Source organism: Papaver somniferum, chromosome 7 (assembly GCF_003573695.1).
Source record: "Papaver somniferum cultivar HN1 chromosome 7, ASM357369v1, whole genome shotgun sequence".
Classification (NCBI taxonomy): Eukaryota; Viridiplantae; Streptophyta; class Magnoliopsida; order Ranunculales; family Papaveraceae; genus Papaver; species Papaver somniferum.
In genome coordinates this window covers 266,401,305-266,545,483 of record NC_039364.1, presented here as the reverse complement: position 1 = coordinate 266,545,483, position 144,179 = coordinate 266,401,305, and the positions used below count along the sequence as shown (strand labels likewise).

At 37.3% G+C, this 144,179-nt stretch overlaps 7 protein-coding genes, 2 long non-coding RNA genes and 1 pseudogene across 13 annotated transcripts; 6 read left to right on the top strand and 4 right to left on the bottom strand.

Moving 5' to 3' along the window:
• The first annotated feature begins 8,060 nt into the window (after positions 1-8,060).
• LOC113296550 (cytochrome P450 81D11-like) lies at positions 8,061-9,897 on the top strand. The gene is made up of 2 exons (XM_026544852.1): positions 8,061-8,990; positions 9,112-9,897. The coding sequence occupies exons 1-2, from the start codon at positions 8,061-8,063 to the stop codon at positions 9,733-9,735; spliced, it is 1,554 nt and encodes a 517-aa protein (XP_026400637.1). The 3' UTR covers positions 9,736-9,897.
• Positions 9,898-47,169: 37,272 nt separating this feature from the next.
• LOC113293777 lies at positions 47,170-49,773 on the top strand (annotated as a pseudogene).
• A 125-nt stretch (positions 49,774-49,898) lies between these two features.
• LOC113293840 lies at positions 49,899-50,827 on the top strand. Its single transcript, XR_003332605.1, has 3 exons — positions 49,899-50,016; positions 50,109-50,224; positions 50,317-50,827. It is a non-coding gene; the product is annotated as an uncharacterized LOC113293840 (long non-coding RNA).
• A 22,633-nt stretch (positions 50,828-73,460) lies between these two features.
• LOC113296548 (NAC transcription factor NAM-A1-like) lies at positions 73,461-75,852 on the top strand. The gene is made up of 3 exons (XM_026544851.1): positions 73,461-73,637; positions 74,027-74,105; positions 75,251-75,852. Exons 1-3 carry the CDS (start codon positions 73,461-73,463, stop codon positions 75,850-75,852), a joined length of 858 nt encoding a protein of 285 aa, XP_026400636.1.
• Positions 75,853-77,953: 2,101 nt separating this feature from the next.
• Positions 77,954-79,750, bottom strand: LOC113296547 (uncharacterized mitochondrial protein AtMg00820-like). Its single transcript, XM_026544850.1, has 3 exons — positions 79,697-79,750; positions 79,503-79,632; positions 77,954-78,222 (listed from the first exon to the last, which is right to left on the bottom strand). Exons 1-3 carry the CDS (start codon positions 79,748-79,750, stop codon positions 77,954-77,956), a joined length of 453 nt encoding a protein of 150 aa, XP_026400635.1.
• A 9,280-nt stretch (positions 79,751-89,030) lies between these two features.
• LOC113300357 lies at positions 89,031-90,509 on the bottom strand. The gene is made up of 2 exons (XM_026549581.1): positions 89,544-90,509; positions 89,031-89,259 (listed from the first exon to the last, which is right to left on the bottom strand). Exon 1 carries the CDS (start codon positions 90,445-90,447, stop codon positions 89,653-89,655), a length of 795 nt encoding a protein of 264 aa, XP_026405366.1. The 5' UTR covers positions 90,448-90,509; the 3' UTR covers positions 89,031-89,259; positions 89,544-89,652.
• Positions 90,510-90,883: 374 nt separating this feature from the next.
• LOC113300358 lies at positions 90,884-102,766 on the bottom strand. Its single transcript, XM_026549582.1, has 2 exons — positions 102,574-102,766; positions 90,884-91,868 (listed from the first exon to the last, which is right to left on the bottom strand). The coding sequence occupies exons 1-2, from the start codon at positions 102,704-102,706 to the stop codon at positions 91,243-91,245; spliced, it is 759 nt and encodes a 252-aa protein (XP_026405367.1). The 5' UTR covers positions 102,707-102,766; the 3' UTR covers positions 90,884-91,242.
• Positions 102,767-106,414: 3,648 nt separating this feature from the next.
• On the top strand, positions 106,415-116,076 carry LOC113296546. Its single transcript, XM_026544849.1, has 9 exons — positions 106,415-106,510; positions 107,739-107,869; positions 113,710-113,921; positions 114,008-114,304; positions 114,415-114,986; positions 115,077-115,256; positions 115,337-115,538; positions 115,613-115,701; positions 115,813-116,076. The coding sequence occupies exons 1-9, from the start codon at positions 106,415-106,417 to the stop codon at positions 116,074-116,076; spliced, it is 2,043 nt and encodes a 680-aa protein (XP_026400634.1).
• Positions 116,077-123,508: 7,432 nt separating this feature from the next.
• LOC113300355 lies at positions 123,509-126,040 on the bottom strand. Of its 2 annotated transcripts, none has more exons than XR_003335742.1 (7): positions 125,743-126,040; positions 125,597-125,659; positions 124,947-125,069; positions 124,745-124,844; positions 124,570-124,631; positions 124,394-124,435; positions 123,509-124,208 (listed from the first exon to the last, which is right to left on the bottom strand). It is a non-coding gene; the product is annotated as an uncharacterized LOC113300355 (long non-coding RNA). The 2 variants fall into 2 exon arrangements; XR_003335741.1 differs by having other exon boundaries at positions 124,976-125,069; positions 125,743-126,037.
• Positions 126,041-137,108: 11,068 nt separating this feature from the next.
• On the top strand, positions 137,109-140,906 carry LOC113293775 (proteasome subunit alpha type-1-A-like). Of its 4 annotated transcripts, XR_003332552.1 has the most exons (6): positions 137,146-137,236; positions 138,360-138,438; positions 138,535-138,972; positions 139,082-139,116; positions 139,261-139,422; positions 140,268-140,906. XR_003332552.1 is itself a non-coding variant. In XM_026542295.1 (3 exons), the coding sequence occupies exons 2-3, from the start codon at positions 139,402-139,404 to the stop codon at positions 140,601-140,603; spliced, it is 357 nt and encodes a 118-aa protein (XP_026398080.1). In that variant the 5' UTR covers positions 137,109-137,236; positions 138,535-139,401; the 3' UTR covers positions 140,604-140,906. The 4 variants fall into 4 exon arrangements, 1 of the variants encoding a protein (XP_026398080.1); XR_003332551.1 differs by having other exon boundaries at positions 138,535-139,116; XR_003332550.1 differs by having other exon boundaries at positions 138,535-139,422.
• The last annotated feature ends 3,273 nt before the right edge of the window (positions 140,907-144,179 follow it).

The window sequence follows — 144,179 nt, the reverse complement described above, 5'->3', positions numbered from 1 at the left end:
AATTACTCGCGTTGTACATCAATGGCATACACCCTTCCTTGCTTATTACAATAAAACACAAAAGATGACTCTTATTTACATTGACTACTCTCTTTTATTTTTGGAACAAGAGAGAATGGAATTGATAAATACTTGTTTTTTTTTTTTTTTTTTTTTTTTTTTTTTTTTTTTGAATAAGGAAACACTTTTGATACATATACAAAAGGAAACAAAAGATTACATGACACTTTGCAAGAGGTAGCCCTTTTTGATGCACCCAGTTAAATTCGATGGTTGTCTTTCTTAATGTAACCTCCACCTTCTATCCCAACCAACCAAAGAACAAGCTAGTCAAGTTTCGTTCAGTATTCTAAAGTGATTGGCAATCGTGACTTCCTATCAAACACCTTGAAGATCGAGGCTATACATGTATTGGTAGATCGTGCGCGTGCAAATTTCCTATCACTATGTGAATTGTGCTAGAATCAGGGTGCCTAAATATCTAGACTAAGACTCCTAACAATTACATATTTGCACAAGAGTCAACATTTCAAGGTAAATGAGCTCCATTTTTATGTTTTTTTTCAATTTTTTATTTTTTTTCAATTTTTTAATTTTTTTCAAAAAGAAGGAGTTCTTGTTTTCAATTATGGCATATGCATATTATCAAAGTATCTACTTTTCACCCCCAAACCTAAACTAAACATTGTCCTCAATGTTTCAAAATATGAACAAAATTATAATACAACATATGAAGAGGATCATGTTGAGTAGAGAAAAAGGAAAGAGAATACCCGATTTCGGCGAAAGCAATATCAAGGCAAGAATCCAACATATGTCAGCCGAGATCATATTGGATTAGCAAAATATATACAAAAGGAACAAAAAGGTTTTTAAGAAATTTTATCTACTGGATTATATACAAAAATTCACTATATACATAAAGTCTAAAGAGTTGAGGATCAACCCAAAAGACAAAGTGTTGAAACATAGAAAGTTTCAAAACACTAAAATTGGACTGAAATGGGAGTGATAGTGAAAAACCGAATGAATCACCCCTAAACCTAAATTGTTCAACAGGTTTACTTTTAAGCACAAAATCTTTTAATTTTAGGGGTTCAGGATTCAAAAGGTCTAACTCATAATGGACTGTTTTCGGGATGGGCAAAGAAATGCATTCCAACTGTGGCTCTTTAAAAGTGTTATATTTTGAAGCAAAATAGTCCAAGAGGACTTGGGAGGCACACAGTTCCAATCCTAGATTGGGAATTTTCAGAAAAGTTGGTTTAAATTTTTTGTTGCAAACCAAATCTAGGTTGGGTGGAATAATCTCAATTTGAGATTTAGGTAAGAAAGTAGGTACATCTAAATTATTTTCATGGGTAAAATCAATAGTACCAACACATACTTTCCCTAAATCAGAAACAGGTAAAACATGCTCACATTCATCGAACAAAACATCAAGACCTAAATCAGTATCATGATTGTTCGAAGTACTCAAATCATCACCGGAAGAAATAACATTTTGTGACTTAGGCAAGGAATCAGACACATCAAATTCGTCCTCATGCATAATAAAATTGGTGTCTACAGAAGATTCAACTATTCCTATGTCATGTTCATCTTCACAGAAGAATTGTACAAGCCCCATATTAGAATCAAAATCATATGAAGTACAATGAGTATCAGAAGAAACAACATTCATGAAGGTTGAGGCTGAGAAGCCATATGTTATTGAACCAAAAGGTTCCACAATATTTTCAGCAAAAACATGTTCTTCTAACATATCATTATCATCATAATCATCATCATGGTAACATGCATATTGATCCTCATTAAAAGTGGTGGTGTCCTTAGTCGATTCATGTTCCTCTAAATTAGGTTCATATTCAATATCATTTAGATGAATGGGACTGGACACTTCATTAGGGACAACATGCATTTCATCATGAATATCCTCCTTTTGTAGTTGAAGCAAAATCTGATCTAACTTCGCCTGAATGCGTGACATAGTTCTATCAGAATTTTGCTCACCGAGTCTGTGAGCTTCTACGGTGGAGTCTAAATTCATGGGAGTACAAAATTCTTCATGTTCAAATTGTGGTGAATGGTACATGTGTGCATGGTCATTAGGGTTTACAAAATATTGATCACAACCTTCGAAAGGTTGATTATGGTCCCAATGACTACCAGCCTCACAATTTGTGGGCATTTCATAATTTGGATTTTCATGGTATCCCCTAGATTTCCTAAATTCATGCAAAACATAGCAATATTCATCAGGGTGGTCTAAACCACCACAAAAGGTACAAACATGCATATTAGGTTGGCTAGGTTGATACATGGGTGGATAGTTATACGGGTTGGCATATTGAGGCTCATGACCTTGAAAAGGTCCATAATTATAATCCATATAACTATTGACATCATGGTCTGTGGGAGGCTCATAAGGTGAATCTTGCCCGTAAGCATCTCTAATAGTTTTATTCCCAGAGGAAGACCAAAATCCAGACATGTCTTTGTTTTATGAAATAATCACACAAATCACAAAAAAGTAAGGCCCAAGGGAGATGATAAAAATTTGGTTTAATTTGGGAGCAATTTTGGTTTTTGAAATTAGGAGCAAAATTTTTTGGTTTTCAAAATTGGGAGCAAGCCCACTGTTGGTCCTCTAATGGAATGGGAGGAAGGCTGCGGCCCACGAAACCCCATGTTTTAATTTTGAAAGTTTAAATTCGGTTTGGCCAAGTTGGTTAAGGCCCGACGTTTGTTTTAAAACTTTGGTTTCGAGGTCCACTCTTGAGTGGAAACAAGCCCACAATCGGTTACAAGCTCAGCTGGGTTCAAACCCCGAATACAAGATAAAAGTCCAAAATATAAATACAAGCCCACAAAAATTAAATACAAACAAGCCCACAAATAATTAATTACAAACCCAACAGAAAATAAGCCCAAATATTGGGTTTAATAATACAAGCCCACAAGAAAAAAATGGAAGCCCACAATTTGGGTTCTCTGAATGGGTTTAGGCTTACCTTGGTAGCACAGCCCAGCTGTTCAGTTTGGTTGCAAAAGCCAAGTTGGGCTTTGGATCATCCTTAGATTTGGCTTTTCTGAGGCCCAGTTGGGCTTTGGATCATAGCAACAGCAGGACCAGCAGGGGGTAGCAGCAGCTTGCCTTTGCACAACAGCAACAGCTGAGGCACAGCAGCAGGAGAAGCATCTCAGCTCTATTTGGGCTTCACAGCAGCACACCAGCACCAGAGGTTTGTTCTCAGCCTCACAGCAAGGTCACAGCAACAACAGCAGGGGCAACAGCTTCAGCAACAGGAGCAATTCAGCAGCAACAGGTTGCAACAGCAGCACCACAAGCACCTGGAAACTTAGAGAAGAGGTTCAGTTCCCAGAATGATGCAGTTGAAGCAAAGGAGAAGAGATTATGCAAATGATGCAGATGCACTAGAGGTGGTACTAAGTTACAGCTACAGATGCAATATGCAAGATGAGTACACTAAGATGCTTATCAGAACTACACAGCAGGTATGAGTATGCAAAGAACAACAAGAAAAACTTCAAAAACACGGCAGCCAAGTCCCCGGCAGCGGCGCCAAAAACTTGTTGTGGATTGGAAAAGACACAAAAACTCTTGCAAGTATACAAGGCCAAGTTTTAGTATAGAAAGTAAGCAAGGGATCATTCCACATGGACTTGGGGTGTATTGAAGTTTCCTAGACTAAAGTTATCTAAACAAGTAACTAAGTGGCAGTGAGCTAGTGACAGTGGAAGTTAAACAAAGGCAGTGAGCCTAAGGCAGTGAACTAAAGAACCAAAGAAACAAAGAAAAACTTAACCAAAACAGAACATGGGAAAGAAATTGTGGATGGGAATGAAGTGTATGGAGATGGATGAGAATTCCCTTCACCTAGCAAGTTCACCTAGGTTAATTTTTTGTCATATGGCTAGTTAACTAACCTTACAGCCTTAGCTAACCCCTAGTATTGGATGTATGTTTAAGGCACAGGCAATCAAAGGTCAACTAGGCAGTGGATTACTAACTAATGTAGCTGATTAACCCCTTAGAGCCACCACTGACCCCTAGCATTAGTGGTCTTCTTACAGCACCACTAATCACAAGTCAGTTGGGCTTTTAGGAATCTAACTAGCCTAAGCTATTTTGAGTTCAACAAAAACTATCCTAATGGCTAACCATCAAAGTTCAGTTGTCTTCTCACCCTAGTGGTGAATTAGAACATGTTGCAGTTAGGAGTCTTCATGGTTGTCAAGCATTAAGACTCCAAATAAGAGCATGTGAGTTAAACAGGGGAATTACATGATCATGTGTAAAAACAATACAAACATGCTAATTAACACAAACATAACATGAACAATACATTCACATGATGAAACTGATATTTAATTGAAGAAACTAACATTTAAACAAAACCTAAGAACCAAACAGTGAAACATAAATTGAAATTGGAAAACAAAGAAATCTAAAACTAAACCTAATTGACACACTGGCTAGTCCAGGTATGCGTCAATTCGTCACCCAAGCATTCAATTTATACATGCAAGCTCAAAAAAATCAAAAACCCCCAAATCAGTGAAACTAGGGTTTCACCAAATACGAAATTCACTCACCTAACTCTCTGATTTCTTCTTCTATTTCGTCGACCCATGCTTCCGTATCTTCTTCTCTATCTTCCCATACCTTTGATTTCTTCTCTAACTAACCTATATCATCAACCCCTAAAACTAGGGTTTTAGAGAGAAAGAAAGATCGAGAGGTTGATGTAATAGGTAGGTAGAGTGATGGGTTTGGTTGTTATACGTGGTGGGTATGGTGGTGATTGAGGTGGAGTTGGTGGCGGAGCAAGTGGTAGTGATGGCGACAGTGCAGTGGAGTTGGTGGAGGCGCTGTGAAGAAGAAGGAGGAGGAGAAGAAGAAAACCCGATAGAATGAATTAGGTGTTGTTTGTTTTGGGAAAATATGTTAGGGTTCTAGGGTGTGTATCGGGAACATCAAGATTTGATGTCTTGCAAAGCTGAGTCGTGGGTAACATCTTCTGGAACGGATCTAACGGCGAGATGGAGACAGATCATGAGAGACCGTTGGATGCAAAAATACAACGAAACTGACGGCTCAAGATCGAGTAAGGTGCTGTGGTGTGAAGCGGTTGTAGCAAATTTGATGTACTGGCGATGAAGCGACCGTGGATTTAGATGAGGATCCAATCTGACGGCTATAGGAGAAGTGGGTTGTGAATTTGGGTTTTGGTGTGGGAGATAAGTTGGGCTTGGGGTAATTCCGAGCCCATTTATTCTTTAAGATCGATTTCCTCCTTGTTGAGCCCATTTCTAGCCTTTTTGGTCTTGCGCACAACATTCTTCACAGCTTCCTTGCGTAATTCTTCTCGGCTTCCACCACTTTTCTGCTCTTTTCGCTCCGTAATTCCATCCAAACTTTATTTAGTACCTAAAAATGCAAAATTAATTAATAAAAATATTTATTCTTGAAAACAAAGAAAATACAGAATATGGGATAAAATGTAGAATTAATGCACAAAAGATGAGTTAAATGCCAAGAAAAATATATAGAAATATGCACTTTTTAGCACTCATCAGTAATATATGTAGTATAACATAACAATATTAATATGTAGTATCAATACATAACATAACAGTATTGATATGTAGTACATAACATATTGATACTACATATTGATACGTAGTATCAATACATAATATAACAATATTTATTTATATGCAGTACATAACATATTGACACTACATATTGATATGTAGTATCAATATATAACATAACAATATTTATTTATATGTAGTCATAATATATTGATACTACATATTGATATGTAGTATCAATACATACTAGTAGTAACATACTACTAGTATGTAGTAACATATGTAGTAACATACATAGTGTTATATGTTGGGGTTAGTAGAGTAATTTTACTCTTTTCAAAATTTTTTTGGAATAATGAGTAAATATATTTTCCCGTTGGACTAGCCACTAACCCGGATCGAGTTTAGTGGACTAAACAACAAAATTCTCTTCTTCTTATCCCTCGCAAGGGGATCTTTGACACTAACACCTATGATACTTTAAACACAAGAATATTATGCACCATTAACTAATACATTTGTGGCTAACGAAAGGAATCATTGATTCGATTAGTGAAAGATGTTTGAATTTGATTATTGATTTTGAAAGACGACACTCGACATTCTATATGATATTGGACCTATAAAAATGTCAAATTATGATCCATCCGATTTATATGATCATGGATGTGGAAGTAATTTTGATGAAATTGAATAAGGATTGGGTGTCACTTCTGATTTTTCTTAATTACATTTTTCTTAATACAATATGTTTCTGTTTCTGACGACCTTAATTTGGCTGAAAATATTATCATCCTGCCTGACCAATATCAATTTACATCAGTTGATGTCACATCCAGTGTAGTCAATATCGGCCGTATCGGCCGATATATCGGGGATATTTCGGATATCGGCCTTGGAGCGGTAGGATAAGCATTGTATCGGCGATACGATATCTTGACGATAATATTGTCCGATATTAGCCGTATCGGCCGATATATCAGGGATATTTCGTGATCCTATTTTTCTTGATGAGCATGATGAAAATGATGAATGGTTGGATCCACAAAACTTGGAAGACTTGGCGGTAGAAGGTGATAATGTAACGTTGGATGATTTGCAAGATATTCTTGGTGAAGAAAATCGGCCAGTTGGTAGTAGAGGTGCATGTAGTTCTCGAAATAAGTCTACTTACCCAACTGACTCTGAGTATGATGGATATGATACTGATCAATTGATGCTAGACACAGATTATGGACTACTTGATGGAGCTAATGGAGTTACTGAAGATGATGATATCAATAATGGCTCGTATGATTTTGAATAAGACTGTAATATCCTTGTTTAATTACCATTTTAGGTAGTAAACTTTAAAGTTGTTGAAGTTACTCTCCTGTTTTTGGTTTGAACTTTTAACTTGTTTAATTACCATTTTAGGCAGTAAACTTTTAAATTGTTGAAGTTACTCTCCTGTTTCTAGCTATAACTTGTTTATTTATCATTTTAGGTAGTGAACTTTAAAGTTATTGAAGTTACTCTCGTGTTTTTTTGATAAAATTGATGATAGCTATAAAATTATAGTCTCTAAATTTGAAACCGATATTATACCGATATTTGAACGATAATATCCCCGATATAAAATCATACCAGTGTATCGGTCTTGCCCGAAATAAACCGATATCCGATATTAACTACATTGGTCACATCTAACACGGTTAATTAACACCTAAAACGACTAAGTAACACTAATCAATCAGGGGGAATGGGTATAAAGAGAATAGTTTGTTAAGAGGTTTTGGGAAATTACTTCCTAATGACCGTTTATTTTCTTTTAATAACAGGCTCCAAATATATTTCCTAAGCACCAGACTAGGAATGATATTTTAAAAGTCCATAACTCTCACATTTTATAATTTTTGGATAAATGACTCATTTTCTGCATTCTATTTGGTTTAAACGTTGTTTATATGTTTCCGTGTTTACAAATAGACTACATTATAATCCTGCCAAAATAAATTCTAGTATTAAGCACAGTTACCTTGTAATTTGTCCTCATCCATAAATACGATTTGATAACGTAGTTTCCAATTGGATGGAGGATATTATTAATGTCGATTTTCTTTCTTTACGCGGATAGCTGTACTGGGTAATTGTGTTAAGATCAGAGTTTCAAAGCCATTTGCGGTAGGCTAATGGGCTGCAATACTCACGCTGGACGCGCATTCTTGCTTCTTTCAATCCATTTTCCCTATAAACATAAAGACGTCATTTATTATGAAGATTTTTGGAGCTTATCAATTATACCATATACACTAATTAGTGTTTTGAAAATTCAATATCTTTCATCATTAGATTGACAAATCTTGCTCTAAATGGGAGATCTTCACATTTAACAACCGGCCACAAGAATATTTAATCCCCTCATTTTAATAATTTATGTCATTCCATTTTGTTCGAAAATGATGCAAACTCTGTCCTTGATCCTTTCCTTGGCCATGTTTGCAACATCTATTCTAATATTCATCATCCGGAAGTGGGAGAAAAAGAATCTCCCACCAAGTCCTCCTTCAAACCCAATTCTGGGCCATCTGCATCTCTTGAAGTTACCGCTCTATCGAACCCTTGCCACCATCTCGAAAAAATATGGTCCGATTATGTACCTTCGTTTTGGAACTAAACCCGTTATAGTCGTGTCATCACCATCTATGGTCGAGGAATGCTTGAGCAAAAACGATGTAATCTTTGCGAACCGTCCACGTCTTTTGATAGGTAAGCACTTGGGTTATGAATATACTCAACTAATTTGGGCTCCATATGGTCCTCATTGGCGTAACCTAAGACGAATATCTGCACTTGAAATTTTCTCATCTAGCCGACTCAAAATGTTATACAGCATTCGGGCGGATGAAGTTCGGTCAATGATTTTACGGCTCAGTAGCGCCAGCTTTGATCAGGTAATGAATATGAATTCTGTGTTTACTGAGTTAACAGTTAATATCATGATGAGAATGACTGCTGGGAAGAGGTATTATGGTAATGTAGATCAGGAAGAGGAGTCAGAATTGAGTCAAGAGGCGAAACGATTTAGAGAGATATTAAATGAGGCGTTGACTTTGAGTACAGCTGCCAGTTTGGGAGATTACTTTGTTACTTTGAAATGGATTGGGTTTTACAACAAAGTGGAGAAGCAGATGGTGCGATTGAAGGAAAGAGGAGACGAGTTCATGCAGGAATTAATTGAGCAACGCAGACGATTATTAGCAAAGACTACTGATGATGCTGATAAAATAATGAATAGAGAGGGAATGACTATGATCGATGTTTTGTTGTCGCTTCAACGCAAAGATCCAGATTGCTATTCTGATCATATGATTCGAGGTCTTATTGGGGTATGTATATCTCAACTCACATTCTCGACGTCTTTTTCTTTGTCCTATATACTCATTTATAAGATTAATTACCGCGACAAGCCAAACTAAATGATTTTTGCGTATTTTCATTTGTGTCTAGGTATTGATCTCTGCAGGAACGGACACCACAGCAGGAACTATGGAATGGGCTCTATCCCTATTACTTAACAATCCACAAGTTCTCAACAAGGCCAAAGCAGAAATCGACATTCACGTAGGGCGGCAACGTCTAGTCGATGAAACCGACCTCAACAATCTCCCATATTTACATGCCATCATCCTCGAAACGCTGCGAATGTATCCAGCTGGTCCCCTATTAACACCTCACGAGTCGTCAGATGATTGCACCGTCGGAGGTTACAACATTCCTGGTGGTACAATGCTCTTTGTGAACGTATGGGCCATACAAAATGATCCAACAACATGGGAGGAACCAAACAAGTTCAAACCAGAAAGGTTTTTATTTACCGAAGGAATAAGAGAAGGGTATAAGTTGATGCCATTTGGAGCAGGAAGGAGGGCTTGTCCTGGTGATGCCTTGGCTATGCGTGTCATTGGGTCAGCTTTAGGATCTCTAATTCAAAGCTTAGAGTGGGAACGGATTCATGCAGATGAATTGGTGGACATGACCGAGGGTACTGGACTGACCTTGAACAAGGCACATCCTCTGGAAGCTAAATGTAAGCCTCGCCCGGATATGTTGCATATCATTTCTCAATCTTAAGGAAGGTTGTCTTAGAATCTTACGATTGTAATTCTATCTATACAAGTTCAAATTTCGAAGCTCAAAGGAGGGAATAATCCAACGGAAAAGAGAAGAGAAAACAAGATTCTCAGTACGTCAGAAATATGTATAATTTGTTGAATGCTTTGAAAAATGCTCAAAAGTCAAACTATATATAATATAACTTTTACAAAATAATAGATTTGGGACCAAAAAGAATTATTATTTAAAAAAATATTCTATTATCAATAATATAATAAATTATTATTTTATAATTCTTTTTTTTTAATTAAACAATATATAGTTGTTTTAAAAAGTAATTTTTATTTAAAATCTCTCCTTTTTCTTCTTTTTCAATCTTGATGTTACAAACAAACGTCGTCTTTCTGTATTTCTAATCAAATCGGGGGCAACGGAAACGATAAAGCAAAAGTACGATTTTAAAAATTAAAAAGCAAAAAGTTAAAGCTGGGACAAATATATGGGCCAAATCTAGAACGGCTTAGATTAAGATGTGGGCGGGCCACATATATTTTGTATGTGGTCTCTCTTAGTATTTTGATAAATACTCGTATTAAAAACCTGCCCCCTTTTTGAGAAAAAAAACAAGTAATTAAGACAAAAAGATAGATAATAAATTATTTTCGAGAAAAAAATCTACGTGTCATTACATAAAGAGGGGCCCAGACCACATCGTAGCCGCACCGATCTGGAACAATTAACCTAGGGCTAAATCTGAAAAAATTAATCCAGATCTTTGATCATTCCCCTCTTCACCCCGCTACCAATCCCGATGCTAGAATCACTCGCCTCTACACCACTCAGACTGGGTCACGTCTTATCCCAAATCTGGACCAGCCAATGTTGTCCCGACTGTAGCAAGGTCCAAAACAAAGAGGTAAAACAAGAGTAATGCTAGGTTCTCTGTGAGAATTTTGCAGGAAAAATTCCGGGAAACACAACCAGTAGGACCCATCACGAAGAAAAAAAAAGAGGATCCAATGAAATTGTGTCTCTCGGGAATTTTTTCGGAAAATTCTTACGATTTACCTAGAGTTACTGATAAAACAAATCTCAAAAATTATGTACATCTGATGAGTACTACTTTCTACTAGTGTCTAGCACATTACTAGTTCTTATAGAATCCACTCCGAATAAAAGTTTGTTGGATTAACATTTAAAACATTGAGGCAAATATTTACTACTATTGAAAATAAACTTTCCGGAAATAATAAGAAACAAACAATGAATTTTGAAACCATTGATGCTGGCATTTGGAATTTCGTAAATGCCATCAATGTAATTTAGAATTTTTCCAACTCTTTCCCTTGCTAGGAGAATTGAATTGACAGCTTTACAAATAAACATTCTAGTAAAGGTGTGGTCTTTAAATCAAATGGTCATCCAATTCTTCTTATCTCTGACAAGGAGATCCATGACACTGACATCCTATGATACCTTAAACACAAGGATATCATGCACATTTCTACTAAGCCAAACTAAATAATAGATTTCTGTCCAAGGAAAGGAATTATTGATTCAATTAGTGAAAGCTGGAGTATATCGTTGAATTAGATTATTAATTTTGAAAGATGGCGCTCGACATTTTATATGATATTCGACCTATAAAATGTCTTGGAGTTGGATATATATACTCTTCCAAATAATGATCCATCTGACTTATATGATCATGGAAGTGTAAGTAGTTTTGATGAAATTGAATAAGGATTTCTAATTTGACAACCAATGGGGTATGACTTCTGATTTTCTTTAATTACATTTTTCTTAAAACAATATATCTTTGTTTCCCATGAGCTTAATTTGGCTGAAAATATTATCAGCCTGCCTGACCAAGATAGTGTTGGTAACTTGGTATGGTAGAATTAGATATGAGATTGAAGTGTCTGAACTGTTTTTACTCAACTAAAGAGGGAGAGGTATCATGAGGGGAGAAACTTTAGAAAAATGAACAAAAAAAGTATAATTATAGTTGTAGTAGCTAAAAATCTAACTATACAGTAAAACCTTTAAACGCATCATGGACTAATGAACTCAAACAACACAACTAACTGTAAAAAAATAATAACAACACTTATGGGTTCAGTGGTTCAACATGATTACTACCTCCACAGTGATAACAATTGTTTTTATGGTCACAAAGATCAAGGGCTAAGATATTAAACTCAACAACCCTCTCAATCTCATTATACAATTGCTTCTCATTCAAAGAACTTAACCTCTTTTCTGATAGCTTAATGCTGAATTTTTATAGCCATGATGCAACTAAAATTACAGTGTTGAGCATGTGTATCTGAGTTTTTATATCCTCAACGATGAAGGTGGACGAATTTGTTGTAGGGAATGTTTCCGGTATATTCTTTGTTGTCTCCTGATAAACTTCTTATTATGGACCAATACAGAGTTCGCCTCGCAAACATCCAAACGACCGGTTCCCGCCTCGTTATGACGCTTTGTTCACCCATTCTGTCCTTTACCAGTTGCATTAAATGCCTGGTCCTATCCTTTAAACTTGATCATTGATATTCTCACTTTCTTTGTATGTGTCGTCGTCTTGACCAAATGTGGTAGACATTTCGGTTACAGTGTTGGACTTGTAGGTTAGATATGGTGTTTAACTTTATTCTACTTTTGTAGCCCTCATGTTATGATGTATCCACGTGCATAAATTTTTTTTTCCACTACGATAATTTCAGAAAGAACTGGATTGTTTCTTCACCATAATCGAATTAACTTCCTTTTGTTTAATGTTCTGAGCCACAATATATGATATGTGTACACCCTTGGATAAGTGGAGAGAATAATGTTGTACTGGAACTTTCATTAACAACCATTTCTTATCTATCAATCTCCCTTTTTATATATATTACTTAGATTATCAAGAGTGATTAACTCTTCTTTCTAATATTTGTAAACTCTAAATGTAAATATTATTATCTTTTATTATAAAAAAACATATCTTTTTATTGTAAATTGGATAGTGTAAAAACTGGTTTATAGACTCAATCTTAGTTGTTAGCTTGATATTCACCAGCCACATCACATGTGACTTATTTCTACGTAAGACGTTCACCAATATCTAACATACTGTGACGTACCGGAAATTATGCCTCTGACGCCAAACCACACAAGTCAAAACTCCCTAATGCGTCACTCGTAAATGCAATAACCGGGCCATAAAACTTCACTTCTCAACTTAAAAATGCACAAATGATTTTCCTTTGCAAGCGTGATTCCTTCAATGTAGTTTCCTTATGTAGCTCATCATCATTTAACTTACCTTTGTCTACAAAGGGTGCTAGGCATAAAGACTAAAGCTAAGGTATATTGCATGCATTACTAACTTTCGAGTCATGTTTAGAAAAAGGGCATGACTTGAGTCGCACATAGGCCATTGCAATATTATTACAAACTTACTTAATTACTTTGCTTCGGCATCGAACTGAAAGCATGCACTGATATTGCTCGTGCCAAGGGTGTATCAGTTGGGATCATGTCATTCTCGCTACATCATCTTTGTGATGCGAGTGGTTTCTGTAAGCTCCCCTAACTTGAAATCTTGGTTCAGCTTCCCTCATAGAAAATCCCAATTCACAGTTGGTGCATGCCTACATAGAATAGATAAATAGGAAGTATGATCATCCAAGGAATGGAAGGAAACCACCTCATCAAGTATGGAAATAAACATCTCTTGCATCGCATTGTCGAGCCTAGATGATATGAGCAACCAAAATGTCGCAATGAACTCGAATTAGATGATATGAACGACAAGGTGCTGGATCAAAAATGAAATAACCCATTGTGGATGCCTATGTAGCCTACTTTTTAGCTCAAAGAAATGAAGCACCGATTGTAGTTCATCCGCGTCGGGACTAGCAACTAATGCCAACTCGTATTTCAAGGCCAAAGCAAGAAACCATAGTCTATATATACCAAGTGTATAGTTAGGTTTGGTTTCAATACCTATTTTATACACCAAGTGTATACCTTGTGGTTGTTATCTTCTTGACAGTCTTTGTCTATATTAGATCACGCAAGGTATCTGTCATATAGGTTGATATCGAAAGATTGTGGTGTAATTGGTACCCTCGTCATTCCATATTTTGAGTTATCCAACTTGAGTAAAGGAAGATCAACCCTAATATTGGATTAACCGACATCCAATAGATCTTTTCCTTTCCATTTTGAAAAACAAGAGAACACCTCTTTTGGCACTTATTTTTATAATATTACTTGTTGTGATTCTTCTATTCAGTTGTAGTTTCTTATCCTCTTAATTCATGTACATTATCTGAATATGAAGCTATTATTGCTTCTAAACAGAAACTTAAATTTAAATGTGAGATTCAGTAAATCCATATACTTTCAGTAGGATGAACATAAATTTCATGATTAATTTAGAAATGTGAGGGTTATTAAGTCCATATGCTTTCAGTATGGTTAGTTTTGAATCTAAATAAATTCAGTAAATCCACATGTTTCCACGAGGAGTTGTGTAATTTTTATTTGTTTTTAACTTCTTATGTAACCAATGGGATAACATAATTACTTAACTAAATTAATTAAATGAAACTAACAAAATAAAAACGAAATAAGTAAAGATTGAGATCAAGGTGAGAAAATACTAGTTCATAATTTCATCTTTCATCGCCAGTCATGCTCCTCAATCGTTTAAACTAAAAGTTTACTATCTCTTCATATCAATAGTCCTAAAGTGCCCCAATAAGAGCATATTCTGGTAAATTCTTTTATGTCATCACATACCATAACAGTAATATGAAAATACTATTCAGTGGACAACTTAAAGAAACTTAGTATCAAGTTTAATCCTCTAAGAGTGTTAGGTTCTTTAAATTAGGCTAGTCAATACAATAAAAGTACTATAAGTAATATATTTAAGATTGGTCGCTTCCACATATAATTAGAAGAAGGTTTTGAGTACAATCAATAATCACACTATGCTACTTGCAACCAGGTCTATCGACTATTTTATGTGGAACATGTCCACTTAGTATTCATAGTTTAGCCTTAGATATGAATACGTGTCCACTTAGTATACATCATCAACAAACACACCTTCAATCATACATGGAATATCAAAAGAAGAACATGAACGATAAAAGAGATCATGAACATAAATAACAACCAGACAAATTAACTCACACGTTAAGGACTTCCAACTATATCCCCAATCAATATGAATATTATCCATTTGATAAAACCCATGAAAAATATACAAAAGTAGAGGAAAAATAGTTTCCCTCTAAAAGAAAAACCCTAGATTTCTTTCGTAGAATATTGGATGTTGACTTCTAAGATGTGATGAAAGATGATAAAAATATTTTCTTGTGAGTCTTCTTATATAGTGCTCACCAAATCTTGGTGTTAAATTCCAAATGGGATTATGTTTCAATGATTTAGAAGTAAAAAATACATCCAAGAAGTTTCTCTCGTCCAGCTACTATCGTCATAAATAACTCCTTCACAACTGTCAATAATTATAACTTAAAACACACTTTTTTATGTACTTTTTTTTTTAAATATTATCACCACATGAATACCCACATCTGACGATAGTTGACACTCTTGTGCTCTTTTAGGGTTATTACCGGTACATGTAAAACATTCATATGTGTCGATAGTTGGTGCTAAATGCCAACTCATTTTCTTGATCAACTAATGAAAACAAAGAAAAACACCTAGGAACTATAGAGAGAGATATATGTTGAAATTTATATATAAAAATCCAAAGCAAAAAATTCCATCATTATCTACAAAAACACGAAAGAAACAAAATTTATCATATTTTTTTTTTGTTTGCCCAGCTGAATGAGAAACTTGTGATGAAAAATGATATACTAAGTTAGTTAATACGTACGAAGTTTATGATATGAATGAATACTCCTTTTTGCATACAATTATTTACAAATGAACATTTTATTCTTTTGATATCAGGTTACATTTATGATATATAAAATTTTCTTTTCGCAGATGATTATTTGATAGTAATATATGTGTCATTATATAAGCGTTTTAAAAGATAATCATGACAAAATGTGATGACGTATTCATAATAATATCCTAAAGTATTTACTTTTCGTATTAATACGAACTTAAATATGAAAATGTCGCTCGCCTTTCAAATAAAAGATTACAACACATGTATCAAAAACATGATGAAATGAAATAATTAGGTAAAAAATATTCGTAATTATTAGAAATAGAGAAATATTAACTCTATAAAAAAAAACTATCTATTGCTACACCACATTGCCACATCTCAACAATATATGCGGAAAAAGAAAGTTTTTGCAGCACCTCCTATCAAGTGCAGCTAAAAGTAATATTTTTGCGGAATCCAAAAAGAAACTCAACTGATTGATAATAATTTACAGAGAAAAAGAAATACAAATATTTTAATAATTTTTCATGTTACATCACGATGCTTCGTGAAGACTTTTCAAGGGTTTACCATGGAAGGTTATATTATTTCATGTTTCTGGATACGTTTCTTTCGGTTTCCAGATTAAAACTACAGTAACTAACCGGACCAGAAATTTAATTGTACCAAATCTAATTAACTCCAAAATCCAAATCCTTTCATCCATCTGGTAAACAGTTTGAATGCTAAATTTCCTAATATTAGCTTGAGTTACTTAACAGAGCAAATCCTCACATATGGTCTCTATATATGTGGGTTGTCAGACATTATATCTACCTCACTGCAATGTTGGTCCGCAAGGGGCTGGTGGATATGGTGGTGGTCCGCAAGGGGATGAAAAATGGTGGTGCGTAAGGGTTGCTGATGAAAATTCAAGTATCATGAAAAGAACAGTTGAGGTTTGTTTGTCTGAAGTTTTTAAGTTTCTCAATATTGTTGTTTGTTTCATCTAGTCTAGATTTATTTCAATATTAGGGTTTGTATGTGTCTTAGGATATATTTCATCATTAGGGTTTTTGTGTTTGTAAGTGATCATGGTGATTATTGTTGTAACATTATTATCACTCTAATTATCTATCTTATGAGTAAAATTTATTAGGATTTCTATGTTGTACGATCAGGTGATGTCATTATCTTCTTATTTTATCATTTACTTCACAAATCCAACAAGATCAAAAAATAAAATAGAATGAAAAGCAATAGCCCCTAACTGCATCTAACCTTCATGAATGAAGAAAATGAAGATCCAAATACTCCAAACCATTACAGATCCCAAGAGGAATCCTAACCCAGAACCGTTTGATTCCTTAAATGAGTTGTATTATAATTTTGATAGGAGGTCTGATTTTAAGTTTGATTTTGTGTTTATTTGAACTGATATTAAATGAGTGTATTTTAGGTTTGTTGGAGAAAAGGCTTCAACTTGGACAGAGGATTCTCTATTCGTATGAAAATTGTTTCATTTTCCAACAGTTTAGAGCATTCTTTTAAAGTATAATCACGACATTTTCATTAGTGTTTCAGAAGGACATATATATGATGGATATGGACGTTGTGCATTACTTTGGGAAAATTATTTTTCATCAAAAAATTATGGTTGAGCAAACTAAGAAGAATTTTGAGGAGATACTCAGATGTTGGAGTAAACTAAGAAGACTTCTAAGCACATACGCCAAGATTGAATCTGATAGTCTAGTCAAATCCTATTAAAACTAGTGACTGTATTCACAATTATCATTTTTTCTACATCTACATGGGGTTTATGAAATCATGATACTCAAATTACTACCTTTCAACAACATCATTTTTAATTCTTTGGAATTTGTAACGAATAATATTTTATAAATAATCAATAAATTAGAGTTTCCAAAAAATTGACGATTTCAAGTGTTTTATTCAACTAAAATAAAATATGTTTAGGATAAAAGTTTTCATTGCGAATATACACTAAAATATTATTCTAATAGTCGAATGATACTGTGAATAGTGATATCAAGATATTATGTATAATACTAGCACTTAACCCATGCCGTAACGGCACATGCCATGATGTTGGTTCATTTTTAATATATCTATAATTTGTGTCCCGAATACTTATCAACTCCTTATGATTTAATATGAGTTTGTCATAAAAATAGTCGGGATTTTCCCTTTTTTTTTTTCTTTTTCCTTTAATATTTTACCGCCGGAGATTTGCTCAAACGAAAGAAATATAATCTTAACTTCCAGACACTTTTTTATTTAGGTTCATTGCTTATTATGAGATAATTCTCTGCATGAACATGGAAGTTTAAATATTTTTTGGAAATATGTCGTCAGTAACGCTCATCTCAGTGAAATCAAATAATCAATATCGTCCATAAAAGTCTCCCCATGCTCCTATTTCGCTCCAGCTGACTCATCTATCATGGTCATGTTGTCGATCCTCCAAATAGGCGGTAAAAATAATATTTTTTTGCATCGAACGGATGATACAAACTCTCCAATGTGACATGATTTTCCTGTTATTTTTCAACACCCATTAGATGACAATGTTTAAAATGTTTAAAATATGCAAACCTATGCCATTAAATCTTAAACAAAGTATTGTGCCCAGCAGTTCGTCTTAACGAAGGCTTTGGTAACTTCAAAAGTCTTGGACATTCTGTCACTTCCACATGTTTCTACCTTCACTTGGAATACAATCTGGCGACACATTAACTCATAAAGAACTTTGAACACATATTGTACTCTCTGATCCTATTTCAAATTTATAGGTTGTCAATAGATCCTTTACCAAAAGTTGACATCTTCTACGTGAATATTTATTAAAAAAAATTATGGTATTGTGGATCGTTGCTTTCTAAGATTGTAGTTTTCAAAATTGGCCTCTTCAAGTCCCACGACTTTCTAAGTTTATATATGTTGTTTGTTTTTAAAATTTTAGTTAGCCATATTATGTTTGTAACTAACTTTAAACTTGATGTCATCTTCTACTGTTAGCTTTATGTGATTTCAGAATCGAAATAGTTAATACCTCTTTCATTCGTATCAAGTACTCTGTCGTATATCCCAACAATTCTTATACAACAATTCCTTTCTTTTGCCGCTTTCGGACCATCAGTAGCCATTATTATCAAACACAATCTGTCTAATTTTTGTTGATGTTATGTATTTGCAATGTTCATTTTTCTTAAATAAATAGATTGTGGAAAAACTAAAAACAAAGAAGAACATAAGTATTGCATCGGGTCTAAGTTACTATATCCAAAATACTCCGGACACTGCTCCTGGTGCCTTGTTTTCTCAAATTCATCGTTGCATTCTATACAGTACATGTAACACCAATCATTTGCGAAGTGAGCTATTTGCGCAAGTGTGGTCAATGTATCCCTTACCTGTAATAATAATAACAACACGTCAATTTTTTTGAAGGCGTCCAGTTGTAAATGGTATGAATCTAATAGATTTGAATTGTACCTTAATCTTAGATATCACCTTCTTATCACATAACATAGCAATTGAGGAAGGACAAATCTTGATCATTCTTTAAATAGGCAGAGTTAGCCAAACTATGTTTTGAAATTGTCTTACGTGGAAATTATTATTAATCCATATTTTAGTCGGCTCATATCGACGATCTAATTAGTCCTATAGAAAGTTAATCTTAAATTTTTGACCTTATTTCTTGACCAAATTATTGAAGTATTCCTAAGTATTCCATAAATTTTGCAGTTTTTAAAATTTTCTTTGCACTTCACTGATTCATTCTAAGGAAAATATCGCTTTTCACCTTTGAATCCAACAATGTTCTTAGGTCTTTATTGTATCCTGAGAGCAATATTTCCCCAACCAATTGTAATCGCCAATTATTTGGGAAGGATCGAAATAATTGCTGAAAATAATCGCAAGGTCTTGAAGTCAAGTGATACAATATTCTTTTATGTTATCTGAGGTTCATTCTCTGAGTACTCATTTTCCAACAGTTTAATGCAAAATAATTGATGGAAAAAGCTCGGTATGAGGGTAATAAATTCTTCAAAACAAAATCATGGGCAGATATTTTGATGGACAAATCTAGATGGTTTCTACTACGTACTTTGTTACCTATTCGATACAAAGCTTGGACATTGTCTTATACATGAATCATTCATCACATTTATATGTCAAACGAAGTTTCTTGGCTCAAGTATATGCTACAACTATAAGGGTTGTCAAAAAAAATCGTTTAAATATTAGTTTTATTTCTTCTGAAGGCTATTAATTTATCGAAGTTTTATTGTACCTGCAGCAAAAAAAGGTTTGCATGCCATACAACGACCACATAAGTAAGAATTTTGGCACCCAGAGAATTCTTAACATATGAAAGCAGTGGGATAAGATTGTTTCCGTGGAAATTATTCAAGTCACTAATTAAGTCCTCCTTAACATTGTGGTATGATAATTTTGCAAATATCACCCAACTGTCTCTGTTGTGGTATGATAATTTTGTAAGTATCCCAACCGTCTATGCTCTCTAGGCATTGATTTTCTTGTTGTAAACTAAATAATGCCGAAGTTTTCATTTAACGTGTTATTGTTTTCATATATTTTCACGTATAAATAAATAAGTCGCTTCCTAAAATCGCTGCACCCCATAGGTCAAAGAGTCGACAAAATACACAAATCAAATGTATTAATACTACATTCATTTCTTCCTTTTGTTTTGTTGATCGGATTAACAACTTGAATTTGCATATGCTTGTCTAATCGAGTAGTAATGTTGATAAGATATTCATATGAACTAACTCTGAAACCCGTGCATATTACAATTTCTATCAACTGATAAAGGATAAACTATTGACATTTTCAACATGAACAAGTAATACTTTTTTTTCCTATTTGTCTTATTTTATTTCGATACTAATCAGGTGATGACATTTTGATTCGTCTTTACCCGTGAAGAAAAATTATCTTGTACCCGAATCTTGTGCAAAAGCTACCTTATAAAATTTGTCTATGTACCTCATGCATGCGGCTAGAAAATTTACAAGCCAATGATTCATATTTCTGTTATGTTAATAACAACTGGTTAGAAGCATTAACAGGACTAGAAGGTCAAATCTGGAACAAACAGCAGCCTCTCTTATCTTTTCTTTTCATGCTCTTATCTTTTCTTTTCATGAAAAACAGAAGAAGAGTACACAGGTACAATAAATAGTCCTCACTCAAAATCCTAGTGGAATCACTCTCACAGATCCAATCCTGACCGTTCACTCAACCCTACTTAAGACATAATAAATTTACTAATTAACTTACTAAACAACTGATTAAGCATTAATTAAACCGTAACGGTAAACTTTACTAAAGGCGCCCTCCCTATTTAAACTCAGGCCACCCAACGTGATATGACAATACTCCCTCCATGAAAATATCCTTGTCCTCAAGGATAGAAGTCAGGGAAATGAGCTCTGATGTTGCCTGCATCCTGATGAGTGCTAAAAAGTGCATATTTCTATATATTTTTCTTGGCATTTAACTCATCTTTTGTGCATTAATTCTCCATTTTATCCCATATTCTGTATTTTCATTGTTTTCAAGAATAAATACTTTTCTTAATTAATTTTGCATTTTTAGGTACTAAATAAAGCCTGGTTAACTCACGGAGCGAAAAGAGCAAAGAAACGGCAAAGACTCCCGCTAGGAGGAAGTGAAGATTGGTGTTTGCAAAAGCCGGATCAATTAGAAGTGGGCTTGAAGAGGAAGAATTGTTCTTAAAGAAGATATGGTCTTGGCATACCCAAGGCCCAAAACCATTACCCAAATCCATTTCCAAGATCCATACCCATTTCCATGAGAGCCGTCAGATTGGATTACATCTGAATCCAATGGTCGCAGCATCGCCAGTACATCAAAATCTGAAGATCCTGCTTCACACTACAGCACCTAACTCCATCTTGAGCCGTCAATTTCGTTGTATCGGGCATCCAACGGTCGCTCCCCGCTTCCTTCCATCTCGCCGTTAGATCTATCCACCATCTTTGCATCCAACGTCTCATCCTCGCTGTTCATCAACAATTGATAAACCCACTCAACACCCTAGCATCTAGGTTTATATCCCAAAACCAAACAAACCCAATCCATTTTCCATCGAGCCATCTCCTTCTTTCCCTTTCTCTTCCTCTACAGACGCCATGCCACCAACTCTCTGTCACCACCTCAACCATCATCATAACCACCACGTCCATCAAAGGAACCTAATCCCATCATTTTCCCTTCTCCTTAGCCACCTATTTTCTCAATTTCTGCACGTTTTCTATCATAAACCCTAGCGTGTAAAATTGGGAAATTAGGTCGAAATTGAGAAGCAATTGAAGCGTGGGGAGCATCAGGAGAAGAATTGGAAGCATGGGTGAGAGTTATCATTCGTTTTCAGAGAGTTGGTAAGGAGTAATTTTAAAACCCTAATTTACTGTTTATTTGGGGATTTTTGGGATTGAGCTTGCATGAACAAATTGAAGGCATGGGTTGCATCAGGAGAGGAAATAAAGGCATGGGTGAAGAGTTATAATTTCTATCAGTGATTAGGTAAAACCTAATTTTGATTTTCACCAAACCCTAATTTCACTGTTTTGGGGAAGAGGGTGTTAACCCTAATTTTTGATTTGTGTATAAATAGGGATGTGTGGGTGTTGTAGAAAGTATGCTTGGGCTAGCCAGTGCTTCACCCAAGAGGACTGGAATAGCCAGTGCCTCAAGGGTTAGTTCTTAGTTTAAATTGTCTTGTAAATTTCAGTTCATTTTAGAATTTAATATCAGTTCATGTTCTAAATTAATCTGCTAGGGTTTAGATGAAACCCTTAATCACATTTTAAGATAATTCAAGTTCATATTATTGTTCTTATAATGCTTCATAGCTTTAGGGATGCTAGTTAGCTACATTGATCAAATGAACCTGTGATAAGTTGTACTGTAAGAAGACAGTTTATGCTAGGGGGGAATTAGTGAAGTTGGTTGATAAGTTATCCATTTGAGATCCCACCATAGAATAAGAACTGTGCTTAATTGAGAAAGGAATGAGAGTTAGCTAATTGAACCAAATTAGCCTGTGATAGGTTGTGTTGTAAGAAGACAGCCTATGCTAGGGGTGAGTTAGGAAGATTAACTGATAAATCATTATTTGTAGTTTTCTCTGGAAAGGAACAAGAACATAATTTGAATAAATATTGCCTTAGCATATGAATAAGAAGGTGGATTCAAGACCCTAGTAGTGTTACCACAACTGTTTACTTTGATCTTCTTTGCTTCTTTTATTCAATGCACTCTGTCCATCACTGCCACTGTTTTACTTTGTTTCTTTGGCTCTTTACTTCACTGCCTTGCACTTAGAGAGTATCTTAGGAGAATTTCAATACACACCCTAGTCTCTGTGGTTCGACCCTGCCTTGCACACTCACTATAACAGACCCTGTGCACTTGCAGGTATCATTTCTGTGACTCTTTTAGAGAGCTACCACATCCTCACAGGTGCTATCCTCTGGTGTCGAGTTGGTCCACTGTATGAGCAGCTTTGGCACCGTGAAATTGTCTCTAGAGATGACTCTCTCACCTAAAAGAGTCCCAGTCTTAACAATAATTTGTCCTTGTTGATCTACTAGGGGTAGCTGGGGTGTAGGCACTACTGCAGATCCAATCTTCTTCTTGAGTTGGGATACGTGGAAGACAGGTTGGATCTTAGAATCTGCAGGAAGTTGTAGTTCATAGGCTACATGACCTATCTTCTCAATGACCCTGAATGGACCATTATATTTTGCAGATAGCTTCACGTTTCTTCTCATAGCAATGGAGGTTTGCCTGTAGGGTTGTAACTTGAGGTAGACCATATCATATAACCTGAAACTCCTATCAGTTCTCTTCTTATCTGCAAAGAATTTCATTCTTTCTTGTGACTTCTGCAGTGACTCCTTCAGCAGGCTAATGGTTTTATCCCTTTCCTTAATATAATCCTCCACATCAGCTATAGAGGAGGTGACTTCCACAAGAAATGCTAGGTGAGGTGGATCATACCCATATAGAGCCTTGAATGGGGTGAAGTGCACACTGGTATGATAGTTTGAATTGTACCACCATTCAGCTAGTGACACCCATTTACTTCATGCCTTTGGCTGATGTCCTTTCATACATCTAAGATAACTCTACCCTTTCTGTCTGCCCATCAGTTTGGGATGATAAGAGGTACTGAGCTGGAGAGTAGTGCCAATGGTCTTAAACAAGTCTTGCCAGAAATTGCTTGTAAAGACTTTATCTCTGTCAGATGTAATTGAGGCTGGAAGCTGATGAAGCCTGAACACCTGAGATAAAAAATTTTGTGCCACTGTAGCAGCAGTATAAGGATGACTAAGGGCTATGAAGTGGATTTATTTTGTTAGTCTATCCACTACCACCATTATAACATCTTTTCCATTTGATTTTGGTAATCCTTCTATGAAATTCATGGTGATGTGCTGCCAAGCATGCTCATGTATGGGAACAGGTTGTAACAAACCTGCTGGAAGTGAATTATCCACCTTATTCCTCTGACATACATCACAAGCAGTCACAAATTCTATGATGTCAGTCCTCATTCCTGGCCAGTAGAAGTAGGTTTTAGCCATCTGATAGCTACCCTGAATGCCTGAGTGACCACCCACTGTTGAAGAATGTGTTAGAGAATAGCTCGGACAACCTCGCATGCGTTGATATCTCAAGCATGTTTTTCAATATTAGTGATCAAAACTATAAGTCTTGATTTCTAGTCTGCATAGCTAAGTCTCGGACTAGTATAGAAAAGTGTAGTTGAGCTCAAGAACTTCATGGTGATTCATCATACAACGACGAAGATCTATACAACGAACCATGGAACTTCATCAACAAAAAGGTATTTGGAGACTTGAACTTATCCATCATTCAAAAGTCTATCTCTTCTATCTCCTACTTCTTATGAGACAAAAGTCGTATGCTATATAGACTAGATCATACACATTTGACATTTCGAGTTGAGCATTCATTGATTATCTTTTATCTCAAAATCGTGTGTTGGTAAAGCGTTTCGCTTTGATCAAGTTTATCTTCACCTAGTGACGAAAGTAATGAAAAGTTTAAATCACTTTGAGAATTGCTGTGACGTGAATCGGTCTGTGAATAACGGCTACATAGCGTCCTCTGAAAATGTCTCAATGATTAAAATGAGAGTTTAGATTACATAAGCATGTATTCCTTGAACTGAAGTTTTCGAACTTTGTTGATCAATAGAAATCGTGAGGATTGTGGAATTGGCTTTCCAAGTCCGAGAACCTAGTTCGCAGACTCAGTCCGCGAACTGACGGAAGTTCTCGACCGAGAATTTCTGCTGGGATTTTTCAGAACTCGTTTGTGTGCTAAATCCGCGAACCCAGTCCGCGAACTGGCGGAAGTTCTCATCCCGAGAATTTCTACTGAGTTTGGAAAACTCAACCGATTAACTTAAGTCCGCTAACTTGTTTGTGAACTTAAGAGGTTAGGATCTAAAGATGTGCTCTGAACATGAAACATTAAATTACTAAGGAATGCTTTATGCAAACCGTGGCTATAATGTTCATGAGTCGATTCGATCGAATCAAATCATCTTTGTTTCAATTGTGTCTTGTGTAGTTATATAATATCTCATAACAATTGAACAACTCTTTAACTAGTTCATTTGAGTCAATTGAACTAGTTATGGTGAAGAAGAACAAGGTTAATATGAAATGCTCATATGGTTAACCTTTTGGGTTACTATGTTGAACCAACATACACATACACGTTTGGGAATGGTTTTCACGAACCCAGTAAACGTCTACCCAAGTGTGTGTGACAAGCTAAGTTTTCGATCTAACGGTTGAGAAATATTAGATTGAATTTGAATCAGGTTTTCATATAACCTTTGATTTTCTTCTCTAAAATCATGTTAACTACTTAAAGACTTCATTGGGATTGTGAAGCCAGACCGATACTACTTTATTGTAGTTGTGTGATCTGATCTTGCATCTTCTATCGTACGAGTAAAATCAATTGATTAGCTTGAGATTGTGAGAGTTCTCCGATAGGCAAGATAAATAAGTCACAAACATCTTCGTCTCACTGTTTGTGATTCCTCGACAATCCGCTTGTGTAGTCAGGAAGGATTTTAGAGAGGTGATTGATTAATCTAGGATGTTCTTCGGGAATAGAAGACCGTATTATCAATTGGTTCATGTTACCTTGATTTTACATCTATAGACGGAACAAAACCTAGGGTTTATCTATGGGAGACAGATTTATCCTCTTATAGACTTTTTTGTGTGAGACAGATCTGTTTATTATCAAGTATGTGATTTTGGGTTACAACAACTCTTGGTTGTGGGTGCGATCAGCTAAGGGAATCAAGTGCGCAGTATCCTGCTGGGATCAGAGGAGTAGGAGTACAACTGTACCTTGGATCGGTGGGAGACTGATTGGGGTTCAACTATAGTCCAGTTCGAAGTTAGTTTGCAGAAGGCTAGTGTCTGTAGCGTCTTAATATAGTTTATATTCAATATGAACTAGGTCCCGGGGGTTTTCTGCATTTGCGGTTTCCTCGTTAACAAAATTTCTGGTGTATGTGTTATTTCTTTTCAGCATTATATTTTATATAATTGAAATAATACATGTTATGCGTTCGTGATCATCAATTGGAAATCCAACCTTTGGTTGTTGATTGATATTTATTGACCCTTGGATATTGGTCTTTGGTACCATCCAAGTTATCTCTCTTTGATAAAGACTCGCAGATTTCTATTTGCTTGAGTAAAGATCAAATCGAGAGATTGAGATAATAACTTCTTAAGATACTTTCTATCTAGATTTAGTATGACTGTCTAGTTGATTCTCTAGCAAAGTGTCTCAGAGTTAGTCCATACAGATTGCTAACCGAAATATTGGGTGCTGTTGTTAGACCCCCGTTTTTTCAATTGGTATCAGAGCAGGAAAACACTTTAAAGACCTCATAAGTCTGTGTTTGTGGCAATCTGAGTCTGTGGACAGAATCTCATACGCATACCAAAATGCCTCCTAAAGTTGTTAATTTTGTCAAGTGTCTCGGGAATACCTCAAAGGGTCACTCCATAGATGATTCTTCCGAATCCCGAGGTAGGAAGACTGTTCCATCCTGTGTTGGTCATTCTTCCTCCAATGAGACGTTGGACATAATGGCAAAAGCTGAAATGGAGCTCACCAGAATTTCAAAAAAATCTACAGAGTTTGTTGATCTCAAGGATCATGTACAGCTCATGGATGAATTCGAAAAGTCTATTGATCGTGAACAGGTACTCTACAATATTATAGGGTCATTCTCTAAGGAAATTGAGAAACTTCTTCAAGAAAACAATATACAGCGTGAAAAGATTTGTGTTCTTGAAAAGCTGGTCAAAGAAGGCTCAATTAGAGAAAATTGTTTGATCAAGACGCATTCATCTGATCTAGACAGACTTCGTGTTGAGAGGGAGAAACTTGAAGCATCGCTTGTCTTAGCCCATGAACGGTGCAAATCCTTGGAAAAGGAAAACTCTGTTTTAAAGAAAAATTCTTCTGCACAAACTAATTCTCATGAGTTACCGTACAAAATGAAAATTTCTCCAAGAGAAGATTGTGTCAGGAAAAGTTTTCACAACTTACAATCTTCTCCTGTGGCTATGAAGTTTAAATAAATACTAGTTGTTGATTCTCCTCCACGAGTATGTACCTTATGTGGAAAAGGAAATCACTATGCTATACACTGTTTTTCTAGAAAAAAACGTGTTTCTGAACTCCACAAGTTGCTTCTTTCTACTGTCAATGGAGTAAATAGTCGAACGACTACTACAGTGAAGGTCCCTTTCACAGGAAACCATGTATCTTATAAGAATGATCTCTCTCTTAGAAATCATTACAGGACATTTTTAAATTCTCGTGCTACCAATGAAAGTATGTCCTGTGCTTATAAGAACATATCTGATAAATCTAAGTCTAGTGTGTGGAGACGAATTTCAGAAAATCCCCTAGAACCTATTTCTAGAGGTCCCAGACTTTGTCATCAGAAAGTTTTCCCGAATGTGATTCCCAGAAGAACTTCGAGACACACCCTTATTCCTGTAAGCTGCAGTGAAAGGATAAGAATTGCTGAGATAAGATATCATAGAAGAATTTATAGGTACTCTCTCAGAACCGATGGTGAGACTATGTCTCCCTCTGCTACCTAGCAGCAGAATGTTCTATCCTTATGTCTAACTTGAGAGATACAAGGATGAGGATTTGAGAGATGCTCAAGTATTGTACTATATTTTCTCAAGGATTGTATATCCCTTGTTGTAATTATCTTCTCTAGTATCATTTTCCTTTCGTCTCTTTGATCTTTTGGGATGGTGGACGTTTTGGAAGCTGCACAGTATCTCTTTCTAGGGCCATTCTTGGTCGGCCACAAATGCCTATATCTCTTCAAGGAAATCTAGGGTTTCTATCCAGGGAATTCACGAACATATGTAAATCTTATAGGTGCCTCATTTTTCTTCAGAAAGGAGCTCTATGGAAACTGTTCCCAAAGAAGAAGTTAACCCTATGATTGAGGATGATCTCAAAGGATGTGATTCTGGTCAAGAGTTTATACATACGAAGATGCTTGAAAGAAAAGAGTATAACACTTGTATTGGTGAATATGTCAAGGATTTGATTCGTGTTCAAGATGAAGTTAAGAACGAACTGACTAACCTTCAGTTGCAGATAAACCAGCTGATTGATGGACATGCGAAAATCCTTGGTACTCAGAATATCTTGATCAGAAATCAGAAGAAAGTTATCCTTGACTGTGCAAAGGCTCGTCATTATGCTCGCACTATTAATAGAAAAGTCAACGTTCTAACTTTTGAACATGTTGTCTCTACGGTCAACAGGGTCAAGGATATCAGTGACTCCTACTTTGATGGACCATTTCAGAGGTATGAAATCATCAAGGAAAACTGAGTCTTATATGCCTAGTAAGTCTTCTTTTTGGATTAGTTGGAAGAATAACTAGTGCTTTGAATAGCGATGATTGTGACTACACATAACTATTTTTGTTTTCATCTTCTTATGTTATTTTTTAGGTTTATTGGTATTAAATTCTAAAAATATTTGGAGGATGATGTTTATTGCAGTATTTTAATGGTTTGTGATATTGCAATATTTTTATGGGATATGTATTGTTTACGTCCGTGAACTTGAAGGTCCCATATTGCAGTCAAAAGTAAAGTCGTTCATGAATCGGTATTCGTATTGATGAAAGGACGAATGGACTTTTGACATATACAAAAGTTAAGCCTATGTAATCATTATTTGATGGAAAATAGGATAAAATCTTTTGTTCAACAAGGATAAAGTCTATTATGTCGTTATGATGGAAAATAGAATAGATCCTTGTATGTTATCCACGGTATTGATCTTCATTGATCCATTTTATTATGTTTTACCGTGAAGGCTCCATTGTGTGTCTTATGTTGAGCACCTTACAACTAAGTCGATTTACCTTGGCTTTGTTGGTTGTTCCATAAGATGCTATATGTCGAGCATTAGAACTAAATTAATCAACTAGTTTGGTTATTTAGTTGTACTCCATAAGTTTTCTTTCTTATGTCGAGTACATGTACGGTTAAGGTTGTCATATTCTATGATGAACTTAGTCGGGGTTCCATAAGTTTTTATGTTGAGCCCAAAATAATTAAATTGATTACTTCGGTGATTAGTTTGGTTATTTGTATTCCAATTAGATTAATTATAGGTTCTCTTGTAATTAATCTAGTTGAGTTTTCATATATTCCACAAGTTCTTGTGTTGAGTATATGAAAGGCTACACTATCATGTTCTTTGGTTAATGTAGTCATATATTCCGTAAGGTTTTCCTTATGTTGAGTATTTGAACGGTTAAGTTAGTCATCTCCGTGTGATTGACTTAGTCGTAGCTCCGTGAGTTTACTTATGTTGAGCACTTTCAATTAAATTGATCACTTTTGTGGTTTGATTTAGTTGCGTATTCCAATTGAATTAATCATGGGTTTACTTGTGGTTAATTTGGTTGAGCTTTGGATATAGAAAATCATTCCTATGGTTTTTGGTGTCCAATAAAAATCCTTCTTTTCTTTCGAAATTAAGGTCGCTCTTGTTGTTCTCTCGGGAATGACATCAAATGGGGGAGATTTTTTGAACTTGTGCTTAATGGTAATATCTTGGGGAGTGCGGTGTGGTGGAATTTTATAGGGGTTATCTTGTATCTTAAAACTCCTTGATGAATGTTGTTAGCTTCGGCTATTAGATTGCATCTAAATTAAGTTGGTATGTATTTTTCTTTTGGTCATGAAATGTCTCTTGTGGAAATTTCATTATGATCCCATTCTTGTACCTTTGCCAATTTTATTGACAAAAAGGGGGAGAAATATTGTAGTTCACACTACAAATACATATGGTTTTCGGATCATTGTGTAAGGGGGAGTGGTTTCCATGATCGAGATGGAGTATTGACTAAGGGGAGTGATACATATCACCGTAGTTATTGTTAAAGTCGTGATACAATTGGACTTTGATGTTATATAATAATACTATGACACTGTATAATAATGATCGAGAATCTCGATTTCTCTCATGTTATAGCTACGGATCTTCAACAACGATGGTGCTAAACTTACAACCTTTGGGATCATTGGAGTACTTGGAAGGACGAAGATTTCAAGGAACGTTGAAGATTAGACTATGGAATATGAGCCACTAAAGTTTATCTTTTTTGTATTCCATATGTATTAATAGTTTTGTCACTAAAATTGACAAAGGGGGAGATTGTTAGAGCATAGATCGGTCAACCTTGCATGTGTTTCTATCTCAAGAACATTTGTCAATGTTAGTGATCAAAACTATAAGTCTTGATTTCTAGCCTACATAGCTAAGTCTCGGACTAGGATAGAAAAGTGTATTTGAGCTCAAGGACTTCATGACGATTCATAATACAACGACGAAGATCTATACAAGGAACCGTGTAACTTCATCAACAAAAAGGTATGTGGAGACTTGAACTTATCTATCACTCAAAAGTCTATCTCTTCTATCTCTTACTTCTTATGAGAGAAAAGTCGTATGCTATATAGACTAGATCATACACATTTGACATTTCGAGCTGAGCATTCATTGCTTATCTTTTATCTCGAAATCGTGTGTTGGTAAAGCGTTTCGCTTTGATCAAGTTTATCTTCACCTAGTGACGAAAGTCATGAAAAGTTTCAATCACTTTGAGAATTGCTCTGACGTGAATCGGTCTGTGAATAACGTCTACATAGCGTCCTCTGAGAATGTTTCAATGATTGAAATGAGAGTTTAGATTATATAACCATGTATTCCTTGAACCAAAGTTTTCGAACTTTGTTGAACAAGAGAAATCGGGAGGATTGTGGAATTCGCTTGCCAAGTCCGCGAACCGACGGAAGTTCTCGACCGAGAATTTCTGCTGGGATTTTCCAAAACTCGTTTGTGTGCTAAGTCCGCGAACTGGCGGAAGTTCTCATCCCGAGAATTTCTGCTGAGTTTGGAAAACTCAACCGATTAACTTAAGTCCGCGAACTTGTTTGTGAACTTAAGAGGTTATGATCTAAAGATGTGCTCTAAACATGAAATATTAAATTACTAAGGAATGCTTTATGCAAACCGTGGCTATAATGTTCATGAGCCGATTCAATCGAATCGAATCATCTTTGTTTCAATTGTGTCTTATGTAGTTACATAAGATCTCATAGCAATTGAACAACTCTTTAACTAGTTCATTTGAGTCAATTGAACTAGTTATGGTGAAGAAGAACAAGGTTAATATGAAATGATGATATGGTTAACCTTTTGGGTTACTATGTTGAACCAACATACAAGTACACGTTTGGGCATGGTTTTCACGAACCCAGTAAACGTCTACCCAAGTGTATGTGACAAGCTAAGTTTTCGATCTAACGGTTGAGAAATATTAGCTTGAATCTAAATATGGTTTTAATCTTACGGTGAATAAGGATTGCTTTGTAACTAAGGCAAAACCCTGATTTGAAGGATATATAAAGGAGACATCTAGCATTGTGCAAAAATAATCCCCACACATCTGTGTGCTACTAGTGCACCCGCTAGAGTCGATCTCCATTAACCTTTGATTTTCTTCTCTAAAATAAGGTTAACGAATTAAAGACTTCATTGGGATTGTGAAACCATACCGATACTACTCTATCGTAATTGTGTGATCTGATATTGGATCTTCTATCGTACGAGTACAATCGATTGATTGGATTGAGATCGTGAGATTTATCCGATAGGCAAGATAAAGAAGTCACAAACATCTTCGTCTCTGTTTGTGATTCCTCGACAATCCGCTTGTGTAGTCAGGAAGGATTGTAGAGAGGTGATTGATTAATCTAGGTTGTTCTTCGGGAATATAAGACCGGATTATCAATTGGTTCCTGTTACCTTTATTTTATATCTAAAGACGGAACAAAACCTAGGGTTTATCCGTGGGAGACAGATTTATCCTCTTTTATATCTAGTGCGCAGTATCTTGCTGGGAACAGAGGCGTAGGAGTACAACTGTACCTTGGATCAGTGGGAGACTGATTTAGGTTCAACTATAGTCCAGTCCGAAGTTAGTTTGCAGTAGGCTAGTGTTATATAATTGATATAATAATACAGGTTGTGCGTTCGTGATCATCAATCGGAAATCCAACCTTTGGTTATTGATTGATATTGATTGATTCTTGGACATTAGTCTTTGGTACCGTCCAAGTTATCTCTCTTTGATAAAGACTCGCAGATTTCTATTTGCTTGAGTAAAGATCAAATCGAGATATTGAGATAATAACTCCTTGAGATATTGTCTATCTAGATTGAATCTGACTGTCTAGTTGATTCTCTAGCAAAGTGTTTCGGAGTTAGTCCATACAGATTGCTAATCGAAATATTGGGTGGTGTTGTTAGACCCCCGCTTTTTCAGAATGCAAGGAAGAAAGTATCATTCTTATGATTCCATGGCTGTTACCTACATAAATTTTTGATTTTTACCTCAAGACTTCATCTCTATAAGTATATTTCTTAAGGGTATATGGTGATAATAACCATTTGGCTATGATTTCCTTAGCAACCTCATCATGTGCATAGCTTCTAACAACTTTTGATGCCCATTCAGGTTTGATGGTGGATATAGTCTGGCAAGTAGCTGTTGGGATTCTCGAAAGTGCATCAGCTGCCTTATTCTACATCCCCTTATTATATTTAATGTCATAATCAAACCCCAGCAATTTCATCAACCATTTCTGCTGCAGAGTGGTTGTCAGCCTTTGCTCAATAAAATACTTTATGCGTTGTTGATATGTGTGCACGGTGAAGTGGTTGCACATTAAGTAGTTCCTCCATTTTGTGACATCCATGAAAATTGTTGGGAGTTTCTTCTCATAAGTGGAGAGACTCAGAGATCTCTGTCTTAGTGGCTTGCTAAAATAAGTTATTGACCTTCCTTCTTGCATGAGAATTGCTCCTACTCCTCTTGCACAAGCATCTGTCTCTAGAGTGAATGGATTGGAGAAGTCAGGTAATGCTAAGACTGGTGTGCTACTCGTGGCTAATTTCAATTCAGTAAATGCCTTGTCAGCTGAACTAGACCATGCAAAGTTATTCTTCTTCAATAAATCAGTTAAGGGTTTACAAATGGCTCCATATCCCTTCACATATTTCCTGTAATACCCAGTTATCCCAAGGAAACCTCTTAACTCCTTCAAGGTAGTTGGAGTGGGCCAAGTTACCATGTTGACAATCTTAGATGGATCCGCTGATACCCCTTCAGAAGTGATGTGGTGACCCAAATATTCCAACTTCCCCTGTGAAAAGAAGCATTTTGATTTCTTAGCATACAACTCATGTTGTCTTAATAATCTCAGAACTTGTTTCAAATGTTGTTCATGCTCTTTTGGGGACTTGTTGTAGATCAGAATATCATTAAAAAAGACTAAAACAAATTTCCTGAGAAATGATTTAAGTATCTCATTCATTAGAGCTTTAAGAGTAGCTGGGGCATTGGTTAGCCCAAAAGGCATCACCATGAACTCGTAGTGCCCCTCATGAGTTCTGAAAGCTGTCTTACGAATGTCAGGACCATACATTCTAATTTGATGGTAACCAGACCTCAAATCAAGCTTAGCGAAGATTATGGCTCCATGTAGCTCATCCAAGAGCTCATATCACTGGAATTGGGGACTTTTCCTTGATGGTGATCTCATTTAGCTTTCTATAGTCGACACAAAACCTCCAAGAACCACCCTTGTTCTTAACTAGGAGTATGGTTGAAGCAAATGGACTGTGGCTAGTTTGGATGACACCATCTTCCTCCATTTCTTTAACTAAAGACTTTACTACTGATTTTTGAACATAGGGGCACCTATAGGGTCTTTGATTTGTGGGTATTGAATTGGTTATTAGGGGAATGGTATGATCAAGAGACCTTTGAGGAGTTAAAGTCTTAGGTTCTTTAAAAAAATCAGAGAACTCATGAAGGATGTATTGGATTTTTGGTGGTATGGGTGTAGGGGTAAGAGTTGTTGCAGCTGAGATGGAGAATAATTGACCTACAATCCCATAGGTATATTTCTTTAAGAACTTCTTCACTGCTTTGGTACTATTCATTTTCAGAGTAGGATTTTTTCTAGCACCATTCAAAGTAACTTTCTTTCCCCTATGTAAAAAACTGTACACAGTCTCTCAAAGTTGAAGGTTACATCTCCAAGTGTCTTGAGCCAGTCTGCCCCTAATACCATGTCACACACCCTCCAGGAGGAAGTAGTCTTAGATCACCTCAGAATTTGTTACCCTGTACTCTCCGTTGTAGTTGATTACACACTCTTGATTTGATGGTCCTGTCCCCATTGGCCACTGTCACTAGGAGCTGAGCAGTGGGCTCAACTTTGCAGTCCAGCTCTTAAGCCAATTGGGTGTCAATTAGTATAGAGATGAGTTTCTTCTTAAGGATCCCTGGGATCCTGATTATTTCATTACTAGAACTTCCAGTGAGAGCATGTAATGAGATTCCCATGTCTGTTTCTGTTGGAGAGTTTTCAATCTTCTTATTCTTCTTCTTCTTCTTCCGAGTCATCATGTGGACCCTTATTGTTAGAGAATTGCTCGGTCGAACTCGCATGCGTTTCTATCTCAAGTATGTTTGTCAATTTTAGTGATCAAAACTATAAGTCTTAATTTTTAGTCTACTATAGCTAAGTCTTGGACTAGGATATAAAGTGTAGTTGAGCTCAAGAACTCCATGGAAGTCATCATACAAGACGAAGGACTACTCAAGGAACTGGTGGATCTTCATCGACTAAAAGGTATGTGGAGACTTGAACTTATCTGTCACTCAAAAGTCTATCTACTATATATCCTATTCTGAGACAAAATTCATTTTGCTATATAGACTTTGATTATATACATTTTCTATTTCGAGCCGAGTTTATCTCGCATATCTATTTTTCGAAATATGTGTTAGTAAGGTTTTGCTTTTTCCAAGTTCATCTTTACCTAGTGACGAAAGTCATGTTATGTTTCAATCACTTTGAAAATTGCTCTGACGAAAAATGGTTTGTGAATAACAACTATATAACGTCCTCTGAGAATGTTTCAATGATTGAAATGAGAGTTTAGATTATATAACCAATGATGGATATAATAAGCATTGTGTGGTAACACATATATGTATAAGTCCTTTTTCCTTGAACCGAAGTTTGCGAACTTGGTTGATCAAGTGAACCGGAATACTGCGTGAGCTAAGTCCGCGAACTCAGTCCACGAACCCAGTCCCGAACTGGCGGAAGTTCTCGACCCGAGAATATCTGCTGGAGTTTGTGAACTCCTTCCGGGAACTTAAGTCCGCGAACTAAGTTTGTGAACTTGAGTTGGTTATATCTAGAAATGATTGTTTGTGAACTTATTCATATTAACTAAGGAATACTAAATGCAAACCATGGTTATACAATTCATGAACCGATTCGAGTGAATCAAATCGTTTTTGCTTCGATTGTGTCTTGTGTAGTTACATGAGAGTTCCTTGCAATTAAACTACTCTCTAACTAGTTCATTTGAGTCATTTGAACTAGTTATGGTGAAGAAGAACATGGTTGATATGAAAGTGCTCATATGGCTAACCATTTGGTTAACTACTGTTGAACCAACAAATGTTCATGTTTGGGTACGGTTACATAAACCCAAAATAGTACATTTCATTTGTGTGTAACAAGATATGTTTTCGATATAATTGTTGAAAGATACTAGCTTGAATCTAATAAGGTTTTCATATAACGGTGAATATTGAATGCTTTGTTACCAAGCTAACATTGATTGCAAACCCTGATTTGAAATACTATATAAGGGAGAACTCTAGCAACTGGGAAACCTAATTTCCACACCTCCTGTGTGATACTAGTTGCATTATCTAGAGTCGATTCTCCTTTAACCTTAGGTTTTCTTCTTAAACCAGGTTAACGACTTAAAGACTTCATTGGGATTGTGAAGCCAGACCGATACTACTTTCTCATAGTTGTGTGATCTGATCTTGCTGATTCTGTCGTGTTGAGTACAATCGTAACAATTGGCTTGAGATCTTTATCTCCGATAGGAAAGATAGAAAGGTAATCACAAACATCTTCGTCTCATCGTTTGTGATTCCACAATATCTTCTTTCGCTGCGTCGATTAAGATTATTGTGAGGTGATTGATAATATTAGGCTGCTCTTCAGGAATATAAGTCCGGGTTATCAATTAGTTCATTTTCACCTTGATTTATCAAAAGAAGAAACAAAACTTGTAGGTTTATCTGTGGGAGACAGATTTATCTATTCTGTAGACTTTTCTGTGTGATACAGATTTGTTTATTAAAGTCTTCGACTTTGGGTCGTTGCAACTCTTAGTTATGGGTGAGATCAGCTAAGGGAATCAAGTTCGTAGTATCCTGCTGGGATCAAAGACGTAAGGAGCGCAACTGTACCTTGAATCAGTGTGAGATTGATTGGGGTTCAACTAAAGTCCAGACCGAAGTTAGTTTGTAGTAGGCTAGTGTCTGTAGCGGCTTAATACAGTGTGGTGTTCAATCAAGACTAGGTCCCGGGGTTTTTCTGTATTTGCGGTTTCCTCGTTAACAAAATTCTGCTGTCTGTATTATTTCTATTCCGCATTATATTTTGTTATATAATTGAAATATCACAGGTGAATTGTGCGTTTGAATCAATCAATTGAAATTCCGACCTTTGTATGTTGATTGAAATTGATTGATCCTTGAACATTGGTCTTTGGTACCGTTCAAGTGATTTCTGTCGTATTCAATTAGACTCGCAGATTTCTATTTGCTTGAGTAAGAATTGAATCGAGAAAGAGAGATATAAATCTTTGATATACTTTATTAAGATTGAGTCTTATTAATTGGTGTGTTTGTAGATTGTGGTAAGTAGATTATCGTTCAAACTCGAACTTGTGAAGGATTTTTCAGACTTAAACAAATAGAAAACTCAAACAATTATGATAATAATAATAAAAGAACACTGAGGCTTAAGATTCCACTATTTTCCAAGTTCAAAGCAATGAAGTCCAATAATTATATTATGCAATTTTTCCTTTTAATTTGATTCTAAATTATTGCAACAAGTTTATTCCCAAAATAACAAGTGTAAATCCAAAGCATAAAGCATCAAAACCTAAGCTAAGCATGATGTATCAAAAGAAATCACAATCGCTTAACGAAAATCATTCAAACAATTATCATTCAAGGAAAAATAATCATAATAATAATTGCAATAAATAAGATAAATAGAAAATATCACTTTTTATTGGAAAAAGAGCTTCCTCTATCGCCTCAGCAATGGGGTTTAGCTCCTCATATTAATCATGATCTCAAAAGATGTTTATAAAGCTCAAAAGATGATTAAAAGATGAAGAAGTTCTAAGACAGTGAGTTTAAGACCCTCATATAATGTCGCAGAAGAACGACAAAGGATAGGTGTTTCTGACACTGTTGATATTAGTCTGTTATGTCGCAGTCGTTTTCTGCTGTAAAAACAACGACTGTTTTTGCTAGTCCGTTCTTCCTTGTTCTTCAAGCTTCTCTAATGGAGGAACGGCAGCAGAAAGAATTATCCAACTTTGATTTACGTCTCCTGTGGTGCTCCTCTTGGTCTCGACTCCCTTCATATCTCTTCTGGTAACCCTAAGACATCTATTTATACACAACAGATCCCACAAATCCGATTTGTATTCGATTATTGTTTTTCTTTTCCTTCGGCCGGAAGTCACGGGAATGATCTCTGTGTGTGGCATCTCTTGATTCCTTGGTGTTCCAAAACTCTATAAACGCGTCATAATCCATCTAGTACACAAACTAGACCAAATGCGGATCAATCCTCGCGTCAAATTCTCACCAGAAATCCAAAACGCGACGTCATCAGTCCGGCAACTCTGTTTTCTCTTTGATCCCTTCCCACGGCTTATCCATCCCATTTTAATCGATGAAAACACGCCCAAGGATCATGTTAAACCTTAACAGGCTTAGCCCAACCGATTCACAATGTTTAATCTCTTTAAAACTGGACCAAAATTCACGTCCAAAATCATGCAGACGTATGCATGGCTTTTCCCGTCATTTTCGTTTTTTTTTAATCTTGAAGAAGGGTGTCCCCCTAACCACTGTTAGGTGTCCCTTTAGCAATTGGGGTGGAAACATCCTCTTCTGGGGTGGAAATAACCGAATCTTGGGTGCCCTTAGTAATTTTTCTCGGATGTTTTCAACACTTTTCTCGGGGTTCCTCCGGGGTATTTCTGGGATGTCACTGGTACCTCTGCTACGGAGGTTCAAATGTCACGTTTTGAGCCAATTTCGCCGCAAAAGGTTATTTCTCCAAAAACACATACAAAGAGATAAAATACCAAAATAAATACAAGAATGAGAACTATCAATATATAGAATCGAGACAAATTAGACACAAAAATGTGTCTATCATTAATTCCCTTGAAAGTATATTGGATTTTGTCCACACAGATTGCTAAGTGGAATATTAGGTGTGGTTGTTGTACCCCGCTTTTTCACTTATCACTTCCAACCTCTTCAGTTAATAACATGAACAATTGCTTACATCTATGCCCTGGTGCAAACTGCTCATCACAATTAAAACAAAGCCCCTTCCTCCTTCTATCTTGAATCTGCTCATAGGTCAACTTCTTGATGGGGGTAATATGGTTTTGTGGTGGTGTTTTTAGGTTGAGATGGTGGTTTATTGAAGGGTTTTTTTGTAGTTATGGATGGGTTATTTCTTGAAGTAGAAGGGAAGTAGGTGGTGGTGGGTTGGGGTTTGAAGGTAGCCTTATTTCTTTTTTGTCGCCCTTCCAAGAAGAGTTCCTGTAATTTGGCTAAATGAAATGCTTCTGGTAGAGTGTTAGGTTTGAACATGGGGATGGTATTTTTTATTTCTTCCTTCAATCCACTCAAAAAACTAAGAACAAAGTAAGCTTTTGTGAGATGTGGGTTCTTGCTAAGCATGATAGCCTTTAATGCTTCAAAATTTTCAAAATATTCTTCTACTGAAGCTAACTGAATTAGTTTATTGAATATTCCTACATAGTTATCGTTAGCTAGATCTTCAAAACGAGTACAGATAGCTAAAGAGAAATGGGACCAAGAGATGTAATCTTTACCTAACCGATAGTCCCAAAACCAAGAATCTGTTTTACCCTCTAGATAAAGAGAAGCAGTATCAACCTTCTCGGACTCATCTATGTCCTTTATTGCAAAGAACCTTTCACACTTTCTGATCCATCCTCTTGGGTTGTCTCCGTCAAACCTTGGAAAATCCATCTTTGAGGGTCTATGAGAATCATTGTTATACTGTATTATGTGACGTTTGTGTGACTCACCATCATGTGATTCTCGCTCCTGTGCATCAGACTCCATCTCTCTCTCCTAATCCTTGTCCTTGTTCAATAATTGTAGAAGCGCGGATTGTATGATGGTGTTTTGTTGTGAGATATCTTTAATACTTCTCATCAGCTCCTCTGTCCTCTTAATGGATGTTGTACGTTCTTCAGCTTCCTTGGAAGAAATAAGTGAAAGTGACGAGACTTCCTCTGCTATTTTAGTGAATAAAGCCTTCATTTCTTTTGAGTGATTATCAAAACTCTTCTCAACATTTCGAAAATTGGGTCATGTCATGGTGGATCAAACCATCTCTGGTACCAATTTTTATGTTAATAACAACTAGTTAGAACCATAAACGGGACTAGAAGATCAAAGCTGGAACAAACAACAGCCTCTCTTATCTTTTCTTTTCATGAAAAACAGAAGAAGAGTACACAGGTACAATAAATAGTCCTCACTCAAAACACTAGTGGAATCACTCTCACAGATCCAATCCTGACCGTTCACTCAACCCTACTTAAGACATAATAAATTAACTAATTAACTTACTAAACAACTGGCTAAGCATTAACTAAACTGTAACGGTAAACTTTACTAAAGGAGCCCTCCCTTTTTGAACTCATGCCACCCAACGTGATATGACAGTTTCCATAAAATTCTGGGACATATAACGAATGTGCATGCAATGCCGAATTCGACTAACACTGGTCCCACAAAAATATTTTGGTGATCTTGCCTGAATGTTCAAAAGTAAATGGAGTTCAAATAACCTTTTTTTTCAAAGAAAAAGAACTAGAAATTCAGCTTTTGTTAATGGAGATCCATTTTCGTGGCTCCATTCCGCGCTAAGGTGATAATGCTGGTCATTTCAGAACCCAGGAGGCATTTAATATGGTTGTTTTAGAAGTCACGACGCACCTTATGCGGTGGTTCTAGAAACTACGAGAGATCGAATGTAGTTGCTTTATCATTCATCTCAACGGCAACCAGGACAGCAGAGTCTTTGTCCATCTCTAAGAGGATATCGTTCCCTGAAACATAAGTCAGATATGAAAAATTCTTGCTTATTCTTGGTCATTTACTACTCAACATTCCAAAATAAAATTAACATTTTAGATACTCTTTGGAGCTCGAAATTTGGATTGCCACTTTGAGAGATTAAAACTAAAGAATAACACCCGAAAATCGCCTTGTTATTTACCGGCATTATGGCCTTGTTATTTTTATCATCTATGGCCTTGCTTCGGATAGTAACTTATTTAATATATTTACCTTCAAAAATAAAAATCCTCCTTAATGTTGTGGTGCTAAAACTTAAACAATTTCATGGATATTCCTATTGTATATGTTTTCTGTGGTTGGAAGACCTTCATTCGGAACTAATTTTTCTTGTTATCGATAATATACTGAAGTTTTTATCTAATGTGTTAATCATTTTACCTTACTGGTATTTTTGAAGGTGCCACTGAAGCTAATTTGTAATCAATTTAAACTATAATTAACATCGAACTCGAAGTTTTATTTTGCTTGTTGCCGATCTAATGCCGCTGGTAGATTGTTGTTTAAACATGAGAAATCAATTTGGTAATTCTTTCATTTCGTATGGGTAGCACTAATATTCACGGAAAGGTGATCAACATCTTTTGCGTATTTCATAATACAGTTTCCTCTAACATCTCGATTTTATTTTTATTTTTATCATCTGTTGAATATAAAAAATCGGCTAGTCTTCCCATATCCCCACGAATCCATTTTCTTGGTTAGTTCTCGCGACATTTGACTTATTTATAGACGAGCATTCAGGACCGTTACATGTCAAATCAGGTCCCCAAACTGGCATATACCCTTTTGGTGAGTGAAAAATTCTCCGTCCATACAATCTGATATTTAATCATTTTCAAAACACTAATACTCCGTAAAAGAAAAAGTGAACTCAAGTCTCGCTGAATATCATCCTTTTCTGGACAAGAAAGGGATTGCTTCCGATGCATGCATGAATATGATGTTGATTCAAAAAGTGCAAAGTGCGAACTGTCTCGCATACTCTTTATGTCGATTTACAATGCATGAAAATGTAAGTAGTTGGTGGAATGCAAATTCTTACTGTGGTGATTTAATAAATGGGCTCTGTCGAGCCCTTGGGTGTTGATTTTCTGCACCAAGCTTCCAAAAAATCGCAAAATGACTCCGTTATGACCGCGTAATATGGGGTAAACGAGTAAATACAACAACTGAGTAAGGGTAATAACGTAACTCTGAAATTCCATAAATCTGCCGTTCTTTAATTTTCTTCTGATTCACTCTAAGGTGGAGGAGATCAGACGAGTTGGGGAAAACAAAACCCAAACTCTGCAAAAAGTTCGGTCCTTTTCTCAACAATCGTTCTCACCAGTAAGTTTACTTCCTCATTGCTTTAACTTCTCATGTTTCTCTTTACCGAACTATATTACTTATTGAGATTTGGTCTCTTTGGGTGATTTTAGTGATCTTTTTTCTTAATTTTGCTTGATGTTAACATGATAGGGTTTTTTGTTTTTGGTACTCAAGTTTTGTCCAATTTTTGAGTTTGATCTAATATTTGTCCAGCTTAATGTTTGGTACTTGGAAAAGACGTTGACTTCGGTTGACCGTGTTAACTGGTAACACAAACATAAACAAAGAGATTGAAGAGCATGTGTTAATAATGCAGTCTGAATCATTTCAAAGTTTCAAGACAATGAGGTGGTCAGTGCAGAAATTCGGAGATCTCTTTCATTAATTAACCCTGACAGTTAACTAAGACTATCACTCTGCCATCAAATAAGGCAAAATGGTCCTTGATTTTCTTTTCTTTTTTCGTTAAGTGGATTCTCATGTATTTGAGAGGTAAGACAAACGTACCATTATGCTATGGAAAAGGTAGTTCTATTTTAAGGGGTTATGTGGATGCAGACTTTGCAGGTGATGTAGATAAAAGGCGAAGTACGACCGGTTATGTTTATAATATGTGGTCAGCTGCAGTGAGTTGGAACTCAAGGTTACAGAAGTTGGTGACATTGTCTACTACGGATGCGGAGTACGTCGCGGTGACGGAAGCGAGCAAGGAGATGATTTGGTTACAAGGATTATTAGCTGAGTTGGGCAAGGAACAAGGAGATAATGTTCTGTTTAGCGACAGTCAAAGTGCTATATATTTAGCCAAGAATTCAGTATATCATGCTAGGACGAAGCATATAGATATCCGTTATCATTTCATTTGGGATCTCTTAGAAGAAGGAGAGTTGAAGCTCGAGAAGATTCTTGGTTCGAAGAATCCTGCGGATATGTTTACCAAGGGAGTTACATCAGACAAGCTAAAGCTCTGCAAGGCTTTAGTTGGTCTCTCAGAATGAGGATCTGGGAGGGGTTCCGCACTAACAAGGAAGATGTTTTAGCATCGTCAATCCAAAGTTGAAGAATGGAAGACAATCAATAAGTCTTCAAAGTGGGAAAATGTTAGTTATTGAAAACTAATTAATTATTTCCTAAAGTTAGCCGTGGTTATTTAGGGAAGGGGTTTCCTAAACCGGTTAGAATTCTTGGTGGCCAAGTTTGTAACCTATATAAATAGGTAGTTAGGTCTTGTAGAATTTGTACATTGTGTAGAAAACGATTAAGAGATTGGTGAGAGGTTTCTTGTATAGCTTTTAGGGCTAAAGCTAGGGTTTCGTTGTGATAGCATATTGGTGAGGAACAAGAGACAAGGTTATCGTCTCAGGTAATTGTTGCGGTGTAACCAAGAATTTGTTCGGATTCACGCGACGCTGTAATAGTTTTTTCTTCATAGTGGATTTGAGTTGGTACGGCTCAAAGTGGACGTAGACAATATATACAAGTTGTATGTATTGGTCGAACCACTATAAATCTTGTGTCCTGTGAGTTGATTTATCTTTCTCGTATTATTATAGTTACTTGTGCTTGGTTTACTTATTATTCATCATAATATCTCAAGATCCGTTATTCCGCGGTTGTCAGTGATTATTCCCTGAGAAAATCCTGACAGAGTTCTCTTTCTTAAGAACCTTAAGGGATTTGTAGTACCCTATGAAAAACCAGGGATGAACATGAACAATAGCCGACAAGTGAGTCGTACTCGGATCATGTGCCCTGTTTCACAGTTGGTTACAGTGAATTCTTTCTGAGAAGTTTTGGTGTGAAACTGAAAGCGCAATTGAAGGCTCATGTGCAATTGAATTCTTTCAGCTTCAGTCTCTCTCTGAAATAGTTTTGTATTCTGTTAATCCTAAGCAATTATGATGAATAGGTCCAGTGGGTCTCTTTGTGTGATACTTGTTTATGTTTTGTGGTTGAAGTCCCGTGTACGAACCCTTCGATGAGTTTTAGATCAAAGTACAAAAATATACTGAGATGTGAAGAACACAAAATCCAATCCAGTTTCTTTAAATGAACTTTAGTTTACGTGATTAAACGCTTTCAGGAAATGAGTCTTGTTAAAGATTCGAGGCTTCTCTGATTTATCTAACCATCAAGTTAACTCGTAGACCAATTTATACGACATAGATTTCATTCATTCTTTCTGCAGAAGTATGTGTTTGTACCTCACAAGACAAGTTGTACCAAACTCCTTGGCTTAGTTATCTTCTATAATAGTTTACAATGTGCACTTTGTTTTGATCCTAAGATTTTCAGAAAATGACTTGGATCCAATTTTGTTTGCACATTCCTATTTTGAAGAAATCCTCCTAGTATATTCCAAATTCAAGTTCGGTAGTTGCTTCTGTTGTACTTCAGTTCTGTTTACATGGAAAATGTGACATGATTTGCTTCTACTGTTGTACTTATGAAAGTTCGATTTTTACGGTCATGCTGGGAATGACGCAAGCATTGACTACCCAATATAAGAGCTGCCGTCTACTTCTATGCAAGCAATGACTACCCAATTTAATCCTGATTGAGTTCTGGTTTTAGTAGTGATGATCTTCCCTGTGTAGCTATTGAGTTGTCCATTTATCTCTTAGTGAACTAGCTAGAGAGAAACATGGCAAGGTCTCTTTTCTAGGCGTAAAAGGAAAGAGAAGCTAGAAGTCTGAGTCAAAAACTTAGATCTAAAAATAAAATCCAAATGGGCGAGGTAACTATACATGTTTTGTTGCAACTTTCTGCGATTCACGGAGAACTGGATTATGTTGAAAGTATGATCAGTGAAATGAAATTGCTACCATAGGGTCGCAGTCTTTCGCAAGGGCTTGCTAACAGCTTCCAACTAAGCAAGTGGTGTTTTTGGTCTTCCTTCCAATAGATTTAATAAGAGTTCATACTAGTTATAGTTTCAAAACAGATTTTAATATCTTACACAATTGTGAAGTTATCTTGATTCAGTCTGTTCTTAAGTTTGAAGAGTGAGATTGGTGCAGTGGAATCATACAATTTATTTTTAAGAGTGCTATTACAGTGACTTCTTTGCTAGTGAATTTATTGGAGAGTTGGAGTTAGTCTTATTCAACTTTCTTTTGTGTTTTTAGGTTCATTTGAGAGGATATGAAGATGTTTGATCATTAGGAAAAGTTAGCAACAAGGCACACCAACTGACATTTCTTAGAGCAGTCAAATGTGGTTGCAGCTAGAGTCCAACCAGGACATCATTCAGAAGCATTTGAATCGAACTGACGAGTTCTTTGCTGCTCGTCTTGTCATTCAGGTGGCATACTCTAAACTAGTTCCTATCTAGTTGGACCTTTTCAAGGACTGACTCAACTTTTTTAAAATTTGTATCTTTAATATTTTTTTCTGTCAATTTACGCTGTTGTGCGTTTGTTTGCAGGCACAACAACTGAATTTTTCAATGTTTTAATCAGCAGGCAGTGCTAATTGATGGATCTTGTATGCTTCAGGTGATCAAACCACTGATATTGACTGGTACGCGAAGCACAATTTCCTGAGGAATATATTCTGCGGTTGTGGTTTACATGCTGACAGCTGGCCAATAATTAAGTGACGAGGTTCGTAACTGCTTCTTTTTGTAGTGCTCAGTATTTGTTTGCGCTTCGGTTCACATGAAAAAGCTGAATCTGTCTGAATAAGCTAGATTTTTTTCATTTGGTTGACATAAATATGCTTCTCAACCTTAAGATTGTTTACCATCTTAATTACTCAAACCGAAACATGCTGCTGCAGAATGGATCAACTTATGCAACGATATAGTCAATTATGTGTAACACTAGAGATATGAACAGAGTTTCATGTTTCCAGCTAGGCCATGTACAAAATTGTCCCCACAGTCCACTAATGTCAATTCCATCAAACCTACTTTAATCCTACCACTTTGGATGCACTGCCATGAGTCTAGACATTAATATAATGGCTCGTACATGGACTTATAAAAATCTAGATCTAGCCCCCATATAAAATTTATTTTGCAATTCGGGGTCATGAATGAATTTGATTTCTCCTCTCAAAAGTATGTCAGTTTTCATCATTAATTTTGGTTTGCATTTCCAATAGGTTCATGTAATGGGAATGTTTATTAATATGTATGTTCTGTTTTCAGCAGGCAAAGGCAAACAAATAGAACGAGCAACATCTGAATATGTCCCGTTCTTACTCGATCTAGATTCTAGAAACCAGATTGGACGTTCTTCTGGTTTGTACCCATTTTTGTCAAAGTATCCGTCAAGAAAGGCAGCTGATCAAGTCATTGAAGAGCATGTGTTAATAATGCAGTCTGAATCATTTCAAAGTTTCAAGACAATGAGGTGGTCAGTGCTGAAATTCGGAGATCTCTTTCATTAATTAAGCCTGACAGTTAACTAAGACGATCACTCTCCCATCAAATAAGGCAAAATGGTCCTTGATTTTCTTTTCTTTTTTCGTTAATTTCCTCTGTATATCCATTTAGCTTGTAAAATTGTTTAGCTAAATGGAACAGTTTAGCTAAATATTAATTTTCCCAGTCCTGCACGCAGCACAGTTTTTCGTGGACAAAAAAATTGCACTTTTTCGATAAATGCTTGATTCCAAATTCCATAGGATGACAGTGGAACACCTAAGCTTACAGCACCGGGAATTGCCCCCTAAGAGTTCTGTTCTCGGGCAAAAAAAAAAAAGAAAAGACGAAAAATATGGCAGCAACACTGCTGTCAACCTGCTTCAGGCTGGTCTGAAACAGGGCATAGCTAAATTGTTGTCTTGTATTGCGGTATAAAAAGCAATGCTAACTTTGACATATACCGTGTGTGGGACTAAACTCGTAAGTGTCGACTTCAAAGCTCTTTTTCTCTCAAGGTCACAAATTCAAATCCTTACGCTAGCATTTATAAAAACATTTTCTCTTTCGTTTTTATTTCCTTTTAAGTCTGAAAACAAATCAAGCTTCCAGTGTACGCCCTAGTCTGCTGAGCTAACACAAAATCGATTTCACAATGAAGAAAATTGGGTTAATGGATTCTTCTTCTTCTTTAGATTTAGTTCTTTTCCATCCATGGTGAAAATTAGGTTAATGGATTCTTCTTTAGATTCAGTTAGTTCTTTTCCATCCATGAAAAGAGTTGATATAACAGATGATATTTGGTATTCATCTTCCTTCCAATTCAATCTTCAAATTCAGGTGTTTCAAAAGGTAAGTGCTTGTAGTTTGATTCACATATAATAATGGATTTGACAGTGGTGTTGGTTTAACTGCTTCAGTTTGCATATGTATAGGAAATGTGGAATTGTCCTTGCTCAAATGAGAATTTCCCCATCTTTCAAGTTGGGCCATATTTTTTTTTCCCCTTGTTTTCTCTTCATTTGCTATGTTTGGGTTAATCATGTTTCTTTCTGATTCATGGGTTTTGCATATATAAATTCAATGAGGTGGAGGTTTGAGTGGAGTTATTAATGGAAATTGGTTTGCAAAGAGATCAATGCATGCAACTGGTGGTATTCATAGTTTCTTCCTTTATAACAAGAATATAAATGAAAATTTTGTATTTGGGTCTTCTTTTTTCTCTGCCTAAATTTCATCTTCTGCTCATTGGCTCCTTTAGCTTCAACGTATATGTATTAGAGAGACTAAGTACTATGATGTATTGGGAGTAAGAAAGGATTCAAATGCATCCGACATCAAGAAAGCTTACTATGAAAAGTTGAAGGTAATTCAGTGCAGATTTGGGAACTTCTATCACCTGTTCGCCTAGTCTAGGGATGATGTGATCCCTTATCCCTATGGCACAATAAAGGAGAAAAAGCAACTTGATGGTGCCCTGATGCTAAAATTTCCGCTCTACTGCTGATTACTTATTCTTTTCAATAGGAAAAATGCAAGGGCCATGACACCCCGAAAATGGTTAAAGGTAATATTGTTGGGAAAGTGCTGGAGCAAAAAGATGAGATCAATGTCAAAGAGGATCTATGTCGTGATCTTGAGCTGAACCAGGTTACAGATCGAAATGTTGGTGATTTATCTGGTGGCAAGCTGCAGAGGTTTGCTATCGCTCTAAATATTCTATTATCATTTATTTACTAGTTGTTTTCAGGTTGCTGAGACTCCAGAGGAAAGTGCAGAAGAAATTCATTCGTATGCACGATACAAATACCATACAATGAGTAAACCTCAAGGAAATTTTAAGCTTCATGTCATGGAGGGAGAATTCACTGATTCTCAAATTGTTGTTATGCTGGGTGAAAATGGGACAGGGAAGACAACATTTATGATTTATCCGTAGGCTGGTATGCCTTCTAGATCCTTTATTCTATGAGTGCATGACTATTCTTGATTGTGTAGAGACATATCTCTTATGAGTTCAAAATAAGGTGTGGATTTCTTAATCACTGCTACAACTATAAACAGGCTGGTTTATTGAAACCCGACGAGGTGGATAAACAGATGTAGAAATACCTGAATTTAATGTGTCTTACAAACCCCAGGAGATCAGTCTTAAGTCTCTATCTTCTGGTAGAGACTTTCTGCACAAAAGAATCCGTGATGCGTGCATGCATCCTCTGGTTGTGTCAGATGTCATGAAACCACTCCAAATTGAGCAATTAATTGATTAGCAAGTTAATAATCTCTCAGGTGGAGAGCCGCAAAGAGTTGCATTATGTTTTTGCCTGGGAAAGGTCTGTATTCTTATTTATTATCTTAATTTGATCTTCATTTCCAGTTATAATGGTATTCGTGAGTTTGTTTTAGTATGACTGGTTGGTACTGACACAGAAAATTGAATTGATTTTATAATTCGAATAAGAGCGATTCATTACAATTTTACAAATTGTGTTTACGGTTAATGCAGCATGTGGATATATATCTGATAGACGAGCCGTGTGCTTATCTTGATTCAGAGCAGCGTATTGTTGCACCAAAAGTCATTAAGAGGTTTATCCTCCATGCAAAGAAGACTGCTTTTGCCGTTGAGCATGATTTCATAATGGCGACATATCATGCTGATAGGGTGATTGTGTTTGAGGGAAGACCATCTATTGATTCTACTGTCAATGCTCCTCAGTCTTGTTGACAGGGATGAACATTTTCCTATCTGTAAGTTGCAAATCTATCTTGTTAAGTTGCTTTAGATATTTCTAGCTCAAGCTATATGGTTCTATTCTCAATGGTTTGGGATAACAGCACAACACTAGCAAGAGAAACTGACATGTTTTAGACTGAAAAAGAAACAAGAGAAAATGTCAAGCAACCACAGTAATATGCTGAAAGTGTTGGGTACTCCGTAGGCGTTCTTTTGATTCTGCCCACTTCTTTGATCCAAAATTAATGCTTCTTACAAATTACTACATTTTGGTCTTAATAATGTGCAACAATTTCAGGCCGCGGATTAACAAGTTGGAATCCACCAAAGACATGGAGCAAAATGCTGCTGGCATTATCTACGATTTCCTTTCGGTCCCTAAGTTTTAATACTCGTGTTAGCTGTAGGAGTTAGTCAGGAGTGCTGGCATACTCAGATAAATTTGGCAATCTTTGATGCGTCAATCTGGAGTGAAAAATAACATCCAACGCAGCGGCCCTTGCACTATTTCCCTTGCGAGAAAAGAGGGTCCAACACCGAAACCCTAATCAAAAATCTCTCTCTGAAATCATCTTCTTCTATTGTATTGTTGATGGCGACTTCGGTTGTTCTTAGATCAGCTCGATCTGCTCTGAAACCTGCTGATTTAGCTTCCAGATGTGTAGGATTTTATTTACTTCCCCTATTATTTGTTCTACCAATTCTTTTTTTTTTTTCTTTTTTTCTTTTTTTTTGAGGATTTTGACAATATGATTTTATCAACTCTTTCGGTGATGTATGTTTATGGATTTTCTGATTGGATTTTTCTTACATGTAGAAATAATCATGACTATGTTTGATTAAGGGATTTCTGGTAGCCATTGTACTGAAGGCATGAATTTTATTACCTCAACTAAGGCGTACCAGAGGTCAAGTTTCATGTAAGATTAACCTGTCTGTAACAGACTCACAGTTCACTTTGACCCCTCTAGTTTTGACTAATCTCTATGTTTCTGGTCTTAATACTGTGCAGCAATTGGATATTGTGGACGGGGTCCAACCAATATCGTCCCATGGATTAACAAGTTGCATTCCGAAGAAGACGGGATGAGATGGAATCCACGAGAGACAGGGAACAAAGAGCTGCAGGTCCCTTTTTTTCATATGTTACGGGTTAAGTACTGCTCAATGTTTTTTATTTTTGCAATGTGACTGTAGGTGTAAATAATCCACAAATCCAGGTGGGACAATCCGAGGTAATGAAGCATCGACAACAGATAAACCCCGAAGCACCAAATCCCCTTACTTGGCCTCGGCGCGAGAAAAGAGATACCAAAGGAACCCGTGAAGACAATACGTGTAAAGGTCGGAGGTGATTGAAGAGACGGTCATCGAGTACAAGAGCAATAAATGCACTGACGAAGTAGTTGAAGAGATAAGAAGAATCTGCTCAAAGTGAGACTCGGCTAAGTATATCAAGGGTGACATCGGCAGCATTCATTAAGTAGACGACATTGGGCAAAGGAACATCAGGAGAAGGTACTCTAGGCTCGGCCCAGAATCTCGGACCAAACTCTATTCCTAACTCGAGAAGGACATCAAGAAATATGCACCACAACTTACACTGTAACTTGAGTGTATCATCACTTACGGTTATAAATAGAGAGATATGTAGAGAGTTGAGGGGAAAGTAATCAGTGAGGAAAGAGAGAACACCAAGAGCTTAAGAGGGAGACTTGAGAGTTTGTCAGAAGAGACGTCCTTTGTAACCTTGAATCAAGTAATAAGATCATCCCTTTACCCTCGTGGACGTAGGTAATCATACCGAACCACGTATATTTTGTGTTCTCATGCTTCTCTTACTTGCTTACTCATTAGGAGTATGTATGTTTATCTTCGGATGTAGTTGTAGGATTTTCCGCATCTACATTCTGGCGCCGACTAAGGGAACGCGTAACATCTTTTGATACCTTGCATCAAAGCCATTATAGAGAGATTCAAAAGCTCCTAAAAACATCTTTTGATGTTAGTTGATGCTAAGTGAAAGACTCTTATGGTTGAGAAATATGAGGTGATAGATGAGTCTTTAAAAGATTTTTTCTTGTTGTTCTTTCTTTTTCAAGACTCGGTTTTGTTACTTTCATTTTCATCTAACTTTCGTCGAGTTTGTAAAGTTCTGATTTAGAATCACAAAATACCGTCAACAGTCAGAGCTGTTTTGCTCTTGAAAAACAAGATTCTCGTTGCATATTAATAAAAAGGCTTGTGATGTATTTTTTTGAAAACTTTCTCTTTACGTCAAAACCCTTGAAATAAGTTTTGATTAAGAGTTCAGATTTAAGTTTTGATCGGTTGTGTTTTCTTTTTTGACTAAAACAAGTGGTTAGGAAGATTTGAAACTTCCAAAAGAATCATCTTTAATGCTTGGTAGAAGCTAGAAAAAACTTCGTCTCGCTGGTCATGTTACATCATGGGTTACTTCATCATAACAGTAGCAGCGACAAAATTAGCTCGAGATCATCGAGTTAGGGTTTTCCAAAGCTATGTATATAAGGGGTACGATGAGAACTTTGACAATAGTCTCATCTTAACCCTGTCACAAGAGCCCTACAACATCATCACAAACCCAAAAAGAAGAGAAAACTCGTTTGGGCAACTTGCGCTGTTGAGACACCGACAGATCGATTGACGGAGGTCATCACCACAAATCTTAGTCAAGAAAGAAATTTTCCGACTAAACACGGATAATTAATGATTTATGGCATAAAGAATGTTAGGAAAAATGATGATTAATGCATACCAAAAGTACCGAAAGGGACGTAATAAAACAGTATTTCAAAAGATTGTCTTATTTGTCAAAACAACCTTTTTTGCTGAGTTCAGCAAGTGGAAGTAAAAAGGAATCATACTTGGGTGAACGTTTTCCTTTTCTGAAATTCAGAGCTGCTGTACGTCGTCCTTAACTTTTTCAAAAACAGTCCAAAGTGAGGTGTTGTTTATTTTTCTGGCGTAGATAGGGATGGGATAGCCGAAGAATATCAATCATACCTGAGCCGATGGAGAGTACTTCTGGGACGGGCAGGATCCTGAGAAATCGAACTGTAACAGGAACTAGTGCGCAGGAAGGAGTAACAGACTCTCGACAACAGAACGGTCGACAACATCAACAAGAAGAGTCCTGGGCACCAGGTGGAGGTATGGAAACTGTTGATGAGGAATTTGACTTGGGAAAATACGATGTTCTCACCCCGAGAGGACTAACGATCGATGCGAGTCAACTAAGGCGAGGGGAGATGATAGATGGAATGACTGCATCGGGCACTGAGGAAGACGAAGAAGTACGAATGATGCGAGAGGACCGTAGAAGAGCTAGGAAACGTGCGAGAGGCTTAGGTGAGTGCACCTAGAATTGGGTAACACCACTCGAGACATCCCACCAATTGCAACCGCTCCCCCTGTAGCTCCTCCTGTGGCACCACCAGTTCCACCACCCAATATGGTAGGGAACCAAGGCAATGGTCATTACAGTAACGAGAGCACCGACCCGATACTGCTGGCAATTCTGGCCAATCATAGGAGACATGAAGATATGATGAGGGAATTACAGAGAATGAACCTGGCGCTGGAGAACGAAAACTATCAACTTCGGAATCAGAGATATGGGTCAAGAGGGTTATCGAGCCGAGAAGATTCTAGCAGCCACACCCGATTGGGACGAACTCAAACTTCTCCCCTGGACCGAGGACGTGTACCCGACTTTAACCGAACCAGAAACGGATATGGTCCACTCGAGAATTCTTCGACCGATGAAGAAGTGCATACTAGGAGACCCGAGGGGGCGACTGAGGCTAAGCTGAAGCAACTTGAGAAGATGGTTAAGAAATTGGCAAAAAGTGGCGAGGACGATAAGTTGGCAGAGGTGATTAGTGAAGCACAAAAAACTCCCTTTACCAAAGAACTTGAAAGAGCACAGTGTACGCTCCCAACCTTCCCATCCAGGATTGACGACACCGGAGATGCAGGAGAGCACATCAAGATGTATAACATGTCCCTACTACAATGGAAGAACTATGACATAGTTATGTGTAAGTTCTTCCCAGTCAGTTTGGAAGGCGAGGCGAAAAATTGGTTCTATACTTTGCTCGATGAGTCTATTACAAGTTATGGCGTTCTAGTGGAAACATTCCTCGAAACATACATGCATAACAGTATTTCTCGCCCAAGAGTGAACAAACTGTTCACACTAGCACGAAGGTTCAGGGAACCCTTAAGATCTCTAACGGACAGATGGAGGAAGTTGTGCACCGATATCGGGAAAGTACCACTCGACCAACAGATTTTTGGGTTCGAAAATTCTTTAGGATAATCTGACCCTATTGGGATATCAATGTATACTGAGAAGCCGCAGACATTAAGGGAGATGAGGAAGATGCAAGAACATTACATTGCCTTGGAAGAGATACGAGAAGGAGCGCAGGATAGAGGAGTACAAGAAGCCAGTGCGTCGGTGGAATCTGCTCCTCGAGAAGACCCAAAATGATCAGAAAAAGGCTGATGGCACCACAGCCAGGCTCGGGAAAGAAAGAATGGGTCGAGAAGGGAAAGAAACCTCGCCACGAACCAAAGACGTACACGCCCCTGAATGCACCATTGGAAGAAGTATTCAAGGAAGTGGAAAAGCGAAACCACATCAGATACCCAAAGACTAGGGAATCCAGTTTGACGAGACAAGAAACCATGCCGAGTTCTGTCATTACCACCAATACCGAGGTCAGTCAACTAATAACTGTCGAGAGATAAAAGATGTTGTCCAGCATTTGATCCGAGATGGCTACTTACGACATTTTGTCAAGACAACACCGACATTGACCCAGCAGCCCGATGCTCCCGTGCATCAAGTGAGAATCAATCGACGAACTCAGTTCACCTGCAACACCATTTCACACTCGGCGACCCAATGATTCGAATTAGGGGCAGTATCACTTCTAGAATCCACAAGAGAGATCGGATGGGAAAAGAGATTCTTAGTGTAGCTAAAACCTTGCTTATGGAACCCTGGATGATGCAGCCTATCACCTTTTCAGCCAAGGACGTCTCATCGAATGACCAAGCACATGGAGATCCCTTAGTAATTACCCTACTAATCGAGGAGTGGGGGGTGAAAAGGATACCGATGGACAGTGGGAGCTCAGTCGAGGTTCTCTTTTACTACACGTTCAACAGGATGGAGCTATCAGATGATATTTTGATCCCTTCAACATATCGGATCTACGGATTCAACGGTACAATGACTGTGCCAAAGGGGTAGGTCACTCTCAGAGTCTCAGACGGACAGCGATACTTGGACACACTTACCACCGTCTGCATAGTGGATGTCGTATCGCCTTATGAGGCTATCCTTGGCAGGATCGCGGGTATCAAAGGTGTGGCATCGGCAAACCATCAGAAATTAAGGTTCCCATCTTACCGAGGGGTTGTGGAGGTACTAGACGACCCACAGGCTGCAAGGCAGTGCATGCAGCTGGATATTCAACAAAATGAGGAAAGACGGTCTAAACAGCCCGAGAAAAGAACAAAGCCAAAGAGACTAAAGCAGCGGAAGATTTGGAGAAGGTGCTCTCACAGGCCATTGCGACCTACGAGACAGAGAAGCAAGAAATTTTTTAGCAATCAAAGGAAACGACGTCAGTCGAAGAATCAAAGCCCAACTTCTCGGCCTTAGAGACTACCCGAAAAATCAACCTAGGGACCGAGGAGGAACCTAAGGTAGTAAAAATTGGAACCTTACTATCAGACGAACAAACCGAACAACTAATAGATTTGTTAAAAGAACAACTGGATGTGTTCGCCTGTAAAATGCATGACATGGAGGGTATCGATCCGGAAGTATGCTCGCACCACCTAAGGATAGACCCTAAATTCAGGCCGATCCGACAAAAAATGCGTAGAATAGCACCAGAGTTGAAGGAAGCGGTAGAGGCTGAGTTAAAGAAGCTACAAATAACATGGATCATTCGGAAGGCTCAATACCCCCAGCGGATATCTAATATGTTGATAGTCCCTAAAAGAAACGGAGGGGTCAGAATATGCATCGACTTCAGCGACTTGAACAAGGCCTGCCCGAAAGACAGTTTTCCCCTCCCTAGCATCGATCAATTGGTAGAGTCCATAGTCGGGTACAAGGAGATAACACTGATAGATGGATGCTCGGGGTATAATCAAATTCCCTTAGCACCCGAGGATCAAGAACATACGTCTTTCTTCACACCTAGGGGGATATATTGCTACACCAAAATGTCATTCGGATTGAGGAACGCCGAAGCCACTTATCAAAGGTTGGTGCAGGACATGTTTGAAGACAGAATACATGACACCATCGAAGTGTATGTGGACGATATGTTATTCAAAAGCAATGTAGCAGAAAATCATATTGACGATCTTAGGTCCATATTTCAAACCATGAGAAAGTATAAGATGCGAGTGAACCCTGCCAAATGCACCTTTTGGGTTACATCGAGTAAGTTTCTGGGATACATAATCACCGATAAAGGTATAGAGGACGATCCAGAAAAGATTAGGGCTGTGTTGGAGATGTCGTCTCCGGTAACAATCAAAGATGTACAACGGCTGAACGGAAACTTGGCGGCACTAGGGAGATTTATCTCACGATCCTCAGAAAAATGTAAGGATTTCTTTGGGGTGTTAAAGAAAGGAGAAAAATTCAAATGGAGCGAGGAATGTGATGCATTCCAAAATATTAAGCTACATCTCGCAAGCCTACCAGTTTTACAAAGACCCGAGCCCGATGAAGTGCTTACCCTATATCTCGGGGCAACAGGTTATGCCATAAGCGCAGTTTTAGTCAATAATGTGGGGACCGAGGAGAAGTATGTGTACTTCATAAGCAAAACCATGAAACCGACGGAGAGAAATTATACCATAATTGAGCAGCTAATACTAGCCCTGGTATTTGCAACACAAAAACTTCGAACGTACTTCCAGACCCACAGAATTCGAGTGCTTATGAAGTATTCCATTGAATCAGTGCTCGACAATGCAGCAAGGTCAGGACGTATTTATAAATGGAGCACTCAAATCAAGTAGTTCGACATCTTCTATGAGATGAGAACAGCAGTAAAGGCATAGGCAGTGGCCGACTTTCTCGCAAACTTCCCCTTAGACGATGAGGAAGAAGTTGAAGATATCCTGGGCATGGAAGAAGATCGAGAAGACCCCTCCGACCTCCTTGAAACCTGCAGCCCGACACGATGAGAAGTCTTCGTTGATGGGTCGTCCAATATAGATGGGTCAGGCCTAGGGTTAGTCTTCACCACACCAAAGGGGAAGAAGATGGTTCATTTTTTCAGGATGGAGTTTAAGGCAACAAACAATGTCACTGATTCCAAATACGTGATACATGCTTTATGAATGATAGTGGAAATGGGGATCCATGACGTGAGACTAACCAATGACTCCCTGCTAGTCATTAGACAGATCACCGAGCAGTATGCTATACATGATCCAGTGTTACAGAAGTATTGGGAGCTCTCCAAATTCTATATCGTCCAAATACCAAACATTAAATTCCGACATATTTGTAGGAAAGACAACCGACATTCAGATGCACTGGCATATATAGCCTCCATGTTAACAGACTCGAGCATTGAGGGCATCAGAGTCATGCGAATCATGATGACATCCGTCCCAGAGCCAGTAAACGCAAGAGCATATGTAGCGGTAACTACAGCTGATAAATACAAGAGCAGCGATTGGCGTAAACCCATTCACCAACATTTGGAATGGGAGAATTTCCTAAAGGACGACCCGAGATCAACAAAATTAAAAGCAAAGCAGCGGCATACAAACTAAGAGACGGTGTTCTATATAGGAAATCCTACCTAGGACCACTATTGAGGTTCCTAAGCAAAGAAGAAGGACACTCAATCCTAAATGAACTACATTATGGGGCGGCGGGCAATCACAGCTCGGGTCGAAGTCTGGCAGCCCGAGCTAAGACCATGGGATATTTATGGCCATACATGAATGATGACACAAAACACATGGCATTAATCTGCGATGAATGCCAAAAATTTGGAAAAAAGATAACGCACCTGCAATAAAACTGAACTCAATAATCAACTCCTGGCCCTTTGCCAAGTGGGGGATCAATATCGTTGGACCCTTACACGTCGGGTCGGGACAGAGAAAAATTTGATCGTGGCTACTGACTACTTCACCAAATGGGTGGAAGCGGCACCTCTAAGGCACATTCGAGATAAAGACGTCTTTCGCTTCATGTGGGAGCACACTATCTGTCGTTTTGGCGTGCCAGCGGCAATTGTCTCGGATGGACAACAACTCCAAGGAAAGAACATCGACCTGTTGTTTAACACCTATAACATCCGCAAAAGCAAGGCTATGCCTATTTACCCGCAAAGTAATTGGAAAGCCGAGATCACAAATAAAACCATAGCCAATAACCTAAAGAAGAAGTTGGATGGAGAATATGGCGAGTGGTGCGAGGAGCTCTACAATGTTCTATGGGCATATAAGACCACCCGCAGGGACGAAACCGGCTTATCATCCTTCATGCTATAACTTATGGGACCGAAGCTATCTTCCCAACTGAGGCAATGATACCTACTACAAGGACTGAGGCATGGAGAAGGAACATCTCGGCAGACCTCATTTTGGCTAAGCTGGACGATTTGGAAGAAACTAGAGAAATGGCCCTACAAAAAATGGAGAACTACGAAAGGAGGTTACAACGTGAATACGACAAACGGGTTCGACCGAGATAATTTCAACCTGGAAAATTGGTATTGAAGGATCTACCTAGTTACGAACGTGATAAGAAGCGTAGGAAGTTGGCGGCAAGATGGGGCGGACCCTACACTATAGTGGAAAAAGTCGGCGAAGGAGCGTATAAGATATTGAAACCGGATGGAACACCCGAGCCGAGACCGTGGAAAACCCAACATCTGAAGCTATATCACCCATGAGAGGTGTATCAACAGGTATGATATTCTGTCATTTATTTCCTTAAAAATTCACATGGGGTAGGGAATGTGACAATTGCGTCTAATGGTCATTCGTACTAGGGGCGACGACAGTGTGCAAGTGACGAGGTGACTTACACTCGAATGGACATTCGTACTCGGGGCGATGGTGATGAGTACCAAATATTGTATATATTTATCCCTTTTTGTTGGCATTTAACTCATCTTTCGTGCATTAATTCTACTTTTTATCCCATATTCTGTATTTTCATTGTTTTCAAGAATAAATATTTTTCTTACTTAATTTTTCATTTTTAGGTAATAAATAAAGTCTGGATGAATTGCGGAGCGGAATAGAGCAGAAAAGTAGTGAAAAGCCGGGAGGAATTACGCAAGGAAGCCGCAAAGAATGGAGCGCACGTCCAAAAAGCTGGAAATGGGCTCAAGAAGAAGAAAGTTGTTCTTAAAGAAGAAGTGGGCTCAAGGTTTTTCCAAGCCCAAACTCATTTCCCAAACCCATATTCTATACCCAAAAGCCTAAAACCCAAATCCATACCCGCTTGCGTCTTCAGCCGTCAGATCAGTTCTCAGAAGCATCCGACGGTCGCTCCCTTGCTGTGCATCGAAGTTTGATATCTCCGCCTAACACTACAACACCTAACTCCATCTGGCGTCGTTGATTTCGTTGTATTTTTGCATCCAACGGTCGCTCATGATCTGTCTCAATTTCTCCGTTAGATCCGTTTCAGAAGTTATCATCCCACGGTTTTGCTTTGCGATACATCAAACCTTGCTGATCCCGACACACACTATAACACCTAACCCTATATCCCACCAAACCAAACGCACCCTTCCCCTTTCTCCATCGAACCCATCTTCTCCTCCACCCCGTCACAGAGAACCACCATCACCTTCACCACCAACTCCGCCAACTCCACTGCCTCAATCACCACAACGAACACCATCATCACCAAACCAACCCTAAACCTAAAACCATCACTACCATCATCACCCCCTCTTTCTAGCCCCCTATTTGATTGATTTTTCTTCTCACCTTTCTCTGAAACCCTAGAAGAAAAATCAATCGATTAGGCGAGTCTAGAGAAGCAATTGGCGCGTGGGAATGGAGCAGGAAGAGATTACAAGGTATGGGTCGACATCAATTGGAAGAAATTGCATCAATTTAGGTGATGTTCAACAACCCTAATTTTACTGATTTGGGGGATTTGTGATTTATTTGGTTGTAACTATAAAAGGGTGTTAGGGGTTGTAACTGTGGACATCTCGGGGCTAGCCAGTGAACACATGTTTAAGTTTCAATTTTACTTCACATATCAGTTACATATTCAGTGAGTTTGAAAGTGAAATTGTGTACTGTTATAATGTGGAGCATGTTCATATCTGTTAATATCATGATTACAACCATGTCCATGTTCTAATTCATTTGCTAGGGCTTAGAGGAAGCTCTTGATCATATGCTAGGATAGTAAGTGTACATGTATTGTCTTGGAATGATTTAACTGCCTTAGGATTGATGAATTGCCACTTGGGTTATCTCACTTGCGATCAGCTGTGCTGTTAGAAGACAGCTGATGCTAGGAGTGCAGTTAGGTCAGTTTGTAAGAATTTAATCCTTTAGAGAGACTGCCTTAAGCTCAGTTAACTAGTTGAGCTAAATACTTGTGATCAGTTGTGCTGTTGAAAGACAGCTGATGCTAGGGGTAATTTAGCTAGGTTAGTTACTCTATTCTTCATTGTAGTCTTTCATGAAAGAACAAGACATACATTGCATCATAATTTCCTTAGCCTAGGGTCAAGTAATGGAATCAAAAGCCTTAGTATCCTCCTTTGAACTCAGATAACCTTAGAAATTCCTCAAAGAAAACTTTAGCAAATCCTCCAAGTCCCTGTGGACAAACCCTTATTTACTCTTTCTTGCTTCAACTTCCCTGTGCACTTGCAGGCTAGTTTAGGTAGTTCTTTTCCTTTTACACCAAGTTTTTGGCGCCGCTGCCGGGGACTCGGTAGCGGTTTGCTTGTTTTCTGTTTCTTTCTTGATAATCTTACTTGTCCTGCAACTTATTCATAACATACATGCAACTTGTTCCTGTCTTGTTTTTGCTTCACTAAGTGCATTACCTTGCACTACCTTGCACTGTTGCTGTTGCTGCTGCAAGTGCTGCTGCAAGTGCTGCTGCAAGTGCTGCTGCTGTGCTGCTGCAAGTGCTTTCTCTGAGCTGCTGTTGTTGCTGCTGTTGCTGCTGCTGCTGTGGAGCTGCTGCTGCCAAGCCAACTAGGCTGCCAACTGAAGCTGTCAACTGGGCTTGCCTATTTCTGTTGCTGCCGGGCTTGTGCAACCTTTGCTGCTGGGCTTGAACCAACTGAGCTGCTTAGGACGATCATAAAGCCCAACTGGGCTGTGCAACCAAAAAGGGATAAAAGGCCCAAATTTGGGCTCCCTCCAAAAATCAAGTAAGCCTAACCCATGAGCTAACCCAACTGGGCCTCATTAAATTTATCTGGGCTTGTATTTAAGTGTTTATATTTGGGCCTGTAATAATTTTATTTTTCTTTTTCTTTATTTCCTATTTGGGCTTGTAATAATTTTTATTTTTCTTTTTCTTTTTCTTTTATAGGCTTGTAATTATTTGTTTGTTATTTTTCTTTTCTTTTGTGGGCTTGCACTTTATTTTGGACTATAGGTTTATATCCCAACCATTGGGCTCCTAACCTTACAAAAAGGGAGAATTTTGTTGGTCCGTGAGTTAAGATTTTTCTCACCAAAATTCTCCAAAGAACCCAAGAACCAAAAGCCTTTTTAGTTGTTTGGGCTTTGTCCCAATTAATCCAAAATTTCTCTAAACCCATTGTGAAACCAAAACCCAACAAAACCAAATTTTAGGTCGTGTTTTTCATTGACTGTGGGCTTGTTAGATGTTATTTCATCGATCAATGATCTTTTAGGATATGGTTGTGACCTTTAGAGACCAATCAAACCGACTAATTAGAGTCAATCCAATAGACCCAATTGACATACCCACATCCTCTGAGGAAAACACACCGGACCAACCTGAGATAATGGAAGAACCCCGTAGCCTCAAGGATTACATGTACCCCACAAGGACAAGCCAACCCTCGTGCATTGTTTTACCAGAAGCTACTGGTCATTATGAGCTAAAATCGAGCACAATACAAATGCTTCCCGTGTTTAGAGGAATTGAAAATGAAAACCCTTACCATCACGTGAGAGAATTTGAGGAGATTTGTGGAACTATACGTTTCACTCAGATGTCTGACGAAACCCTAAAATTGAGACTATTCCCTTTTTCTTTGAAGGAAAAGGCCAAGTCATGGCTGTATGCCTTACATCCACAGTCAATTAGGACATGGGACAACCTCACAAAAGAGTTTTTCAAAAAGTTCTTCCCTAATCACAAGACTGCGACAATTCGTCAAAATCTGAACAGCTTTGTACAATTAGAAGGTGAAACCTTAGCTAGATATCTTGAGAGATTCAATGAATTGTTGCTTAAGTGTCCCCATCATGGTTTTGAGAAATGGAGACTTGTGCAAATTTTGTATGAAGGTTTAGATGTCTCCACCCGAACAATTGTAGAGTCTATGTGCAATGGACTCTTCACAGATAAAAGTGCTGATGACTCTTGGGCTTTCCTAATTGAAGTTGCTGAAAAAACTCAACAATGGGAGTCCATTCGTGAACCTAGAAAGACTACACCTGTAGATAAGGTCCATAGAATTGAGTCTAATTTTGAGGAAAATGCAAAAATGGCAGCACTAGCAAGAAGAATAGAAGCATTAGAACTTCAGAAAAACGTAAAACCTTCTACCACTGCTTTCTGTGAACATGTCGAAATGGCTATCTGTGATATATGTAACGGTTCTGACCATCAGGTCAGTGATTGTCCGGAAATGCATGCATTCCAAGAATCTAGGCTAGAACAGGCACATGCTATGTTTCAAAAACAAGAGCATAACCCTTATTCACAGACCTACAACCCAGGATGGAGGAATCACCCCAATTTTTCATGGTCTAAAGGACCCATCCAAGGAGGACCATCTCAACCCACTCAAAGCTATCAAAACAATCAAGGCTATCAATACCCTAAAAATCCTCAACTGCAGTCGTACCCTCAATACACTGCTGACAAGAAACTGTCTAGCATTGAAGAGAGTATCAATCAATTGACCCAACATCTGATGAAGAATGAGAAAGCAACTGATCAACGAGTCTCCGCTCTAGAACTACAGATGGGTCAAATTTGCGATGCACTGAATACAAGAGAAAAGGGTAAACTTCCCAGCCAGCCCCAACAAAATCCAAAGAGGATATTTCAAGCAGGAACATCATCTTGCAATGAAACCTCACCCGATCAAGCCCATTCCATCACCACTCTCCGAAGTGGTAAGATTGTTGAGAACAATGTAGGCATACCACAATCAAATGAGTCTGAGCCAAGCATATCATTGCCTACACCACCAAAGAACACCTCCAACTTAGAAAAGGAACCTGAGTACATTAGCGAAGCCGACAATCCCACTGTTGTGAATACCCCTCTAACTCCTAATGCTCATGTTGCTCCATATCCTCAGAGGTTAGTTCGCCAACAGATAAGTACCCACTACAATGAGATGTTAGAACTGTTCAAAAGAGTCAACATCAACATTCCTTTTCTTGAGGCAATTAAGCAAATCCCTGCATATGCCAAATTCCTCAAAGACTTGTGCACTCAAAAGCGTAAGATTAATGTGCACAAACGAGCTTTCTTAGCTGAACAGGTGAGTTCCATCATTCTGAACAAAACTCCACCTAAGTTTAGGGACCCAGGTTGTCCAATAATTTCTTGCACTATAGGAAACCACATGGTCAGTAAAGCTTTATTAGATCTAGGTGCAAGTGTGAACCTCCTGCCATATTCTGTTTATGCGGAGTTAGGTCTTGGAGAATTGAAGCCAACACCCATAACTCTCCAATTGGCGGACCGATCCCTCAAAGTCCCTCGAGGTGTAGTTGAGGATGTCTTAATTAAGGTTGATAAGTTCTACTTTCCTGTAGACTTTATTGTCTTAGACACTCAACCTGTACAAAACCCGGATAGTCACATTCCTGTCATTTTAGGACGTCCTTTCTTGGCGACATCTAATGCGATCATCAATTGTCGTAATGGAGTGTTGAAGCTGTCTTTTGGGAACATGACTGTCGAGCTGAATGTGTTTAATGTTAGTCAACAGCATGTGAATCTTGATGATGAGGATGTACATGAGGTCAATATGATTGAGAGTTTGATACAAGATTCATTGACTGGCATTATGTCAAAAGATTCCTTGCAAGCGTGTTTGGAAGATGTTGACTTGGAGTTGTATGATGATGAATACATTGGTGAAGTCCAATCTTTGCTCGAATCTGTACCTCAAATGGACATCACTAAGTGGCAGACTACAGTGGAACAACTCCCACTTTCTGAGAAGCCTGTTATATCTTCGGATGAGTCTCCTAAGGCCAAACAGGAATTGAAACCATTACCTGATACTTTGAAGTATGCATTTCTAGGTCCTTCTGATACGTTACCTGTTATCATTTCTTCACGATTAAACATAGAACAGGAAAACAAGCTTTTAGGAGTACTTGAGGAGCAGAAAGAAGCCTTAGGATGGACCATCTCAGATCTCAAAGGGATAAGCCCCACCATTTGCATGCATCACATTAATCTTGAAGAGAATGCCAAACCATCTAGGGAAATGCAAAGGAGACTTAATCCTAACATGAGAGACGTTGTTAAGAGTGAGATCTTGAAGCTACTTGATGCGGGTATCATATATCCGATTTCAGATAGTAAATGGGTTAGTCCCATTCAAGTTGTGCCTAAGAAGTCAGGCATTACTGTAGTTCGGAACGAAAAGAACGAGTTAGTCCCTTCACGTACAACCACAGGATGGAGAGTATGTATCGACTACAGGAAGTTGAACACAGTAACAAGAAAAGATCACTTCCCCCTTCCCTTCATAGACCAAATGCTAGAACGTGTGTCTGGACACAGTCACTACTGTTTTCTAGATGGCTTTTCCGGTTATAACCAAATTCACATTGCACCGGAAGATCAGGAAAAAACTACATTCACGTGTCCATTTGGGACATTTGCTTTTAGACGTATGCCCTTCGGGCTGTGTAATGCACCTGCTACTTTCCAGCGTTGCATGATGAGCATTTTTTCAGACATGATAGATAGTTTTCTCGAGATCTTTATGGATGATTTCTCTGTGTTTGGCTCTTCTTTTGACGAATGTTTGGACCATCTAGTCCTTGTGCTATCAAGATGTAAGCAAAAGAATCTGATTTTAAACTGGGAAAAATGCCACTTCATGGTGAAATCCGGCATAGTTCTAAGACACATCGTATCGGAAAAAGGAATTGAAGTAGACAAAGCTAAAGTCGACCTCATTCAACATTTACCCCAACCCCACTCTGTGAAGGGGATTCGATCATTTTTAGGTCACGCCGGATTCTACCGGAGATTCATCAAAAACTTTAGCCAAATCTCTCGCCCATTGTGTAACCTACTTGCCAATGATGTTGTCTTTAACTTTGATGCTGCGTGTGTGAAGGCGTGGGAAGAACTCAAGACTCTCCTCACCTCAGCTCCTATTGTCCAACCACCCGACTGGGAACTACCGTTCGAACTCATGTGTGATGCCTCTGATTACGCCGTTGGCGCTGTTTTAGGACAGCGTGTTGATAGACTACCATATGTGATATACTATGCTAGTAAAACTCTTAATGATGCTCAACTCAACTATTCGACTACCGAGAAGGAGTTACTTGTCGTGGTATTTGCATTAGACAAGTTTAGATCTTGCTTGATAGGATCTAAGATCATCATATACACTGACCATGCGGCTTTGAAGTATCTTCTTTCTAAGAAGGATGCTAAAGCTCGCCTTATTCGATGGATACTCTTATTACAGGAATTCGACATCGAAATCCGTGATAAGAAAGGTTGTGAGAATGTGGTTGCTGATCACTTGTCCCGATTAACTAGTGAGTCTATTGATGAATCTGAGCTGATTAGAGAATCATTCCCTGATGAACAATTGATGTCTGTGACAAACCTTCCTTGGTTTGCCGACATTGTTAACTACCTTGCTACAGGTAGAATGCCCTCACATTGGTCGAGACAAGACCGCTCCAAGTTCTTGGCTGAAGTTAAACATTTCCTTTGGGACGACCCATATTTGTTTAAGTACTGCCGAGACCAAATCATTAGGAGATGTGTACCCGACATGGAACAGAAAGATGTGATATCTTTCTGTCATGACCAAGCATGTAGAGGCCATTTCAGTGCCAAGAAAACCGCTGCAAAGATCTTGCAGTGTGGATTCTATTGGCCATCATTGTTCAAGGATTGCCATGATTATTGTGTTGCTTGTGAGCGCTGTCAAAAGCTAGGAAGCATTTCGAGGAGAAACATGATGCCATTGAACCCCATTTTGATTGTGGAGATTTTTGATGTTTGGGGGATAGACTTCATGGGTCCATTTCCCATGTCTGACAGCAAGTTTTACATCCTAGTCGCAGTTGATTACGTTTCTAAGTGGGTAGAAGCCATAGCAACCAGAACAAATGACCACAAGGTGGTACTTTCATTTCTAAAGGAGAACATATTTTCACGTTTTGGTACCCCTAGAGCTATCATCAGTGACGGCGGTTCACATTTTCGTAACAAGTACTTTGAGTCTTTAGTACGCAAGTATGGCATAACTCACAAGGTTGCTACTCCGTACCACCCTCAGACTAGTGGACAAGTGGAAGTGTCTAATAGGGAAATTAAGCACATTCTGGAAAAGACGGTCAACCCGTCCAGGAAAGATTGGTCATTGAGATTGAATGATGCTTTGTGGTCCTATAGAACAGCTTATAAGACACCAATTGGCATGTCCCCCTATCGTCTAGTGTATGGAAAGCCGTGCCATCTACCTGTGGAATTAGAACATCGTGCCTACTGGGAAATCAAAGAGCTGAACTTCTCTCTGGACGAAGCTGGAATTCAACGGAAACTTCAACTCAACGAGTTGGAAGAATTGAGAAATGAGGCTTATGACAGTGCCAAGCTGTACAAGCAAAAGATGAAGATATTTCATGATAAGCGTATTCTGCGCAAATCCTTCACTCCTGGTCAGAAAGTCTTGCTGTATGACTCCCGATTACATCTTTTTCCAGGAAAACTGCGTTCCAGATGGAAGGGACCGTACCTAGTACGCACAGTTTTTCCTCATGGAGCTGTAGAGCTGGAGGATGTCTCCAACAAGAACGTTTTCAAAGTCAACGGGCAGAGATTAAAGCCATTCCTTGAGCCATTTCCACCCGACATTGAAACAACCAACCTGGAGGACCCAGTCTATGTGGACTAAACTGGTCCACTCTTTCCCTAAATAACCAAAAAAGTTTTCCAACTCTTTCCCTAAAAACCAAAATTTGTCTTTTTCCTAACAAAACCAATTTTTTTTTTTTCTTTCAAAAAGTCCAATCCCATTAAAAACCAAATTTTCTTGTAGATAATGTGTTAGTTAAATTTCCTTTTGTGTATATTTTGTGCTCATCCATTGTGACTCCTAACATGATGGATTTTTACCTTGAATAACAGAGTTTTAATCGAGCTGCCGCCGTACAATCGGGTATTCTCTCTCCTTTTACTCTACTCAGCATGTTCCTCTTCATATATTGTTTTATAATTCTTTCCATATTTTGAAACATTGAGGACAATGTTTAGTTTAGGTTTGGGGGTATAGAGTAGATACCATGATAATATGCCATAATTGAAAACGAACTCCTTCTTCTTTTGAAAAAATCGAAAAAATTCAAAAAAAAATTAAAAAATGAAAAATCATAAAAATGGAGCTCATTTACCTTGAAATGTTGACTCTTGTGCAAATATGTAATTATTAGGAGTCTTAGTCTAGATATTTAGGCACCCTGATTCTAGCACAATTCACATAGTGATAAGAAATTTGCACGCGCACGATCTACCAATACATGTATGGCCTCGATCTTCAAGGTGTTTGATAGGAAGTTACGATTGCCAATCACTTTAGAATACTGAACGAAACTGGACTAGCTTGTTCTTTGGTTGGTTGGGATAGAAGGTGGAGGTTACATTAAGAAAGACAACCATCGAATTTAACTGGGTGCATCAAAAAGGGCTACCTCTTGCAAAGTGTCATGTAATCTTTTGTTTCCTTTTTTTATATGTATCAAAAGTGTTTCCTTGTATAAAAAAAAAAAAAAAATATCAGAAAAATACAAAAAAAATCAAGTATTTATCAATTCCATCATCTCTTGTTCCAAAAATAAAAAGAGAATAGTCAATGTAAATAAGAGTCATGTAAATAGTCATTTTGTTGTTTTGTTGTAATAAGCAAGAAGGGTGTATGCCATTGATGTACAACGCGAGCAATTGTGAAATACCTCCAACTCATTCACAATTCTCGTAAAGTCCGGACAGCTAGCTAGATTTCGACCTCAGTTCTTAGCCTGAGAAACTATCTCTTGGTGATTAGTAGTCATAACTTCAGATCTTTCTTTACACATGTGTAGATACACTTTACACTCTTATTACATGTCTTTTTTTTGTTATCAGTGCTAGGATTGTGCCTTCGATAGCTAGATTGACATCTCCATTTTGCTGTGAGCTTAAACTGTTTTGCACATGTCACATTTGATGGAATATGAGCTTATATTTTGACCTAGAACTTTGTAGGTACGTTCTAAGCAAACCTTCACGAGACTTCAACTCGTCCACTAGGGACACTTAGTGGTTTAAAAGGCTTAGTGCATACGCTAAATGCATTCGAGAGACCAGCGACAGTGGTATAGTTAGGATTTCCTTAGTTTTGTTTTACTTGAGGACAAGTAAAATTCAGGTTTGGGGGTATTTGATGAGTGCCAAATATTGTATATATTTATCCCTTTTTGTTGGCATTTAACTCATCTTTCGTGCATTAATTCTACTTTTTATCCCATATTCTGTATTTTCATTGTTTTCAAGAATAAATATTTTTCTTACTTAATTTTTCATTTTTAGGTAATAAATAAAGTCTGGATGAATTGCGGAGCGGAATAGAGCAGAAAAGTAGTGAAAAGCCGGGAGGAATTACGCAAGGAAGCCGCAAAGAATGGAGCGCACGTCCAAAAAGCTGGAAATGGGCTCAAGAAGAAGAAAGTTGTTCTTAAAGAAGAAGTGGGCTCAAGGTTTTTCCAAGCCCAAAATCATTTCCCAAACCCATATTCTATACCCAAAATCCTAAAACCCAAATCCATACCCGCTTGCGTCTTCAGCCGTCAGATCAGTTCTCAGAAGCATCCGACGGTCGCTCCCTTGCTGTGCATCGAAGTTTGATATCTCCGCCTAACACTACAACACCTAACTCCATCTGGCGTCGTTGATTTCGTTGTATTTTTGCATACAACGGTCGCTCATGATCTGTCTCAATTTCTCCGTTAGATCCGTTTCAGAAGTTATCATCCCACGGTTTTGCTTTGCGATACATCAAACCTTGCTGATCCCGACACACACTATAACACCTAACCCTATATCCCACCAAACCAAACGCACCCTTCCCCTTTCTCCATCGAACCCATCTTCTCCTCCACCCCGTCACAGAGAACCACCATCACCTTCACCACCAACTCCGCCAACTCCACTACCTCAATCACCACAACGAACACCATCATCACCAAACCAACCCTAAACCTAAACCCATCACTACCATCATCACCCCCTCTTTCTAGCCCCCTATTTGATTGATTTTTCTTCTCACCTTTCTCTGAAACCCTAGAAGAAAAATCAATCGATTAGGCGAGTCTAGAGAAGCAATTGACGCGTGGGAATGGAGCAGGAAGAGATTACAAGGTATGGGTCGACATCAATTGGAAGAAATTGCATCAATTTAGGTGATGTTCAACAACCCTAATTTTACTGATTTGGGGGATTTGTGATTTATTTGGTTGTAACTATAAAAGGGTGTTAGGGGTTGTAACTGTGGACATCTCGGGGCTAGCCAGTGAACACATGTTTAAGTTTCAATTTTACTTCACATATCAGTTACATATTCAGTGAGTTTGAAAGTGAAATTGTGTACTGTTATAATGTGGAGCATGTTCATATCTGTTAATATCATGATTACAACCATGTCCATGTTCTAATTCATTTGCTAGGGCTTAGAGGAAGCTCTTGATCATATGCTAGGATGGTAAGTGTACATGTATTGTCTTGGAATGATTTAACTGCCTTAGGATTGATGAATTGCCACTTGGGTTATCTCACTTGTGATCAGCTGTGCTGTTAGAAGACAGCTGATGCTAGGAGTGCAGCTAGGTCAGTTTGTAAGAATTTAATCCTTTAGAGAGACTGCCTTAAGCTCAGTTAACTAGTTGAGCTAAATACTTGTGATCAGTTGTGCTGTTGAAAGACAGCTGATGCTAGGGGTAATTTAGCTAGGTTAGTTACTCTATTCTTCATTGTAGTCTTTCATGAAAGAACAAGACATACATTGCATCATAATTTCCTTAGACTAGGGTCAAGTAGTGGAATCAAAAGCCTTAGTATCCTCCTTTGAACTCAGATAACCTTAGAAATTCCTCAAAGAAAACTTTAGCAAATCCTCCAAGTCCCTGTGGACAAACCCTTATTTACTCTTTCTTGCTTCAACTTCCCTGTGCACTTGCAGGCTAGTTTAGGTAGTTCTTTTCCTTTTACACCAGATGGTAGTGTGAAAGTACCGAGGTGTCTTACACTCGACGGGATATTCGAACTCGGGGCAGTGGCATGCAAGTGCCGAGGTAGTCTAAGGGCCTTGGTGGTTGGAAACCAGTGGCCGATTATCGGGGCATGAGTACCCGATAGTCGAGCATACAACATTTATCCCATCGCAAGTGGCCGAAATCACTTGCCCAAGCTAGTTAATTGATAACTTCTTGGGGTATCGAGCCAATAAAACCTAGGAATGACCGAATACCCTACCATTAGATGTAAATGACGGTGATGAGATACCTCAATCGGGACATGGCATTGGGCCCGGTGACCCTCCCTGTTGAGTGTGTTCGACAAAAATGTACTTTAGACTAACTAGTTCAACCACTTTCATGCAGGAAAGCGTCGACATGCTTCGACAAAACAACGAAAGATAATCGTAACAACAAACATGAAAATGTTGGAAGTTTAGTAAACAAACTGGTTGGCGACGCAAGACCCCTTAAAAATAAAATGTTAGAGAAAATAAGGATGTTCAAACGATTTACAGTCCAACATAAGGAGCATAATAGTGGCACAACACTACAAAAGGTCTACTCAGGCCTTTGGCGGAACTGATCCCGAACCAGCCTTCTTAGCAGAAGCATCGACTCGCTTCTTATCCATGAATGCCTTCACACCTTCTTTGACCTTGACGATAAGCTCAGTATTTAACTTCTCTTTCTCGTCCACAAGATCCTGAGTCAATTGAAGAGATGCCGCATCGGCAATGGCTACCTGCCCAAGTAGCTAGGTCTCTATCGCCTTTAGCCGAGAAGATTCATCCTCCAATGACTTCACTTTTCCTTGTTCAACTGAAAATGAGAAAATATGATTAGTAACAAGGACACCAGCATCATAACATTAAAACATGAGCAGGCACAACACCATGAGGGATACAACACCTTCAAGCAAGGGAAAAACTATTTTAATGGTTTCTTCGGACTTAAGTAGACTACACTCGAGAGATGAAATCTTGGAAGGTAACTCATGATAACGTTGTTCATTAAACTCGTTTGTGGGGTAATATTTCTTATGATCACTCAAATCGGCCTTCTGTCGATCATGTGCCTTCTGTAGACCCAAAAACTGACCCGAACCCATTCTAACTCCTTGGATACTTGGCTAAAGTTTTGAAGTCGCCCTTGTAACTCTCGATTGGACCTATCAGCAACGTATTTTTCCTCTAGAATGCGCTGACGATCAGCATGCAAGTCCATGTTCTGACGCCTTAAACGTTCACACTAGCCTTCCAAGTTATCAACCAACAGAGCCCTATCGGCGGCAATACCTTGTGCTCGGGAAAGACTCGCTCCCATATTATCTAACTCCTCGTTCACATATTCAAAGCTCTCATAACGATATAGTTTATCTCGGAGCTCCTCAAGTTCGGCTTCTTGACGATCAATTTTGTCATCCTTGTTAACGATTCTTTGGCGGAGATTCTCAACACGGCTCAAATCAATATCCAGTTTTCTCTTTAACAAACGATATTCAGAAGCTGCATCGACATCTATACTAGACATCTCGGCTAACAAGATAATACTAAGTTCAGGATATTGGCACTACGGAATCAATCATAGATACTTAAGTTCTAAACAAATACATTGGGTCTCGGCCAATCGTTTTTCTAAATCTCGGGATCGGTCCTGCTCTTGATTCAATTGGAGACGAAGACTCTCTTTCTCTGCTAGTTCCTTTCGCCGAAAATCAGCCTCCAACAACTCCTTATTGGCCGCCTGAAAACACTATGAACGTCAGCAACCACTCCACGTTATAAATGTATGAATAAAGAAACATAACTCACCATTTGATCAAAACTGCCCTTCAGACCGGCAGAGTACAAAGATACAACAATGATCATATGATCATCAGACAATGAGGCAAAGTCGGGAGAAGTGAGATCCCCGAGAGAATTGCACATCGGACCCGAGATAGTAAAGAAGGTAGCCCCACCCGAGCTCAGGTAAGGAATAACATGAGAGATCTTCTCCAATAACAAACCCTCAGGGAACATTTTCTTCACCAGCACCAGACTCATCCTCTTTCTCGCTCACACCACCAGTACTATCCTCCTCTTCAAAAAGATCTTCATCCTCCTCACCATCAGAAACAAGAAGAACAACACCATCGGCAAGAGTGACACCTCTACTAACAGACTGCTGGGGCATAACTTCTCCTAGGGAAGATTCATCGATCTTCGATTCTTTTTCTCCTCCACTAGGCTTACCACCTACAACGGTAGAAGAAACATCAGAAGATTTCTGAGACAACTTCCTCAGAAAATGACACAAGGGAAGCCGCTCGTCGGGGTCCTCACCCTCAATCGCCGGAACATTATATTTGTTACCTTCCCTTCTCTCCCTTGACTCTTGTGCTAGGACCCCTATCCCTCTTCTTAGAAACCGAAGCTTTAAACTGACTACTTTGAGACTGAGACTGCAAAACAACAATGAATCAAAACATGGCCCATCTGGATACCCGATCCGATAAAGTTAAAACAGGCGAAGCGACTTACTCGATCAACATGGACTACCCAGAACGGGTAGGACTCAGCTGGAGGTGGAAATTGGCCATTAAGAAGAGGACCATAGATAGCAAGTGGAACTCGATCACAAGCCACATCACTGGTATGTCGTGCATGCTTGTTAGTCGTCTTCCCCTCAAGTTCCTCGTCCAGGAGAAGCTTCTTGAAACCATTAGGGATAGTCTTATTACGGTGAGTACTAGCAGCAAAATCGACGAGGTCACCATTAGTGGAAGTTCCACTCCGATAATTGGCTGCAAAACTGGCGGGGGTGTAGTCGCCTGCGTCGGAATGATCATAGGTTGACCAAGCAGAAGGAGTGCAACTTCCCCGACTTCATCTCTCAGTCGTTTATGAGACGAAAATTATTACCATTCCACTGAGCCAAGGCACGATGAGGACGAAGCTTTGAAAGATCCTCATACATGAATGAACGGCTAGGGTTGTACAGAGGGAAGCGTAGCCCGAGTTCCAATTGACTTTTGGTGATGACGGTCGCCTCGACCGAGTGAGGGAAATTCACAACATCACTTCTCTTCAGAACGCCCCTTTAGCCCGACAAGAGTCTGATGTCGTAACCATGAAGATCAAAATCACTCTCCAATTGCTTGATGAACTGTTCGTCAGTCAAGTCCTTGGCAACTTTGTTGTCATTCCTACATACAAATGAAGGAGAACCATCAGAGAGGATAAGATTAAGGGCAAGGGAATCATGGTTAGAAGGACTGTTAATAAGAAACAAGGAATCAAGGGGAGCGTCATCGTCATCATAAAGGGTATAACTCACACACCTTTTTTCTTTCATGGAAGGGGTTGAAGAAGCCATTGAAGAGCAGAAACAACAAAACTTGGACTAGAAAATATGAAGGCAATCAGAGAAGATACAACATCATCAATAAGAGGAGTAGAAAGATGAACGATGGATGATTCAGTTTCTCAAGAAAATTAGAAAATAAAGAAACAATGGAGTTGCAGTTGAGGGAAGAAAGAGAAGGTGATTCTCTAAAAAGGTGAAGTGAAGGATTAAGGGTTTAAGGGAAGGATTTATACCCTCGGCAATGGTAACCGACGGACAAGGTCAAACAGGTCATAAAGACGAAGGTAGTGGGGAACAGCATGGCGTGAAATGTGACATGAGAGCAGACGTGGAAGACAAATCAGTTTCTTCCCCTCGTGTCGGTCACACGAGTGAAAGAAGGGGCATAAATGTAGGTGTAAATAATCCACAAATCCAGGTGGGAAATCCTAGTTAATGAAGCATCGATAACAGATAAACCCCGAAGCACCAAATCACCTTACTTGGCCTCGGCGCGAGAAAAGAGCTACCAAAGAAACCAGTGAAGACAATACATGTAAAGGTCGGAGGTGACTGAAGAGACGGCCATCGAGTACAAGAGCAATAAATGCACTGACGAATTAGTTGAAGAGATAAGAAGAATCTGGTCAAAGTGAGACTCGGCTAAGTATATCAAGGGTGACATCGGCATCATTCATTAAGTAGACGACATCGGTCTAGAATCTCGGACCAAACTCTATTCCTAACTCGAGAAGGACATCAAGAAAGATGCACCACAACTTACACTGTAATTAACTTGAGTGTATCATCACTTACGGCTATAAATAGAGGGCTATGCAGAGAGTTGAGGGGCAAGTAATCAGTGAGGAAAGAAAGAACACCAAGAGCTTAAGAGTGAGACTTGAGAGTTTGTAAGAAGAGACGTCCTCTGTAACCTTGAATCAAGTAATAAGATCATCCCTTTACCCCCGTGGACGTAGGTAATCATACCGAACCACATATATCTTGTGTTCTTATGCTTCTCTTACTTGCTTACTTCATTAGGTGTATGCATGTTTATCTTCAGATGTAGTTGTAGGATTTTCCGCATCTACAGTGGCAGTCTTAATTCTGTATTTTTGAAATTCTGTCTCCTGATGAGCAATAATGTTCTGCACAATTGTGTTGGATGCTCAAGTATCTTACAGACCATTTCTGGGGACTTTGAACATCAAGGTGGTATTTGTTAGTGAACTCAATATCACCAGATCGGTTGAACTTTCCATCTTTACCGTAAATTCGTAATCGAAACGAACATTAACAATTTCCTGAACCTGTTTAAAAAACTATTTTTTTCACATCAAATTTATCGTTGCGAGCCGGTGAAGAATTCTCACAAATTGATTACCCACTCATCGAAACCATCTGATTATAAGATTTTAAACTAAGGTTGAAAACTACTTTGTCAATAATTAGAAGTTGGCTGTAATTAAGATTTTGGGCTTAAGTTTCCCGTTTCCAACCCAGAAATGGATTTCCAAAACAACCTAATTCTGAACCTATAAAGCATTTTGTGGACACAACCAAAAAAACCTCACAAGTAGATCATTCAAACTCTCGTCACAAACATTAATCTCTCGGCCTTGGTCTGAATATAATAGAGTCCATAAATACTATTTGCATCGGATCTTCGAATCTCAATGTTCACCGGAATGGTTAGTTTTCTCCGATACCTAAACATTTTTTTATTTTATCTTCTTGAATTCCCCGTACCTGTACATAATTGATTGTGACTTGAGTTTATCTAAAATAAACACTGAATACTTATACCCAAAAATTCATGGTTGTTAAATGCATTGTTCACTAGTTATGTGTGAGATACCAAGAACAAGTTGATTTTTTATGCTAATGGTTCATTACTTTTTATGTTAACGGTCCTCATGTATTTCCTATATAAGCTCTGCCCAAAACTTTAACACATAAAACTTGTCCAATATCCTCACACTATACCAGTTTCTAATCTCGTAATTTGAACACTGTAGCTGTGTATCTGTTACTGATTTTATTATTCAGATACAATGTCTTCTTCTTCTTCAAGTGTCAAGACCAACCTCTCTAGCACCAATCCAATCCCAAAGGGTCTTAATGATGAAGCCAAGTTGGCTAGCCTTCCGTCAGGTTTTAAATTCAAACCAACAGATGCTATATTGATTCATTACTATCTCGCCAGGAAAAATTTAGGAGAAACATTACCAGCTAACAGAATGAAGGAAGTGCTTGATTTCTACCACCATCATCTTGAAAATCTCACGCAAGATTACAAGGGGTATGAACCAAACCATTGGTACTTGTTCACACGAAAGTGCTATGGGAAAGAAGCAGTAGTAGGAGGCAACCGGGTCCATAGCACTGCAGTAAGAGGGAGTCTGGATAACACCAACAGGGTATGGATTCGTGTTGCAGGTCCAGGCTTTTGGGTGTCAACTACACCGCGTAGTTCGGTCTATTCGAGCTCAGACTCTACAATTTTAATTGGACGCAAAGACACTTGGGTATATCATGAAGTCCGGGTCGTAAAGCAAAAATACACCACGACGACAGAGTATGAAAATGAGGAAAAGAATAAAAAGGATGGGTGGGTCTTGTGTCGGATTGACAAACTCCAATGCAACTGAGATATCCGAGGAAATTGAAAAACTTATGGTAAGGAACCAAAAAAGAATTGATAATCTACTTAGTGTCCATTAAAAATGGAAATAATTCCTCTTGCCTAGAACAACCTCTTGCCTAGAACAAGTTTATATTGATAACATAGTCGACGCTAGAAATTAATACATCTGACCAAATTACTGGTAAACGACGTACAAGGCATTGGGAAATTGCAAATAGTTTCGCTAAAAATGTGGTGCCTCCAACCCTATCTGTTTTTAGTCACTCTAGTTTGGAAGCGTGTGAATGATAGCGAGAAGAATAATGACCTCTAAACAGAACATGCATAAATGACTTCCAATAGACCTCCAACCGCCATTACCTGAACAGAAAAGAACGTTGTCCATCTAGTAATAACACCTTATTTTGAACTCAGTCACATAAATGCTATAAACAATTAGCAGTTAGCACAAGCAAAATTAAGGAAGTAAGAGCAACTGTAATGGTGCGATCAAAACCAAAGATCAAAGATAAAGAAAACGACCAAATTTGAGTTTAGTCCGTGCTGCTACACTATGGTGGAAGAGTAAAATTTCATGGAGTGCACGTTAAATCTACGCCTGAAACCAAGCGCATATATAATCTCTGTCTGGCACTCGGGCGGATGTATAAACTGACAGAATTACATAAGGAATATATTGCAAGATAAAGAAGGAATACAGACTCGATACACTTATACAGGATTATAGACGACAAATAAGGCAACAGAACACAACGCAATAACTACAAGATAACTATACAATATATGCAAGATATGGGATGTCGTAACTTGCAAGATACGATATATTTTAACACCCCCCTCAAACTCAAGACGTTGCACAACACATCTTGAGTTTGTTAACCAGAAAAAACGAATGCGAGGAGAAGGTATAGACTTGGTGAAGAGGTCTGCAAGCTGGAACTCAGAAGACACATGAGGTAGTGCAATAGTCTGATGCTTGTAATGATGACGAACAAATGGCATTCTATTTCAATATGTTTTGTGCGTTCATGATAGACATCATTATGAGCTATATGAATAGCAACCTTGTTATCACAGTAGAGAGGAGTGGGATCTGTCAGATGAACTCCCATGTCACCCAAAAGCCATCTTATCCACACAATCTCAGAGGTAGTATGAGCTAAAGCTCTATACTCGGCTTTTGCACTAGAGCGTGACACAACAAATTGTTTCTTGCTACGCCAGGAAATGAGAGAATTACCAAGATATACAATACCCAGTTGTTGATCGTCTGTCAGTTACATCTCCTGCCCAATCTGAGTCAAAGTATGCACGAAGACGAAGATCAGAAGCAGATGAGAAATATAACTCTTGATACAAGGTACCTTTGATATATCGTAAAATCCGAAGAACATCAACATAATGTGGTGACCGAGGAGCAGACATGAATTGACTAACAACATGTACTGCGTAACTGATATCTGGTCTGGTAATAGTTAGATAGTTTAGACTTCCTACTAGCTGCCTGTAAAGAGTAGGATTTGAAAGATCTTTGCCTTCGACGGAATTGAGCTTGACATTTAATTCAAGCGGTGTGTCTGCAGTCTTACAATCAGTTAAACCAGCACAATGCAAAATTTCAGATGCATACTTGACTTGTCAGATGAAAAATCCTTCAGAAGAGTTGTCAACTTCTACCCCGAGAAAATATCGCAAGAAATAAGATCTTTCATTTCAAAACAAGAGTGGAGATAAGATTTAAGAGCTTCAATACCTTCTAGGTCACTTCCTGTGATAATCATATCATCAACGGAGAGTAAAAGAAGAATCATACCCTTACTAGTTGATTGAACAAACATAGCTAAGTCGTAAGGACTTTGAGTGAAACCATACTTAAGAATTGCAGTTGAAAATTTTTCATACCAAGCACGAGGAGCTTGCTTCAGCCCATACAAAGCCTTGCGCAACTTACATACCTGATTTGGAGCATGTTCTAAGCCAGGAGGTGGTCTCATATAAACTTCTTCTTGAAGATCACCGTGAAAAAACACATTTTTAACATCCATTTGGTGTAGGTTCCATTTGCGAGTAGCAGCAACAACGAGCAATGTACGAATTGTAGTCATTCATGCAACCAGAGCAAAAGTTTCTTCATAATCAATACCATACTCTTGTGTATAACCCTGTGCAACTATATGAGATTTTCGACGATCTAATGTGCCATCTGATTTAGTCTTTACCTTGTAAACCCATCTACTTCCCACAAAAGATTTACCAGGAGGTAGATCAACCATATCCCATGTGCCAGCCCTTTGATGAGCTGTTAGTTGTTCTCTCATCGAGTCTTGCCAGTCTGGCAGTACTGTAGCTTCCCTGTAGTTTTTAGGTTCATGTTCTGCTAAGATAGTTGTTAACGAACATTGATAGTCAGAGTACTTAGATGGAGGTCGCCGTGTTCATGGAGGAAGTTGAGCATTTTCATGTGCAGGATCCCCATGTTGAGTTGGAATCTTCCATAGAGTGGTCAATGGCTTCTTCTGTGGATTCAACATATGGAGGTTGAAAGACATTGTTATCAGGGGTACTAGGAGAAGTCGAGACAGAAAAAAATTCATCATCAAATGGATCTAAATATGAAAAGGTTTCTAGAGAAGGTATTTTAAAACTAGGAAGGGACCAAAAAGGTATCTTTTCTCAGAAGGTAACATGACGAGAAATTCTTAATCTCCTACTTTCTGGATCGTAACATCTATAGCCTTTATGCTCTATGCCATAACCGAGAAACACACAAATAATGTTCTTTTTACCAAGTTTGTTGCGTTCACTTTCATAAAGTAGGACAAAACATGTGGAACCAAACACACGCAGATCAGAGTAATCTGTACTACACCAAATCAAGGATTTGCTCATAGCAAAAAAGCATTACAAAAAAATACAAGCTAATTTCCCTAACTAAAATAAATAGTTACTGGAATGCAGTTATATAATGTGTGATAATTGTTCCTAACTCTTTTAATCCATTAGGGAAACTAAATAGGCCAACACCTTCATTTCATTACAATATTTATCCCAACTATTGACATTTTACACTTCATATTTACTTTGTAATGTAAACATTATGTTATAAACATTGCTAACTCTTTCAATTACTATTAAAATGACCACTTAACAAATGACATGTGTCGGTTTGATATGTAACAACCGGCACTTTTCTGATCGCCGGACCTGACCATTTCCGGTAATCGGACCTGAAAGTTTCCAGTCCCGGAACTGAAAGTTTACGGTCGCCGGGCCTGATAGTTACCAGTACCCATAAAACTACTCTTTAATCTACAATTCATCCATTGAAATCATAAGGATAAAAGGAATGGACACTGGAAATATATAATTATATATTAGTAAATCATGATCATTATATACAAGGAGCACAGTCAGTTACATAAAAATAGTTGTGCAAAATTCCACAAATTACAGATTTCATATGAGAAAGTAGCGACTCAAGAAGCTTTCACAACACAAAAAAGTGTCTGATCCTCAAAATAAAAGCAAGATATGTTTCCGCTCCACAAAAGTAGTTAGTCAAGTTTTCATTCCTCCTCAAACTCCATAAACTCCAGGAGACGGGCCAAAGTTACCCATTCATTTGCAATATATTCTCTCAAACACCAACAAGACCTGGATTTCTGCTGCAATTAGGACTTTCAACATCTAGAACTAAATTGATGTTGGCAGGTATTGTTGCTGCTATCCAGAAGTGTGATTTACCAATATCTGGGTGCAAGGCATAAACCCCTTCAAAAATCATCTGCACAGAGACAAAAGAAATACGTTCAACTTTAATTCACTCAAATTCTCTTTGACAAATATACATCAACATGATCATAGTAGAGAAGAATCCCAAAAACATTAAGATCTAAAGTCATAGAGAGTGTTGTTGTATACCTTCAATGTTTCACCATCTTCTATCAGTTACCTTTTAAGTACCTGGAGGGAAACACCAAAAAAGTTAACAGCAAACAAAAAGTTGTATTTCAGTTGTCACGATTATACACAAGAACTACCGATATTAAGGCATATGGTTGAGAAAACTAGAGAACAAGCCTATCAATTGCATACAGAACGAAGAAATACTCACTTCTCATCATATGTTTTGGTTGCACAAGTATTTGTTTAGCTCGTTTCCTGGAAAAATCTGCGTAACCAACACCCAAATTGTTCAGAACTAGTGACACGGGTAAAGAAACTACAAATCGGGTAGAACAGAAACAACGTAAGAATGAATTGAGGACAACCTAAACTACAAGCAGAGCAATTAGCATTGTTTGAAACCCTTCAAGGGGGTGAAATGGACACAATAGTTGAAGTGAAGGTTGTTCATAAACTAGCAGTTGTATATGCAGCTACTGCCGACAAGGTTTAGTGGTAATAAAAGGGACAATTTTAGACTTGTATATGAATGCAAGTATCGTTTCTTCTACCCTAATATGTTAAGAGATGTTTTGTACCTAGAGCCAGCATCAGAGTTGCTGATGCTATAGCTAAGTTCACAAGAATAAACCAGCGCAATCCTGTCTTCCTCGGGAACTTCAGTATGCACCAAATTGATCACAATAACTCCAGATTCAGGCTCATCAAATGAACCCTCACCTGAAACAAAAAAATAATCAATATCCAAAAGTCCATAATCAATCCAATTCAATAACAAAAAATAAACTCAAAGTAACGCGATATATTACCGCAGAGTAAATCCCATCAGCCCAATTCCCAAACCTCCATTTCTGAGCAATCGATTTCCCATCTTCAAGTTCCAAATTAGTCCCAGTAATATACCCATCAAACAAACTAAACTCCCCACCAACTTCCTTACTTATCTTAGCATTACTCTGAGTAAAACCCTTCCATCTATTCCCATCCATCAAAATCTCAACCAAATTCTTTGCCTTACAGTTATACTTCTCTTTTAAAATAATCTTCTTAAACCCTTCTTCATAATGACACAACATAAACATCATTAGAACAAGACTGAACCAAAAGAACCAGTTTCTCTACCTGTTGAAAATGTTTCGAGCTTCATCCTCCTGACTCAATTTTTACCTAGTTGACCTGACTCAGAATCTCTTCTCTTTGAGCAGCTTCTTCTTTACTTTCATATAATCCAGAATCCACCAAAAACTTCACAAAAACAATCAAACAAACAAAATCAAAAACACAAACAAAACAAATCTGAAATCCCCACAAACTCATACGTTCTCCAATTCTAAGCTTCTCTGTCAATCATATCCAGTCGGACCAACAATTGAAATTGGATTTGTAACACCAAGCTTCTTCTTCACCATTGACACAGACGGTGATGAACCGCCACTCTCACCCTCCAACACCCCCATTTCACGAACCCTTAAATATTTTTCTTAATTTTTTTTAATCTTCAAACACACACGCAAAATAAATTTATGAATCCATGAAATCAAACTGGAATTCGTTGTTCTTGAGAGAATTAAGGTTTGACAAGGCAGCTGAAGGTGGATCTGATAATGAGTTTGCTGGATGGAATTGATGGGTGTTTGAGCCAGGTTGAGATTCCAATCAATTTGGGGATTTCTAAACCCAGATCTGAAATGGGTTTGTCTTAGAGATACAACAGCGAAGGAAACAGATTTATGGGGGTTTTAGTGAGTTATGTAGCCGTCATGGCTTCGTTTCTTTCTTCTCTGAATTTGAGATTTGGTTTCGTTTCTTCAGATGTAGGATTTTTGATTTGCTTCATACTGAAACTGATTCCTTTGTTAAATCACTGGTTAAACAAATCTTGAGTGAGGGTTTTTTTCCCTGAGGGAGGTGCAACTTGAGTTAGGGTTTTTTTTTTGTGAGGGAGGGGAAGATGAGAGACGAGAGAAAAGTGAATGAATGAAGATAAGTGAGAGAAAAAAATTTGTTTTATCTAAAAGAACTTGAACGGATAAGATGTGGTAGGATGGGGTCATACGGATTATGAAAATATTTGGACGGTATAAATTTAAGTTAAGAGTGTCATACGGATCAAGGAAAGTGTGTTTTTTTTGTGCTTTATCTTTGTGTTAATACGAACTCATGTTTTCGGTTTAATTATCAACCTTCGACATGAAAAAAAATCCAAAAAAAATATTAATAAATTTAGGACATTGTTATCGACATTCTGATATAAAAAAATCCAAAAAATGTATAAGAGTGAATGGGGAAATGAAAAATGAATTCGATAATTGGTGTGTTTCTTTGTGCTTTCTCTTTGTGTTTTTGTGCTTTCTCTTTGTGCTTCCGGTTTGAATTTCGACTAGTCGCATAGGTCATGAAGTAATTTTTACAAGTCATACAGGTCATGAAGTATCTTTAGTTTCACACTGGTAAACTCAGGTTATAAGATTACTAGATCTGGACCACGAAATTCAGGATGGTTCTGACTTCAAACTTAGCTGGATACATCATCAAAATCGATAAATATGAAGCTCAGTGTTGATTCGAACTTCAAATGTGGTATAACAACATACAAACTATGAGCCAAGAAGCTACGGGAGGGTTCTGACTTCAAACTTAGCATGATACATCATCGAAATCGATAAATATGAAGCTCAGTGTTGATTCGAACTTCAAATGTGGTATAACGACATACAAATTATGAACTTAGAAGCTTCGGGTGGGATCTGAATTCAAACTTAGCATGATACATCATTGAAATCGATAAATATGAAGCTCAGTGTTGATTTGAACTTCAAATGTGATATAACGGCATACAAACTGTGAACCAAGAAGCTTCGGGAGGGTTCTGACTTCAAACTTAGCAGGATACATCATTGAAATCGATAAATATGAAGCTCAGTGTCAATTCGAACATCAAATATGGTATAACGGCATACAATCTCTGAACCATGAAGCTCCGGGAGGGTTTTAACTCCAAACTTGGCAGGATACATCATTGAAATCCATAAATATGAAGCTCAATGCCGATTCGAACTTCAAATGTGGTATAACACCATACAAACTCTGAACCAAGAATCTTTGGGAGGGTTCTGACTTTCAACTTAGTATGATACATCATTGAAATCGATAAATTAATATGAAGCTTAGTGCCGATTCGAACTTCAAATGTGGTATAAACCCATGCAAACTATGAACCAAAAAGCTCTGAGAGGGTTCTGACTTCAAACTGAGCAGGATACATCATTGAAATTGATAAATATGAAGCTTAGTATCGATTCGAACTTCAAATGTGGTATAACGCCGTACGAACTATGAACCAAGAAGCTCTTGGAGGGTTCTGACTTCAAACTGAGCATGATACATCATCGGAATGGATAAATATGAAGCTTAGTATCGATTCGATCTTCAAACGTGGTATAACGCCATACAAACTATGAACCAAGAAGCTCTTGGAGGGTTCTAACTTCAAACTGAGCATGATACATCACCGAAATCGATAAATATGAAGCTCAGTGTCAATTCGAACTTCAAATGTGGTATAAATCCATATAAACTATGAACCAAGAAGCTCTGGGAGGGTTCAGACTTCAAACTTGGTAAAAACGATGAATTCATCCACACCAAATCCGAAATCCAAAGTCATTTCTAGTAGCAAGTACCGAGTCGACTAGAGAATATCTCCTAAGAGTTGAACATAGGTTTTACCCGTTATACACACCATCCTGTCGAATATTTTCAGATGCACTCAAACTATTTTCTATGATATGTTTGGAATTTGATTAACTCTCTAAGACACTTGTAAGACATATTTGATCACAATCACTTGTGATTGAAGCCCGAGTCCCCATAAATAAATCATAAATTTAAAAAATTCTAACATCAGAAAATAAACACTCACTCAAAGATGCATTTTTAACCTACAACGAACTAAAGATTTCCTTGGATAAGAATAAAGATCAAATTTTCGATACTGAACTTATAAGGAACAAGACTATGACATTAGATAGAAATTGAACAGTCGTTTAAATATGTAAATATGAACTAGACGTGATTCGAACACGCATCTTCCGACGTGGAGTCGGACGTGCTACCATTGCAGCACTAGTTCTGCTTATATTCTGGATGTGGGTTTCAACATTTCTCAGGATTTTAAACAAAGTTATACAGATAGAGGTTGCAGAAAGTTGATAAAGGGAGCAATACTTGTAGACATACAGTGTTATTCCAAACTGAGACAAAGACCAATAATTGTAGACATACCTGTGAAGATGTATTTTTGACTTACAACGAAATAAATATTGCTCTGGAAAATAATATATACCAGATTTTTAAAATCGAACTGAGGATTATCCTGGTGAATATTAAAGATAAGTTTCCATAATCGAACTTACAACAAACAAGATTTCGACATAAGTTGCACATATATAAATTGATAAGTAAATTACGGATCAACTAGGACGACTTTTTAGAAGGATATATCATAGAAATTCGCAAAGGTGGAGCTAATTTGTCATTTCTAGCTTCAAATATGGTTCAAGGCATACAAACACATGTCAAATTGAGTTTTCCATGTCTAGACTAAATATTAGCTTTTGGATAACAAGGTCAATCTAATTTCTCATAGGGAGTCTATAATAAAAACGGGATTGAGGAAACAGAGGTTAGTAAACAAAATCAGTAATTTCGAATCATTAATCGATTTCTTAGACAAGAATCAAATTTTGTTAATCAGAGATCAGTCAAGGCATATTTTGGTCCACACTCCACACAAAATCGGTAAATATCTAGTCACTATAATCAATTTTCAATCCAAATAGTAGGTTTCAGATAACAAGATTTCAGATACCAGGTATGCGTACCTAAATCATTTGTTCGTGAATTAGCCTTTTATGCTATGCAAACCCGATATGCATATTCGAGTAGTTAATCAGTTTCTGAGACTTGAATCTGATGTTATTATAAACTTCGAATATTCTGTTAGATAACAAAACAAGTGAAAGGACGTTCTCAGATTGAGATTGACTTGTCTAGACCAACTAGTTGGTTATAAAAAGAAATCATGATAATATGCAGGGTTCAGACTTCCTACCTTCACTTAGTCACAGTAGAACACAGTCTCATGAAAAGTAGTATAATCCAATTCTAGGATTTGGTTAATCACTCCATACCACTTTGATAGGTGAGCTTCAGGAGATTTATCACACTTGTTCCTCCTAAACGTGGTGTATGCCTCTATGCAAACACCACTATCTTGAGTACTATCATGGTCTTCTTCATAAGATCTAGGAGAAAACATAAAACCATTTACGCGAATGTGACAAGTCAAAACATAAAACCACTATCTTGAGTATCATGGTCCTCTACGCAAATGTGACAAGTCAACCAAACTTTAGCTATACAAAATAACATTACACCCATTACCATCACTTATAATTTGGCAGATTCACTAAAATAGAAACCCAAAACGAATTAATGTTTTATACACCCACGTTTGTAGTTAAGTGAAGGACTCTGTTTTTTGATGTTTCTAAAAATTCCTGACCTGGAGATAGAATAGAGAGCTCCTCTGTTTTCTCTACTATATACAGGCTGTTTGTTTCCATCCAACCTCTCTTTTCTGAAAAATCAAAATTAACCACATTAGCATCTCATCTGGCGTGAAAGAAAGAAGTAAAGTCTACGATAGCTAATGGCATCTTTAGATATAGATTTATACAAACAATGTTTCTATATAGCTAATTAAGCATAAGATGTAAACGAGTATTGAATTTTTAATTCTGGTTTTAAAAGTTTGAACATAAAAATCCAGCCCTCTTTGTGGACAATTTTGACAAAAGCCTTATTCGCCTGTTTATGAAATGCAGGTTCCCTTCTTTTTTTTCCTAATTCACAAATTTTATTAATGGATAGCCAAAAGATCGAAAAGAAGACAGCTTAAAAAAGCAAGCTACTGACAAACAAATATATCAAAAGCAATTACTTCCCTATAACTATTATGTTTAAGCATATCTAGTCAGTTCTAATGGTTTCCAATGATACAAGTAAATGCTGTGAGGCAGCCTAGTATAACAGCACTAAGAAAACCATAACCAAACACATAACGACCTATCCATACTCAGAAAAAAAGGGATAAACAATGAAAAATGAATAACACAACTGATGCGTTTCTTAGAAGTAAAGTGATAGAATAATGCAATTAAACAGAATTGACACCAAAATGATTATGCCCCTGCATCAACCACATAATGGGGCCTGACAGATAATGAAACACACAATTTTATCATCCTAGATAGTGCGCAAATCAAAAAATTACCTGATCTACGTAGCCAAGTCAAACTAATAAAATAGTGGCAACAAGCTAACATTTGCTGCATTATTGAACTAATGTACAATACAACCTGCACGTAAATTTAGTCAATGGAACTCAGAATGCTAAACTGATCAGAAATTTATAGCTATCTTGATAAGCACGCAAATGCGATATAATTGTACCCATATTTACACTAGCTAGGACTCGTTAATTGGCTAAGAATATCAATTTAGTGCTTTCGCAGAAAGTACGAGCGAATCCGATCATCGGAAGAATAAATGGTGAAATGAAAGCTAACCGGAAAGTGCGACTAAAATCACCAGCAATGCAGTTCATTGTTGCAAGGAATGAGAAGGCCAGCCATATCCCTTTGGTAGTACCACTCACGGCCAGTGAATGCAGGAAGTTGTTCACTAAATTTCTCGTTAGTGGCATTTGCAAATGTCAAGCATGTGAAGCTTCATTTTGGGTTAAAGAATAAAGTGGGACGTGGCTACTTATTCACCACATTCCTTTGTGGTAGTTTTCAACCAAGGGAGTATTCTTTTCTTTGCCAAAACAGAAAGAAATTCTCCATTTCTTCACAGCAAGGTGGTGGCTTGTATTAGATCTCATACGAACAGCTGCCAATACCGATTTCTCAACGGTGGTTTGGTTTAGGAAATACACATGGCATCGAACTGAAGTTGCAGGCAGTAATGGGTTGATTGACTGTAGAGTGGCTGTTTTGAAGTCGATTGAAATGAGGGTTTGATTGCAGGAAATGGTGGAGTTTATAATCTCAAGCTGGTTGCATTCTGCATTGGTTTGATTTGCGTGCTTATCATATCTCGATAAATATATGATAAACTGAACTGCAAATGTTCCGACAGCATTGGGCACATACGTTGGACGAACACTAACACAAGCAATAACTCATGTCAACACTACACTTGAAGTAATGACACACATGAAGTAAGAATTGCAGTATAAAAAAAAATGCAAGTCCTTAAACTAAGTATGTACACCTGCTCACTGACAAGAAGCAGATGCATGTGCAAACACAAAACTCTGATGTGAAATAATTGAGCCTAGAATGAGCTTCGAAAGTCAAAAGAGCGTGAAATATAAAAAAATTTGGCCAAAAACGTTTAGTGTCGCGAGATTTTAAAATTTGAAACACACCATAATGATTAGCGCAGGGCACAATGAAAGATGAATGGGGTTGTGGATGTATATCGAAATTGAGCTTCAACACATAATTACATGAGATAAGGTGTTGGATTTCTGGTATATTTCCTCAATGAAAGACCAATAAGCTAGTACTTCCATTTAAACACTAATTGGTCACTCTTAATTTATCTCATTTTTATTTTCAGGTTTCATATCAAAAGCCTACCAAAACCTCGGAAGAAATCACAACTCAACTCTGTCATGTAGCTTAAGCTAAACACTCTAAGTCTAGGAATTCTCACTAAAGTTAACTCTACCTTTGCAGGCGTTGAGCATTCCACAAATTTACCATATGTTCAATCAATCGGTTAAAGAAAGCAAACATATTTTGGCAACATCATGCATTTAGGTTAGTTAATGTAAATCCAATTTCTAAACACAGTGTTGTAATAATCCAGACAACACCCAATTCACATAGCATGAAATCTGAGAGACTCAGTATTAGACAATCTTAAAGCAACAAAAAAAAGAAAGAAACCCAACCTGTAATTGATCAAGTTTAGCAAAATTAGACGATTTGGGAAATCAAAATTAAACGCCTAATTCCATGATTGCCTGAGATTCAATCCTCTAATTCCTTCAATTATCGTTGTTAGACGATTTGGGAGATCAAAATTAAATGCCTTTGTTGGTGAAGATAATGGAGTTCTGTCGGAAACCTTTAAGATAATATTTGGTCCTTGAAGATATCGAGTTGGGAAGTAGTTAAGTTGTTGCGGTTCCCATATCATTTTGGTTCCAGGATATAAGTTGTTCTCAGGTTCTAGAACTGAAATTGGTTCCAAACAAAAGATTTATAAAATCCTATAGTTTTATTTTACATTTTCTAAATTTTAAAATAAATCAATGTGTTAGCTATGTAAAATTGTGTTATTACTAAAAATGACAAAGAGTTATAAAGATGGGGTGGATTTTGGTATATACTGATTTTGGGTAGGAATATTAGTAATAGTGATTTAGTGTAAAATGTGTTAGGTATGTATAACTAATGATCTCACACTTTCAATAGTTATTTAGTTTTTATTAATTAATTCCAAATTATGGTAACTATTTCTTAATTTGCTAACCTTCTATATTTATAATGGATCATTTGAGTTACCAAAAAAAATTAGTTAGGAATCATATTGTTACAAAAACCCAAATTTGGTGTAGTGTTGGTTTCTTACTATATAGTCGTTCATAGGGAGATATACCACCTATGACAGCAGTAGAAACTCGATTAATAGTGTATACAGCACTGAAAACAGATTCACCCCAAAAATTAGAGGGAACAGAGGAAGAGAGAAGTTGTGTCCTGGTTGTTTCTATGATATGGCGATGTTTACGTTCTGCGACACCATTCTGTTCTGGTGTCTCAGTGCAAGATAATTGAAGTAGAGTACCCTCATATTTTAAAAAATCTTTGAAAGGAGTGGATATGTATTCACCTCCCTGATCTACTCGAAATATTTTGATGGATTTTACGAATTGGGTTTTGATCATGTTGGAAAACTCAGTGTAAATCCTTAAGAAATCTGATCTGGATTTAAAAAGATACACCCATGTATAACGAGTGTAATCATCAATGAAAATAACATAATATAAAGCTCCCCCTTTTGAAGCAATAGGAGACTTTCCCCAAACATCAAAATGAATGAGATCAAAAGGTGCAGAAGAAAAGGTAGTACTGTTATTAAATGGAAGAGCTGGTTGTTTAACCATCTTACAACCAATACAGTAAGGCTCTTTGTCTAAAGGAACAAAACCTAGCAACCCTTTACTAATCATATAGGAGAGACGACAAAAAGAGACATGACCAAGCTTAGAGTGCTAAGAAATAAACGGAGAAACTGTGGGCGGTAAAGTAGAAGCTAGAGCAGCAACAAGTTTATTGTTGAATTGAGGAATAACAAGAGACTCCAGGAGGTAAAGATGACCAGCTCTACGTCCTATCCCAATAAGCCTCTCTGTTTTGGGATCCTGTATAACACAACCATGAGATGAAAAGAACGTATTAAAATCCTGGTTACATAATTGACCAATTGAAATAAGATTCATCTTAATTTTGGGAACAAGAAGGACATCTTCTATGTGTATCTTGTTTGAAATTTTAACCTGCCCAATATAAGTAGCAATGATTCCTGTTCCATCTGCTGTATGAATCTTAGGAGTAACAATAGGTTTTATTGTCTCAAATAAATTTGAGTTATATGTCATATGGTTTGATGCTACTGAATTAAGAAACCATTCAGTCGAAAAATTACCTGAAGGGACTGAAAATGCAGTTGCTGCTGTAGGATTGTTACCAATTGCAAGAGCTTGTTTCAGCTTCTCTTGAATGTCTGCCAAGTTTGTTGTAGTTGCAAAGTTATTTTATGTAGAGTTTGATGAGTCATGTTCTTGATCTAGAGATGGTGCAGCAGTAACATGACCTGGAGAGTAATATGATGGAGCAGTAGTGCCAAATCTTCTCTTGTTTCTCATATTTCTTGAAGATGGAGAAGTGCAGTTTCCTACAATGTGTCCAAATTCCTTGGAGTAGTTGCATTGTGGTGTGCCTGGTGAAGGTGTTGAATTTGGCATTGTTAATCTTTGAGAGTTGCCTTGGGAATTACTGATATTCACATGTGATGGACAATTTTTTACTAGATGTCCATAATTCTTACAGTTGTGACACTGTACTTGGGAAAGATCACGATAAGTTGAGGCTGAAAAGTTTCTCTGTGAACTAAAGCTTGGATTAGAGCTTGGACGAGAAGATACTGCAAGAACTGCCGGAATATCTGGTTTGATTCTTTTGCGCGTCTCTTCAGTAATAAGTTCAGACAAGGCACTTTCTACAGTTGTCATTGGATTTCTATGAAGGATAGAAGCTCTCACAGATTCAAACTTATCCCTTAAAGCCATTAAGAGTTGAATAAGCCGTGATTCTTCTCTGTATTTCTGCCACAATTCTACATCAACTGTCCATTTAGGCTCCATAAGTGCTAGTTGATTCCATACAATTGACATTTCGGAGTGAAAATCAGATATTGTTTGCTCCGGTTGTTGTTCCAAGGCTCGAATATCTTGTTCAAGCTTGTATCTTTGTGCAAAATCGACTTGTGTGTATCTCTTAGCCAGAAAATCCCATGCTTCTTTGGCTTCTTCAAAACCAGTAAGTTGCATAATTATGGATGCAATAACAGTGTTACTTATCCAAGTGATGATCTTGTGATTGTTGATTTCCCAGGTTTCAGAAGGATCTGTTTCTGCAACATCTTTGTCTTTACCACTAGTGCTAACTACAGGCTTTTTTCTTTGCCATCAATATATTTCCACATGCTTTTTCCCTTTAAAAAACTTGTCATGAGAAAAGTCCAATGATTATAGCTGGATCCATCGAACTTCACAGTGATGGGTTGGGAATCTTCACGCGACATGATAATAGGGTTTGGGTTTTAAACAGGAGATTAGGATAAGATACATTTCTTGTTTCTTAATCACGATACTGATTCTGGTTCTTTTTGATTAGCAACGGAAGTGGATCATTGAATCTTACCTAGCTCTGATACCATGACAAAATTTGTCATGGCATAGAGATCTAATCAAAGGGTTTCTGTATATTGCAAGATAAAGAAGGAATACAGACTCGATACACTTATAAAGGATTACAGACGAAAAATAAGGTAACAGAATAAAACGCAGTAACTACAGGATAACTATATAATATATGCAAGATATGGGATATCGTAACATGCAAGATACAATATATTTAAACATAAACTACGTTTGAGTTGGGCGTACATATTATTATCACCTGGTATGGGGGGAGATTTAATGTGTGTCTGGTGTCGGGGGAAGTTATAAAGTACGCTCAAATCACACCCACAAATAATGTGGAATTAATTCGATATTTATGGTTTGGCCGAAATTTGATACCAATAAGATTTGTTCGAAGTTAATTCGTCTTGGGTCCTAGAGTTAACACCATAAAAAATCTAATGAGCCGAGATAGTTTGACACGCAGCATCCACCGGAGGGATGCTTCGTTATCATCACCTTAGCAGCTTCGGTGTTTCCATACCTAGCAGCAGTATGAAGTGCTGTGAAACCAGTATCACTTGTTTGGTACTCAAGTACTTTATTTGTCATTAGATCCACAATTCTGTGGACAATCTCCTTCTCTCTCTCTCTCTCTGTTGTCATTTGTTTCTCCCCTTTAGGCGGTTTGCTCATTACGTTAGGCTTAACGGCGAGATGCAATAGAGTAGATGAGTCAGACTGGATCCGCTGGTAAATCGCTTGAACATTCTCCTCCTCAACATTATCGTTCTCCTCAACATTTTTATTTCTGGTCGATTTATTCTCATCCTTTTTGGTCCCGACCAATTGATCATTCTCTTCAAGCTCTTTTCTTACCATCTTCTCGTACTCCTCATCCTCTATTTTTTGTTTCCATGCCTTCTCCTCAGCATTAACAAATTTCAACACTTTTTCCCAATCATTATTCCGTACATTCTTAAGTAATACGTTAACGTTATTCGCCGCGGGTGGATTTTGGGGAGCCAAGGTGACCTCTGCCGGTTTATTTTCGACCTCGCTACTGCCTAAAACATGTAGCTCAAACAAGAAAAACTCTTAGGAGAGACTGTCTTAGGATTAGTTGTGTGAGAATGCTCCTAGAGCTTTTGTCGGTTTTTTCTTTTCTATTCTGAATCATTAAATTTATTTGAATGTAGAATAAAAATTTGAGTTTATTATTGTCTTAGGATTAAATTTACAAGTCTTATTATTAAAAAAAAAGGTAAGACTAACAAATAATACCTTGTCTTTTTTCATTTGTCCTATATTCTATTTTGGTATGCCATTTTTTATTTGTTCGTTCTGTTCGTGTTTTTTCCTTAAAAAATTAAATATACCTTTTATTTTCTATAATCATAAAATCATTTTTAATATAAACTTAATCCACCAAGCCTCCTTGGCCTTAATGATGCAAAGTCTAGTTACTTACCATAAAGAAACGCTTCAAAAAAAAAGTAATGGGTTCAAGGTTTGGTATTTAGATTTAATTTAAAATATAAACTTAGACTTAATCCAAAATCTTAAATAGTATCATTATATATAAGGAAAAAATATTTATTCAATATCTTTCTTTTTCAATAAAACTATTTATGGACATATGTAAAATCCCTAATAAAGCTTCCATCTATTAATTTTGAATAAAACTATTCAATATCTTTCTTTACATATAATAAAATCAATATACTGTATTTTGTTTTTATTTTCTCAAAACATTTCCTAAAATAATAGCACTACCCAATTTATATTTTTTTATATAAAAGGGTTCGAGCCCAGCTTATTGTTTCAGATTCAAATAAGTTTCATTATTTTCTGGTCGTTGATGATGATTTATATTAATTTTTAAATCTCAAAGATTATAGTAATAACATAACATTAAACAGGATTAGTCATGACTTTCGTACAATTCCCTTAATATTTTGACTTTGTCAATTAGGATGGTTATTGACTTTGTCAAATAATGGTGAGTTTGTTTGCAGAATTCATAGTTTACAGGAATTTATAATCACATGGGATTACAAATTCTGGAATTCATGTAAATTCATTTTGTGTTTGGTAACTCAATTAAAATTCCTAGGATTTATAGAGTTTTCTTATATTAAAGTCTTTGTACCGTTTGGCATCACCCTCAAATCTTAAAATTGCATATATATATATGGGATTTAGAGTTAAAAGAAAGTGGATCCATAAATCCCTTGATAAGTTTCCCAGCAAATCTTAGGGGGGAGGGGTCGGACTTCATATGGAGGATTTGCTGGAAAACTAAATCCCGTAGGAAACATGATTCCAAGGATTCGGGCAACCAAACATACAAAGGGAAATGTAATTCTACCAAATCCCCTAGACTCATAAATTCCTCCTTTAAAATTCTACATCCAAACTCACCATAAGACAGTTAATAAAAGACTGAAGGAATATTGATTTTAGGATTTATATAATCAATAATTTTCTTTTAATTGATTCATATATTCAATCCGATTTTCTAGATCACCTAAAGTCTCCTAGATACAAAGACTAGCTCTAATAATATATCAAGTTAGAGAGAGGATCTACTAACACCCTTTATTCTTACAATATCGTTGTCATTTTTTCAGTAAAACTATGACGATTGCGAATATGAGGATTTATTATCCTTACAAATCTCTACATTCTTGAAAAGAAACAAGCACAAACACTAAGATCTTTTCTAGTGGTAAATGCGGATGTTTCATATGTGACATCACTTCTAAAATATCCTTCGTATATAAAATCCTAAATATTAGGAAAAATAAATTTATCCCCAAGCCATAAAGTTTTCTATTATTTTTTTTACATAATTGTAGGCATATAATTGGTTAAAATCCTTTCCATTTTTATTTTTCAATGATTTTATTAATAAAAGGTGTAACTAGGATGGGAAGACATCCTGAATGTCTAAAACTAGAGGTTCACCTAGAGGATGCATGTCTAACTTTTTTTTGCCACATCATCTTCACATCAATATGGTTGGAGATGATTTTTTTAAATATTGTTGTGGATTATGACTTTTTTCTTCACACACATTCCATTGGAGAGGGTCTAACATTTCCTCCCTCTGTTTCAAAAAGACTGTCCTCTACTCCATTTTCGTCAGTTTCAAATTATGTGCAGCTTCTGATTATAGTCATATATTTCCAATAAACTCTCTGATATACCCTTAATTTCTTTAATCATAAATTTACTTTCAAGGGGATCAAATTTGAAACATTAAAAAAAATTAAAAAATATACCATTCATTTTTTAAAGAAAAAATATATATTTGACTCCAAAAATTATATTTCTTAAGCGTTTAAACCCATAAATATATAGCCTCCAAATATTAATTTCCCTAATAACAAATTTATTAAAATAGAATAGGTATGTAACTAAGAGTACATGGTCAAGTAAAATGTTTTAGTCTCTTTAATATTTTGACAAAGTCAAAACACACATTCTTTTTTTTTTAAACAGAGGGAGACGCATACTTTTAAAATTTTAGTTTCATATTCATCATTTTTAGGTTTTATTAATGATAACCCAAAAAATTAATTTAAAATAAAGAACCAAAGAAGTCTATACATTTTATTAACGATTAAACTTACATTCTCCTTCTGAGAAACGGGCGACTGAATCGGGTCTTGTGAGTCACCTTTTTTTTCTTTCTTCTTTTCCCGGTATTCATGTTCAATAACTGCAAGAAATCATCAGGGAGTGGAATACAAGGTACTAAAATAGATCCAGGAGGAATTCCAACTTATCGAAATTACGATGAATGATGATGTTGTGATGACTAGCGAGACGGATGCTTTAAAAAGAGGCAGTGGAAAGAACGATTTACGTCATGGCGAAGGAAGAGAAGATGAAAAATCTGGGGGATTGAAATCGTGCTGCGAATCGGAAAGAAACAAATTGGGAAGATTGCTTTGCGAGTTGGGGTCTTAATGATATTGAAGATGACCTTATAAATCACCAACCAGATGAAGAATTGGCGGGCAACGAGAGCCCAGAAGGGAAGGAAGATATTCCGGTTATCAAAATAGATAATCAAACCAGAAGAAGAATAATCCAGCCATGGAAAAACTGCTTAATCGGTAAGGTGGTGGTAAGACTGTTGGTTACAAATATATATCGATTAAAACTCATGAATTGTGGAATCCCTCTGGTAAGATTGATATCCTAGATTTAGGAAGTTATTTTTTCTTGTTTAAATTTGAACATCCTGATGATTTCAAGCATGCTTTACTTGAAGGACCTTGGTTTGTTAATGGTCACCATTTAGCTATGATGAGATGGTCTGCTGATTTTAAACCATCAGTGTCAAGTATCAATAGAACAGTTGTTTGGGTGAGGCTGCCAGAATTGCCTCTTGAATACTATGATGAAAAAGTCCTTTCTGATGTTGCTAGTAAGTTAGGAAAACTTATTAAGATTGACAAGACTACTGAATTAGTGTTACGGGGCAGATTTGCTCGTCTGTGCATTGAAGTTGATACAAATGTTGCACTTAAATCTCTTGTTAAGATATGTGCTATTAGACAACAAGTAGAGTATGAAGGAATTAGTCTAATTTGTTTCAATTGTGGTAGAATTAATCACAAGAAAGATAATTGCCCAAAGTTACAAAGTACTAATGCTACTAATATTGGTTCCCAGTCTGCTGTTGAAGCTGCAGTTCAGGTGGAAAAAAGTGATGGCTGCGGACCCTGGATGCTTGTCTCAAATAGAAAGCAGAAATCAAGAGTGAAGGACGGAAGGAATGGTGTTAATCATAAACTGATGAATGCTGGGACACAAGGACAGGGCAGTATGGAAGGTGCCGATGGGCAATGGAAAATTGTTAATAGAAATGTGAAAGGATCTGCTAACATGAAGAGTCAGAATATGGCAGTTCAGGATGGCAAGGATATGAGGACTAATCTGGCAAGGAATACCAAAGGTTGTGGCAAGGATAGTTATGATAATTCAAGGCAGAATGACAGTTTCAAATTATTAAGGAGGAATAATGGTAATGCATTTTCAGTTTTAGAAAATGAGAGCTTAAATTTAGGAGAATTAAATGTGAATGATGGTGGAAATATTGTAACTCCCATGAGTATAGATAATGGTCTTGCAAATTATTGATGAAAATGGTGCCAACATTAGGGCTAAGAATGTAGCCTATAAAGGGAAGAGCAAAGTTCAGGTCACTCATACAAACATTGAAGATGAGCAACCAAAGAGAGCCTCTGAATTTATTTTCTCAAGCATCAAGAAACATGTTGGTAGAGGAGTGGATGGTGGAAGATCTAATGGTGAGAAGAGCTCAAGAAGAATTGTTAGCAATGCAAAACAGTTTAATCGAGCTGATAATGGATCAAGAAACAAGGACGGACCAGATGTTTCAACTAATGGAGGAAGTAAACCAGCTTCAGAGACAACTCTTATCAGTTCTGCCTCAGCTGGTTCATGCTCCAGAGCAAGTGAATTTGAGCGGAATGGTGGCTCACATTCAAAAGACTTTGATCCCAATCAAGTTTTCTCCTTCCAAATGGACACACGAGGACCGAATCGAGTTTCTAGAGGAAGGGAGAACAGATCCAGAGTGCGTTTCAAAGATGTGGCTAGAGGCAACAGTTCTAGAAGCAGTATTCCAACCACTAGTGGAGACACCAGCAATCATAAAAAGCTCAAAAGGACTGTTGCAGTTCGAGATGATGCTCATTGCGAGATGAGATTTGGAACAGGGAATCAACAGGGTCTTCAAGACACGATTCAGTCCAATGGTGGCGATGAGTCAAGATATGAAGCAGATGGAAAGTGCGATTCTGGCCGATAAATCTATTGGAGGTAACTGCCCTTTTTCTTTGCTGTCTGAGTTTGATATGAAGATCTTAACCTGGAACTGCAGAGGCCTGGATAGGCCTTCTTTTAAGAGAGTTATGAAGCAACTTATCAAAAAACACAAACCGAGTATTGTTGCTTTACTTGAAACTAGAACTATTGTTGAACATGCAACTGAGTTAGTAGGGAAACTTGGTTTCAACAGTTATATCATTGTGGATCCTTGTGGTTTTTCGGGGGCAATGTGTATTCTGTGGAATGAAGAGGAAGTTGAGATTAAAGCTACTTCAAACTCTAGATGGGCTGTGCATGCTGTGGTAACCACCAAACTTCAGAAGCCGTGGATTCTCTCTTCTATTCATGCAAGTACTAACAAGGTGAATAGGAAAAGAGTCTGGGATGAAATGGCTGGAATAGCAGAAATTCAAAATGCTGATTGGATGGTCATGGGTGATCTGAATATTATTGCGAGTGTGAATAAGAAGGTAGGTGGCAGAATACCTAAGGCTAGCAAGATGGAGGAATTGAAGAATGTTATCAATCAGTGTGGGATCATAGATCTTGGAGCTCATGGACCAAGATGGACTTGGAACAACAAGAGAACTGGAATGGCTAACATTAAGGAGAGGTTGGACAGGGTTCTTGCTAATCCTCAGTGGTGCAGTCGCTTTCCGAATGCCCAGGTAATTCATCTTTCTTATTTTGACTCTGACCATAGGGCAATTTTGATTGATCTTGAACCTAAAAGAGTTTTTAAGAAAATACCTTATAGGCTAGAAGCTATTTGGACTGAGGACCAAAGGTTCAATGATGTTGTTAAGAAAGCCTGGCAATCTGATTTACCTGGTATTTCACAACAATTTTTTTTCAATTCAGTTGATAATTTTCAAATGGACTCAAGAAAGTGGAATAAGAATGTTTTTGGAAACCTGAATGTTAATATCGAAAATGCTTTGCAGGAATTGAATCAGGCGCAATGCAATTTTGATAGTAATCCAACTGATGATAACAAGGCCCATATGACAAATTGTTTGTGTGTCTATCTGAATTTTCTCAGGATGGAGAAAATTTTTTAGAAGCAAAAGTTTAGAGTTAACTGGTTAATTGAAGGAGATCTTAATACCAAGTTTTTTCATTCTTCTACTCTGGTTAGGAGAAGTAGAAACTCTTTAGTTAGGATCAAAGATAATAAGAGTAGTTGGTTAGATGATATGAAACAAATTGAAAACCATGTTGTTGAGCATTTTTCTAGTCTTTTTTCGGACACCGAGAATGAATGTGATAATGAATCAATTAGAAAGCTTTTTCCTGCTGTGATTTCTGTCAATGAGAATTCTAATTTAACTTGTCGGGTGTCTAATAAAGAAATTAGGAATGCTATGAATCATCTTGGCTCTCATAAATCCCCTGGTCCAGATGGGTTACAGGGGTTTTTCTTTTCCAAGTATTGGGAACATGTTGGACCTTGTGTGGTTAAGTTTATTAAGGATTTCTTCATCAATGGACAGATGGACCATAGACGGAATAAGGCGTACATTTCCCTGATCCCCAAGAAAGTTTGCCCTAACACCATTAAAGAGTATAGGCCAATCAGTTTGTGTAATTTTGTTATGAAAATTATCACTAAGATCACTGCTAATAGATTGAGACCTTTGTTGGAGAATATAATTTCCCCTAATCAACATGCTTTTGTGTCGGGTAGGTCTATTTTCGATTGTATTGTTATATGCAATGAAATCATACACTCCTTTAAACTTAAAAAAGGTGAAAAAGGGTGGATGGCATTAAAACTAGACTTCGATAAGGCTTACCATAGGGTTAATTGGCATTTTCTCTTCAAGATTTTGGAGTGTCTTGGGTTTGAAAATAAGTTTATTCAATGTTCAGAAATGTATGAACACAGTTTCCTTTCAGGTACTCAGTAATGGTGCTCCAAGCAAGAGTTTTATTCCATCTAACGGTTTAAGACAGAGGGACCCTTTGTCCCCCTTTTTGTTCATTATCTGCCTTGAAGCAATGTAGAGGATGATTAATCAAGGTTTGAGAGAATGCTTGCAATCTAAGGAAATTTCTTGATGATTTTTGCAGATGGTCCGGACAGCATATAAGTGATGCTAGGTCTACCTTGCTCACTTCTGCAAACTTGGGTAGAAGTTTCTCTAGAGGTATGGCCGCAGCTCTAAAGGTACAGACTACTAATGATCCTGGTAAGTACCTTGGCATCCCTCTTCAGTGGGGAAGAATCAATATTAGTACTTTAAATGATCTTGTTGAAAAACTAGCTAAGAGGCTGCAAAGGTGGAAAAGTAAAACTTTGAATATGGCTGGAAGAACAACTCTAGTTAGAGCTGTGTTAGATCATGTCTCTAATCATGTGATGAATATGCTTAAACTCCCACAAGGATTACTTAGTAGATTGAATAAATATAAAAGGAATTTTTTGTGGGGGGGTGATAGAGAAAATAGAAGTTTGCATATACTGAAGTGGGAAAAAGTTAGTAGACCATTAGAGTATGGAGGGTTGGGGGTGAGAGATCTTGAGCTTAACAACTTAGCCTTACTCTCAAAAATGGCTTGGAGAGTTTTTGAAAACTCTGAGTCTGATGTTTCGAAACTCTTAAAAGCTAAGTATCACTCTGATAGTTATTTTTGGGTTTGTGAGGCTAAGAAGAGAAGTTCTGTTAGTTGGAGAAGCATTTTAAAAGGAAGAGGTGTGATTAAAGACTGCATTAGGTGGAATATAAGTGATGGTGCTTCTGTTAACTTATGGAATGATCCTTGGTTGTATGATTTTCCTATGTCTGCTATTGCTAATAATGAAAACAATTTATCTCTTCCTAATTTGAAGGTTAAAGATATTATAGACCCACAATCTATAAGCTGGAATTTAAATGCGATTGATGGTTTAATTAATGCTCATGTTGCAGATGATATTAAGGCTATACCTGTTGCAGGTAATGGTGGTCAAGCAGATCAGCTTGTATGGTCAAGAAGCAAATGTGGTAGTGTTACTGTAAAAGACGCGTACAATTTTCTTATTTCCAAGCAGATGACAACCCTGCCCCAAATTAGGATCGGAGATATCTGTGGAAATTAAAATGTCCACACAAAATTAAAACTTTTTTGTGGCTTTTCTGTCACAACAGACTTAGTCTTAATGAGTCTTTATACAGGAAACATATTAGTGATCACCCTGGATGTATGCTTTGTAATGGAGATTTTGAAACTCATTACCATCTCTTTTATTGCTGCAGTGCTGTTGGGCCGCCGTGGAGAAAAATTCAGAACTGGAAAGGGTTTACCCCCACTGCTAATGAGTTATCTCCAACAACCTTGAAGAGTTGGTGCAAGTTTGATGGCAGGATAGGAGGAATTGAATGGCAACATATTATCCCCTTTGTTTTATGGTCCATTTGGAGGGGAAGAAATGAATGGGTCTTTAAGAAGGTGGTGTTCCAGCCGACAAGAATTCTTGCATATAGTTGTTGAAGTGCCAGTTCCTTGGGTTTTCCCAAGAGGTGGTTGTTACAAACTTAACTGTGATGGTGCATCCAACAATATGGGCATGGCTGGAATTGGTGGCATCATCCGTGGAGATCAAGGGGGTTTTCAGGCATGTTTCGCTAACCATATTTTCAAGAATGACAACAACATGTCCGAAGTGTGGGCGATTAGCGGAGGAAATTGGAGTCAAGAATTTGGAAGTGGAGAGTGACTCAACATATGCAATCCAGTTATACAATGAGGAAGTCCATATTCCGTGGAGTTTTCGATATCTTATTGAAGATATCAAGATTCTCAAGACGAAGTTTGAAAGTATCTCCTTTCAACAAAGATATAGGGAAGCAAATTCTGTTACGGATTACCTAGCCAAAGGAGGAGCTGCCAAGGAAATGGAAGGAATTTGGTTTTCACAACCACCTGATGCGATCAGGCATCTGGTTAGTGATGACTTAGCTGGTAGAGCTGAAGTCAGAGGTGTGAGAGTAGTTTGCTAGTTGTTGTGGTCAATGGCCAGTGTAGCAAAAAAAAAAAAAAAAAAAACTTGCATTCTCCTTATTTAAAATCTAAATAAATCCTAACTTTTGTTTTAATCACACTTCAAATTCATTACTATAATATTAATATTGTCCTTTTCGTACTCCAAGACCAATTATAATCCCTAAAAAATTATGAATTCTTAATTTTATATAAAAAGATATTCTATTTTCTCAAGTACAATTTCATTAAAATAGGTAGGCTGTATATTCTAATTCTTCCATTCAAAAGTTTCCACAAAAACATCAAATTCTTCTATTCAAAAGTTTCCACAAAAACATCAATTGAGACGGAATTAAAAAAAGTGTTGATTCTTTTCCTAAAAGTCCATTAACATAATCCATAACAAAAAAAATCTCTAAGATGGTTTTTTTCTCAATCATGATTACACCAAAATTGATAGAGGGTATTGATAATTTTCTAAAAATTAATTATGTTATATTTGCATGATTTTAAATATAAAAATTAGATAATTTACACATATATATATATATATATATATATATATATATATATATTCTTTTTAATGAAATATAGTACAATTTTATGGGATATGTGTAAAGATTATAAATATTTATTTGGTTAGGTTAAGCTTTTATTTTAAATGAGTTACGGTTAATAACAATACGGGCTACATTTAAGAGAAGCTAAAAAAGTTGGCATCCGATATATGAGATGGTGCAAAAAAAGGCGTGAATAAGTCCACTTGGAAAAGAACTGTCCCGCCTTTTAATTGGTAAATTAAAGTTTATAAGCAACGGAAAATGGATTGTTTGTCCAAATATTTTTAAATCACGGTTTAAATGGACGAGTAAAAATTAGTTTGGCTGAAATGACCAAAAAAAAATAATAATAAGGATGAAACTGGTTTCATCCTACCTTAAATTTAAAAAATAGCAAGGATGAAACTGGATACATCCTGTGTAAATTAAAAATAAGAAAAAATATTTGAAAATGGGCACGAAGAAACTGGTTACATCCTTCCTATTTTTACATTTTTGTCCATTTAAACAGTACCAAAATCTAACTGTTCATTTCACCCATAAATTGTTGATTTAATCTTTTTAACCAATTTTGTGTATAAGCAAATAAACACTTTTAAAGGCCTTTTGATTGTGTTAAATTTTATTTTTCTTTTTAAAAGTATGTAATATTAAGGGAACTTTTAAAATAACAATTTTTTATTTTTTATACAAACAAAACAGTAGTTCAACAACAAAACGAAAATGGTATTTTAACACTTGGTTTATGTGAGCGCAATTTATTTATAAATAAGTTATTTGTATAGTGTTACTGTATAAAAAATATGAACATACAACATAAAAGCCATACAAACACCGCAGCAAAATCGTAATATGGGACCCTATTTTTTTCAAAGGACAAGGTCCACCATCAATGTGTACATACAGTTTTGGAGTGGTTCAAGGGGACGGTCTGTCGAGAACCACTCTTCACCGAATTACCGGATGTTTGACTTTCAACCATTTGCAATTAAGTTCTACTAGTTCAACAAAATAGAATGCTACTCCTAGCTTAGGTCTTAGCCAAAGTTGATCAATAACTTCGCAGATGATATTTTAAAATATAAATATACCTCGCAGCTGATCAAATTCCTTGGATATGCTTCGAAAAGAAATAAAAGAAAATTCCTTAGTTGCAAAAATAAAAATAAAAAAGATCCTTGAATATTCAACCTTCATGTATTGAGTTTTGTGAGAGTCAACAAGTCTTCAACATTATTTGGTATGAATCTATCCGAAGTTTCACAAATGGGAGTATCCGACAAATTTTGTTTCTTTTTACCCTCAAAATCTATGTTGCATATACATGTATCTTGTACATATGGTGAACTATATAATTAATTAGTTAATATTGTACCTTGCTGTTCAACAACTTTAGCGGTAATAGCAGTAAGCATCCCTTCGAGCCTACTTAGAGAGGATGCCATTTCTTTCAGAGAGGATGCCATTTCTTTCAGAGAGGATACAATTTCTTTCTGAGAGGATACCATTTCTTTCAGCAGACATGGTGGTAGAAGAATTTTAGAGAGAGAGAGAGAGAGAGAATCAGTTGTGCTAACTAAGGGTGTCTAATATAATTGCTATGCAAGAAATGTTTAAATACTCTTCGTCGGTTGTTTCGTAGGAGTAAGTTTGTAACAGATACTAATTAACAATCTGTTTCACATGCATGTACCGAGTCATTTATGGATAACATCAGAAAACTTGATTACTCCATCAAGTAATTGTTAACCTAGAGAAAGCTAAACTAACTCAATCAAACCTAATTAGCCGATTATATTATATTAAACTTTCCTTTTTTTAAAGTAAACTCAAGTTCATCAACTTGTATGTTTTTTTCTCAAGCAACTTGTATAGTTGGTAGTTTATTATAGTGGAATCGACGACCGCAATGAGAGTCCACCATATTAGTTGATGGCTTACAGTTAAACTACCTACTACTCCAAGGCCGGCCTAGGGCGGCAGCCGGGAGGGCATTAAATTTATATTTTAGTTAATATAACCTAGGTGATGATCCAGTGCAATACAGCAAAGTAAGACATTTATTGTTTCTTATCTTAAGACATGTTGGCCTCTTGTACGAGCGGTCATGTTAAACCTGCTACAACAGCTAAAGTGACGTGTATTTTGGACGTGCATAGCTAGGTGAAAAAGACTGCTACTTGTTTAACATGTATCTAATCCTGCAATTTTTCCCTTTATGTTATGTTTTCTTTTTTTCTTTTTTTTTACTCAGCAAAAGATATATATTGATGAAAAAGCTTACGAAGAGTAAGCAGGGAACAACCCAAAAGACAGAAGAATAACAAGCTCAACCTCTCCTTACACCTAGAAACTTAAGGTACAAAAAGAAAAAAAGGGACCAACCCAAAAAAAGAGGAAGAACAAGCTCAACCTCCCTACAACCGGAAACTTAAGTTACAATAAGAAAAGATCCCAGTTAGCTAGGACTTGAACAAGAGAAACACCTTTCATGGAGTCAAAGTTTTTACACCAGAAGAAAGACTGAGTTTTAATGTCTTCTATAAGAGTTGTGAAGTTCGCCGTCCCGTTGTTGAAAATGATATCATTCCGACAATTCCATATGCACCAACAAATAGCTGCCGGCAGCGCATGTCAGACACTATTTCCTGTAATAGATAGATTTTTCACTCTCCAACATTTGATAATAAGATCAATGCAATTGGGCATTACCCAGTCAAGTTTAGTACTTGACATAAAATGCTACCAAACTGAGGAAGCAAATGGGCAATGGAAAAGAAGATGGGCAGTAGTCTCTCTGTCGCGACGGCACAAAGGACAACCATTAACCAAAAACTTACCTTTCTTGTAGAGAATATCCATGGTAGCTAATTTTTTTATGATAAACTTGCCATAAGAAAAACCCCACTTTGTGCGGCCAAGCCCTTTTTTATGATAAACATAAAATGTTATGTTTTAATGCTCTTATATTAAGCTACCTGCTAAAGGGTAGAGCGGATATTGAAAAACATATAAAAGATGTATGTATTGGAAAGAACGTGTAAAGGAGACAATGTCATACTTTATTACTGTACGTGAGTACTGGGTATTGCAAAAATGAGTGTGTATTACAAATGAAATGTTATATGTATGTTTGTACCATGAGTAAAATTGCCACATATTGAGCCAGAATGTTGCCTCGGCCACTGTTCAGCTGTCATCCAAGCCCGCTAACCAGTCAATCGAAGAAACCCACCAGCCTGCCCAACATAAATTCAATGAACGGTCAATGGTCAAAGTAAACGTCCGGCCAATGGTCAAAGTCAACCATCAGTCAACTGTCAAAGTCAGGTTATAGACGCACGTCTAGCCAATTTCCAATCATGTTGCTAGCAGTGCTGCCAACTAATTTCCAACTAAGTACTCCGCCGCAATGCAATCCAATTTCTATCCATGTTGCCATTTGTGCCACAAACCAGTTTCCAGCCATGTTGCCAGTCGCGCTTCCATCCAGTTATGCCACACTGCCAGCCAGTCTCTACCTATGTTGTCAGTTGTGCTGCCAACCAGCATCCATCCATACTGCCAGCTCGTTATGTCAGTCAAGCAAGTCTGCCAGCAGGTCATACCATTCAAAGCTTGACAGTCACAGTCAACAGTAGAAAGGAAACATGCAGAAGCCATCTTGTGAAGAATTGATACATGCGGACAGTTTCATGCAGAGTTAATTCAAGGAGGCATGCAGGCAGTTTCACGCAGAGTTAATTCAAGGAGGCATGCAGGCAATGTAATGCCATTTAAGTTTATCTCTAAATTAATCATTCTGATGTACAAATAGTGACGCCCTGATAGAAGGAGGTGAGGTGGCGAATACATAAAAAATCCACTATAATTCTAAATATCAATAAAATATCACTCTCCAAGGGGATTCGTCCGTGGATGTAGGCAAACCATGTCGAACCACGTTAAACTCGTGTCACTCATCTTTATGCTATTTCATGTTTTTAACCCTGTTTTCATCAACAACACCAAAATTATCGTGTCTAGTACCCAGAAATATTTCCGGGTGCAAACAATGTATTGAAGTCAACTGCCTTATCTTTGTTTGGTTTTCAATTTTGAAGATTGCCCGGATCCATTTGAGTCGTCATGGCATCTCTACTGTAACTAGTAGAAGACTTGGGATCTATCTTAGGATTGTACTCTTTCAAATGAAATATCATCTTTTGATGATGGACTATATGCCGGTATATCTTTCTTCCGGACGCTATCTTTAGGTGGAAATATTATAATTATTTCAGCTGAGTACCAGAATAGAATCTATGAGTTTGATGAAGATTGGTTTATGGATGATCATCTCAAGACAATTTTAATATGTTATAGTTATATCTTATATGTAGAAGTTGGGATGGATGTATCACCCAACTTTGATTGTAATTTTTTTTTACCTTATCGCTGTGGAGCTTCCTTATCGCTGTGGAGCTTGTTACCGCCTATCGGGCCTTCTGCTTGTGTGACTGCCTAGTCGACTGGTGGTTGTGCTCTTGATTATTATGCACTCCTTCTGTCCCATATTTACTTTTAGATTTTGTTGCATAATAAATGACCTATATCACTAAATAAGGAGATATTTCTAAAATTATCATTTTAATTGATTATAAGAAATATAAGAAATATGAATAATTTGATAGGCATGTTTATATTCGTTACGTAAGTGTTTTAAAATGCTTTTCAATGGTATGAACTTTGGGAACATCCGTGGTGTAGTTTGAGAAATAAATCATTTTAAAATTTCACTAATTATTATCCATAAGAGTATAATCGTAAAAAATGCTTAAAAGTACTTTTTTTCCTTGCTTGCCTTAGAAATTGTGCAAACTTGAACTAGGTCAATTAATAGTGGGACGAAGGGTGTATATATATATATTATCTCCTGCTTAAAAAAACTATGTATTTATCGCATTCGACCAGAATTCAATTGGTAGAGGAAGTTTAATGGAGCTTCCAATGTTGCAGTACTAAAATGTCAGTAGATTTCAAGATTATCTTAAAACAAAGTAATCCTAATCTTGACCCGTCAAAGGGTGGGCAAATATCGGACGATTGCCGACCTTATATAACGTTCTCTCTTGGGTGATCCTGATGTTTCATTAAATCTTTGTCATTAACATTCGATGGGACAAAACGATCAAATATTATGTTGATGCCTCGTCAACACTTTACCAAAAGAATCCGGTATGGCAACTGGTGGAAGGAAAAATAATGCTACACTTGGAGTCTTTATTGCGGTGTTAGTTGTTACGAACTTTATCTTTTTATCAAAGCTGCGTCAGGTTAAAACTTGAGCTTTAAATTAAATTGTGTACTGCCACGAAATATTTCCTTCGTCGAAACTGTGTTTTGAAGACCATTCGGAACAAAACCTGAACGTTGTAAAATCATTGTGCGAGAGGGAGAATAAATTCCTTAGATATAAGAGATTACCAAAATAGAGAAACAAACGCCTACAATATAAGCTAATTAGGAAACATATAAGAGTATATAGCTGGAGCATATAAGTATATACGCTGGTAGGGCTGCACAAAATCGACCCAACCCACCGACCCAACCCGCACCCGTCCAAAAATACCCACACCCGAACCAACCCATTTAGGAGTGGATCGACTATGGATCACAAAATCTGAACCCGCCACATATTGGGTTGGGTGCGGGTAGCATCTTCCGTCACCCGACCCAACCCGCCCACCCGCCTTAAACTACAACAACCGTTAGATTACCCTCATCATTTAATCCTAGCCGTTTATACAAAACGAACTCTTATCTAAACCTAATCGCAAAGCCTGCCGCTGCCATTTTCAGTCTTCACTCTTCTTTCTTTCTTTCTTTCTTTCTCTCAGTCTTCAGACTCTTCACTCTTCTTGTTTCTCCGTCTTTCTCTCAGTCTCACTCTTCTTCTTTCTTCTGCCATTTTTCTTTCTTTCTCTCAGTCTTCACTCTTCTTCTTCTTCGAAAAAAAAAAAAACTGCCGCTGCTATTTTTACTTTAGATTTCAGTCCTTCAATGCAAGATTCAACATAGTAACATTAATTCAAAGTTCAGTAAGTAAGATACTGTTAGTCTGTTACAGTTAGGTTTTTTTTTTGGAACCATTTTGTGTAGTTTATGTTCTTCTTTGATATGAATCATAAATTAGGGTTTGATGAATTATTTTATACTTCTAGTATATTTTCATCTTCAAATTCAATTAGGGTCCGATTAACGGCTTGATTTTTTATTTTTCAATTAGGGTTTGATGAATTGCTTGTTTTTGATTTCAATTAGGGTACTGGTGATTCTAGTTTTCTTCTCTTTCAATTAGGGTTTAATATATTCTTTTGTTGATTGTTGCTGATTTGGATGAGTTTATGTTGTTGTACTTTACTTAGTATTTCAATTTGATGACCATTTATGTTTTTCAGTCTTCACCACCAGTAGTACCATTTTGTATTTTGTTGATTGTTGTACTGTAGCTACTGTTGTAACTCACTAACTTGTAACTTGTAACTTGTTTCTTTTGCGCAGGTTACCATGGTTGAAATCTCAGAAGCTGATTCTGATTTTAATCTTCCAGTTGTAAATGGAGTGGCATCACAAATGGGACCTCTCCCTCCACATCCACCGCGTTCTGGACAAGTGCATGGACCATCAGCAGGGTTAGGGAGTACATCTGGCTCATCTACACCATCTTCTCAACCTTATTGTCGCAACTGCGCAGTCTTGTGTTTTGTTTCATACATTTTGCAAAATATTCTGTGCAGAATACTTTACTTTACAATTTCTCTAAAAAACTCAACCAACGAAAGCTTGTCTCAGGCAGCCCCTTCGTCTAGACTCTAGAGTGTAATTTGACTGTGGAGATGAGATTCTGTAAAATAAATTACTATTTGTATCATAGTGTTGCGAAGATGCAAGAAGGTTTGGAATATAAATCCATTATTCTATCATCTGGACAATATAACTAAAGACGTTGATTAGATTAAAATTTTGATCAAATAGATTATTGTTCAATGGAGCTGTGTGAACTGGGAGTTCTTAGGTTTATCACTTCTAATCAGATTCTCCACAACTAGGGTTACAGATCAAACATCGAAGTAAGAAAATAGTTAGGGTTTAAGGCTCTTTTGAAGTTTAAAGTTATAATAGAGTACTCGTTAGGTTTTTTGTACTTCTATTACATCCATTCTATTTACTCATTTCGCTTGAAGAGATATTTGGTGACCTTGCTGCTTCTTCCATCATCATAGAATAAGCTAACAGAGAAAAAACGGCAAAGGGTAAGAATCGTATCAATTATGTGGTGATGGTGTTAATTCTTTTTATACTTTTCCGATGAAACCAACATGAATGCAGCAAAATTATTTGGGATTCAATGCTTTGTCTATGGCATAAACAGTTATCATTTAGTTAGCCTGAGCTTGCTATTTAATGTCTAACAAACTGATTATCCTACCATTTCAGGGTACAAAATTGCAGTTTGGATTGGCTGTTGAAACTTGAAAGCATTAAACTATTAAAGCTACTTTGTCAGTGAAAGAGGAGGCTGGCTGCTGGCATGTGAAAAACTAGCTTATTTGGCTTTAGTATAGTAGGCAATAGTAATGCACTCTTTTATCTTTTGAGCTTTGAACAGTTGAACTCATTTATTGTTATTGTTAGACCTTTATCACTTTGCATGCAGTTACAGTACTTTGTAAACACTTTTAAGTAACTTCAGTATGATGTTTAAATAGGTAATTTGCAAGTTATGACGGGTAACCCGCCACCCACCCGATCCAACCCGACATATTGTGGGTCGGGTGAAAACCGACCCATTGTAATGGTGGGTTGGTTGCGGGTGACAATTTCTGTTACCCGCCATCAGTGGGTTGGGTGGTGGGTGAAGCCAAAACCGACCCAAACCGACCCATGTGCAGCCCTATACGCTGGAGCTTAATATACGTTAACTCATAATAATTCCCATGTCAATGCTAATTTGAGCGGGCGGTTTTCTTGTTATTTTTCAAGCAGCGGGCGGTTTTCTTGTTATTTTTCAAGCGGTTTTCTTTGTTATTTTTCAAAAGGTTTTCTTTGTTATTTTTCAAAGGTTTGTTGGATAAATAAAAACCGCTATATGGCAGTTGAATAACCACGTTTGGTGATGTGGCGCTGAAATGTCGGAGAGAGGAGACATCTCAATTTTTAGTCTTTTGACACCTCAATATGTCAGGCGCTGAAGTGTCGGAGAGAGGAGACATCTCAATTTTTAGTCTTTTGACACCTCAATATGTCAGAGAAAAAATAATGTGAATATCATGTATAAGGTTAGATTTCTCAAATGGGTAAATCTCTGTCCATCAAATTTCTGTCGATTATATTACCAGATTTTGTAGATTTAACGAAAGAACAGGCTACCCTACTTCTACATTTTCTCTCTTTCCAAATTTTTTGTTTCGTTAATTACTTATCGTCGTTCGCCATTAATGGCTACGAAGCATAGCATAAATTTTTTCTCTTTTTTAAAGTTTCTACCCTCTTCATAAAAACATACCCAAAATCAGAACAAAATATGAATTTGAGATATTAAGTGTTGGTTTTTTGATAGTTTGATGATCTTCGGAGATATACGAGCATAGAATTAGAGTTGCTCATATGGAGCTCCTAGTATGGAGCAAGACTATGCTTTGTAAACTCACTGATTTTATTGATGTTGTTGCTCAGATTTTACATATGAGATTCACTGCCTATTTATAGGCTTGTTCAACCGACTAACACATGTCCTAGAGTTCTCTAGAGAATGTTTAAGATATGACACAAATGCCGACCTTACCTTTTCTAGTTTTTTCTAAACTGACTGGTCTTCAGTCTTCTTACAGTTTCTGGAGAATTCATTTTCCATCTTTTCTAAAACCATTTTCACACTTACAAGTTCAAACGAGAGAACTTTAGACACACATAGACATTGCAAATTACATTATTCCAACACTCCCCATAATTTGTAATGGTCTTCGACTCTGTTCATCACCCAACCTTTATCCCGGCAATTCTTGTTTTTGGTTTCGCTTGCTCGCAGTAGTCGTTTTTCACACTTAACGTCTCGTCACGCTGTCGCCTTGTCTTCTTTGGTTCTTGTTCTTACTAGCATAGTAGACTGCTAGCATCTCTTTCTTCCAGTGATACATGTCCATCTTTGCCTTGAAGCTTGATCGTCGCGATTCAGAGGCTCCTTGCGGCTGTTCTATTTTGCGGGTTTCTTTACGAAACTTAACCACATAGTTGGTTCAGAGGTTCCGCCTTTACCCAACCATTTTTTTTCTTCTTATCACGAGTAGAGGTTAGAATCTCGTGACAAACATGGCACTCTGCCATTTTTTTTCAGACATTTGAGGAAGCAATCTGTATTACTCTTACCCTCAATTTCTTGTTTTTTTCGGTTTGAGGAGGCAATCGACTATTGATCTTACCCTCAAATTCTTCTTTCGATCACTTATTAGAAAGTGACCCATTTTTTTCTTGTTTTCTTTTTCTTCACGGAGACATTTTTCATCTTCAAAAACTACTGCCACTTTTTTTTAGTAAACCCGCGAGTTCTTTTTTTTTTCTTTCTAAACTTTCATCCTTGGTAGCAATCTTCATCATCTTTTTTCTGTTCCTCAGCAACTTTTCCTTTTGTTCTTCTTTTCCTCTTTTCTTCTTTTTTTTTTTTTCTTCTTCATCTGTTAACACTTGAATTGGGTGAGGCGGGTAGGGGTTGCATCTTCTTCAACATCATATTTCTTCTTCGATCTTCTTAGACTCCATTATTTTCTTCTTTTCTTCTCATTGCGGAAGCTTGACGCCCATATGGATCAAGACGAGCTTTGATACCATGTTGGATATTAGATGTTTGGAACTCTCATGGTTTGATAGAGTCGTATTGTATTGGTTGTGAAGTAGTACTGGGGCAAGACTTTCAGTTTTTGTAAACTCTCTTTTATTAGCATTTCTTGCTCAGTTTGTTACAGATGCATTCATTGCCTATTTATAGGCTACATTTACTGACCTGGACAGTTTCTAGATATTTCTCCATTACACTATTTTGACTGGTCTTACCATCTCTATCTTTTACTTAACCGAGTAGACTAGATAACTCTGGAAACATATGACCAGGTTCACATCTGTTCATATTAAAGACTTTTCTAGATTTAGCTTACTCTAGTTTACTCTGGACATTTCCAACAATTGATATTACAAAACCTGATTCACACTTAGAAAGTTAAATCTAGATTACAAATTAGTCTATCCAACATCCCCTGTAATTTGTAATCTCCATGGCAGTGTTGATCTTCACCCGTGTCTGCTGCTCTTTGCTTCTCGTGCTCGCATCATAGCTTCTTCGAAATTTTCGCCATAACCATCTCCATATCTCACCGTTAGTCTTCTGCTGTCTAGCTTAGAAGTTTTGCTAGAAACTCTGAAGTAGTCTTCTGGACAGTGGGCATTGATTCCCTTGTTCTTTTATTTTAGTTGGATAGCTAGCTCCCATCTCCAGACTCTCCCCCCATGTTACTATATTAGTCACGCATACACTAGCAGATAATATTTCATGGGTATGTTGGAAACCTACTTCGGGAGTGGCTCTGGACGATTTTGGTTAGAAGAAAAACCTCAATCAGATCACTGATTGCTTTTGAAATTCAAGCGAATGATTATCACTTTCAATGAAATTGAATATGTTGACTTGAGTTTTGAGAAGAGAGATCTCGTTCCGCTATGTACAATACTCAAAACTGTTTAATACTCAAAGGTTCACAGCTATTATTAATCATGAAGGATTAAAGTTATCACTTATCAGCCAATACCAAGGTATACATCACGGATCTGTAAGAAATCCCAGTAATATCTTTGTTCGGTGAGGTGGCAAAGTAAAAATCATAACTTCCTAACACCTAACACCTCAGCTGCCACAACACCATTGATTTAATTTAGGGAGTTATGTAACAAGGGTTGAAATTTTAAACATGAATCATAATGGGACCATCAGTTAAATAATCAACCAATCACGAAAACATGTGAAATATACACTCGTTAGAGGAGTGCGAACAAATTTGTACTCTCCAATGAAGTGTCTGTGCAGAAAAAAGTCCTAATCCACGTAGAGTCCACAACCATATTTATAAAAAAACCATCTCAAATCGATTGATGTAAAGGTGATGTGGCAAAAAAAACTTAAACTTCCTCTAGGTGAACCTCTAGTTTTTAGACATTCACTTAGAGGATGTCTTCTCATCCTAATCACACTTTTATTAATAAAAATCGTTCAAATAAAAATGGAAAGGATTTTAACTAATTGTATGCCTACAATTAAGTAAAAAAATAATTAAAAACTTTATGGGTTGGAGATAAAATTTTATTTTTCCTAATATTTAGGATTTTTTATTTAAACGATGTCTTAAAAATGATGCCACATATGAAACATCCCCATTCACCATTAGAGAAGCTCTAAAACTGTTTATATAGCATTTTCGAATAATTCTATTTACCAATAAGAGAACCTTTAAAACATTAATAACTCAAAAGATAACAATTAAGTAGCAAAAAATGTCATCTATCTCCAAAAGGAAAGAGTAGAACAGAGTTCTGGCGAGAATCCGGCCAAACTTCTTTTGGTTAAAAAAAACATGAATTTAATAAATAGTAGTTGCCAATCATTAATTGACTGATTTGTCCACGGTAGGGTTGGACTTCACACACACATAAAACGGAACCCCCACAAAAAGATAGCTACTCCAATTACTCAAAGACTGCTAATAGAAGCACCAAATTGCTTAGGGATATACCAATTCCTTATTAATATGTATTTTGTCATGTATACGTATTGGTACACCCCAACCAATTTGATACCCCATTAGGGGCCTTGCAATTATGGGTCGAGTGATGGAGCATTTAAGGTCTGTTTTCGGAGGTGATAATACACCCATCAATATCTTATCTCGAGTTATGTCCCGGAAGATACATCCCAAGGGCCATCAGAATTTGTTTCAGTCGGGACGAAATATCATTAGGGCTGCCATTGGGATGTATCGGACTTCTGCTTACACGGTTATTGATAGTCCCACCCCACGCTTTTGTAAAGAATTTTTGTTATTGATGACGAAGAAAACTATGGTACCTGTCCTACAAACATGATTATTTTGAGATTATTAGTCCCATATTGTCTGGACAATTTAAGATCATGCGATTTATAATCTTAGGACCTCTTTATTCATTGTCAATTAGTTTTGAGTTGGATGCAGATTAGTTGATCAATCAGTCGAAGCAATCGCAAGTTGATTAAAGAACTTAATTATTAAGCTGATTAAATTATTTTCCTCTTTTCTTTCCAGGTCACTTCTCTTGATCATCTTCTATTTTTCAAAAAAGAAAATCTTCAATTTTCACGCAAGGACACAACCCATTTTTTCACGAATTTTCTAGTTTACAAATTTAGATCTGTTTGAAAAGCCAGAAGGTCAACATGCATGCATCTCTTCCACAGCAAAAAGGGAAAAGCCAAGTTGCAAGAACCAGAAATAAAAAAGGTGTCAAAGCAGGATTACCTTTGGACAGATGGTGAAGCAAGAGATAGCATCGCATTCTTTTCAACATATCGATCACCGATACCGCTCGACATATTCTCTTGTCCAATTCCACCAACATCGAGCCAAGATGAACTTAGCATGACTGATGGGACGTCCTACAATTACAACGGTAATGAAATCCCATCCGAAGCCCTTTTGAAACTATTCACGTACTCAACTCTGGCTTATTACGGAACCAGGATGATGTGGATTCAGGTCGTATCACAGGCATGATTTTTGTCTCCGAACGAGACAGCCTTGAATTGCTTCACATAGCTCTCAGTCGCAATGACGTAAAACCGCCCAGCGTATCAGTCTACAGCTTAGCTGAAGTTTTCCGAAGATTTTACAGCAGATCCGACGGTGTTCAAATGGAAGACAGCGGTTGCTTTACCAATGACCATCTCATCTTTGTCAGCACCAAAGAAAAACCTACTGAACGTCGTCAGCCTTGGACTGCCGTTTATAAAACCAATCTTATAACCGGAAAAACTGACCGTCTCACACCACGAGGTTCCTACTTTCGTTGTATATATAACATTGCAAATCGCTTCTGTTGATTTAAAATTTAAGCATGCTGATTTTCTTCTTATCCTATATTAATTAATTATGCATCAAACCAGATCAGGCAGATTTAAACCCCTCTGTATCCCCATCTGGAAAGAAGATAGTGATGGCGTCGTTTGAGGGAACGCAAGGTTGGGATGGTGCAGTCGAAGATCTAAAGACTAACATTTATGTCATGAATGTAGAGGAGAAGTATGATCGCAGGTTAGTTGTAAAGAATGGAAGGTGGCCGACTTGGGGAAGTGAAGATATCATTTTCTTCCACCGTAAGGATGATAAGAGACTCCCTGAGGATTCAACAGAGATGAACTATTGGGGTGTGTACAGAGTTGATATCAGCAGAGCTGGCGAAATGCATGTGCGCGTGACCCCGGATAATATTGATGCGTTCACTCCGGCAGCCATCGACTCCACCACGATAGCTGTTGCTACTACTCGGCAGAAATCAGAGTTCGGTGACACCCGTGTTGATGCACAATATCGTCATATTGAGATTTTTTATTCAACAGGAGGACGAGAACCCACACAAATAACTCCGAAAAATAGATCAAAGGATGACCATTTCAACCCCTTTGTGATAGGTGATGGGAAGCGCATCGGCTACCATCGTTGCGCCAGTGTCGTCGACGTAATAAAAACTAGTTTGACTTCATACTGAATGCTACTTGTCTAAACCTAACCGCTGACCCCTCATACAAATAGTTTTTACTTGTGCCAGGATAAAGAAAAGATCAAAAGACGGTTTCAAATAGTCACTTCTCCGAATCCAGATGTCGGACTATTCAGGGTGGGAGGATTTCCAACCTTTTCTAAAAATGGATCTCGACTTGCATTTGTTGACAGTGATTCCAAAATCGTGTGGGTACTTGACAAGGAACACCTATATGAAGCTTTCGAGGTACCATAAAGGGTATGAAATAGAACTGCTGAATTCAATTTAAATCATTGTATGCTGCTGACAACAAGTTCTGTTTTCAGCTAACTCGGAACAGCATTTTCTCGCCAGTTTGGAACCAAAATGATAGAAAGGACACGCTGTATGTATGCGTAGGACCTTCTTTCATCCCTGATGACACTGTAGATATCTGCGCAGTCCGGAATGTGTCGCGTGGAAGAAGGAAAATGCAGCAGCTCACAGATGGAGGGTTCAATAATGCCTTCCCATCCAGCAGTCCAGACGGTAATCATCAAAGAATAAATAAAGTCATCCTTCTAAATGTTTTGCATTTCACATAGCAGTTCATTAATTTATAGGGTATGAAATTGTTGTACTCCCAATGTGTACTGATGGGTCGAAAATAGCCAACAGGTCAAAGAATAGTTTACCGATCTACAAGAAACGGGTACAAGAATCTATACATAATGACTGATGCTGAAGGGGCGGTTAGAGGAATTGAACCCAAAAGGCTAACGAATGGGGATTGGACTGACACACAGTGCCAATGGTCTCCCAGGGGGAATTTGGTGTACCAGAAAAAGATGATGGTCTTGACCCAAGATCTTTTGCTGTGTATCTAGTGAATCCGGAGGCTTCTGATGCTGTAAGAGTGATAGAAAGTGGAGATGGTTTCATGGGGTTTGTAAACCATCCATTTTTCAGTCCGGATGGACTAAGCATTGTTGTGACTTCAGATTTTGCTGCAGTGTCTGTTGATCCCATATCGTTGCCTAAGTTTGTTCACTCGGCCAGGCCTTATGGAGACAGACAGACTGAATAAATGGTGAATATCTTCCACAGAACTTGTGGAGATTAAACTCTTCTATTTATATTGAAGATAAGTACAATATGAAAACTGAATATTGTTATGATCCTAGTAAATAGCAAAGACCTGACTAGATTACTTGGACTCAGTAACAGGAGTTGTAGCTGACAAAGTAGCTTGCGGAAGACTTGGGCTAACACCCTCCCTCAAGTTGAACCGGAGTTGACGAACGTTCAACTTGTCTCTGAGTAGTTGAAACCGTGGTGAAGGAAGTCCTTTGGTGAAGATATCAGCTAGCTGATCCTTGCTGCTGATAAAACGCACATGGAGTTGTTTACGAGACACTCTTTCCCTTACAAAATGATAGTCTATTTCGATGTGCTTTGTGCGTGCATGGAAAATAGGATTGGCTGTGAGATAAGTGGCCCCTAGATTGTCACACCACAAATAAGGTGAAGGACACCTAACCCCCAACTCATGCAGCAACGACTGAATCCAGATAAGCTCTGAAGTAGCAATGGCTACACCTCGATACTCTGCCTCTGTACTTGATTTCGAAACGGTTTTCTGTTTCCTTGCACTCCAGGAAATGAGATTGCCTCCAAAGAAGATACAATAACCACTTGTGGATCGACGATCATCAAGACTGCCTGCCCAGTCTGCATCGGAATATGCATGCAGTGTAAAATCCTGACTAGGTTTAATGAAGACACCAAAATCAATAGTATGCTTCAAATACCGTAGGATTCTCTTAACTAGCTCCCAGTGTTCCACATACGGCTCATGCATATACTGACAGGCTTTGTTGACAGCCACAGAGATGTCAGGCCGAGTGATATGCAAATACTGCAGCGCGCCAACAACACTCCTATACAGAGTGGAATCCTCAAACCTTGTAGAACCCACTTTGTGCAGTTTTGCATTAGCAGCCATAGGAGTGCATACTGGCTTGATGCCATCCATTTTTATGCGCCTTAATAAGTCTGAGATATACTTTCTTTGGGAAAGCACCAGAGACTGTCCTTGCCGCAACACTTCAACACCCAAGAAATAAGACAACACCCCCATATCTTTGATAGCAAACTCATGACCCAGATCAGAAATTAAGTTTGCAACTAGGTTTGAGTCTGAACCAGTCACGATGATGTCATCCACATAAACTAACACATACACAACCGAGTTGCATCTGATTTGAACAAACAACGAAGAGTCTGCAACGGAGGCTGTGAAACCAAGCTTCAACAGATGATTACTCAGACGAGAGAACCAAGCACGTGGAGCCTGTTTAAGGCCATAAAGTGATTTGTGTAATTTGTAGACATACCTAGGATAGTTAGGGTCTATATAACCAGCAGGCTGCTTCATGTAGACTTCTTCCTCCAAGATACCATGAAGAAAAGCATTTTCTACATCGAGCTGTCTTAGAGTCCAGCCTCTCATTATTGCCAGGGAAAGGACTAGCCTGATTGTACATGGCTTAATGACAGGGGAAAAGGTTTCCTCGTAATCTATACCTTGTTGCTGGCTGAAACCCTTTGCTACCAACCGTGTTTTGTAACGCTGTATTGAGCCATCTGGATTTCTTTTAATCCGAAAAACCCACTTGGATCCAACGATATTCATCCCTTCTTTATATTCAACCAAGGTGTAGGTGCCATTTTGAATTAGAGCATTTATCTGCACGTCCATAGCTTCACGCCATTCTGGAATTTGACAAGCTTTAGAGTAACATGTAGGCTCCATGAAGTCTTGATCAAGAAGCGGATGCTTAGTGGCAGTCAGACAGAGTCTTTGGATTGGTTTTGAAATCCCAGCTCTTGCTCTTGTGACCATAGTATGTACTGGAGCAGCTAAAACATGAGCCTGCCCGTTTTCACTTTGGTCTTGTGATGTTTCATGGGATGGTAACACTGTTGATGAAGCTGGAGACTGCTGAGGGGTAATACCAGGTAGAGTCGTCGGTAATTGTTGTTGTGCATCAGTAGGCAGTACACTGTGGTGAGGCTGTACTAACAAAGGTGGAATTTGAGTGAAAATGGAAGACCCAAAAATATCTGTACTTGTGTCTTGTATTGCAGAACTTACCTCAGGAGCACGCTGTAGAGAAGGAGAAAATGGAAATATGTGCTCTTCAAAACGAACATGTCTTGATATATATTTCCGATTAGTTGGAAGATGAAGGCAAATATAACCCTTATGAGCCGAACTATATCCTAGAAAAATGCAGGGTAGAGACCTAGGTTCTAGTTTGTGAGCATTATATGGCCTAAGACATGGATATGCCAAGCAACCGAAAACACGCAGAAACAAATAGTCTGGCTGTTTGCCAAAGAGTAACTCAAGTGGTGTTTTATGACTAGAAGAAAGATTTGGTGTCCTGTTAATGAGATAACATGCCGTGGTAAAAGCCTCTGACCAAAAATCCTCTGGAAGATGTGCCTGAAATAGTAAAGCTAGACCACTTTCTGTGATGTGCCTAATCCTTCTTTCTGCTAAACCGTTTTGAGCTGAAGTATGTGGACAGGAGAACCGATGCACTATGCCTGAGTTGTTTAGATAGGAAGATAATTTCTTATATTCCAATGCATTGTCAGATTGGAATACTTTGATTTTATGACCCGTGAGATTTTCAACTTGTTTATGAAACTGACAGAAGATATTAAAAACAGAAGATCTTTGCACTAAAGGATATATCCATGTATAATGAGAGTAAGCATTCATGAAGATCAAGAAATAACGAAATCCATTACGAGAAGTTTTTGGGGATACCCAAATATCAGAAACAATAAGACTTAAAGGAGAATCATAAATAGTAGTACTAGGATTAAATGGAAGACGCCTACTCTTGCTTACATGACAAGAGTGACAGAATCCAAAACTCTTATTTTGAACCGGAAGGGAAAACTGCCTTACAACTCTAGAAACAGTGCTCAGCATGGGATGTCCTAGCCGCTGGTGCCATACAGGAATACTCGCAGAGAGAAAAGTTGAGGGAGATTGAGATGGTTGCATTCCACTGTTTGTATCCAGCACATATAGTCCATTTTCATTCCTTCTTGTTAGCAGCGTTGTTCCCGTGATTTTGTCCTTCACAACAAACAGATTAGTGTGAAACTCAAAATAAACATTGTTATCCCTGCAAAACTGATGAACAGATAGCAGATTCTTTTTGATTTGTGGCACATGAAAGACATTATGCAAAGCAAACTTTCGGTTACTAGAATGAAACTCAGTGTTACCAATGTGTGCTATTTGTAGAGTATTACCATTACCAACTCTCACTTGGTCAGGTCCATCATATTCATGAGGAATACACAAATTCTGAGCATCAGCAGTCATATGGTTTGTCGCACCCGTATCTGTGACCCACTGAGCATTATTGGCATCAGGAAAAGCAACATAAGCTGCAGCAGGCCTGTCCCGATTGTCAGTGCTTCTATCATAGCGGAACCAGCAATGATCCGCAGTGTGATTCCTCTTCTTGCAAATTTGACAGTACACATCCCCCTGAGAAGGACCACGTTGCTGGTAAGTAGGCCGACGACTGTTGTTGTTTGGTGGTGGTTGTCGTCTAGGTTGATTGTTGTGCATCCTAGGTGGACCTCTGCTGGGTGATGCTGAATTAGCAGTTACAAGATTTGCAATGGGTTGTGATTCCTGTGATAGTTGATTCTCTTGACGCATCTCGTACGTAAGAAGATGTGACTTAAACGTCTGTATATCCATGTTATCAGCAGTACCCAACACAGTGACTATTGGATCATAAGACTGGTTTAACCCATTACAAATGGATTGTTTCATCTCATTAGTAGGAACTGTGTAACCAGTTGCTGCAAGTTCATCAAACAATCGTTGAGCTTCATTTAAATAAGCTTTCAAAGACTTATTACCTTTGGATAAGTTATGCAGTTTCTTTTTGAGATTCATCTGGTGAGAAAAAGTTTTAGGTGCAAACTCCGCTTCCAGTGCATCCCATATTGCTTTTGAAGTATCCAGCTTTGCTACAACGCTTAGAACTTCTGGTGTAAGGGTTGAGTTAAGCCAACCAATGATTAATGCATCTTGTGCTTCATAGGCAGTGAAGGCAGGATTTACCTCATCACTGTCAGGTAGAGTACGATCTGGTACTTCTTTGGATCCATCAATGAATCCAGTTAGCCCATGCCCCTTTAAGATAGGCCTGAATTGAGCTTTCCATAATAAGTGGTTGGTTTCTGTGTGTTTCAGAGTAACAAGATGATGTATTTGGACTTGTCGAAGATTGTTTGTTGTATCTGCCATTTCAGACGCTGTGAGCAGTAAAAAATGTTGTTTTTTTTTGTTATTTGATCTGTGCGGAAGGTGAACTTGGATCAAAAGCTTGATACCAAGACAGACTGAATAAATGGTGAATATCTTCCACAGAACTTGTGGAGATTAAACTCTTCTATTTATATTGAAGATAAGTACAATATGAAAACTGAATATTGTTATGATCCTAGTAAATAGCAAAGACCTGACTAGATTACTTGGACTCAGTAACAGGAGTTGTAGCTGACAAAGTAGCTTTCGGAAGACTTGGGCTAACAGAGACATCTTCACAGTCGACATTGACCCGGATGACATACAGAAGAACAAAGATTTGAAGACTTACAACCGCATCACACACAGTAGATATGAGAATTGCACAGGTGCTTGGACAGGTACCTCAACTGGGGACACAAGTGCAGCACGAAGGCTTCTTCAACAAGACGATTTCGCAAAGGAAGTTCCTTGTCCATATCTTGATGGAGGCGAAAGTTAGCAATTCACTGGCCATGTCGTCGTTCCAAAAGGATGTAATTGAACGCACCTTTTTGTGCTTTTCTAAAAACATAAAATGATGTTGTCTCAGGCATTTTAGGTATTTGTACTACAAACGCAACTTTCAACGGAATTTCTCCAGTGTGCGCCGTGATTTCTCTCAGTGTCACTATCAATGTTGTAAGGAAAGGTGGTGTGTGTGTATCTAGCTCAAAGAGTGGTTGAGATCGTTCGAAATATTAGACGGCTCTGATAACGCCTTGGCCCGACCAACCCTTCCTCCGACCTGACCATAACTAACCATAGACTGACCCTGGGCCTTCCCCGTCTCATCTTACAAATCCATGGTTGGTTTCTGTAACACAACCGGCCACCCCAATGAAAGGCGGTGCTTTATCATAAACAGGTGGCGTTGGATACCTTGATCTCCAGATCGAACACCAGACTTACACCTATAGAAACTAGAAGGAAACTAGAAAGACGTTGATTGATTGCTATCAAAATCTACTACCGCCTTATCAAAATATAGACGTAATATTTGAATATTGGTTTTCTTTATTAAACAAAAACTGATACAAACTCAACCGATACTTAGCATTTATGGTGTCAGTAATAAATACACATTTCCTGACGGGATCGGAATATTTCTTCAGAATTTGCACACAAAGTGGAGAATAGGTGTGGTTTAAAATGTACGCCGTCTGCCTTTCAAATTAGATATGTTGAATCTAAAGGTGTTGTCGTTGTAGATCCAAGATCAGTGAAAAAAATTATGTTTGAGACCAAGGATATGTAAGTTCAAGTAACAGAACAGCAAACCAGATGTTTTGGCGTGGAGCAAGTTTCAGCTGCGCGAGCTTCCTCAACCGTCAAGTAATCACCCTTTTGTCTACTCTAGGCGTCAGCGATCATGCATTTCAAAATAAGCAAAAAGAATCCGTCTGTCACAGTGTGTTTAGCTTAGACTATCACTACAGTCCGCCCTTAGTAGTTATGTGGGTGCAGTTAATAACTCTGTCATTGGCTGATGTGTCCGTTAGATTGAGGACATGTGTCTATCATCCATTGATTAGGGTTAGGCCAATAATTGTTCATTTAAAGCTGTAAGAGACTCTGTTGAAGGTTATCTGAAAATAAATAAAGTGTTTATCCTTGGCTGCGGCTATTTTGCCCAGACAATTGGTTTGGTTCTTCGATCTAAGAGGTGTTAATCACCAGTTTATCCCTCATTTCCATTCATCTGTTTGTCAATCTGTTGTGTAATCACAACAATCGGTATTCAGAGCCTTGTTTTCACCCAATTTTTTTTTCAATGACGCTCAAAGAAATTGAAACTAAAACCTCAGCTAATGCAGCTGCTATCAGTAAACTTCAATCGGATTTCAAAACCCTTTCCGTTGATCTTACTCAACAAATTGATACTGTGAAAGCTAGTTTCAGAGAAACCTTACAAGAGAATAACCGCAGTCTTATTCAGTTGCTCCATAAACCTGCAAATCACAATCGAACTGAAGATCCAGAAGGTTCACATCAGCAGGATGAAGACTACACAAATTATTCTCATCATCATTCTAGCTTTCCTAATCACCATGATCGGATTCCAAAGCTCGACTTCCCACGATTTGATGGAGATAACCCAAGAGGATGGATCCAGAAGAGTGAAAGATACTTCCAACTCAATGATATTGAAGATTATAGGAAAGTCAGCATAGCTGCAATCTATTTAGAAGGTAAGGCTGAGAATGGTTTCTAAATTTTCAAGTTAATCGAAATAGAATTACCTGGCAAGATTTATCTCTCAATTTATGTGCTAGATTTGAAAATCATGTAGAAGAAAATTTTGTTGGTAGCTTCAATAAATTAGTTCAGTCATCTTCTGCGGATGATTATTATGATGAATTTGAATCACTCAAAGCTTTGATGCTACGTATGAACCCTTCCTTGATTGAATCCTACTTTGTTATGAGCTTCCTCAGTGGATTGAAGGATGACATTAGCAAAACTGTATCCATGTTCCACTCACAAACTCTAGCTGATGCCTTCTCATTAGCTAGACTCCAAGAGCAGAAACTTCAATTAGCTAATGCAGCCTCAAAGCCATTTACCAAATCCTTCAATACCCATTACAGCTCACAGGAACCTTACACTCCTAATCCCTTACCTCCTAAACCAATTATCACTTCACCCAAATCTAGACATTCCACCCCAAAATATTTTGTCACACCTACACCAAAGTCCACCTCTGCACCTCCTATCATTAAAAGACTCTCACAAACACTAGTCCAGAAGGCCCTATAAATAACGAATGAAGTCTGTTATAAAACATGATTTATCATGGTTTTTGACTGTTATTCGAACCGTTATTCATTTGTTGTGAGTCTTTATAAATAACGAATTGAGGATGTCACTAAGTACAACGAATAAAATGTGTGACTTTAAATCACGATCATAATCTGTTTTTTAAGTACCACGGTTATCGAACGTTATACTTAATAACAGTTGATGTCTGTCCTAACAGAGACATTTTCATCAAATGAAAATGCTCCGTCACTGATTCAGACAGTGGTGTTCAGATCTGGCGTATTTGAAACTAATTGAATATAAATCAAATCTTTCATGAAAATATTAAATGAAACGGTTTAAATTGAACAAAACTAATTGCAAGTTAAGGATAAATTTAACATTATATTGATACTCAAAATAACATACAAAACATAGAATCTCTGACTACAAACTGAAAGATAAATTATATCAAGTATCAACCTAAAATTGCACGCCAAACATTAAAACTAAATTTTTGACTACTAATCTTCCCACTCTAATTTGGTAGCTCTCCTACAAGATTTACATAAGTTTTTGGCCACTTAATCATGTCGCCTCTTGCAACATCTCCAAGTACTTCTTCTCTATCGCATAACATAGTACTTGCATCCATAATTTTATCAAACATAGGAGCCTTTAAGATCATGACCTTCCTAATGAACACATTCTACAATGGGTAAATGCTTGATGTAGCCTTCTCAATATCCTTTCCGGTCATCACTAAGATAAATTTTGCCACCAATTATTTATGATCACATGAAGTGGCCTGGTTTACCATGATTTCAACCATCTTGCGACAAATCTGACAAAACAATACAGATGCTACAATCATTAAATAATAAGAAAATGTTGAAATCCAAAGACATAACTTCACCTGTAGAATCTGGCTAGATTGAGCATAACAGGTTCTCTTGACCTGTTTGTCTCGCTTCATGGTGAATCTAATGCAGAACATCCTCAAGGTGAAGTTGTCTGTTGTCTTCAATCAATGTCTGCCACTTTCTTACAAGAGATATCAACTTATCTGTGGTAAAGTCCATTCCCTGAATACCAAATAATTATAAATATATGTATCAGATTCCATTCACTCAATTTTGTATCAATAAAAATCACACAAACTTGTGAACACCAAAAACACATCTAAGACTGTTGATCCAAGTACACTGACCCAGCTCAATCACTAATGCTCAGTGAAAAAAACCCAAAAAATGAAGTAAAAAAAGCTTACAATGAGTTTCCAATTTATTCTCCATGGTGATCTAGTTTGGTTCTACAGAAAAATTCGATCAGTGATACGAAGCTCGGAGAAAAAATCGAAGGATAATTCATAATCATATTTGAGATTGTACAAAATTCACCCAACACAACTTAGTACGACATGAAAGATGAACAGCAAAAGAGTACCTATTTTCAAGACCCCTTGTACTTAACCAGTACACAACTCATCGAGTCAAGAGAACCAAATCCTGCATCCATTAACAAAAACAGTTAGGGCAGCGCAGTAAGAGATGCTCCACAATAGCAGGACTAGAAAACCAGAAAATTAGAAGATATTAATGAAATGAATTCACACATATACCTGATGCATGGACTTTCTTGCTCTCCTCAGCTGTACATGCAGTTTTACTACCCCGAACACAAGGAACAAGCATGCAACGATAACCTTCTGCTGAGAAATACTACAAACAACACCAAATGATATTTAAAATCTCCAACTCTAAATAAACCTAAAAGAAATTCATAATCAAAACACAATATTAACACCAATTACTAATGGATACCTATATATAGAGAACTAAGAGATTATTACATTTAAGAGCTCCTGGAAGTCCTAAGGTGCATTTCCCAATTTTCATCATAACAACAAATCTGCTATCAAGGCTCCCTGTTTTCGCTGCAAAAATCTACGAAAAAATCAAAACAAGAATATCAGTACATCACATTACTCCACTAGTACTGAATCTACTGATACATACTTATTAAGTACTAAACTATGGATACATACTAGAACGCTTAATGCCTACTTCGAAACTTCTCCATGGTAACATCAAACACGTTTCCAAAACACTATTCCCTATCGTAAAACCACTTGAAATTACTACTACAATAAACCCTCTTGACTCCCTCTATCAATGACTGAATTAGGATCCCTAACCACACACATAAAACCAAACCTAACACAGCAACAACAACTTACAAGGAAAATAGCAGAAAAAACCCACTCATGCACAACTTTGATCCACCCAAGAAACCCCATAATTAAGAAGAATAATGGGAAACTTATACCAAAATTGAAACACTACTATAAACAATTAAAATCAGTAAGTACCCAGATCCACATATCTAAACCTTAAATAAGCAAAAACAGATAAATTACGGAAACCCTAAATTGAGAAATTTGAAATCAGAAGAAGCAATCATATTTGTATACCTCAGAAGCAGTAACATCAAAATCATTCTCATCATTACCCAACCCATTGAAATAAGTTGTTCACTGCAAAATCATCAAAATTCAAGATATTAGAAATGTGACAATCATAAACACAGTAAATATTAGAAAACAGAAGAAGAAACTACCTAGAATATAGATCTGTTATGAGAGCATATTAATTTCGTTTACTGGGTTCTAGGGTTTATCTTCTCAAATCACGGATGAAGAATTAAGATCGATTTTTAATTTTTGATTGGACCTTATCTCGTTCGGCTTGTGAAATTTGTTGTCTGAGAAACAACAACGAGAGAAAAGAACGAAACACAGATGAGTTTGTTAGGGTTTGTTAAGAGATGAGTTTCTTAGGATTTTTGAGGCAAAGAGAAGGAGGAGAAACAGCGAAAAGAGCGAGGAGAAATGGAGATGGGACCATATCCGAGTCGGACTTGGGCCTTTTCTTTTCTTTTAACAGCACAGGTTGAAATGACCATATCGCAATGGTGAAGGGTTCATGGCATACAAGCCAGTAGCTAACCGGTGTAAAACTTGGAGACGTATCATTTTATAATATGCCTAGCTATTTTTGGGCGCGTAACAGAAAAATGCTGGTGGGTATATATAAACATAAGAAATTCTGGGCACATATTGTGTGATCTAAAGGGTCATCATTAAATCACGCACTTAGAAAATTACCACCTTTGAAAATGACGTTTTTATTATGTAAAATGATGGGTCCAGTTATTTTCATGTTATATCACGGATTTTGTTTGTAAAATCATATCAACGTAATTAATTCATAATTTAAAAGCGTGATTTACAACTCATTCTGGACTAGTGAAGAGGACATGGACAAGAGAAGAATTCAAGGGCTCTGTTATAATTGTGATGATACAAGCCTGGCCACTTTTGTAAGGGTAAACAAAAATTATACATGCTACACATGGACTCTACTGAATCACATGACACTGAGAAGAAAGAGGAAGTGTTTGTGGAGGCACCTGAATCTCCAGCTTAATGGAAATGGATTTGCTTCAAAGCCAAACACATGATCAATGATGGGATGTCTAGATGAAACGCCGACCTTGGGGTAGGGACATGTATTTGTGCAATCAGCTTAATGGAAATGGATCTGTAGACGCTACCTAACCACTTAATCCAAGCCTAATCACACAGCTTTAACCATGCCAGCACCAATTTTATACATATCGCCTTAACCTTATGGTCCTAACCATTTAATCTTAACCACTTAATCGGCCGGCTAATTTTAACTTGACTGTGAATATCTTGATATTTAAATATTAAAATATACCATATTGAATGATAGTCTCCTGTATTCGACGTCTGTGATATATATTACTTGACAACTAAATAAAGATCCATTCATCTTCTACAGTCGTGGCCAAAACTAAGGGCTTTTCCGTCCAAATCAATTCATTTTCTCTTCAAAGAACTCTATTGTCGGGGCTAAAAGGGTTGATCATTTTGGGGGCTTTTTTGATTTGGATAGGCAAATTATAGATAAGGGGAGATTTAAGTGATTAAAAAGTCAGACTTACCCTTTGTAAATAAATAATTTAAAATCAACACCTAATATTAATCCTAAATCAAAACCAAACATCAAAATCTATTCATTTTCTTTTTTTTTCTTCTTCTTCTTATTCTCAAAAAAACTCTCAAAAACCTAATAATAATCAACCTCTTCCCCATTGATTCTCAAGATGGCCGCAAGATCAAGAGTGACAAGATCCGGCTGATTGAACCCTGATTCTGAATCAGGGCAAGTTATTGATGTTCCTTTTCATGGAGATGTGGTGAACCAATCTCTTCAAACACCTTCAAATCCTCCTGTGGTGAACCAAACCGTTCAAACACCTGCGAATCCTCCACAAATTACTCCTACTAGGTAAGAATCGAAAAACCCACTAGTTATTTTACCATTAGATTGAAAAAATAGGTTCGATCGATGATTTTAGGGTTTAAAAAAATGGTTTTCTGAAGCGTTTACGGCCGGGATATCACACGTCTTGGCCGTAATGTACACTTGACGGATGGGACATCAAGAACTCCCAACCGTTATTGTCTCACGCGGTTAGGAATATTTGAGAACCCAACCGTGGAATACTATTATGGATGGTACTTTCCCAGCCGTAAGTTGTCCTGTGTTTGCAGAGTAAAATTGAGTGATGAATGTTTCGGCTGGTATTTTCCTAACCGTTATTTTATATTTTCTAGCCGATACTTTGTTTACGGTTTGGTCGTCCGCATATTTCTAAGCCGAGACTACGTTTACGGTTAGGTTGTCTCACTTTTCCCGGGCGATACTGTTTCTGACGGATGGGTTATCTGTTATTTCCAATTCGTAATCCTATCTTCTGATATGTTTGTCATCATTTTTAGGAACCCTCACTACACTATTTTTCCGGAATACAACAATAATATTTCAGCAAAATTGTCAACAAAACAACACAACAGCGTCGCAGAACAATTTCAGAAACTATATAATAAACGACGTCAGCTAAAATCATGAGAAAGATGTAATGATCCTGCGAAAATTAAAGAGTTTGCGAGATTAACATTTGTAAGGTTGCGAGAATGTCGCAAGCCATATCCGAAAATAAAGGAGAGATTAACTATCATCCGCTATGTATTTCCCTATAAATAGTCGTTCAACTTTGAAGAAAAGGAGAGAGGTCTTTTTTGAGTAAGAAACAAGTAAATATGAGAGAGAAAATCTAGAGCAGTGGTTATTCTTGATTCCTTTATCTTTTCTTGGAAGATTGTTCAAAGATTCATCAATAAAATTAAGATTGTTAATCTAAAATGAGTTGAGTGTTAATGAAATCATATGAGGGGTGTAGTGTAGGATTTCCTGCAACTACATAATGGCGCTAGAAACAGGGACGCATCGAAGATTATTCTAGAAAAAATTGAAGATTAATATTGAGAATTGTAAAGATTTGGAGCGATTGATTAAGAATTTTACATAATTTCTTGCAATTCGTCAACATTGAAGAAATGGCTAGGAGAAGAAATACATCAGAACAACCAACTACTGTTAGAAGAAGCAAGAGAATTGTTGGAAGAGAAAGAAGTGAAATGGGAGAATCTACTAGAATGATAAATAATGGAGAAAATCAAACCAAACCAACAGTTCAACAAACACTAATACAACGAAGGAATATAGATTATGATAGGGTGAGTATACACACTTGGCAATCAAATTCCGCAGAAGAAGCAGAAGAAGAGCAGCAAACCAGAAACCATAGACAGGTAGAGAGAAATCAAGAAGCAGATGAAGGAATAATTCATGGAGATGAGGAAATTTGAGCATTAGAAACGTTTAGTCGAAGAATACATGAAGAAAGAAGAGCTGGGGCAGAAGAACGTGCGAATCTAACAAGGAAAAATCACGAATTGAGGATGGAAAATATGAGACTATAGAGTAGAAAATCGAGAAGTATTACGAAATCATATTCAAGATCGACTAGAAGAGAGATGAGGCGAAACTCACCCACAATTAATGATGGAAACAATATTCAAGAAGAAATATCAATTCCTAATGAAGAATATCGCGAAAACAGAGAAAGAGATGATGATCGTTATGTTCCACAAAATAAAACTTTTGATGATAAGAAAAATGGTAGAAATCAAGAGAGTGAACAACGTCAGGGACGAAATTTATCAAGATGGCGAAGGAAATCGAGAGGAATGAAGGAGAATTTTACATGAAAGAGAAACTCAAAGAAATCAACAGACGATTGAATAAGAAATTGAAAGACATTATGCTGAACAAGCACGTTTAATTTGCGAACGTGAAAGATTGAGAGCGGAAATGGAAGAACAAGAGCTTCAAGAGACAATTCGCCAGAAAAATCACGACAATCGAGAAAGAAAGCGTACACAAAACCGGAATAATAGTAATATCAATGAAGAATATGATAGAATACAGAGGATGGTTGAAAGACAGCGAATGGAGTTAATAAGAAATGAAAAAAATCATGAAGGGGAAAATGAGAGATATAATCGTATGCGAGTTCAAGATAGAGATGAAGAAGAGACTCGCCGAAGAAGACGAGATGAGGATAATGAAGAAGAAATACAAAATTCCGCGAGAGAAGAAAGACATGAACGCAGAAGAAGAGAGGCGAAATTAAAAAGACCAATGGATCAAAATTCAGGTGTAAATAAACAAATCTTGAAAGAGTTAGAAGAAATGAGAGGAATGCTAAATAATAGAGGAGAAGTAGGCAGAAGATAATTGGATGAAGCTATAGAAGAAGCTGCGAAAACTCCATTTACAAGGGAAGTACAATTAGGAGGAATACCACCGAAATGCAATTTGCCCGCATTAACCGGCATTTTTGATGGAACAACTTGTGCAATTCAACACATTAAAGCCTATGTGAGGTGCATGTTGCAATGGGAAAATCATGATGTTGTATTATGCAAGTATTTCGCATCCATCTTAACAGGGGAGGCGTTAAAATGGTTCGAAGGTCTACCAAAGAATACAATAACATCCTTCAATCATTTGCAGACTATATTCCTGGGGGAATATATAAGTAATAATTCTTCGCGACCTGGTATTGAAGACGTGTTTGGATTAAAACAAAGGATTGGTGAAAATTTGAAGCATCTAACTAAAAGATGGAGGACTATGTGTAGCTAAATGGCTGGCCGTGTAGATGAGAGATATATTATATTATCATTTATCAATGCTATTTTTCCAACCAACCTATTGTATGTCCAAATTTTCAGAGTCAAGAATACTATCACAATGACTGAATTGCGAGAACTTCAAGAAGAATATATTGCTCTGGAGGAAAGGCAAAATGAAATGGAGTCATTCCCAGTTTCGAACACCAGTTCACAAACAGCGAATGCAAGCTTATTACCCAAGCTAATAAACACAGTAACGAATACTTCGCAAGTACAACAAGAGAATGTGACAGGTAACAACCAACAGAAACTGGTGTCTATGGGAAGCCGAGATCAAGAGGAGTATGAAGGAGAAACAAATTTCTACAATCATGGTGGAAATAATAAGATTCAAAGACTCGATCAACCATAAGAAACTTATGGAGGTCAAAGACAAAACTATAATAGGGGACAAGGAGGTCACAAGGTAGTATGGGAAGAAATCAAGATGCCACCTCTAAATCCAAGTGTGGAGAAAATATGGGAAGCTATAATTTTAATGGAGAATATACCAACACCATGGAACATGGGAACGGAACCACCTCAAAACCACAGAAGTCATGAGTTTTGTTCTTATCATCATTTTCATGGACATACAACAAATGATTGCAGAAATGTAAAAATAATTATTCTGAGAATGATAGATCAAGGAAAACTAAACCACTTTTTGGTAGGACACTCACAATCTCAACCATTACCACCACCACCAGAGCATCACAAAGTAAACACAATGAAAAAAAAGGAAACATTCTTCATAGAAGTTGGTGCAAAAGCAAAGAATCTATTATGTCACTCTATTGTACATTCGTACAAGACAATTGAAGATTTTCATGAAAATGTTTTAAGTAGAGTGTTCGCAAGAGATAATGATGGAAGAGAAGTTATGAATATCGTGAAAATCTCACCACTAGAGGAATGGCAGAAACAGATCATTTCTTTTACCGCAGAAGAAATCCCCGAAGGTGAAGAGGTACATGATAATCCATTGGTGGTAAAATTAGAAATTAATCCAAAACCGAAAGAAGATGAGGATGATGAAGCTGAAGATTCATGGGCAATAAATAGAATTCTAATCGATACTGGAAGCTTTGTCAACATCTTATTTTATCATACTTATAAAACTATGGGAGGAACAGATGATGATCTTATACCATCAACATATAAGATATATGGTTTTAATGGTACTGCTAACAAGCCTAAAGGGGAGGTTACTATGCGAATTCCATTGAAGGGAATATCTTCTGAAATCATATTTTGTGTCGTTGATGTAGAATCACCCTACAATGCATTAATTAGTCGACCTTGACTACATGGGTTTCTAGGTGTAGCTTCAACTTTCCACCAGCGCATCAAATTCCCTCACCTCAGCGGTGTAGGAATCATAAAGGGAGATTGGGTTGAAGGGAAGAGGTGTTACGAAACTGAGATAGAATCTTGCGAAGGAAGACCAAACAAGAAGGAAAATTGGCGACACAAAATCAAAGAGACACAAAGAAGTGAGAGGTTGATGGTGGATGCAATCGAAAGAAAAGAAGAAGAAATGTTGCAAAACTAATGCTAGATCAGAGTAAAAATGATGAACATACCACTACCAAGGAAACAGTAGCAGAAAATAATAAAGAAGCAGAGGATGGCAAAGGTAATAAAAACAAGAAATGTATGAATGATTAATTTGTTGCGACACTCTCGCAATAAGTAAAATTCTCAAAAATGCATTTTATTGAGTGAATAAACTGAGATTACGAAATGCAAATACAATATGATGATGTGCGAGACTCTCGCAGAGATAATAAATTTTACAGAAGACAATCAGAGCAAAATGACAAAAGAGAAAAGGGCGAACCTTAATGGCGTACACCCTAGTTCGTGAATACAATTTCTCAAGAGGCAAATGTAAGACCTAAAGTACGTCATATAAGGGGGTACCTGTTGCATGGCTCAGGGAAAGGATACACCGCCACCGGAACCTGAGTCATGGAGATTTGGGGTCAATAAAGCCCATCTGGGAGAGGTACCTTGGATTCTCAGCTTAAGAATATGACTTAGGTTGGGAGACTAAGGTAATAAGGACTCTCCCAAGGAGTGCAGATCTGATCAAGGCGCCGAGGTACACGGTTGAGTCAAGAGTGCCAGGGGCGTTTGAAGCGCACCTTGCCATTCTTGACAAGTCTTGGATTATATTGCACTCGTCCTGAAGAAAACCCCACTTAGGGTGCAGTCTCGTAACCATAAGCCCTATAGGTAAAAGGGATAAGAGGCTGCGAAAACAACTGGTTGTTGTTAAGACTGGATGGGAGGAGCTAACTATGGTAGAAGTACGCCTCCTTGAAGGGGCAACCAGGGGGGAGATAAGGGCGGCACCCTCCATTAGGGAGCTGATAAGTGTCTTAAGACACAAATGTCATGAGGATTTTTATTCGCAAGGGTATTAAGGCTTGTTATATTTGTGCAACAATACTTAAGAGGCAATAATACAAAAGAAAAAGATAAGACGAGATCAATGGGTTTTCGCATAAAAGTGTGAGAACGTCCTGCGGTTTCGTCGCAAGACGGCAATGTCATGGGGCTTTATTTCACAATAATATTTAGGCCATCATATTGGCGCAACATTCCTGAAGAGGCCACAATACAAAATAAAAAGTTAAGACAAGATCAATGGGTTTTTGCATGAAAGTGCAAGGACTTCCTGCGATTTTGTCACAACGACAAGAGGTGGCATAATAAGACCTTTAATTAGGAAGGAAAAATAAGACCACACAATAATGAGATTTTGAAGAGAATCAAAATTCACTTCGCATAAGATTGTGAAATATACATAATTATAAAATCTCTCATTTGGATACAAATAACAGAGGCAAGTATGGGAATGAATGAAATTAGAAAATGTTATTTATCTCCATATGATAGATTTACACAAAAATTCAAAAATTAATGATTATATTGATTGACTGTATTGCAAGGAAAAATTGTTTTAATGAATGCAGGTCAAAATGAAAGAAACACAAATATACAGAAAGAAGGAATAAATGTACAAGTATTACAGAGGATCAAAGAAAGAAGCAAAGACTACTTCTTAGTTGATCCACATCATCTTCATCAGACTTTTTCCCTTCTTAAATATTATGAGTTAAGAATCAGACTAGGAGTATTCCGTGGGATCTCCTCCAAGAGACAAGGATAATCAGAATGAGGGATACTATGGTCGTCACAAACCATTTGGATAGTTTGATTGCAAAAATTCATAACATCATTCTTAAAGTTCGCAACAATGATCTTGATTTGATTCTTTAATCTAGAATACTTGTCGTTGCGAGAAGAAATATTCTTTGCAAGTTCCTCTTTCTCAGCTTCAAGTTCCTCAATCTTTTCACAATATCTACTTTCAGAATCTGCGAACAAAAGAAAATCAATTAATAACTTGATGAAAATTCATAAGAAACAAAAGCTTAGTAAAGAAGAACAGTTAATAACCTTCTCTGTCAGAAATCATATTTCTAATCAAGGCTGTATGCTCAACTTGGAGACTAACATTTACACCTAAATCTTTTCTGGCATCATCTAAGATTTTCGCAGCCCAAGCAAATTCATCCTCATTACTTATAAGAAGACGAGAACAAATTTGGTTTTCTCTTTCGCAGAGCCCGATGTTCTTGCGGCTAGCTTCATCTCGTTCAAGTTGAACTTCAAGAAGAGTCTCTTGGAATTTCGCCAAAGCCTTAGCACCTTGATCAGAGATGCGACCCTTATCATCTATGAGACCGCTAATTTTGGTTCTTAACTCATTGATTTTCTCTTTAGAATCAAGAAGGAGACGCTTAAATTGGTTGGCTAAGCCTAAACTAGATCTATGGTCAATATCTAAGAGGCAAAATTTAGATCTAAGCTCATTTAGATAGAGATGAAATTCTATCATTTGAGAAACTATTTAAAGAATTATTAAGACTCTCAAGAAGGGTATTATTATCCAACGCATTAGGAAATGAACGAAGAATGGTAGCTTCATCAGAAAGACCATAAATGTCTGCAAAAAGGATCAATTAAATAAGATATAACAACAGGATGAATGAATGAAGGTAAAGGAGAAAAGTAACATACCATAGAGCTGATTATTAGCTTGCTGAAGACTAAAGATTTTGTTCTTACATGAATAATAATCAATTTCTAGTTGTTTGTTTTTCTCGCGAAGACATTTAACTTCAGCTTCCAATTCTTCATTCTTTGTGCGAAATTGAAGATTCTTCTTTTCAAGATTTTCGCGTCTCCTCTCTAGATCTGAGGCAATAGAAAAAGAAGCTTTTCCAGCCTGAGAAAAAATATAAAAAGTGTTAATATAGAAAGAGATTTTGAGTTACAACAATGAAGAAGTAAAAGGATGAAAGTATACCAGACTATTAAGAGAATGCATAAAATCGGGAGTCACTGATCTAGAAACTCCACGAAGAGAACTATCACCATCCAGTAAAGGGACATCGCAAATAGTAGCAAGAGCTTTGCAGGTGTTAGCGAGTTGGCTATCTCCCATTCCTTGCAAAGAATCAGAAAAGAGGCCAGAAAGCTTAGCCATAGAAGATTCAGGTGGAGAATCTTCAATTGCGGCAAGATCATCATTATCCTCATCATCCTTGTCACTTTCGGAGTTTTCATGAGAAGGAATAGTTGAAGGAGAAGAAGAACATATTTTTCTCTTCTTTGAAGGAGGAGCAGTTGATTTTTCCTGCGAAGAACACCTTTGCCTTTATCACCAGTCTTCGCAACATTGGTAGGCTCTTCTATTTCAGCAATGATATTCACACAAAAATAGAAGTAATAAATGGAGGCAACAATATACTGTTTAAAATCATAAAGGGATATTTCTTACCTCATCCGTGTATGAGAGAAGAGCTAATAAGGTACTAGCCTTCCCAATCCTGTTATAACTATCTTTCAGTTTTTGGATCTGTAAAATGTTGCAAGGGTCAGCGAACAAAAGAATAAAGACAAATAAAGAAATAAAAAGTAAGCGAAACTGGAAGAAACATACCTCTTTCTCCTTCTCGGGGCAAGAGAATACCAAAGGTTGATAGGTAGTGAGATTCTCAGGAAGAATATTTGATCCAACGATATAAGGTCCTTTTAGCATCAAGGGAAAAACACACCATTTATCATCTTTGGATTGGCGAGGAGTTGTGTTCTTACCAAAATGCCAATCAATATCTTTCATAAGTATTTTCGCTGCATCAATGTTATCTTTCCTCTTCAAACGAATACCCAGCGAGTATTCTCTTTCTTCATAGAGATCAATTCATAATTTTCAAAAAATCTCGCTACTGTATATTTCTCAGAAATTATCTCCAAGTCTCCGAATTTAGGATCCCTAAGTTCTTTGGAGTACAGAGTTCCTTTACCAGCACCACGGTTAGCGAACTCTAACATCAGACGGATGCAATCCCCACTCAATTGAAAGATAGCTCGCGAAAATCCCGAGTTGAGCGAGAATTTCATAAAATAGGGGAATATCTAGATCATAAACAGAAATGGGAAGACCTGCGATAATTTGACCAAGCGAAATTATGATTGATTGATCATCACAATATTGATCAGAAAAAAGTTTGATAGATAGAATTGACTTGGCACTTTCACCAGGAATGGTAGAAAGTGTGAAACCTTTCTCTGCAAGATCTTTTTGAACGTCTTTTAAGTTTTTCTCATGTTTATGGCCACTTGGAGGCATATTTGAATATATAATATGAGAATTAATGAAAAGTAAGAAGATTGAAGAAGGAAGGATTACAGTAGCGGAACTTTCGGAAGAACAATAGAGTTGCAGAGATGAGAAAATAAAAAGAGAAGAGAAAGTAAAAAGAAAGTGGAAAGAATAGTAAAAAAATATATATAAAGAAGATTTTTTACTCGAAGAAATAAACACCATTAAGACGAAAATACATGAGTGGTTGAAAAGCAGCGGTTACAGAAGACGTATCAAGAAATAGATTAAAGGAAGAATACGTGTGATAAATGCAGAATATGAAGAGATAAACAGTTGCGGCATTTCTCACATCATTCTCTACTTTGTAGAGAAGATATGAGAAGAGGCAAGATGTAGGAGAATCTCGCAACAATAATATTTCAGCGAAATTGTCAACAAAACAACACAACAACGTCGCATAACAATTTCAGAAAATATAATAAACGACGTCAGCTAAAATCATGAGAAAGATGTGATGATCCTGCGAAAATCAGAGAGTTTGCGAGATTAACATTTGTAAGGTTGTGAGAATGTCGCAAGCCATATCCGAAAATAAAGGACAAATTAGCTGTCATCCATTATGTATTTCCCTATAAATAGTCGTTCAACTGTGAAGAAAAGGAGAGAGATCTTTTTTGAGTAAGAAACAAGTAACTAGGAGAGAGAATATCTGGAGCAGTGGTTATTCTTGATTCATTTATCTTTTCTTGTAAGATTGTGCAAAGATTCATCAATAAAATTAAGATTGTTAATATAAAATGAGTTGAGTGTTAATGAAATCATATGAGGGGTGTAGTGTAGGATTTCCTGCAACTACAATAGCAACTAAAATTTGCAGCAGCTCTTACGCTGTTGCGAATTCGCAACTTATTTTGCCACAGCTTAAAAATTCGCAACTGTATAACAGTTGCGAAATTTTTGGCTCAGTTGCAATTCACAACGGCTGACAAAAACAGGCGTACGAACCAACCGTTTGCAGGGTAACACCTGAATTGCAGGCGTGCGAACCAACCGTGTGCAAGGTAACACGTTATAACCCTAGTTTCTATCCTTCTATCCCATTCTCTTTCTCTTTCTTTTCCTATTCCAGAAACGGCTCCTCCTTCTCCTCCTCCCCTGCTCATACTCTTGCGATATTATACTTTCTATATCATCATCGCTGGTCAGCCGATTGACTTCAATTCCTCCTTTCTCTAGTTCTACATCTTCCAACAAAGGTAACTTTGACTTCAATTCCTCCTTTCTCTAGTTCTTGATCTGATTTTTTTCGTCAGATTTATCTAATTTGTTTTTGTTTTCGTGATTGATGGTCAATAATTATAAACTGGTAAACTTGTTTTTGCATAGATAGAATGAAGTTGTTCGATTTGATTCAAGATTATAGATCGAATGAGGTTGTTTAATTTGATTCACGATTTTAAACTTATTTATGACTACGGAGCTAGGGATTTTGATAGATTTTTTTAATCTTTTGTTTCACTGGTTTCTAGTGTTTTTGGGTTCTTAGAGGAAAGTTTATATTTTTGAACTTAGCTCATTTGCTTATGATCCTTGTTATAGATTCAGATCTTGGGTTCACGTTATGCAGCTAGTTTCTTATCCAGATTTGAATACTTATCTGCTTATGACCCTTTAAGTCTATTTATGAGAATGTATGCTTATGACCTTTTAAGTCTATTTATGAGAATGAATCAAATATTTGTAGATTGAAATTTCAGTTTCTGGTTGATTAAAGATTAGCTAGTCGTGTATGAAGGTGGACTAGAACTAGCTATTCTTGTGTTATGCAGCTAGTTAGTTTTGCTTTACTTTGATTTGTATATGTAGTTGTTATGCTCGTTCATTGTTTTGGAATTGTTCAAAGTGTACTGAAATATCTAGACTCAATGATATAGTGTTGCCTGGTTTGCCATGTGATCATTGCTAACCTCAACAACAGAAAATCACCATCGATTATCTAATGCGCAAGAACTGATTACATGTAGGAAGGGGATAATAGAACATGGTAGAAAGAAAGAGAAGTCTAATGCGCAAGAACTGATTACATGTAGGAAGGGGATTATAGAACATTGTATAAAGAAAGAAAAGTAATTTGTAGAAGTGTTGAGGTTTGAGAGGGAACTTTATAACAAGAAGTTAGATTAATCATTTACTTTAAGCTCATAACATTTTAAAAACTGAGAAAACAATAACTTGTTAGTTAATGAATGACCTGAAAAATTGGTATTGACTTCTTTCGATACATACACGTTGGCTTATGATTTGCAGCTCAACAGCAAGATATGCAGGGAATTTCATTTTTAATCTTTTTAAACCTCAATGATTTTGTTTCTTATCCAGAGAAACTGTGATAAGATCTATGATACAGCGAAGTTTGATGGATGCATTCACATACTCGTTATTTCTGCATTACCCTATAGTGAGTGTTCGTAGTTTGGTTTGTCAGTATACATTTTGCTTATATGGTCTCAATGTACATATAGAGTTTACATTTTACCATTCTTGTAATGTGCAGCATCGATGGGGGTTGAATGCAAATGACTTTCTATCAAAGAAGAGAAAGTTGATATGTCGGCTCCACCAGGTTTTGTCTTACTTACATCCGTCACTCTAAAGAAGATGGATAAAGGTGAAGTTTTGATGAGTAATATGGTCTCTGCGGGTGCAAATGAGTGTCTGAGGCTTAAGAGATCTCTTAGGTACAGACCATGGGTACACTACAGTAAATTAGGTGATAGCTCGGATGAGGAATCTACAGATCGACAACCTCATCAGCTTCATCCTTATACTGAAAGTTCGAAAAATCTAACTGGCCTTCACATTATGAAATTCACTATAATCACATATTTGTGATCTGAATATTTTTGTTCTTTATTCTCAACATCTTCCTCCGAGACCGTGCCTTCCTAAAGGTGTTCTTCGTGGGTGTTTTAAGTGTACTAATTGCGAAAAGGTGGTTAAGTGATGGTGTCTGAGTCATTCTTTCCTTTGCTCATTTAGGTCTTAATTATGATGAGAGGTTTATGCTGTTAAATTACGATGTTAATGGTGTCTTTAAACAGGTCATGGAAAAGTGGCGTCCAGAAGCTGCACAAAGGTCTTTCCTTGAGGATGCACCTGTTTTTTATCCATTTTACAGAAATTATATCCATTATTTTTTCTTTATTTACTATTTCATGTCATCGGAGAATGCTATGTTGTACAAGTTTGGGTTTCTGATCATTTAAAACTCTATTTGCAGGAGTTTAACGATACACTTAAATATATAGACAACATACGTTCAAAAGCAGAGCCATATAGAATTTGCAGAATAATTCCTTCCTCTTCATGGAGACCTCACTGCCCTCTTAAAGAAAACAGTGTATGAGAGACTCAACTGACTATGAAGATACAACTACATCAGGTACGTGTAAATGATATGCTTACTGCTATGTCCCTCATGTAGTATACGTTCCAATTGTAGAGCAGTATGAAAAACTGATTGTAGATATTAATGAACTCATACATATAAATACATGTATTCCTTTAGAAATTTTTTATATGCTAGCATAGGTCTAATCATTTTTCTCATTCTATAATCTTGTTGATGAAGATTAAGTTTAGTGACCTTATAAAGCAGTACATCTCAGCATCTATAAGTGTTTCGTACATACCCAAAGATTACAGTTAGTAGTAAACTCACATGACCTAAAGGCATACATATTACATTCACAGATATTGATATCACGAAGTTTTTTTTGTAAGGAATAACCAATTACTCTTATGAATAATTACTTAATTAGCTTTGTTACGTCGCGAGAGTTGTACTGTTGCTCATTAAACCTTTCTCATGGAAGGGGTATCAGTGATGTTTCCTTTTAAATGCTTAATCTTCCTTTCTAGATGTGAAATTTTAGTTCTACCCTTACTAATGGTACTTGAATATGGGTACTTGAACATGTTTGTTTGTTAATACGACATACTTCCCTCATTCCCTTGGCAGGTTAGTGAACCTCCATCTTATGACCAGCTATTATTTCGTACCTTTAGATTTCTTTGTTGAGCTTCATTTTCTTTAATCTTTGTGTTGTCATATGGAAATATTAGTCATATTAGTCTGATCGTTATATATGATTAGCTTGATTCCTCTTAGTTTTAATAAACTACACGATGGACAATGAACTGAGTACAAACTATGCTTGTAAAGTCTTGCATAACAGAGTTCTCTATGGACAATGAACCGAGTATTATTAATTCTCTTTGTTGCAGGTTTGCACCCAGAGGTCATGGAAACGTCCATATGGTGTTGGTCTCCTTGTTGGAGGGTTGGATGAATCAGGAGCACACCTCTACTACAATTTCTCAAGTGGGAACTACTTCGAATACCAGGCCTTTTCTATTGGTGCTCACTCACAATCTGCTAAAACTTGTTTGGAATGCAAATTTGAGTCCTTCGCCAACTCTACCTGTGATGATCTGATCAAAGATGCCCTCTTTGCAATCAAGGAAACTTTACAAGGAGAGAAGCTAACAAGCTCAATCTGCACTGTTGCTGTTGTTGGTCTTGAAGAGGATTTCCACATTTTGGATCAGAAAGCTATGTAAGAGTTTATCGAGTTGTTAGAGATAAGGGAAGAGGCGCCCGTGCAAGAAGAAGCAGAAGTGCCTCCTCCAGCTCCAATGGACATTGGAGATCTGTAAGAGAAGCGGTTGCATTGCTTTGAAGTGGTGCATTTCGTTGCTTCGATTATACAGAAATGTTCATAGGTAGAAACTGAACTCAGGATGACATTGTTAGTAATGGAGAACATTTTTGTTCAATGCACACTTAATGTCTCTTTCTTTGTTCAATGTGCAATTGATGTCTCTTTCAGTGAATTCTTTGCCTGAATTTTTGGCCTGAAAATTTTCCAGGGAACTTTTGCCTAGGTCATCTGATGATTGACTTAACCTTTTCTTTTTAGTTGCAAAACTTTAGCAACGACCGGAAACTGTTGCTAAATCTAGAACCAGAATACTAAAACCGGGTCCGGCTAAGATTAGTCGTTCTAAGTGTTTTTTGCGAATCTTCCATTACTTCTAGAGGCTGTTGCGAGAAGAATATAGCAACAGCACCACTTGTTGCTAAACCTGTTTGCAACGGCCCAAGCTGTTGTAAAATCAAAGAAAAACAGTTGGCTGAACCGAAACCGTTGCGAATTCTGTTTGCAACAGCTCTGCGTATGTTGCAAAAAAATGCAAAGCCACGTTTCCCTTTTGCAACAGCAATCAGCCGTTGCTAATCCCGAAAAATGGTGTAGTGCCTGGAAAGGAGAAAGAACCTCAAGAACTACCAATGTGTGATATTGCTACGATGATGGTACGTAGCCTAAGTATATGATTCTTTTTTTGGTATACGTTTCTCAAATTATGTACCACTATTAATTGAATGATGTGAAAATAGGTCAAGAAAGCTAAGTGGATTGCAAGGGGACTGAGGCGTAACATTGAGGAGGTTTTATATTTTGATTGCGAGGAAAAAAGAACACTAATTCTCAGGCTTCTGAGTTACATAATCCAATGAGGGATGATCTATATACTGACGAAGTAATTGATGATTGGATTAGTCTTTCCCAAACTCCGGACAGTTCTTGATCATCTTTTGAGGATGTTCCTTCGATTGTTGGTCGTAGTGGATGATTGTAAATAATTTACTTGTTTAAGTCATTCCAGCTTATGTTTATGCAGAATTTTTAGCATGTTTATGCAGACTTCTTCATCATCTTCTGAGGATGTTCCTTCGATTGTTGGTCGTAGTGGATGATTGTAGATAATTTACTTGTTTAAGTCATTCCAGCTTATGTTTATGCAGACTTTTTAGCATGTTTAAGGTTATGGATTTGGATGATTTTACTCAACATGAGTACTAAATCCTTTTCTAAAGGGTTGAGTCTTGCCGAATAAGGATGATTAATCAAACTTTCCGGAATAGGATGATTATGATAACTTGAGACGACTTTTTCTATATACCATATTTTATTATCGTCGTTAAAATTTAAATTTAAGATTAAAAGGGCATCCGGTCTTCTTCGTATTATATGCTCCCTTCTTCCTTGCGGTTTTTGGTTTATACTCACTACCCTTTTTCCAGTGGCTCTCATAATTTCCACTACACTCGCAAACCATTTGAAAGCTCTTGTCTGTAACTTGTTTATTCTGGACTATGATGCACATCTTTTTCAACTATTTTGATCGAGCCCACAACTTTGAATCTTTCTTATCTTTCCACTCATAGTTGTTTGCATAGTGAGCACTTGTGTCGTCGGAAACTTGCACAGGTGGGAGTTGATCTTCCATAACCACCTCTTGCTCTCCAATAACCACCTCTTGATCTTCCACCGGAATGTACGGTACAAACTATAATAGAATGACATATGTCACATAATTATTCACAAAAAATATTTAAACACATAGAAACGGCTGGGTTCAAGAGTGATATTCCAACCGTCAAAGCGTACACGGCTGGGTCGACAAGTGATATTCCAGCCGTCAAAACGTACACGGCTGGGTCGACAAGTGATATTCCATCCATTATTAAAGATAGGGTTGGGTCGAAAAGTATTATTCCTAACCGTAAAACATTTACGACCAGGAATTCCAAGACGTATATTTTCCTGTAACCGGAGGAGTCAGCTTACGGCCTAAAAAATGAGTCGTAAAACTAGTTACGGCTGGGTAACCCAACCGGCGCCGCCAGCATTAAAGAGAATTTAATATTTTCGGACAGGAAACCTAACCGCCGCCGACAGTACTAAATGCTTCCCATGCACGTATAAAATACCTAGCCGTAATTGACAAGTTTCGGCCATGAACTTTTCATCGTTCTATCTGTCAGGTTTCATAACGACTGGGAGTTGATGAACTGTGAGCCGTATAACTCAATAACGGCCAGGAGTTCATGGTTTCCCAGCCGTGATTGTACCTTGCGGCTGGAAACCTAGGGTTTTCGGAAGGAAAAAATCGAAACTATGAGCTTCAAAACTGAAATTGAAGTTAGAATAGAGGTATACCTGGTAATCTTGAGAAATTGTTTCTTCGATTTCTTCTTCTTGGGTTGGTCCTTGGAAATCATAGTAAGGTTCATAAGGGTTATTTTGAGTTTGAGAAGAAATTTCATGATTTTGTGAAAAATCAGCAAATAACTGATCGTTGTTGATGGGTATTAATATATTATCGTATTTTGAAGATGAGGGTTCACCTACATCAAAAGTTTTGCTTGAATCACTGATTTTCATTTTTTTCCCCAATTTTTTTTCTTTTTTTCCCATCTTCATCTTCTTCTTCTTCTTCTCTTCCCTCTGTTTTTTTTTGTTTTGATTTTCAACTTCAACACTTAACTTAAGAAAATGAATTAATGTTGATTAATTAGTGACATTAATCAAGTTTATTATGTAAAATCAATGAGAGGTCATATTAGTCATTTATATAAATATTTGATGGGGTGTCCCAATTACTATTTGGCATCCCTTGGCATCCCTTGAAATACCATGACTTTTCAAGCCCAACAATAGGATTCAAACAAATTAACTCATAATATTTAACAGTCAATGCAATTCGTCATTTAAGTATAAACCACATGAAAATATAAAGGCAAATCATTATTCATCGGTTCTGGGTAAGTGAAGCTATGTATGTATGTGTTGTTCTTGAAACTATACAATCACATATTTTACTTTCTCCGTCCTATTTTAGATGAAGGGAAAGTTATTTTCACGTAGATTAAGAAAATGGAAAGAGATTAATTTTTTTCATATATATCCCTTAATAATAATTGTTAAAATAGTTAAATTTTCTAGTTTTTTGTTCCTTGTTTCTAATGGTTGATTCCAATGCAGGGTCAAATTAGGAAGAAAGTGTGAAAATTATGGAAACCTTCATCTATTTTGGTATTAGAAAAAACCCTTTCCCCTTCGTCTAAAATAGGACGGAAGAAGTACTATACAGCCACAAAAGGTGTCCATGCACAACATAATTTCCCTCTATGTAACAAATTTCCATATGAAAAAGTGAAGGTATATTAATAGGCTCTTATTAGCCTAGCACGGCATGAGAACAGCTCTGGGTGCAGAATTGTCGAGTTAGACAAGCTCATCCTACTCTGCATCGTTCACCAGCTTTCATTCCTAGGAAATCACTATTATA

Bases quoted from the DNA above. Each gene is read 5' to 3' on its own strand.
- LOC113296550 (XM_026544852.1), top strand. From the start codon at position 8,061: ATGATGCAAACTCTGTCCTTGATCCTTTCCTTGGCCATGTTTGCAACA. The intron at 8,991-9,111 runs GTATGTATATCT...ATTTGTGTCTAG, and splicing joins TGATTCGAGGTCTTATTGGG to GTATTGATCTCTGCAGGAAC.
- LOC113296548 (XM_026544851.1), top strand. From the start codon at position 73,461: ATGGTAACCGACGGACAAGGTCAAACAGGTCATAAAGACGAAGGTAGT. The intron at 73,638-74,026 runs GTGGGAAATCCT...GGCTATAAATAG, and splicing joins TAAATAATCCACAAATCCAG to AGGGCTATGCAGAGAGTTGA. The intron at 74,106-75,250 runs GTTTGTAAGAAG...TTTATTATTCAG, and splicing joins CTTAAGAGTGAGACTTGAGA to ATACAATGTCTTCTTCTTCT.
- LOC113296547 (XM_026544850.1), bottom strand. From the start codon at position 79,750: ATGACTTTAGATCTTAATGTTTTTGGGATTCTTCTCTACTATGATCAT. The intron at 79,633-79,696 runs GTATATTTGTCA...GTCTCTGTGCAG, and splicing joins TCTACTATGATCATGTTGAT to ATGATTTTTGAAGGGGTTTA. The intron at 78,223-79,502 runs GTCTTGTTGGTG...CTATCTTAGCAG, and splicing joins TAATTGCAGCAGAAATCCAG to AACATGAACCTAAAAACTAC.
- LOC113300357 (XM_026549581.1), bottom strand. From the start codon at position 90,447: ATGCAACTTACTGGTTTTGAAGAAGCCAAAGAAGCATGGGATTTTCTG.
- LOC113300358 (XM_026549582.1), bottom strand. From the start codon at position 102,706: ATGGTATCCTCTCAGAAAGAAATTGTATCCTCTCTGAAAGAAATGGCA. The intron at 91,869-102,573 runs GTACAATATTAA...TACATGTTTTAG, and splicing joins TAAAGTTGTTGAACAGCAAG to GCAGTAGCGAGGTCGAAAAT.
- LOC113296546 (XM_026544849.1), top strand. From the start codon at position 106,415: ATGGCAACTGGTGGAAGGAAAAATAATGCTACACTTGGAGTCTTTATT. The intron at 114,987-115,076 runs GTAATAAAAACT...TACTTGTGCCAG, and splicing joins GTTGCGCCAGTGTCGTCGAC to GATAAAGAAAAGATCAAAAG. The intron at 115,257-115,336 runs GTACCATAAAGG...TTCTGTTTTCAG, and splicing joins ACCTATATGAAGCTTTCGAG to CTAACTCGGAACAGCATTTT.
- LOC113293775 (XM_026542295.1), top strand. From the start codon at position 139,402: ATGAAGATACAACTACATCAG. The intron at 139,423-140,267 runs GTACGTGTAAAT...TCTTTGTTGCAG, and splicing joins TGAAGATACAACTACATCAG to GTTTGCACCCAGAGGTCATG.